Source organism: Cajanus cajan, chromosome 2, assembly GCF_000230855.2.
Source record: "Cajanus cajan strain Asha chromosome 2, NIPB_CcT2T_4, whole genome shotgun sequence".
NCBI lineage: Eukaryota > Viridiplantae > Streptophyta > Magnoliopsida > Fabales > Fabaceae > Cajanus > Cajanus cajan.
The window spans coordinates 24,552,320-24,696,498 of NC_138518.1; the positions used below are offsets into that span (position 1 = coordinate 24,552,320).

At 41.6% G+C, this 144,179-nt stretch overlaps 2 protein-coding genes across 2 annotated transcripts; both read right to left on the bottom strand.

Annotated features, from left to right (window-relative positions):
- Nucleotides 1-137,610: 137,610 nt before the first annotated feature.
- Nucleotides 137,611-138,177, bottom strand: LOC145954852 (uncharacterized). Its single transcript, XM_083069536.1, has one exon. It carries the CDS (start codon nucleotides 138,175-138,177, stop codon nucleotides 137,611-137,613), a length of 567 nt encoding a protein of 188 aa, XP_082925662.1.
- A 599-nt stretch (nucleotides 138,178-138,776) lies between these two features.
- Nucleotides 138,777-139,820, bottom strand: LOC109793297 (uncharacterized). Its single transcript, XM_020352763.2, has one exon. The coding sequence runs from the start codon at nucleotides 139,818-139,820 to the stop codon at nucleotides 138,777-138,779; it is 1,044 nt and encodes a 347-aa protein (XP_020208352.2).
- Nucleotides 139,821-144,179: the final 4,359 nt, after the last annotated feature.

The following is a 144,179-nucleotide window of genomic DNA, read 5'->3' on the forward strand; positions in this document are numbered from 1 at the left end:
AACCAAACTTCAAATTCATCAAACTTAAATTGTTCAACATCAAAAACAATAAACTTGTTCAGGAATTAAAATCATTACAACCCAATTGAACTTATAAATTGTTCCAAACGTAAATTTAAAAACGACACAGAATAACAAAAACAGAAATCACTCCTCATCCTCCGGAATTCCAAGCTGAGTCTTCGGAGGGATGATTCTCCGACCGGCATACCATTCGAAGTAGTATTCTTGGGCCTTCTCATCGGCGAACCACTTCGAGATGAGTTGCTCCGAGGGAAGAGGGCGCTTGCTCCCCCTCACTTCCAGCTTCTTGGGTCTCTTGGAGGAAGATGCCATGGTTGGGTCTTGGAGAAAGATGAAGAAGAAGAGGGTTTTGAGAGGTTTTGAGAGAGTTAGGGTTTGGAGGGTTTGGGAAATAATGAGAGAATGAGAGAATGAGATAATGAGAGGTTCTGAGAAGATTTTAAGGTGTTTGCACGTTCTGGGTATGGAAAAAGTGGGTAGTTTTATGAGTTGGCGCGGAGTTAACTGTTTTAAGAAAATTAAAAAAAAACGCCCAAATAATCGATTATTTGTGCAAATAATCGATTATTTGCATCAGTAAACTCAATTTGAACCATTTTCTGATATGAATAATCGATTATTTTAAGGATAATCGATTATTACAGAGGGTTCATTTTCCTTATACTCCCCAGATAATCGATTATTGACTAAAGTAATCGATTATTTCAGTGACCTTTGAGTTTCTTCTTATCAAATAATCGATTATTACCCAAATAATCGATTACTCCAGTGACTTTTGAGTTTCTTGCTTACCAGATAATCGATTATTACCCAAATAATCGATTATTTCCGAAACTCTTGGAATTCTTCATGTTCCAGATAATCGATTATTTCCTCAGATAAGCGATTATTTTCATGAGTCACTTTAAGATAATCGATTATATCTTAAGATAATCGATTATTCCAGTGATGATTTGTTTCACTGAAAATTTTAACTTCTCAAATTTCACCAAGTCTTGTTTGCAACTTCCAAATATTATCTTCCACACATCTCTTGTATTCATTCTCACAACATAATCAATTCAAACTTGTTTCACTAATTATTCCCAACTCAATTCTCAATTGATTGAACCTCTCTCTAGGTAGAGGTTTTGTGAAAATATCAGCTAGTTGTTTGGTTGTCTCTACAAACTCCACAACACAATCATTCCTTTGAACATGATCTCTCAAAAAGTGGTGTCTTATCTCAATATGCTTAGTCCTAGAGTGCAAAATTGGATTTTCGGTCAGATTTATTGCACTTGTGTTATCACACCTCAAAGGAATCCTGTTCAACTCAATTCCATAGTCTCTTAATTGTTGCTTCATCCAAAGGATTTGAGCACAACAACTTCCAGCTGCTATATACTCAGCTTCAGCTGTACTTAAAGCAACACAAGCTTGCTTTTTGCTATGCCATGAAACAAGTGCACTACCTAACAAGTGACATGTTCCACTTGTGCTCTTTCTGTCTAGCCTGCACCCAGCAAAATCTGAATCTGAGTAGCCAATTAGACTCAATGATACTCCTTTTGGATACCACAAACCAACATTAGTTGTACCCTTCAAATACTTAAGGATTCTCTTTACACTTTTCATATGAGATTCTTTAGGATTTGCTTGAAATCTTGCACATAGGCACACAACAAACATTATATCAGGCCTACTTGCTGTCAAGTATAAGAGTGATCCTATGATACCTCTATATTTTGAATTATCAACAACAATTCCTTTCTCATCTAAGTCAAGATTGCAATTGTTTGATATTGGTGTGGCAGCCTCCTTACACCCTTCCATACCAAACTTTTTCAAAAGTTCATTGCAATACTTCCGATAGGGATGTATAGGCCTGATGACTATTAGAGATTACTCCTCGGGGACAGCCCGACCCCCGAGCCTCGATAGGGCACATGTTTCCATTATGATTATAATAAAATCGTTCTTTATTCTTTCTCATTGCTTCTCTTCTTGCTTATAATAAAATTCTAAACCACATTATTTTTAACCCTGTTTGAATAAACATGAATGAGGTTAAAATCATCTTAATAATAATAAACCCGCATCATCTTTATGTGGAAGTGTGCGTGACAACTTGGAGCACCTTCCCTTGGCCTCGACAAGTGCCATCATGGATAAAAAGAAATCCTTTAAAATAAAAGAAGCTCGGCAGGAAACCCAAAAAGGGGGCTGCGCAATGTAGACCCCTAAAATTGTCCGGGTCGGAAATAAAGCTTGAAGACTCTCGAAGACTGAAGGAAGATCAGCCAGAAGGACTTCCAGAAGGCCCAAGGAGGGTTCTCTATAGGTCTAGAGGTCTTAGGATAGCTAAAATAAGAAAAGTGGGAGGAATGAAGCCCAATACGGTCTCCCAGAGGTTCAGTACGGCCGTATTGAACATTCTGAACTACAATACGGCCGCACTGAACTCAATACGGCCGTATTGAAGTTTCTGAACTTCACTACGGCCGCACCGAACTCAATACGGCCGTATTGAGGTTTTTTGAACTTCAATACGGCCGTACTGAATTCAATACGGCCGTATTGTAGTTCAAAAACTCAATACGGGCCGTATTGACCCCCAGAGGCCGTATTGCGCCTCATCCCTATAAATATGGCGTCATTTGGACGTCATTTGACACTTCCACACACAGTTTTAACCCTCTCCTTCAGTATTCTGGGGTTTTTAAGGTTGGCACATCACCCGGACAATTGGGTCAACTCCTTTACTTGTCAATCGGTACACCAAAAGGCCGTTTGACTAAGTAAAGGGGGGGCAGCTGTAGACCCCTAAAATTGTCCGGGTCGGAAATAAAGCTTGAAGACTCTCGAAGACTGAAGGAAGATCAGCCAGAAGGACTTCCAGAAGGCCCAAGGAGGGTTCTCTATAGGTCTAGAGGTCTTAGGATAGCTAAAATAAGAAAAGTGGGAGGAATGAAGCCCAATACGGTCTCCCAGAGGTTCAGTACGGCCGTATTGAACATTCTGAACTACAATACGGCCGCACTGAACTCAATACGGCCGTATTGAAGTTTCTGAACTTCACTACGGCCGCACCGAACTCAATACGGCCGTATTGAGGTTTTTTGAACTTCAATACGGCCGTACTGAATTCAATACGGCCGTATTGTAGTTCAAAAACTCAATACGGGCCGTATTGACCCCCAGAGGCCGTATTGCGCCTCATCCCTATAAATATGGCGTCATTTGGACGTCATTTGACACTTTCACACACAGTTTTAACCCTCTCCTTGAGTATTCTGGGGTTTTTGAGCAGTGTTCTGCCCTAGAAATCACTCGGAGAGTTGATCCGACGAAGTTCTTGAGCCCCGAGCCATTTTGCTTGAGGATCGAACCTAGTCGAAGGGAAATCCTCCGGATTTCCAAGTCAAAAATTATTTTTAGGAAGGAGTGAGCGGGCTTGTAGAGCGAGGGAACGCCAAAAAGCTTCCCAGTTTTACTTGATATATAAAAAGCACGCTTCAAGAGGTTTCTTTTCTAAAAATCCCTTCTTTTACTGCTTTCTGTGTGCATATTTAACTGTCATCATGTAGATAGTTAATTTATAATTGCTTAGAATAAATAGGGGTAATTTAGTAATTTTATATTGTTATTTTAGAAATAATCTGTCATAGGGAACCCGAAAGGGGCGCTGTGGGGTGCTAACACCTTCCTCACGCGTAACCGACTCCCTTACCCGACTCTGGTTGTAATGGCCGAAGTCGATTTTTGAATCGATTGCTTTATCCCTTTTTCCAATGTTTTGAGTAAAACATTGGTGGCGACTCCACGAACCCTCCTTTTACGAAAACCACTAATCCATGGAGGGTCCCGCTTGGGATTAATATGGATTGGTGAGACTTTTAATAAATAAATTGGATAAGATCGACAAGGTCTCAGTTTGAGAATAAATCGTTCTAATAATCCAATACATTTTCAAAACCAAAATAAAAAGCGAGCTCGACCGTCTTCGCGACCGCCGAGGCCTGTTTCGGGCCGGTGGCGACAGATGGCGACTCCGCTGGGGAAGCTTCGAGAGTCAGTCCCATTTAGTGACAGATTGTTTTTAACAAATAATAGTTAAAATTACTTTATTACCCCTTCCTTGTATGATAACATGATTTATTATATGGCTTTAATAACTGTTGTATTTTTAAATTTACGCAATTGTTTGAAATAAAAACTGCACACAAACCTTTGCACACAACAGTTCCCTCTATACCCGGGGGCATGAGTGATTAACCATAGGGAGTGGATGTTAGTACGGCCGGTTGTCGAATGGGTCTATAGGTGCCCGTAGACCGTTGTCGGAAAACATCACTCAAGGTGATAACCATGAACTTGAGTCCGACGGTGCGTTGGAGCTTTCCATCGACCTACGATGAGAGGAATTGGGTCCCTATAATGGGGGCACCTTGGGGGCCTTTGACCAAGTGAGAACAGTTAGAACCTCCTTGAATATGCACTTTTCTGCAGGAGACCCCTACCTCGTGATTCGCTCGTGACTGTTCGTGGATGAGTGAATTGTTTGTGCATTTTTATGTGACATTGTATGAGCATACATTGCACTTTTAAACATACAACATTCTTTTTTTAAATAATAAGAATAAATAGAAATAAAGATCTTCTAGTACATGGTGTTAACATCTACCTTCATTACATTCATATAGGTAGTTTCCCTTTTCACCCAAAAAATACAAAAAAGATACAAAATATCCAAAAGAAAAAAATATGTATTTATCCAAACCAAGCAATATCATGCATCATCTTAGGGACATCCTAAAAACATGATAATGCTTAGTTGAATAAACACTATGCATGCATATTCATCTCCATCATCTCATATCATGCATATAGATCATGGAGAGATCTAGGAGTCATTCATTTCATACATCTCTCCTAGTAATTCATTAATAAACATTAATAAAAAGAAAGAAATAATCGATGCGTATGTTCAGAATGGATCGCACGCCATTTGTGATAAAATGCAAACCAACAACTGCGCAAAGCGAACACACGACGACGCCGTTGTTGGTAATCAAGACAGAAAAAGGGGAAGGTCCCACGCCCTTAAGGATTGTCGCACCAAGACCTTTCCCTTACGAATCGAATAAGGCTGTGCCATGGATATACGACATCCATTTTTCTGCCGACAGCGATATCTCTAACATCGCTGGACTTGGGGGCATGACTAGGAGTGGCAGGATCTACACTCCCGAAGATCTTCATGATAAAACCCCCAAGAATAAAGAAAAAGAAGAAAAGAAAACCGAGGAAAAAGAATCCGAGGAGGAGACAGACGAGCTGTTAAAGTTTATCCGACAGAGCGAGTATTCCATCGTGGATCAACTTCATAGGACACCAGCAAAGATTACTCTGTTGTCGTTGATCCTATGCTCTGAACCGCATCGACAAGCTTTGTTGAAAGTCTTGAACGAGGCATATGTGTCGCATTCCATCTCCCAAGACAAGTTTGAGGGGATTGTTAGTCACATTACGGCTAATGATCACCTTACCTTTACCGATGAAGAAATCCCCGACGAGGGACCGAACCATAACAAGCCCTTGCACATCTCTGTAAAGTGCAAGGAGTATCACATCACTAAAGTCTTGGTGGATAATGGATCTTCCTTGAATGTGATGCCTAAAAGAACTCTTGATCAAGTGGCAATCAAGGGAGTCCAAATGCGCCCGAGCAACATGATCGTTCGAGCTTTCGACGGTTCTAAAAGAGAAGTGGTGGGAGAGATCAATCTTCCAATCCAAATCGGACCCACTATCTTTAACGTCGAATTTCAAATAATGGACATTACTCCTGCATACAGCTGTCTCCTCGGCCGACCTTGGATTCATGATGCGAAAGCTGTTCCTTCTACGCTCCACCAGAAAGTCAAATTCATTGTGGGTGACAAGCTGGTGACTGTACAAGCTGAAGATGACATACTCATCAGCAAGCCATCCACCATACCTTATGTGGATGCAGCAGAGGAAGCTTTGGAAACCGCCTTCCAAGAATTGGAAATCGCCAATGTTGAGACATTTCCCCGAGAAATGAAGAAGGTAGCTCATATGCTCACAAAGAACGGATACTTGCCAGGACAAGGATTAGGCAAGGACTCCCAAGGAATCCCGGAGCTACCCGTTATCAAAGATAATCCGGGGAAACAAGGGTTAGGATACAACCCTAGCAAAGATCAAAGGACGAAGAGGAATCAAGATCCTTCTCGACGTTCTTTAAGCCAGATCTTTAGGAAGGCTGGTTCACAAACGTCAAGGCCAGCTGTCGTCATCAAGTGTCCTTTTCCTTCTAATAGGGATGTGTAAATTCAGTGACTATTAGAGATCACTCCTCGGGGACAGCCCGACCCCCGAGCCTCGATAGGGCACATGTTTCCACTATGATTATAATAAAATCATTCTTCATTATTTCTTATTGCTTCTTTTCTTGCTTGCAATAAAATTCTAAACCACATTATTTAACCCTGTTTGAATAAGCATAAATGAGGTTAAAATCATCTTGATAACAATAAACCCGCATCATTTTTATGTGGAAATGTGCATAACAGCTTGGAGCACCTTTTCTTGGCCTCAATAAGTGCCGTCATGGATAAAAAGAAATCCATTCAGGACAAAAATCCTAAAAAACAAAAAGCTCGGCAGGAAACCCAAAAAGGGGACTGCACAAAATAAGAGCAAAAGACCCGCTAGGAATCCCACAAAAGGGTGACCTAGGCAAAAATTAGGGTTACAAAATAATGAACAAAAACAAAAGCCCGCTAAAACTCCACAAATGGGTGTTTTAGGCAAAAGTTAGGGCCGTCAAAAAAGGAAAAACAAAATAAATCCATGATGGTACCATCAATTGAATTCAACAAGGGGCTCAAGAAAAGCTATCCAAGTTGTCAAAGCACAATCATTAATAACAAAGATGTGCTTAATCTCATAAGTGTTTAATCGAACAAACCTAAACACAATAAGCCTACCATGGCCAGCCATTCTTACAAAATCCATTTTTCAAAAATAAAATAATCCCCTCTAAAACACAAACTTTTGAAAATATATCCTTCTTTTCTCTCTTGTCCCAACGATTTTTGAATAATCTAGTGGAAACATGGAGATATAGTGGTCAATAGGAGGGTTGACATATCTTTTAAAGGAAGGGAAGGATCATTTGGTTGATGACACCAAATCCCAATATAACACGCATCATTCCTCGGTTACAGAAATCGGCAGCGCACAGCCCGTCTGGAGGAATGGCAAAATCCAAAAAACGCATCGGTTAATTCTTTTGAAAAATGAATCAAATAGAATTAGGTGCATCATACTGCATACATGCATACAGATGATAGGTGTACTGGAAGATCACTTATTCTCTGTTTATTGGAAAAAACAAACAAAAAACAAAAATATATAAACTTCAGAAAAAACAATGCGCCCGCACCATGTTCAGTACACCCGTACCAAAATGGGGGTTATGAACAAAATTTCAACTCAACACGGGCGTACTGAAATGGATACGGCCGTATTGGCTATAAAGAAATTTTCAAAGACCTCGTCATGAGGCAATCACATAAAATAGAAAAAATAGAAAATTGCTTGTGTATGACAGCAGAAAATTCGACAAAAAAAGACAGAGATTCCGCATCATACAGAATAACTGAGCCTGGAGAGGCTTGCCGAAATAATACTCATACGAAATAACTGAGCCTGGAGAGGCTTGCCGAAATAATACTCCCCAAGAGACATCTCGGCTTGCACTCTTGGGCTGAACAGAAACCATACAGAATAATTGAGCCTGGAGAGGCTTGCCGAAATAATACTCTCTCATCATAACAGAATAATTGAGCCTGGAGAGGCTTGCCGAAAGAATACTCTCACAAAATAACTGAGCCTGGAGAGGCTTGCTGAAATAATACTCTCACAGAATAACTGAGCCTGGAGAGGCTCGCCGAAATAATACTCTCGCAGAATAATTGAGCCTGGAGAGGCTCGCCGAAATAATACTCTCGCAGAATAATTGAGCCTGGAGAGGCTCGCTGAAATAATACTCTTCTTCATCAAAGAATAATTGAGCCTGGAGAGGCTCGCTGAAATAATACTCTTCTTCATCAAAGAATAATTGAGCCTGGAGAGGCTCGCCAAAATAATACTCCTCAGAGACATTTCTGTACAGAAAAAGCCGAAACTAACAAAAAAGGCAAAAATACAGAAAAAGCCAAAATCAACAAAAAAGGCGAAATACAGAAAAAGCCGAAACTAACAAAAGAGGCAAAAATACAGAAAAAGCCAAAAAACGACAAAAAAGGCAAAAGATTTAGAAAATCAATCGCCTCATACAGAATAATTGAGCCTGGAGAGGCTTGCTAAAATAATACTCCCACAGAATAATTGAGCCTGGAGAGGCTTGCCGAAATAATACTCTCAGAATAACTGAGCCTGGAGAGGCTCGCCGAAACAATACTCTCTGACCATACAAAATAATTGAGCCTGGAGAGGCTTGCCAAAATAATACTCTCACAAAATAATTGAGCCTGGAGAGGCTTGCTAAAATAATACTCCCACAAGATAATTGAGCCTGGAGAGGCTTGCCGAAATAATACTCCCACAGAATAACCGAGCCTGGAGAGGCTTGCCGAAATAATACTCCCCAATTGTACAGAATAACTGAGCCTGGAGAGGCTTGCCAAAATAATACTCTCACAAAATAATTGAGCCTGGAGAGGCTTGCTAAAATAATACTCCCACAAGATAATTGAGCCTGGAGAGGCTTGCCGAAATAATACTCCCACAGAATAATTGAGCCTGGAGAGGCTCGCCGAAACAATACTCCCTCAGAATAATTGAGCCTGGAGAGGCTCGCCGAAACAATACTCTCCCAGAATAAATGAGCCTGGAGAGGCTTGCTGAAATAATACTCTTTCAGAATAATTGAGCCTGGAGAGGCTCGCCGAAATAATACTCCTTCAGAATAACTGAGCCTGGAGAGGCTCGCCGAAAGAATACTCTTTCAGAATAATTGAGCCTGGAGAGGCTTGTCGAAACAATACTCATTCAGAATAAATGAGCCTGGAGAGGCTCGCAGAAATAATACTCCCCAGAGGGAACCTCAACTCACGCTCTTGGACTCAAAATCCCCAGCAAGAGCTATCAAGCAAGATCGACAAAATTCCCAATGGAAGTACGATCTCCCAAGCAGAATATCCAAGTCAAAGGACTTAAACTTCCTCAGTGAAGATAGCTCTCCAGCTCAAGCATTGAGTGAAGCTAAGCCTCCAGAGGCTTCCTAAATAATACTCTGGGATACATAAGATCCCTAAATCCCCAGTCGCCTACTCAAGAGGCACCCCTACAAAAGGAGAAAATCAAAAATATCAATAAGTATTCCCCAAGCGGAATTCGGCATCCAGCCAAACACCAAACATCAAGATAATTTGCCTAAACAGAAGAGGCCAAATCAAAGTCAAAACGACAGAATCCCCCGTGGATGATAGCCTACACAGAGGCAACAAAAATCAGAAAATCAAAAGAGACACCCGAATAAGGATAACCGGGATACTCCACCAACGTCAAAGGACGTCAGCCAAACATTAGGCATCGCTCAACTCAGAGAGAGAGCATTTGTGTCTACACCCCAAGGAGTTAGAAATTCCCCATGGGTACCAACTAAGCAATGCAAGTTGGGGCACAAAAACCTATGAATGACTGCACATCCCCTAGACGGATCCCTGCGTTATCCAGCCCTCAGCGGCACAAAAATCAAAAAACAAACCGTCGAAGCAGCATCGTGGACTGTGGAGACAAAATCATCATGACAGAATCCCCCAGCGGATAACAGCCTACACAGAGGCAATAAAACCAGAAAATCAAAAAGAGTCACCCGAATAAGGACAACCGGGATACTCCACTAACGTCAAAGGACGTCAGCCAAACATAAGGCATCGCTCAATTCAAGAAGAGCATCTGTGTCTACACCCCAAGGAAACAGAAATTCCCCATGGGTACCAACAATGCAATGCAAGTTGGGGCACAGGAACCTATGAATGACTGCACATCCCCTAGATGGATCCCTGCGTTATCCAGCCCTCAGCGGCACAAAATCAGAAAAACCGTCGAAGCAGCATCGTGGACTGTGAAGACAAAATCATCTCAAAGCCTAAGAGGCAATACTTAGCTACCCAGTTGTCGAGAGCACCGAGGTATGCACAAGCCTGGAGAGGCAATACTCAGCTACCCAGTTGTCGAGAGCACCGAGGTATGCACAAGCCTGGAGAGGCAATACTCAGCTACCCAGTTGTCGAGAGCACCGAGGTATGCACAAAGCCTAAAGGGCAAACTCAACTGCCTAGGATGTCAGAAGCACCGAAGCAGAGCCTGGAGAGGCGGGTACTCACAGCTTCCGGCTCGGGCGGCGAGCGAAGCAAAGCCTGGAGAGGCAGTACTCACAACTTCCAGCTCGGGCGTCGAGTGAAGTTGAGCCTGGAGAGGCGGTACTCACAGCTTCCAGCTTGGGCGGCAAGCGAAGCTAACCCTGAAGAGGGCAAACTCAACTGCCTAGGATGTCAGAAGCACCGAAGCAGAGCCTGGAGAGGCGGTACTCACAGCTTCCGGCTCGGGCGGCGAGCGAAGCAAAGCCTGGAGAGGCAGTACTCACAACTTCCAGCTCGGGCGTCGAGTGAAGTTGAGCCTGGAGAGGCGGTACTCACAGCTTCCAGCTTGGGCGGCAAGCGAAGCTAACCCTGGAGAGGGCAAACTCAAGTACCGAAGTGTTCAGAAAACATGGAGGTATGCAACTTCCAGCTCGGGTGTCGAGTGAAGTTGTATCTGGAGAGACTGTACTCACAGCTTCCGGCTCGGGCATCGAGTGAAGCTAACCTGGAGAGGCTACTCAACAAAATTTTCCACCGGAAGACACTATAAGTCGGAAGGATGGCCTTATTCCCCGGACAATTGGGTCAACTCCTTTACTTGTCATCCGGTACACTAAAAAGACCGTTTCACTAAGTAAAGGGGGGGCAGCTGTAGACCCCTAAAATTGTCCGGGTCGGAAATAAAGCTTGAAGACTCTCGAAGACTGAAGGAAGATCAGCCAGAAGGACTTCCAGAAGGCCCAAGGAGGGTTCTCTATAGGTCTAGAGGTCTTAGGATAGCTAAAATAAGAAAAGTGGGAGGAATGAAGCCCAATACGGTCTCCCAGAGGTTCAGTACGGCCGTATTGAACATTCTGAACTACAATACAGCCGCACTGAACTCAATACGGCCGTATTGAAGTTTCTGAACTTCACTACGGCCGCACCGAACTCAATACGGCCGTATTGAGGTTTTTTGAACTTCAATACGGCCGTACTGAATTCAATACGGCCGTATTGTAGTTCAAAAACTCAATACGGGCCGTATTGACCCCCAGAGGCCGTATTGCGCCTCATCCCTATAAATATGGCGTCATTTGGACGTCATTTGACACTTTCACACACAGTTTTAACCCTCTCCTTGAGTATTCTGGGGTTTTTGAGCAGTGTTCTGCCCTAGAAATCACTCGGAGAGTTGATCCGACGAAGTTCTTGAGCCCCGAGCCATTTTGCTTGAGGATCGAACCTAGTCGAAGGGAAATCCTCCGGATTTCCAAGTCAAAAATTATTTTTAGGAAGGAGTGAGCGGGCTTGTAGAGCGAGGGAACGCCAAAAAGCTTCCCAGTTTTACTTGATATATAAAAAGCACGCTTCAAGAGGTTTCTTTTCTAAAAATCCCTTCTTTTACTGCTTTCTGTGTGCATATTTAACTGTCATCATGTAGATAGTTAATTTATAATTGCTTAGAATAAATAGGGGTAATTTAGTAATTTTATATTGTTATTTTAGAAATAATCTGTCATAGGGAACCCGAAAGGGGCGCTGTGGGGTGCTAACACCTTCCTCACGCGTAACCGACTCCCTTACCCGACTCTGGTTGTAATGGCCGAAGTCGATTTTTGAATCGATTGCTTTATCCCTTTTTCCAATGTTTTGAGTAAAACATTGGTGGCGACTCCACGAACCCTCCTTTTACGAAAACCACTAATCCATGGAGGGTCCCGCTTGGGATTAATATGGATTGGTGAGACTTTTAATAAATAAATTGGATAAGATCGACAAGGTCTCAGTTTGAGAATAAATCGTTCTAATAATCCAATACATTTTCAAAACCAAAATAAAAAGCGAGCTCGACCGTCTTCGCGACCGCCGAGGCCCGTTTCGGGCCGGTGGCGACACGCAAAAATAAGAGCAAAGAACCCGCTAGGAATCCCACAAAAGGGTGACCTAGGCAAAAATTAGGGTTGCAAAAAATAAACAAAAATAAAGGTCCGCTAAGACGCCACAAAGGGGTGTTTTAGGCAAAAATAAGGACAATCAAAAAAGCAAAAGAAATCCATGATGGTACCATGAACCGAATTCAAAAAGAAAGGTTCAAGGGAAGCTATCTAAGTTGTCAAAATCACAACATCAATAAACAAGATTTTCTTAACTTCATAAGTGTTTAATCAAACAAGCCTAAACACATAAGCCTACCTCGGCCAGCCATTCTTACAAAAACCATTTTCGAAAAAATAATCCCCTCTAAAACACAAACTTTCGAATAAAAATATCTTTCCTTTCTTTTCTCTCTTGTCCCAAACGATTTTAGGATAATCTAGTGGAAACATGGAGATATAGTGGTCAATAGGAGGGTTGACACGTCTTCTAAAGGAAGGGGAGGATCATTGGGTTGATGACGCCCATCTCGATATAACACGCATCATTCCTCGGTTACAGAAATCGGCATCGCACAGCCCGTCTGGAGGAATGGCAAAATTCAAACAGAGAAACGCATCGGTTAATTCTTTTGAAAAATGAATCAAATAGAATTAGGTGCATCATACCGCATACATGCATACAGATGATAGGTGAACTGGAAGATCACTTATTCTCTGTTTATTGAAAAAACCAAAAATAAAAAAAAAAATCAAACTTCAGAAAAAACAATGCGCCCGTACCATGTTCAGTACGCCCGTACTAAAATTAGGGTTATGAACAAATTTTTAACTCAATACAGGCGTACTGAAATGGATACAGCCGTATTGGCCTTTAGTTGCACATTTAAAGACCTTATCATGAGGCAATCACATAAAATAGAAAAATAGAAAAAAATTGCTTGTGTATGACAGCAGTCAACAGAAAAAGCCAAAAAACGACAAAAAAGGCAAAAATTCAGAAAATCAACCGCATCATACAGAATAACTAAGCCTGGAGAGGCTTGCCGAAATAATACTCCCTCATCATACAGAATAACTGAGCCTGGAGAGGCTTGCCGAAATAATACTCCCTCATCATACAGAATACCTGAGCCTGGAGAGGCTTGCCGAAATAATACTCCCCCATCGTACAGAATAACTGAGCCTGGAGAGGCTTGCCGAAATAATACTCCCCCATCGTACAGAATAACTGAGCCTGGAGAGGCTTGCCGAAATAATACTCCCTCATCATACAGAATAACTGAGCCTGGAGAGGCTTGCCGAAATAATACTCCCTCATCATACAGAATAACTAAGCCTGGAGAGGCTTGCCGAAATAATACTCCCCAATCGTACAGAATAACTGAGCCTGGAGAGGCTTGCCGAAATAATACTCCCCAGAGACATCTCAGCTTGCACTCTTGGGTCGAATCCCCAGTAAGAGCTATCAACGCAAGATCAGCAAGATTCCCCAATGGAAGCATGATCATCCAAACGAAATATCCGAGTCAAAGGACTCAGACTTCCTCAGTGGAAGATAGCTTTCCGACTCGAGCGACGAGTGAAGCTAAGCCTGAAGAGGCTTTCTAAATAATACTCTGGGATACATAAGATCTTCAATCCCCATTCGCCTACTCAGAGGCACTCCTTCAAAAAAAGAAAAAAAATCAAAAACATCAACAACCATTCCCCTGTAGACCCCTAAAATTGTCCGGGTCAGAAATAAGACTCGAAGACTCTCAAAGACCGAAGGAAAGTCAGCCAGAAGGACTCCTGGAAGACCCTAGGATGATTATCTGTAGGTTTAGAGGTCTTAGAGTAGCTTAAAATAAGGATGTGGGAGGATTGAAGCTCAATACGGCCTCCTAGAAGTTCAGTACGGCCGTACTGAACAATTTGAACTACAATACGGGCGTACTGAAACCAATACGGCCGTACTGAAGTTTTTGAACTTCAGTGCGGCCGTACTGAAACCAATACGGCCGTACTGAAGTTTTTGAAACTTCAGTACGGCGGTACTGAATTCAATACGGCCGTACTGTAGTTCAAATCTTCAGTACGGGCCGTATTGATGTCAGAGGCCGTACTACGCCTCACTCCTATATATAGGACGTCATTTGGACGTCATTCCACACTTTTCCACACAGTTTTGACTCTCTCCTTGAGTATTCTGGGGTTTTTGAGCAGTGTTCTGCCCTTGAAATCGCTCTGAGAGTCAATCCGACGAAGTTCTTGAGTCACGAGCCATTTGCTTGAGTCTCGAACTTAGTCGAAGGGAAATCTTTTGGATTTCCATAGTCAAAAATTATTTTTTAGGAAGGAGCGAGCGAGCTTGTAGAGGGAGGGAGCGCCAAAAAGCTTCCTAAACTTCATTGATATATAAAAAGCACGCTTCAAGAGGTTTCTTCTCTAAAAATCCCTTCTTTTACCGCTTTCTGATTGTTGCATATTTAAATTCGTCATCATGTAGATATTTAATATATAATCGCTTATAATAAATAGGGGTAATTTAGTAATTTTACGCTATTATTTAATAAATAATCCGTCATAGGGAACCCTAATGGGGCGTTGTGGGGGTGCTAACACCTTCCCCGCACGTAACCGACTCCCTTACCCAACTCTGGTTGTAATGGCCAAGGTTGATTTATAAAATCAATTGCCTTAAATCTTTTTCCAATGTTTTGAGTAAAACATTGGTGGCGACTCCAAGAACCCTACCTTTTGCGAAAACCACTAATCCATGGAGGGTCCCACTTGGGATTAACATGGATTGGTGACTCATTTAATAAAATTGTTAGTTCGATGAGGTCTCAGTTTGAGAATAAGTCGTTCTAACAATCCACCACTTTTCAAACTCTTAAAAAGAGTCCGACCATCGTCGCGAATGCCAAGCTCCGTTTCGGCGGGTGGCGACAGATGGCGACTCCACTGGGGAAGCCTCGAGAGTCAGTCCCATTTAGTGATGGATTATTTCTAAAATAATAGTTTAAAATTACTTCATTACCCCTCGCTTGTATGATAACATGTTTATCTATTTGGCTTTAATAACTGTTGTATGTTTAAATTCTCGCAATTGTTTGAAATACAAACTGTACACGAACCTTTGCACACAACAGTTCCCTCTATACCCGGGGGCATGAGTGGTAAGCCATAGGGAGTGGATGTTAGTACGGCCGGTTGTCGAATGGGTCTATAGGTGCCCGTAGACCGTTGTCGGAAAACATCACTCAAGGTGATAACCATGAACTCAAGTCCGACAGTGCGTTGGAACTTTCCATCGACTTACGACGAGAGGAATTGGGTCCCTATAATGGGGGCACCTTGGGGGCCTCAGACCAGTGAGAACAGTTAGAACCTCCTTGAATATGCACTTTTCTGCAGGATACCCCTACCTCGTGATTCGCTCGTGACTGTTCGTGGATGAGTGAATTGTTTGTGCATTGTTTATGTGACATTGTTTGAGCATACATTGCATTATTTAAACATACAACATTCCCTTTTTAAATAAGAATAAATGGGAATAAGAATCTTCCATTACATGGTGTTAACATCTACCATCATCACATTCATGTAGGTAGTTTCCCTTTTCACCCAAAAAAATAAAAAAATAAAAAAATATACAAAACAAAATACCCGAAAAAAGAAAAAGATATTTATCCAAACCAAGCAATATCATGCATCATCTTAGGAGCATCCCGAAAACATGATAATGCTTAGTTGAATAAACACAATGCATGCATATTCAACGTCATCATCTCATGTCATGCATTCTTATCAAAGATCATGGAGGGATCTAGGTTTGCATTTCATACATCCCTCCCAATAAATCATTAATAAACATTAATAAAAAGAAAGAATTAATCGATGCGTATGTTCAAAGAATGGATCGCACGCCGTTCGTTATTAAATGCAAGCCAACAACCGTGCCAAGTGAACGCACATCAACTCCGTTGTTGGTAATCAAGACGAATAAAGGGGAAGGTCCGATACCATTAAGGATCACTGCTCCAAGACCTTTTCCCTACGAATCGAATAAGGCTGTGCCATGGATATACGACATCCATTCTTCTGCCGACAGCGATATCTCTAACATCGCTGGACTTGGGGGCATGACTAGGAGTGGCAGGATCTACACTCCCGAAGATCTTCATGACAAAGCTCCCAAGAATAAAGGGAAAGAAAAAGAAGAAAAAACCGAGGAAAATAAAGAATCCGAGGAGGAGACTGATTGTAGACCCCTAAAATTGTCCAGGTCGGAAATAAAGCTTGAAGACCCTCGAAGACTGAAGGAAGATCATCCAGAAGGACTCCTAGAAGGCCCAAGGAGGGTTCTCTATAGGTCTAGAGGTCTTAGGATAGCCAAAAATAAGAAAAGTGGGAGGAATGAAGCCAATACGGCCTCTCAGGGGTTCACTACGGTCGTATTGAGTATTTTGAACTACAATACGGCCGCAGCGAACTTAATACGGCCGTATTGAAGTCTTGAAACTTCAATACGGCCGCAGCGAACTCAATACGGCCGTATTGAAGTTCAAAAACTTCAATACGGGCCGTATTGAACTCAATACGGCCGTATTGAAGTTCAAAAACTTCAATACGGGCCGTATTGAACTCAATACGGCCGTATTGAAGTTCAAAAATTTCAATACGGCCGTATTGGCTCCAGGGCCCGTATTGCGCCTATTCCCTATAAATATGACGTCAATTGGACGTCATTTGACACTTTCACACACAGTTTTAACCCTCTCCTTGAGTATTCTGGGGTTTTTTGAGCAGTGCTCTCCCTAGAAATCACTTGGAGAGTTGATCCGACGAAGTTCTTGAGCCCCGAGCCATTTTGCTTGAGGATCGAACCTAGTCGAAGGGAAATCCTCCGGATTTCCAAGTCAAAAATTATTTTTAGGAAGGAGTGAGCGGGCTTGTAGAGCGAGGGAACGCCAAAAAGCTTCCCAGTTTTACTTGATATATAAAAAGCACGCTTCAAGAGGTTTCTTTTCTAAAAATCCCTTCTTTTACTGCTTTCTGTGTGCATATTTAACTGTCATCATGTAGATAGTTAATTTATAATCGCTTATAATAAATAGGGGTAATTTAGTAATTTTACACTGTTATTTTAGAAATAATCTGTCATAGGGAACCCGAAAGGGGCGCTGTGGGGTGCTAACACCTTCCCCACGCGTAACCGACTCCCTTACCCAACTCTGGTTGTAATGGCCAAAGTTGATTTATAAAATCAATTGCCTTATCCCTTTTTCCAATGTTTTGAGTAAAACATTGGTGGCGACTCCACGAACCCTCCTTTTACGAAAACCGCTAATCCATGGAGGGTCCCGCTTGGGATTAATATGGATTGGTGAATCATTTAATAAAATTGCTCGTTTGACAAGGTCTCAGTTTGAGAATAAGTCACTCTGGCAATCCATATTTTTAAACAAATAAAAGAGTCTAACCATCCTTCGCGAATGCCGAAAGCCCGTTTCGGGCCGGTGGCGACAGCGACCGCCGAGGCCCGTTTGGGCCGGTGGCGACAGATGGCGACTCCACTGGGGAAGCTTCGAGAGTCAGTCCCATTTAGTGACAGATTATTTTTAACAAATAATAGTTAAAATTACTTTATTACCCCTCACTTGTATGATAACATGTTTATCTATTTGGCTTTAATAACTGTTGTATTTTTAAATTTACGCAATTGTTTGAAATAAAAACTGCACACAAACCTTTGCACACAACAGTTCCCTCTATACCCGGGGGCATGAGTGATTAACCATAGGGAGTGGATGTTAGTACGGCCGGTTGTCGAATGGGTCTATAGGTGCCCGTAGACCGTTGTCGGAAAACATCACTCAAGGTGATAACCATGAACTTGAGTCCGACGGTGCGTTGGAACTTTCCATCGACCTACGATGAGAGGAATTGGGTCCCTATAATGGGGGCACCTTGGGGGCCTTGGACTGGTGAGAACAGTTAGAACCTACCTTGAATATGCACCTTTCTGCAGGATACCCCTACCTCGTGATTCGCTCGTGACTGTTCGTGGATGAGTGAATTGTTTGTGTAAATGTTTATGTGCAATTGTTTGTGCATTAATAAATAACCTCGTGATAAGGTCTAAAGAATAATCCCCATGCATGAAAAAACCATGACATGAGAGGAAAGACCATGTGTGAAAATATAATAAAAGTGAGGAGCATGTGCATCATTATCAATAAGACCTCATGCATCCTCATAAAACCATGCATTTTAGGTTCACCAAATACCTCTTGTCATGAGTGAAAGAGACCCATGACTATTGAGATTCTCCGTTGAGGAGAGATCATAGGCAAAGAAGGGTGGTAAAATTCCGTTTTAAAAAGGCAGCGCCTTAAAAATGGAGGGTTATCAAGCTCATGTCAAGAGCGTATTCATTCCATAAATTAATTAGATTAAATATTCATTTTTAGAAAGTGGCTGGTCGTCTCTCTGTCCTCACACGCGCACAAAAAATCAAGAAAATGGAAGCATTGGAGGAGCAAAATAAGAAGCTCACAACCGAGCTTTCACAGCTTAAAGAGCAGATGGCGCAAATGATGGAACTCATGCGTCAACATAACGTCCATGGATCAAGCCACAGTGACCATGGGTCCCATCATGAGGGAGAGGAGGAAGGGCATGAAGAAGATCCTCCACACGCTATACCTATAGGGGCTGGAATTGTAATCAAAGAGCCCGAGGTTTCAAAAGAACAATTCCACGCCCTAGAGGATCGGTTAAGGGCTATGGAGGGGCATGATTTTGACATCAAAGATGCCGCCGACATGTGCTTGGTGAGGGACATTCAATTCCCTCCTAAATTTAAAGTGCCGGATTTCCCAAAATATGTGGGATCGACTTGCCCCAAGAGTCATCTCACCATGTACTGTCGCAAGATGGCTGCATATGCCACAAATGAAAAGCTCTTGATCCACTGCTTTCAAGAGAGCTTGGCTGAAACTGCACTCAACTGGTATATGCAGCTAGATGGAAATCTAGTACATACATGGAGGCAGTTGGCCGACGCCTTTCTCAAGCGCTATAAATACAACATCGACCTAACACCCGATAGGTCTGATCTTCAAGCCTTGAGTAAAAAGAACGATGAATCCTTCAAGGCGTACGCCCAACGTTGGAGGGAGTTGGCGGCACAGATAGAGCCCCCGCTGTCGGATAAGGAGACGGTGTCCTTATTCATCAACTCGTTGACTGGTCCCTATTACGATAAAATGATAGGGAACACAACGACACTCTTCTCGGACATCATCACCATTGGAGAAAGGGTGGAACAAGGACTTAAAAGTGGGAAGCTGGCTAAGCCTTCCCAACCATATGAAGCTAAGAAGGCCTTCGGGAAGAAGAAAGAAGGAGGAGTCAACGCTGTAACCATTTCTCCATCTTCTTCCGCTTCGAAGTCAGGCAAATCGCAAAACAACTCTGTGAAGAAGTTTGATAAACTTCCGACCACTTATAGCGATCTCTTGCCGAAGCTAGTAGAAGCCCAACTTCTAGCTTATATTCCACCGAGAAAGGTCGACCCACCTTACCCCGATTGGTACAAACCACAAGACAAATGTCTATACCATTCAGGAGCACCAGGGCATTCAACAGAGAACTGTCTAGCTCTCAAACACAAGGTCCAAGGCCTTATTGATGCTGGGTGGGTCACTTTCGATTCGACAGCGCCCGACGTGAGCAAGAACCCTCTGCCGAAGCAGGAGTAGAGAGAAGGGCAAGCCACAATAGGGCCTCTCCTTAGTTTTCTTAATTTTCTTTTTGGGACTCATGATCAGTACCCGAGATCATGAGGACCTTTCATGTAAATAAGGGTTTTGTACATTCGTACATATATCAATAAAGAGGCATCTTTCACACATTGTTCTCTCATTTTGTTCTATTCTCTCTCTCTCATTAATATTAATAAACTCTAAACCTAAACAGAACCAATAAATAATTATGTCTGTGATTGTTCGCTCCGATCGGGATCCGAAAGCCGAAGGTGAATGGGTTGAGTTGGACAGTGATGAGGAGACCATCTCTCCGGATCTGCAAAGACTGCTAGATCAAGAAGCTCGTTTACTCCAACCGTATCAAGAAGAATTGGAGACCGTGAATTTGGGGCAGGGTCAAGAATTGAAAGAGGTCAACATTGGGACCCATATCAGTGATGAAATAAAAGCACAATTGATCCAACTATTGAGGGAATACAAGGACGTATTTGCATGGTCGTACCATGATATGCCCGGTTTGGACTCCAACATCGTCGAACACAAGTTGCCATTAAAAGAGGGGTTTCGACCCATTAAGCAAAAGCTTCGACGAATCAAGCCCGAATGGTCCTTAAAGATTAAGGAGGAGGTAGAAAAACAATTGGACGCGGGATTCTTGGTTGTATCCCAGTATCCCGAATGGCTGGCTAACATTGTGCCAGTCATCAAAAAGAATGGGAAGGTTAGAGTGTGTGTTGATTATAGGGATTTGAATCGTGCCAGTCCAAAAGACGATTTTCCCTTGCCCCACATCGATACACTTGTGGATCACACCGCCACAAACACACTCTATTCCTTTATGGATGGATACTCGGGGTATAATCAAATCAAGATGAATATAGAAGACCGCGAGAAAACTTCTTTCATTACACCCTGGGGCACTTTCTGCTACAGGGTGATGCCTTTTGGACTTAAAAATGCGGGTGCCACCTACCAACGAGCGATGGTGACGCTATTCCACGATATGATCCACAAAGAAATTGAAGTATACGTGGATGACATGATCGCAAAGTCAAAAGACGAGATGGACCACATCCAATATTTGAGAAAATTATTCAATCGGCTTCGCAAGTACCAGCTTAAGCTAAATCCGGCTAAATGTACTTTCGGAGTTCGGTCGGGTAAGCTTCTTGGGTTCATTGTCAGCAAAAAAGGCATAGAGGTGGACCCCGATAAAATAAAGGCAATAATGGAAATGCCTCCTCCTAAAACTGAGAAAGAAATAAGAGGATTCCTTGGCAGGGTGAACTATGTCGCAAGGTTCATCGCACAGTTGACTGACACGTGCAAGCCAATATTCAAGCTGTTGCGCAAAAATCATTCCGAATCTTGGGATGAGAATTGTCAACAAGCTTTCGATAAGATCAAACAGTGCTTGACCAATCCACCAGTGTTGGTGCCACCTGTCGAGGGAAGACCATTAATCCTCTATCTAACGGTACTTGATGAGTCCATGGGAGCTGTGCTAGGACAACAAGATGAAACAAAGAAGAAAGAACAAGCCATCTACTACCTGAGCAAAAAGTTCCTTGATTATGAAACCCGCTACACGCCACTAGAAAAGACGTGCTGTGCGTTAGCATGGGCAACACAACGGCTCAGGCAGTATATGATTAGGCATACTACTTGGTTGGTCTCCAAAATGGACCCAATTAAGTACGTGTTCGACAAACCGATAATCACTGGGAAGATTGCCCGATGGCAAGTGCAATTATCAGAATTTGACATCATACATGTCACACAAAAGGCCATCAAGGGTAGTACTCTAGCTGATTACCTAGCACACGGGCCGACCAATGACTATCAATCCCTTCAGGATGATTTCCCCGATGAGGATATAATGCATTTACAACATGAAGATCCTAAGGATGATACGTGGACCATGTATTTTGATGGAGCCTCCAACATGCTTGGACAGGGGATTGGAACAGTATTAATCTCCCCACAAGGAAAGCATATCCCCTTAACGGCAAGACTCAACTTCGACTGTACAAATAACATGGCCGAATACGAGGCTTGCGCGTTAGGAATCCAAGCAGCAATCAACAATGGTATCCTAAAGCTCAAAGTATTTGGAGATTCGGCTTTAGTCATCCACCAACTGCGAGGTGAATGGGAAGTCCGAAATCCTAAGCTGATACCATATGTTGAGCATATCAAAGACTTGACACAATTCTTTCAAAATGTTGTCTTTGAATATATCCCAAGGGAGGAAAATCAGTTCGCTGACGCCCTTGCTACACTATCATCGATGTTCGCCTTGGATAAGGAGCATGAAATGCCCATCATCAATGTCCGGCGGCACGATAAGCAAGCGTTCTGCCTACTGATAGATGAAGCTGTTGACGATCATCCATGGTTCCATGACATCAAACAATATCTGTCGAAAGGGGAATATCCTGATATGGCTAGCGATAATGACAAAAAGCATATTCGAAGAAGGGCCATGGGATTTCTGTTGATTGGAGAAACCCTCTACAAAAAGAATTATGACTCGGTCTTGTTGAGGTGCATAGACCAAGTCGAAGCTCAAAATGTAATCAAAGAAATACATGAGGGGGTTTTCGGTACCCATATTCCCGGGCCTGCAATGGCTAAGAAAATCCTCAGAGCAGGATATTATTGGTCGACCATTGAAAGGGATTGTTACCAATACGTCCGGAAATGCCACAAGTGTCAAGCATACGCCGACAACATTCATGTCCCACCAACGCCACTCAATGTGTTGGCTTCACCATGGCCATTCGCAATGTGGGGCATGGATGTTATTGGACCCATCGAGCCAAAGGCATCCAATGGACATAGGTTCATCCTTGTGGCCATTGACTATTTCACCAAATGGGTAGAAGCGGCATCGTATGCTCATGTGACCCGAAAGGTGGTAACATCCTTCATCAGAAAGAATATCATATGCAGATACGGTATTCCCGACAAAATCATCACTGATAATGGATCCAATTTGAACAATAAGATGGTGGAAGAACTGTGCAAAGAGTTCAAAATTCAGCATCACAACTCTTCCCCATATCGACCAAAGATGAATGGGGCAGTCGAGGCAGCCAATAAGAATATCAAGAAGATAGTACAAAAGATGGTTGTCTCATTCAAAGACTGGCATGAGATGCTACCCTTTGCTCTCCATGGTTATAGGACTTCAGTACGTACATCCACAGGAGCTACTCCATTCTCCCTTGTTTATGGAATGGAGGCAGTTCTGCCGGTTGAAGTCGAGATACTTTCTCTGAGAGTAATCATGGAAGCAAAACTTTCCGAGGCAGAGTCGATACGACCAATTGAACCTTATCGAAGAAAAACGACTGAACGCCATATGCCATGGTCAAGCCTACCAAAGGAAGATCAAAAAGGCTTTCGACAAGAAAGTCCATCCTCGAATCTACCATGAGGGAGAGCTGGTGATGAAGAAATTGCTACCAGCTCAAAAGGACAAAATCGGAAAGTGGGCCCCAAATTACGAAGGACCATACGTCGTGAAGCGAGCCTTCTCCGGAGGAGCATTGATTCTCACAGACATGGACGGAGAAGAACTTCGATACCCAGTCAACGCTGACGTGGTAAAGAAGTATTATGCTTGAAGACGTTGCTTGCATAAGCCCGCTAGGATGAAAACCCGAAAAAGGACATCCTAGGCAAAAGTTAGGGCAAAACAAAAAGCCCGCCAGTACAAGGGTACTAGGCAAAACAAAGGCAAAATTATCCCCGCTAGGATACGTCCTAGGCAAAAGTTAGGGGCAAAAGAATAAGATGTAAAAGCAAAGCAAGCAACGGTCACTTGAATCGAAAACCAAAAGGCGGTTCAAGTGATTATCTTCTAGAAGCGAGCGTCTTGCAGCATCTACACTCCTGGCTCAGGCATCTCACCCGAAGCGATTAAGGGAACGGGAAGAGCGACAATTACAGATATAATTGTTTAAGCCAAAAATGTATAGCCTACCTTGGCCAGCCATTCTTCAGAAATTTCCTTCTGTATATCTTTCTGTAAAAACACTTGTGAATATCAATAAAAATATATCTATTCATTTCTTTTCTCTCTTGACCATGTGATTATGCCTCTAAATTGATGTTTCAAAAATTGTACGAAACTCTCTTAATAATCGGTCAAATAAAGAAAATTGGAGGGGTTCCTATAAAATCCATAAATCTCCTGCATAAAGGCTCATAAAAATACTCCCTCGCGTCAATGACGGAAAGTCCTCCAAGAAGAAGAGGATAGGGAGAGCCACTCACTTTTCTAAATAAATGAACAAAAATAAAAAATTGTATTGCATTTGTGCATCACACACACATTAGTTGCACATTCAAAGACCTTATCATGAGGCAACCGCATAAAATAGAAAAATAGAAAATTGCTTGTGTATGACAGCAGCAAACAAAATGCAAAGATTCAGAAAATCAACAGCGTCATACAGAATAACTGAGCCTGGAGAGGCTTGCCGAAAGAATACTCTCAGAACAACTGAGCCTGGAGAGGCTTGCCGAAAGAATACTCTCAGAATAACTGAGCCTGGAGAGGCTTGCCGAAAGAATACTCTCAGAATAACTGAGCCTGGAGAGGCTTGTCGAAATAATACTCCTTCAGAATAACTGAGCCTGGAGAGGCTTGTCGAAATAATACTCTCTCAAAATAACTGAGCCTGGAGAGGCTCGCCGAAATAATACTCTCTCATAATAACTGAATTTAATTTCTTTAGCACTTTTAATTTCTGTACAGCAAAAGCCAAAAACATAAAAAGGCAAAATACAGAAAAAGCCAAATCAGAAGAAAAGGCAAAATACAGAAAAAGCCGAAAATGAAAAAGGCAAGGATATAGAAAATCCAACAAAAAGCATCGCACAGAATAATTGAGCCTGGAGAGGCTCGCCGAAATAATACTCCTTCAGAATAACTGAATAACTGAGCCTGGAGAGGCTTGTCGAAATAATACTCCCTCAGAATAATTGAGCCTGGAGAGGCTCGCAGAAATAATACTCCCCAAAGAAAACCTCAGCTCATGGAACCAATCCCCAACGAGAGCTACCAAGGCAAAGATCGTCAAAATCTCCAATGGAAGTACGATCATTTAAGCAGTATATCCAAGTCAAAGGACTTCAAACTTCCTCAGTGGAAAATAGCTCTCCGACTCAGGCGTTGAGTGAGGCTAAGCCTGCAGAGGCTTCCTAAATAATACTCTGGGATAAATAAGATCCCCAAATTCCCAATTGCCTACTCAAGAGGCACCCCTTCAAAAAGCAAAAAAATCAAAAGATCAATAAACTATTCCCCAAGTGGAATTCGGCTATCAGCCAGACAATGAACATTGAGAAAATCCGCCTAACAGAAGAGGCCAATCAAAATCAATCCCCAGTGGACGATCGCCTACTCAAGAGGCATCCCTACAAAAGGAGAAGAAAATCAAAAAGATTAATAAAATTCCCCAAGCGGAATTTGGCGCCCAGCCAAACATCTAACATCAAGATTATCTGCCTAACAGAAGAGGCCAGTCAAGAAATGAATGACAGGATCCCCTAGTGGATAACAGCCTACACAGAGGCTACAAAGATCAGAAAATCAAAAGAGACACCCGAATAAGGACAACCGGGATACTCCACTTACGTCGAAAGGACGACAGCCAAGCATAAGGCATCGCTCAATTCAAAGAGAGAGCATCTGTGTCTACACCCCAAGGAGTCAGAAATTCCCCATGGGTACCAACTAAGCAAAGCAAGTTGGGGCACAAGAACCTATGAATGACTGCACATCCCCTAGACGGATCCCTGCGTTATCCAGCCCTCAGTGGCACAAAATCAGAAAAGCAAACCGTCGAAGCAGCATCGTGGACTGTGGAGACAAACTCAATTCAACCGCTTCATGTTAAGAGGCAGCCACATGATTGAGTGGCAAACCCTGGAGAGGGTAAACTCAACCGCCTCATGTTGAGAGGCAGCCACATGTTGAGTGGCAAAGTCTGGAGAGACGGTACTCACCTGCCGCATGTTAAGTGGCAAAGTCTGGAGAGACGGTACTCACCAGCCACATCTTGAGTGGCAAAGTCTGGAGAGACGGTACTCACCTGCCGCATGTTAAGTGGCAAAGTCTGGAGAGACGATACTCACCTGCCGCATGTTAAGTGGCAAAGTCTGGAGAGACGATACTCACCTGCCGCATGTTAAGTGGCAAAGTCTGGAGAGACGGTACTCACCTGCCGCATGTTGAGTGGCAAAGTCTGGAGAGACGGTACTCACCTGCCGCATGTTAAGTGGCAAAGTCTGGAGAGACGATACTCACCTGCCGCATGTTAAGTGGCAAAGTCTGGAGAGACGATACTCACCTGCCGCATGTTAAGTGGCAAAGTCTGGAGAGACGGTACTCACCTGCCGCATGTTAAGTGGCAAAGTCTGGAGAGACGGTACTCACCAGCCACATGTTGAGTGGCAAAGTCTGGAGAGACGGTACTCACCTGCCGCATGTTAAGTGGCAAAGTCTGGAGAGACGGTACTCAACCATCAGCGTCATCAGAGGTGCGTTGGTGTTCAACTTCCGGCTCGGGCGTCGAGTGAAGTTGACCCTGGAGAGGGTAAACTCAGCTACCGAGGATGTTAGAAGCGCCAAGGTATGCATCAACCTGGAGAGGCTACTCAACGATTTTTCCACCGGAAGACGCTACAAGTCGGAAGGATGGCATTCCCCGGACAATTAGGTCAACTCCTCTACTGGTCAATCGGTAAACTAAAAGGCCGTTTGACCAAGTAAAGGGGGGGCAGCTGTAGACCCCTAAAATTGTCCGGGTCGGAAATAAAGCTTGAAGACCCTCGAAGACTGAAGGAAGATCATCCAGAAGGACTCCTAGAAGGCCCAAGGAGGGTTCTCTATAGGTCTAGAGGTCTTAGGATAGCCAAAAATAAGAAAAGTGGGAGGAATGAAGCCAATACGGCCTCTCAGGGGTTCACTACGGTCGTATTGAGTATTTTGAACTACAATACGGCCGCAGCGAACTCAATACGGCCGTATTGAAGTCTTGAAACTTCAATACGGCCGCAGCGAACTCAATACGGCCGTATTGAAGTTCAAAAACTTCAATACGGGCCGTATTGAACTCAATACGGCCGTATTGAAGTTCAAAAACTTCAATACGGGCCGTATTGAACTCAATACGGCCGTATTGAAGTTCAAAAATTTCAATACGGCCGTATTGGCTCCAGGGCCCGTATTGCGCCTATTCCCTATAAATATGACGTCAATTGGACGTCATTTGACACTTTCACACACAGTTTTAACCCTCTCCTTGAGTATTCTGGGGTTTTTTGAGCAGTGCTCTCCCTAGAAATCACTTGGAGAGTTGATCCGACGAAGTTCTTGAGCCCCGAGCCATTTTGCTTGAGGATCGAACCTAGTCGAAGGGAAATCCTCCGGATTTCCAAGTCAAAAATTATTTTTAGGAAGGAGTGAGCGGGCTTGTAGAGCGAGGGAACGCCAAAAAGCTTCCCAGTTTTACTTGATATATAAAAAGCACGCTTCAAGAGGTTTCTTTTCTAAAAATCCCTTCTTTTACTGCTTTCTGTGTGCATATTTAACTGTCATCATGTAGATAGTTAATTTATAATCGCTTATAATAAATAGGGGTAATTTAGTAATTTTACACTGTTATTTTAGAAATAATCTGTCATAGGGAACCCGAAAGGGGCGCTGTGGGGTGCTAACACCTTCCCCACGCGTAACCGACTCCCTTACCCAACTCTGGTTGTAATGGCCAAAGTTGATTTATAAAATCAATTGCCTTATCCCTTTTTCCAATGTTTTGAGTAAAACATTGGTGGCGACTCCACGAACCCTCCTTTTACGAAAACCGCTAATCCATGGAGGGTCCCGCTTGGGATTAATATGGATTGGTGAATCATTTAATAAAATTGCTCGTTTGACAAGGTCTCAGTTTGAGAATAAGTCACTCTGGCAATCCATATTTTTAAACAAATAAAAGAGTCTAACCATCCTTCGCGAATGCCGAAAGCCCGTTTCGGGCCGGTGGCGACAGCGACCGCCGAGGCCCGTTTGGGCCGGTGGCGACACTGATGAGCTGTTAAAATATATCCGACAGAGCGAGTACTCCATCGTGGATCAACTTCATAGGACGCCAGCAAAGATTACCCTATTGTCGTTGATCCTAAGCTCCGAACCGCATCGACAGGCTCTGTTGAAAGTCTTGAACGAGGCATATGTGTCGCACACTATCTCCCAAGACAAGTTTGAGGGGATTGTTAGTCACATCACGGCTAATGATCACCTCACTTTCACCGATGAAGAAATCCCCGCTGGGGGACCAAATCATAACAAGCCCTTGCACATCTCTGTAAAGTGCAAGGAGTATCACATCGCTAAAGTCTTGGTGGATAATGGATCTTCCTTGAATGTGATGCCAAAAAGAACGCTCGATCAAGTGGCAATCAAGGGAATCCAAATGCGCCCGAGCAACATGATCGTTCGAGCCTTCGATGGTTCTAAAAGAGAAGTGGTGGGAGAGATCAATCTTCCAATCCAAATTGGACCCACTATCTTTAATGTCGAATTCCAAGTGATGGACATTACTCCCGCATACAGCTGTCTCCTCGGCCGACCTTGGATTCATGATGCAAGAGCTGTTCCTTCTACGCTCCACCAGAAAGTCAAATTCATAGTGGGTGACAAGCTGGTGACTGTACAAGCTGAAGATGACATACTCATCAGCAAGCCATCCACCATACCTTACGTGGATGCAGCGGAGGAAGCTCTATAAACCGCCTTCCAAGCATTGGAGATTGCCAATGTTGAAACGTTTCCCCGAGAAATGAAGAAGGTAGCCTACATGCTTACCAAGAACGGATACTTGCCCGGACAAGGACTTGGCAAGGACTCCCAAGGGACTCCAGAGCTACCCATTATCAAAGATAATCCGGGAAAACAAGGGTTAGGATATGACCCTAATAAAGATCAAAGAACGAAGAGGAACAAAGATCCTTCTCGACGTTCTTTAAGCCAGATCTTTAGGAAGGCCGGTTCACAAGCGTCAAGGCCGGTCGTCGTCATCAAGTGCTCTTTTCCTTCCGATAGGGATGTATAGGCCTGATGACTATTAGAGATTACTCCTCGGGGACAGCCCGACCCCCGAGCCTCGATAGGGCACATGTTTCCATTATGATTATAATAAAATCGTTCTTTATTCTTTCTCATTGCTTCTCTTCTTGCTTATAATAAAATTCTAAACCACATTATTTTTAACCCTGTTTGAATAAACATGAATGAGGTTAAAATCATCTTAATAATAATAAACCCGCATCATCTTTATGTGGAAGTGTGCGTGACAACTTGGAGCACCTTCCCTTGGCCTCGACAAGTGCCATCATGGATAAAAAGAAATCCTTTAAAATAAAAGAAGCTCGGCAGGAAACCCAAAAAGGGGGCTGCGCAAAAATAAGAGCAAAGAACCCGCTAGGAATCCCACAAAAGGGTGACCTAGGCAAAAATTAGGGTTGCAAAAAATAAACAAAAATAAAGGTCCGCTAAGACGCCACAAAGGGGTGTTTTAGGAAAAAATAAGGACAATCAAAAAAGCAAAAGAAATCCATGATGGTACCATGAACCGAATTCAAAAAGAAAGGTTCAAGGGAAGCTATCTAAGTTGTCAAAATCACAACATCAATAAACAAGATTTTCTTAACTTCATAAGTGTTTAATCAAACAAGCCTAAACACATAAGCCTACCTCGGCCAGCCATTCTTACAAAAACCATTTTCGAAAAAATAATCCCCTCTAAAACACAAACTTTCGAATAAAAATATCTTTCCTTTCTTTTCTCTCTTGTCCCAAACGATTTTAGGATAATCTAGTGGAAACATGGAGATATAGTGGTCAATAGGAGGGTTGACACGTCTTCTAAAGGAAGGGGAGGATCACTGGGTTGATGACGCCCATCTCGATATAACACGCATCATTCCTCGGTTACAGAAATCGGCATCGCACAGCCCGTCTGGAGGAATGGCAAAATTCAAACAGAGAAACGCATCGGTTAATTCTTTTGAAAAATGAATCAAATAGAATTAGGTGCATCATACCGCATACATGCATACAGATGATAGGTGTACTGGAAGATCACTTATTCTCTGTTTATTGAAAAAACAAACAAAAAAAAAAAAAAACAACAAAAAAACAACAAAAAAACAAAAAATAAACTTCAGAAAAAACAATGCGCCCGTACCATGTTCAGTACACCCGTACTAAAATCAGGGTTATGAACAAATTTTCAACTCAATACGGGCGTACCGAAATGAATACGGCAGCATTGGCCATAACGTCCACACCAATACGGGCGTATTGAATTCAATACGGCCCGTATTGGCCCATTCTCATTCATCACAACATCTTCATTCCTCTGCATACTTCATCTGTGATTGTGTTTGAGATCCTTCCGTACAGAAAAAGCCAAAAATCAACAAAAAAGGCAAAAAATGCAGAAAAAGCCAAAAATGACAAAAAAGGCAAAAATTCAGAAAATCAACCGCATCATACAGAATAACTGAGCCTGGAGAGGCTTGCCGAAATAATACTCCCTCACCGTACAGAATAACTGAGCCTGGAGAGGCTTGCCGAAATAATACTCCTTCATCATACAGAATAACTGAGCCTGGAGAGGCTTGCCGAAATAATACTCCCCAATCATACAGAATAACTGAGCCTGGAGAGGCTTGCCGAAATAATACTCCCGCATCATACAGAATAATTGAGCCTGGAGAGGCTTGTCGAAATAATACTCCCCAAGAGACATCTCCGCTTACACTCTTGGGCTGAACAAAAAATCAATAAAAACGTACAAGAATAACCGAGCCTGGAGAGGCTTGTTGAAATAATACTCCCACAGAATAATTGAGCCTGGAGAGGCTTGCCGAAATAATACTCCCTCATCACACAGAATAATTGAGCCTGGAGAGGCTTGTCGAAATAATACTCCCCAGAGATATCTCAGCTTCCACGCTCGGACTAAATTCCCCAGTGAAAGCTATCAAAGCAAGATCGGCAAGATTCCCCAAGGGAGGCTTGATCATCCAAACACGAAAAATCCGAGTCAAAGGACTCAGATTTCCTCAGTGGAAGGTAGCTTTCCAACTCAAGCGATGAGTGAAGCTAAGCCTGCAGAGGCTTCCTAAATAATACTCTGGGATACATAAAATCCTCAATCCACATTTGCCTACTCAGAGGCACTCCTTCAAAAAGAAGAAAAATCAAAAAGATCAATAACCATTCCCCAAGCGGAATCCGGCACTCAGCCGAACACCGAACATCAAGATAATTCGCCTACTCAGAGGCACTCCCTCAAAAAGAGAAAATAAAAAAAAAAGATCAATAATCATTCCCCAAGCAGAATTCGGCATTGAGCCAATCATTGTACGTCAAGATGATCCGCCTAACAGAAGAGGCCAATCAAGATCAAAACGACAGAATCCCCCAGCGGATAACAGCCTACACAGAGGCAACAAAATTGAAAAATCAAAAGAGTCACCCGAATAAGGATAACCGGGATACTCCACCAACGTCGAAAGGACGTCAGCCAATCATAAGGCACCGCTCATCTCAGAAAGAGCATCTTCGTGTCTACACCCCAAGGAATCAGAAATTCCCCAGTGGGCACCAACTACGCAATGGAAAGTTGGGACACAAGAACCTATGAGTAACTGCACATCCCCTAGACGGATCCCTGCGTTATCCAGCCCTCAGTGGCACAAAAATCAAAAACAATCGTCGAAGCAGCATCGTGGACTGTGGAGACAAAATCATCACAAATCCCTGGAGAGGGAAAACTCACACTGCCAGTGAGGTTGTCAAGAACACTCTGGTATAGCCTGGAGAGGCGGTACTCGGCTACCCCGAGGTTGTCAAGAACACGGAGGTATGCAACTGCCAGTGAGGTTGTCAAGAACACTCTGGTATAGCCTGGAGAGGCGGTACTCGGCTACCCCGAGGTTGTCAAGAACACGGAGGTATGCAACTGCCAGTGAGGTTGTCAAGAACACTCTGGTATAGCCTGGAGAGGCGATACTCGGCTACCCCGAGGTTGTCAAGAACACGGAGGTATGCAACTGCTAGTGAGGTTGTCAAGAACACTCTGGTATAGCCTGGAGAGGCGGTACTCGGCTACCCCGAGGTTGTCAAGAACACGGAGGTATGCAACTGCCAGTGAGGTTGTCAAGAACACTCTGGTATAGCCTGGAGAGGCGGTACTCGGCTACCCCGAGGTTGTCAAGAACACGGAGGTATGCAACTGCCAGTGAGGTTGTCAAGAACACTCTGGTATAGCCTGGAGAGGCGGGGTACTCGGCTACCCCGAGGTTGTCAAGAACACGGAGGTATGCAACTGCCAGTGAGGTTGTCAAGAACACTCTGGTATAGCCTGGAGAGGCGGTACTCGGCTACCCCGAGGTTGTCAAGAACACGGAGGTATGCAACTGCCAGTGAGGTTGTCAAGAACACTCTGGTATAGCCTGGAGAGGCGGGTACTCGGCTACCCCGAGGTTGTCAAGAACACGGAGGTATGCAACTACCAGTGAGGTTGTCAAGAACACTCTGGTATAGCCTGGAGAGGCGGTACTCGGCTACCCCGAGGTTGTCAAGAACACGGAGGTATGCAACTGCCAGTGAGGTTGTCAAGAACACTCTGGTATAGCCTGGAGAGGCGGTACTCGGCTACCCCGAGGTTGTCAAGAACACGGAGGTATGCAAATGCCAGTGAGGTTGTCAAGAACACTCTGGTATAGCCTGGAGAGGCGGGTACTCGGCTACCCCGAGGTTGTCAAGAACACGGAGGTATGCAACTGCCAGTGAGGTTGTCAAGAACACTCTGGTATAGCCTGGAGAGGCGGTAGTCGGCTACCCCGAGGTTGTCAAGAACACGGAGGTATGCAACTGCCAGTGAGGTTGTTAAGAACACTCTGGTATAGCCTGGAGAGGCGGTACTCGGCTACCCCGAGGTTGTCAAGAACACGGAGGTATGCAACTGCCAGTGAGGTTGTCAAGAACACTCTGGTATAGCCTGGAGAGGCGGGTACTCGGCTACCCCGAGGTTGTCAAGAACACGGAGGTATGCAACTGCCAGTGAGGTTGTCAAGAACACTCTGGTATAGCCTGGAGAGGCGGTACTCGGCTACCCCGAGGTTGTCAAGAACACGGAGGTATGCAACTGCCAGTGAGGTTGTCAAGAACACTCTGGTATAGCCTGGAGAGGCGGTACTCAGCTACCGAGGTTGTCAGAAGCACCGAGGTATGCACGAGCCTGGAGAGGCGACGACTAATACTCAACCTGGAGAGGCTACTCAACAATTTTCCACCGGAAGACACTACAAGTCGGAAGGATGGCTTATTCCCCGGACAATTGGGTCAACTCCTTTACTTGTCAACCGGTACACCAAAAAGCCGTTTGACTAAGTAAAGGGGGGGCAGCTGTAGACCCCTAAAATTGTCTGGGTCGGAAATAAGACTCGAAGACTCTCAAAGACCGAAGGAAAGTCAGCCAGAAGGACTCCTGGAAGACCCTAGGATGATTATCTGTAGGTTTAGAGGTCTTAGAGTAGCTTAAAATAAGGATGTGGGAGGATTGAAGCTCAATACGGCCTCCTAGAAGTTCAGTACGGCCGTACTGAACAATTTGAACTACAATACGGGCGTACTGAAACCAATACGGCCGTACTGAAGTTTTTGAACTTCAGTGCGGCCGTACTGAAACCAATACGGCCGTACTGAAGTTTTTGAAACTTCAATACGGCCGTACTGAATTCAATACGGCCGTACTGTAGTTCAAATCTTCAGTACGGGCCGTATTGATGTCAGAGGCCGTACTGCGCCTCACTCCTATATATAGGACGTCATTTGGACGTCATTCCACACTTTTCCACACAGTTTTGACTCTCTCCTTGAGTATTCTGGGGTTTTTGAGCAGTGTTCTGCCCTAGAAATCGCTCTGAGAGTCAATCCGACGAAGTTCTTGAGTCACGAGCCATTTGCTTGAGTCTCGAACTTAGTCGAAGGGAAATCTTTTGGATTTCCATAGTCAAAAATTATTTTTTAGGAAGGAGCGAGCGAGCTTGTAGAGGGAGGGAGCGCCAAAAAGCCTCCTAAACTTCATTAATATATAAAAAGCACGCTTCAAGAGGTTTCTTCTCTAAAAATCCCTTCTTTTACCGCTTTCTGATTGTTGCATATTTAAATTCGTCATCATGTAGATATTTAATATATAATCGCTTATAATAAATAGGGGTAATTTAGTAATTTTACGCTATTATTTAATAAATAATCCGTCGTAGGGAACCCTAATGGGGCGTTGTGGGGGTGCTAACACCTTCCCCGCACGTAACTGACTCCCTTACCCAACTCTGGTTGTAATGGCCAAGGTTGATTTATAAAATCAATTGCCTTAAATCTTTTTCCAATGTTTTGAGTAAAACATTGGTGGCGACTCCAAGAACCCTACCTTTTGCGAAAACCACTAATCCATGGAGGGTCCCACTTGGGATTAACATGGATTGGTGACTCATTTAATAAAATTGTTAGTTCGATGAGGTCTCAGTTTGAGAATAAGTCGTTCTAACAATCCACCACTTTTCAAACTCTTAAAAAGAGTCCGACCATCGTCGCGAATGCCAAGCTCCGTTTCGGCGGGTGGCGACATCCCCAAGCGGAATCCGGCACTCAGCCGAACACCAAACATCAAGATAATTCGCCTACTCAGAGGCACTCCTTCAAAAAAAAAAAAAAAAAAAAAAAAAAGAAAATCCGAAAAGATCAATAACCATTCCCCAAGCGGAATCCGGCACTCAGCCGAACACCAAACATCAAGATAATTCGCCTACTCAGAGGCACTCCTTCAAAAAGAGAAAATCAAAAAACATCAATAACCATTCCCCAAACGGAATTCGGCATTCAGCCAAACACCGAACGTCAAGATAATCCGCCTAACAGAAGAGGCCAATCAAAATCAACACGACAGAATCCCCCAGCGGATAACAGCCTACACAGAGGCAACAAAACCAGAAAATCAAAAAGAGTCACCCGAATAAGGATAACCGGGATACTCCACCAACGTCGAAAGGACGTCAGCCAATCATAAGGCATCGCTCACCTCAGAAAGAGCATCTTTGTGTCTGCATCCCCAAGGAATCAGAATTTCCCCAGTGGGCACCAACTACGCAATAGAGAGTTGGGACACAAGAACTTATGAGTAACTGCACATCCCCTAGACGGATCCCTGCGTTATCCAGCCCTCAGCGGCATCAAAATCAAAAACAACCGTCGAAGCAGCATCGTGGACTGTGGAGACAAAATCATCACAATAGAATCCCCCAGCGGATAACAGCCTACGCAGAGGCAATAAAACCAGAAAATCAAAAAGAGTCACCCGAATAAGGATAACCGGGATACTCCACCAACGTCGAAAGGACGTTAGCCAATCATAAGGCATCGCTCACCTCAAAAGGAGCATCTTTGTGTCTGCACCCCCAAGGAATCAGAAATTCCCCAGTGGGCACCAACTACGCAATGGAAAGTTGGGACATAAGAACCTATGAGTAACTGCACATCCCCTAGATGGATCCCTGCGTTATCCAGCCCTCAGTGGCACAAAAATCAAAAACAATCGTCGAAGCAGCATCGTGGACTGTGGAGACAAAATCATCACAAATCCCTGGAGAGGGAAAACTCACACTGCCAACGTCGTCAGAAACACGGAGGCAGACCCTGGGGAGGGCAAACCGCAGACCCTGGAGAGGGCAAACTCAGCTGTCAAGGTTGTTAGAAACACCGAGACAGAGCCTGGAGAGGCGGTACTCAGCTACCCCGTCGTCAGAAACACGGAGGTATGCAACCCTGGGGAGGGCAAACCGCAGACCCTGGAGAGGGCAAACTCAGCTACCGAGGTTGTCAGAAACACCAAGGTAGAGCCTGGAGAGGCGGTACTCACGCTACCCCGTCGTCAGAAACACGGAGGTATGCAGCTTCCAGCTCGAGCGATCGAGCGACGAGTGAAGCTAAGTCGAAGGGAAATCTTTTGGATTTCCATAGTCAAAAATTATTTTTTAGGAAGGAGCGAGCGAGCTTGTAGAGAGAGGGAGCGCCAAAAAGCCTCCTAAACTTCATTGATATATAAAAAGCACGCTTCAAGAGGTTTCTTCTCTAAAAATCCCTTCTTTTACCGCTTTCTGATTGTTGCATATTTAAATTCGTCATCATGTAGATATTTAATATATAATCGCTTATAATAAATAGGGGTAATTTAGTAATTTTACACTGTTATTTATGAAATAATCCGTCATAGGGAACCCGAAAGGGGCGTTGTGGGGTGCTAACACCTTCCCCGCACGTAACCGACTCCCTTACCCAACTCTGGTTGTAATGGCCAAGGTTGATTTGCGAAAATCAATTGCCTTATCCCTTTTTCCAATGTTTTGAGTAAAACATTGGTGGCGACTCCAAGAACCCTACTTTGCGAAAACCACTAATCCATGGAGGGTCCCGCTTGGGATTAACATGGATTGGTGAATCATTTAATAAAATTGTTAGTTCGACAAGGTCTCAGTTTGAGAATAAGTCGTTCTAGCAATCCACCACTTTCAAAACTCTTAAAAAGAGTCCGACCATCGTCGCGAATGCCAAGGTCCGTTTCGGCGGGTGGCGACACACAATAAGAAGCAGGCACAAAGTGCATTATGGATTGATATCATTGTCCGTGGGTTGTCATGGGTTGTCATCATCAAAAAGGGGGAGATTGTTGAGCTTAGGAGAGCTGAAAAAGAGTTTTGATGATCACAACAGCCGGAGACAACAAGTGTGCAACAACAACATTGAACACAAAAACAAAGTCAAGGAAGTTCAAGAAAAATGCTTTGAAGTATAGCTATGTAATAGTGTTTAGGAAATAAAGTGTTAAAAGAATTGTTATATTTGTGCTTGTGGGTGTGCTTTGTGCATTAAGAAAATCTTGTCTAAAATCAAGTAGGGAGTAGATGATGATGAGTTGAGAACATTGGAAAATTATTTTGAGACTTAAAATGAAGTTTTAAGAACTGACTCAAAATAATCGATTATTGTTAAATATAATCGATTATTTCAGCAAATGGGCTAAGTGGAATGCCTTGCTGTAATAATCGATTATTTGCCAAAATAATCGATTATTTCAGAAACAACTCTCTGGAATAATCGATTATCCAGCTAAATAATCGATTAAATTGTTCTTGGTTGATTTCCAGAAATCTGAAGAACAAAATAATCGATTATTCTTTAAAATAATCGATTATCTGGGTTTGAACTTTTATAAATAGACTTGAACTATTTTGAAACATAAAAAATTGAGTGAGAACTGATAATCAACTTCTAAAAGCACTTTAGAGAGTCTGTGTGACATCTTGGAAAGGTTTCTTTGTGAAATTCCAAGAAGAAAAACATTTGTGAAAGAACTTGTGAAAATCATCATCATCATCATACTCTTGAAAGAGAAGGACAAAGAATTGTTCAAGAATTCCAGGTGAATTCGTTTCATTTTTGTTTCTTTGTGAATCTTTGTGGAAAATCTTGAGAAGGGTTTCTCAAGTGATTAAGGTTCTTGTAGTGGGATCTACAAGGGGTACTTTCTTGGGGTCAAGAAAGTGATTATCTTTTAGTAGTGAAGTATATGCATGTGTGTTTGCTTGTAAACCTTCTTGCTTAAAGATAGTGGAAAAATCTTAATCAGGTGGTGATTAAGGACTGGATGTAGGTCACATGTGGAGTGGCTGAACCAGTATAAAAGACTTGTGCAATCTTCTTCAACCTTATCTTTTGTTTTGTAATTTCTTGATTGAGTTTTAAGGAAGATAAAATTTGATTAACAAGTGAATGTAATTCTTGATGTTTTAAATCTGTAAATTGAACATTGTTGATGAACCTCATGATGTTGTAATCAAGTTAGCATATTGCATTCATATTATCATAACAAGTCTTGAGAAGTGCTTCAAGTGAGAATTCTGTCATAGAAAAGTTTGTAATTGAAAGTGAAGATCCAAAAACTCTGATAAATTTTTAAAGGGTCATTGAATCCAATTCACCCCCCCCCTCTTGGATTTGGCCATTCTTTTCTAACAGTACTCACGCTACCCCGTCGTCAGAAACAACGGAGGTATGCAGCTGTCAAGGTCATCAAAAACAACCAAGACAGAGCCTGGAGAGGCGGTACTCAGCCACCAACGTCGTCAGAAACAACGGAGGTGTGCAACTGCTAACGTCGTCAGAAACAACGGAAGCAGAGCCTGGAGAGGCGGTACTCAGCTACCGAGGTTGTCAGAAACACCGAGGTATGCACGAGCCTGGAGAGGCGACGACTAATACTCAACCTGGAGAGGCTACTCAACAATTTTCCACCGGAAGACACTACAAGTCAGAAGGATGGCTCATTCCCCGGACAATTGGGTCAACTCCTTTACTTGTCAACCGGTACACCAAAAGGCCGTTTGACTAAGTAAAGGGGGGGCAGCTGTAGACCCCTAAAATTGTCCGGGTCAGAAATAAGACTCGAAGACTCTCGAAGACCGAAGGAAAGTCAGCCAGAAGGACTCCTGGAAGACCCTAGGATGATTATCTGTAGGTTTAGAGGTCTTAGAGTAGATTGAAATAAGGAAGTGGAAGGATTGGAGCTCAATACGGCCTCCTAGAAGTTCAGTACGGCCGTACTGAACATTTTGAACTACAATACGGCCGTACTGAACCCAATACGGCCGTACTGAAGTTTTTGAACTTCAGTACGGCCGTACTGTAGTTCAAAACTTCAGTACGGGCCGTATTGACCCCAGAGGTCGTACTGCGCCTCACTCCTATATATAGGACGTCATTTGGACGTCATTACACACATTTGGAGCATTTCTCCACCCTCTGCCTGAGTATTTTGGGGTTTTTGAGCAGTGTTCTGCCCTAGAAGTCTCTCCGAGAGCCGATCCGACAAAGTTCTTGAATTCTGAGCATTTAGCTTGAGGATTCGAACTAGTCGAAGGGAAATCTTTTTTATTTCCATAGTAAAAATTAATCTTTAGGGAAGGAGCGAGCGAGCGTGTAGTGGGAAGGAGCGCCAAAAAGCCTCCTAACGTCTGTTTAAATATATAGAAGCACGCTTCAAAGGTTTCTTTTCCAAATCCTTTCTTTTACCGCTTTCTGATTGTTGCATTGCATATTTAGAATTTTCATCATGTAAATATTCCGCTTATAATCGTTTCTATAAAATAGGGGTAATTTAGTAATTTTACACTGTTATTTATGAAATAATCTGTCATAGGGAACCCGAAAGGGGCGTTGTGGGGTGCTAACACCTTCCCCGCACGTAACCGACTCCCTTACCCAACTCTGGTTGTAATGGCCAAGGTTGATTTGCGAAAATCAATTGCCTTATCCCTTTTTCCAATGTTTTGAATAAAACATTGGTGGCGACTCCAAGAACCCTTCTTTTTGCGAAAACCACTAATCCATGGAGTGTCCCGCTTGGGATTAACATGGATTGGTGAATCATTTAATAAAATTGTTAGTTCGATGAGGTCTCAGTTTGAGAATAAGTCGTTCTAACAATCCATCATTTTTCAAAACTTAAAAAGAGTCCAACCATCGTCGCGAATGCCAAGGTCCGTTTCGGCGGGTGGCGACAATGATGAAGAAGATGAAGTGTTTTCCTCACTTAAGATCTCATTGCCCCTAATGATCATGGTCTTTTTTGTGGGGCATTGGGAAGCTATGTGTCCCCTCCCTAAGCATTTAAAGCACTTAATAGAACTAGTTCTAGGCTCATCGGAAGGTTTTTGTTTTTGTTTTTCTTTTTCTAGTGGTCTATCCTTTGAATAGGAGGATTGACCCTCCTTCTTGAAGTCCTTCCTAGGGTATGAGGTAGATTCCTTCCTAAGGCTAGGATTTCTCCTAAGTTGTTGTTCTACCCTCACACAAAGTTGAACTAGTTCATTTAGGTCTCTATAGGGTAGTAGTTCAACCTTGTCCCTAATTTCTAGGTTTAAACCACTTTGAAACATAGCAATGGTGGTTCTCTCTTCTTCCCTAATTCCAACCCTTAGCATAAGCAACTCCATTTTTTGCCTATATTCCTCCACACTAAGGTTCCTTTGTTGTAGTCTTTGGAGCTTGTCCATTAACTCCCTCTCAAAATAAGGAGGAATGTGCCTTCTCCTTAAGGCACTCCTATGTTCATTCCAATATTTAATGGAGGGCTCTCTCATAATTTGTTTTTCTCTCATTAGGGAAGTCCACCAATGCATGACACTCCCTTGAAAACTAAGGGTGGCCATAGGAACTCTTTTCTCTTCACTCACATTGTGGCAAGTGAAGAGTTGTTCAACCTTCATCTCCCAATCCAAGTAATCATCAACATTGTCTTTTACATGAAAGGGAGGAAGGTCAACTCTAGGTTTTCTAAGAGAGGTTGTTTCATGCCTAGGCCTATGTTGCCTAGGGGGTCTTTGATAGTAGCCATCATCATGGTGACTACTATAAAACCCTTCACTTGTAGATGAGTGAGTGTGTGAATGTTGGCCTTTTGGCCGTGATGACTCTTCATCATGTGTGTTCCTATGAGACCTAGAAGGCCCTTCACCATCATGTCTTTTGGGCCTAGAAGGCCCTTCACCATCATGTATTTTGGGCCTAGAAGGCCCATGAACCTCATTGGCATGGGGTTTGTTAGACTCACCCCCCACCACAAGCTTACTTAACAACTCTCTTATAGTCTCATTGTTTTTTTCATTTTCTCTGTCTTTTCTTCTAATATATTCCCTAAGTTCTCTAAGCTCATTTTTAGTACTTCTATGACTTTTAGGAGAATGATGACCATGCACGCTACTTTCATGAGAATGATCACTCATTTTTGCAAGGGAAAGGTTTTCACAAATCTTAAAGAATTTTGCAAATTGAGTGATAAAGATTTTCGCAAAAGGTTTTCTCTTTTAAGTGTGAGACTAAGTACTTGGAGGTCTAAGTATACAAGTTTCACTATCAAGGGAGGTGAGCTACAAGGAGCCACTTAATAACCAAGCCTTGTCAAGTGGAAATTACTAAACCCTGTCGCCACCCGCCGAAACGGACCTTGGCATTCGCGACGATGGTCGGACTCTTTTTAAGGTTTTGAAAAGTGGTGGATTGTTAGAACGACTTATTCTCAAACTGAGACCTTATCGAACTAACAATTTTATTAAATGATTCACCAATCCATATTAATCCCAAGCGGGACCCTCCATGGATTAGTGGTTTTCACAAAAAGAAGGGTTCTTGGAGTCGCCACCAATGTTTTACTCAAAACATTGGAAAAAGGGATAAGGCAATTGATTTTCGCAAATCAACCTTGGCCATTACAACCAGAGTTGGGTAAGGGAGTCAGTTACGTGCGGGGAAGGTGTTAGCACCCCACAACGCCCCTTTCGGGTTCCCTATGACGGATTATTTCATAAATAACAGTGTAAAATTACTAAATTACCCCTATTTATTATAAGCGATTATAAATTAAATATCTACATGATGACAATTTTAAATATGCAACAATCAGAAAGCAGTAAAAGAAGGGATTTTAAGAAAGAAACCTTTGAAGCGTGCTTTTATATATTTCAATGAAGTTTAGGAGGCTTTTTGGCGCTCCCTCCCTCTACAAGCTCGCTCGCTCCTTCCTAAAAATTAATCTTTACTATGGAAATCAAAAAGATTTCCCTTCGACTAGTTCGAATTCTCAAGCTAAATGCTCAGAACTCAAGAACTTCGTCGGATCGGCTCTCGGAGAGAATTCTAGGGCAGAACACTGCTCAAAAACCCCAGAATACTCAAGAAGAGAGTCCAAGAAGTGTGGAAAAGTGTGGAATGACGTCCAAATGACGTCTTATTTATAGGGGTGAGGCGCAGTACGGCCTCTGACATCAATACGGCCCGTACTGAAGATTTGAACTACAGTACGGCCGTATTGAATTCAGTACGGCCGTATTGAAGTTCAAAAACTTCAATACGGCCGTATTGGTTTCAGTACGGCCGTATTGTAGTTCAAAATGTGCAGTACGACCGTACTGAACTCCAAGGAGGCCGTATTGAGCTCCAATCTTCCCACTTACTTATTTTTAGCTACTCTAAGACCTCTAAACCTACAGATAGTCATCCTATGGTCTTCTAGGAGTCCTTCTGGTTGACTTTCCTTCGATCTTTGAGAGTCTTCGAGTCTTATTTCCGACCCGGACAATTTTAGGGGTCTACAGCTGCCCCCCCTTTACTTAGTCAAACAGCTTTTTGGTGTACCGGTTGACAAGTAAAGGAGTTGACCCAATTGTCCGGGGAATAAGTCATCCTTCCGACTTGTAGTGTCTTCCGGTGGAAAATTGTTGAGTAGCCTCTCCAGGTTGAGTATTAGTCGTCGCCTCTCCAGGCTCGTGCATACCTCGGTGCTTCTGACAACCTCGGTAGCGTGAGTCTTGCCCTCTCCAGGGTTGCGTACCTCTGTGCTTCTAGTCACTTTGGTAGCGTGAGTCTTGCCCTCTCCAGGGTTGCGTACCTCTGTGCTTCTAGTCACTTTGGTAGCGTGAGTCTTGCCCTCTCCAGGGTGAGTATTAGTCGTCGCCTCTCCAGGCTAGCGTGAGTCTTGCCCTCTCCAGGGTTGCGTACCTCTGTGCTTCTAGTCACTTTGGTAGCGTGAGTCTTGCCCTCTCCAGGGTTGCGTACCTCTGTGCTTCTAGTCACTTTGGTAGCGTGAGTCTTGCCCTCTCCAGGGTGAGTATTAGTCGTCGCCTCTCCAGGCTAGCGTGAGTCTTGCCCTCTCCAGGGTGAGTATTAGTCGTCGCCTCTCCAGGCTAGCGTGAGTCTTGCCCTCTCCAGGGTGAGTATTAGTCGTCGCCTCTCCAGGCTAACGTGAGTCTTGCCCTCTCCAGGGTGAGTATTAGTCGTCGCCTCTCCAGGCTAGCGTGAGTCTTGCCCTCTCCAGGGTGAGTATTAGTCGTCGCCTCTCCAGGCTAGCGTGAGTCTTGCCCTTTCCAGGGTGAGTATTAGTCGTCGCCTCTCCAGGCTAGCGATGATTTTGTCTCCATAGTCCACGATGCTGCTTCGACGATTGTTTTTGATTTTTGTGCCACTGAGGGCTGGATAACGCAGGGATCCGTCTAGGGGATGTGCAGTTACTCATAGGTTCTTGTGTCCCAACTTTCCATTGCGTAGTTGGTACCCATTGAGGAATTTCTGTTTCCTTGGGGTGTAGACACGAAGATGCTCTTTTTGAGGTGAGCGATGCCTTATGATTGGCTGACGTCCTTTCGACGTTGGTGGAGTATCCCGGTTATCCTTATTCGGGTGACTCTTTTTTGGTTTTCTGATCTTGTTGCCTCTGTGTAGGCTATCATCCGCTGGGGGATTTTGTCGTTTTGTTGTGATTAGCCTCTTCTGTTAGGCAGATCATCTTGACGCTTGATGTTTGGCTGAGAGCCGGATTCCACTTGGGGAATGATTATTTGTCTTTTGTGATTTTTCTTGAAGGGGTGCCTCTGAGTAGGCGAGTGGGGATTTAAAGTTTATATATCCCAGAGTATTATTTAGAAAGCCTCTTCAGGCTTAGCTTCACTCATCGCTTGAGTTGGAAAGCTATCCTCCACTGAGGAGGTCATAGTCCTTTCGACTCGGATATTCTGTTTAGACGATCAAACCCTCCTTGGGGAATCTTGCTGATCTTGTTTTGATAGCTTTCACTAGGGAATTTAGTCCGAGCGTGGAAGCTGAGATATCTCTGGGGAGTATTATTTCGGCGAGCCTCTCCAGGCTCAGTTATTTTGGAGAGTATTATTTCGGCAAGCCTCTCCAGGCTCAGTTATTCTGTGGGAGTATTATTTCGGCAAGCCTCTCCAGGCTCGGTTATTCTTGTACGTTTTATTGATTTTTTGTTCAGCCCAAGAGTGCAAGCGGAGATGTCTCTTGGGGAGTATTATTTCGACAAGCCTCTCCAGGCTCAATTATTCTGTGTGATGAGGGAGTATTATTTCCGCAAGCCTCTCCAGGCTCAATTATTCTGTGGGAGTATTATTTCGGCAAGCCTCTCCAGGCTCAGTTATTCTGTAGAGTATTATTTCGGCAAGCCTCTCCAGGCTCGGTTATGATGAGAGAGTATTATTTCGGCGAGCCTCTCCAGGCTCAGTTATTCTGTATGATGAGAGAGTATTATTTCGGCAAGCCTCTCCAGGCTCAGTTATTCTGTATGATTGGGGAGTATTATTTCGGCAAGCCTCTCCAGGCTCAGTTATTCTGTACAATTGGGGAGTATTATTTCGGCAAGCCTCTCCAGGCTCAGTTATTCTGTACAATTTGTTGGGTTTTCTGTATTTTGCCTTTTTTGTTGATTTTTGGCTTTTTCTGTATTTTTGCCTTTTTTCGTTGATTTCGGCTTTTTCTGTTGGAGGGATCTCAAACACACTCACAGATGAAGTATGCAGAGGAATGAAGATGTTGTGATGAATGAGAATGGGCCAATACGGGCCGTATTGAATTCAATACGCCCGTATTGGTGTGGACTTTATGGCCAATGCTGCCGTATTCATTTCGGTACGCCCGTATTGAGTTGAAAATTTGTTCATAACCCTGATTTTAGTACGGGTGTACTGAACATGGTACGGGCGCATTGTTTTTTCTGAAGTTTATTTTTTTGTTTTTTTTGTTTTTTTTTGTTTTTTTGTTTTTTTTGTTTTTTTGTTTGTTTTTTCAATAAACAGAGAATAAGTGATCTTCCAGTACACCTATCATCTGTATGCATGTATGCGGTATGATGCACCTAATTCTATTTGATTTAATTTTTCAAAAGAATTAACCGATGCGTTTCTTTGTTTGGATCTTGCTATTCCTCTAGACGGGCTGTGCGTTGCCGATTTCTGTAACCGAGGAATGATGCGTGTTATATTGAAATGGGCGTCATCAACCCAGTGATCCTCCCCTTCCTTTAGAAGACGTGTCAACCCTCCTATTGACCACTATATCTCCATGTTTCCACTAGATTATCCTAAAATCGTTTGGGACAAGAGAGAAAAGAAAGGAAAGATATTTTTATTCGAAAGTTTGTGTTTTAGAGGGGAGTATTTTTTCGAAAATGGTTTTTGTAAGAATGGCTGGCCAAGGTAGGCTTATGTGTTTAGGCTTGTTTGATTAAACACTTATGAAGTTAAGAAAATCTTGTTATTGACGTTGTGATTTTGACAACTTAGATAGCTTCCCTTGAACCTTTTTTGAATTCGGCTCATGGTACCATCATGGATTTCTTTTGTTTTTTGATTGTCCTTATTTTTGCCTAAAACACCCTTTTGTGGCGTTTTAGCGGACTTTTGTTTTTGTTCATTTTTGCAACCCTAACTTTTGCCTAGGTCACCCTTTCGTGGGATTCCTAGCGGGTCTTTTGCTCTTATTTTTGCGCAGTCCCCTTTTTGGGTTTCCTGCCGAGCTTCTTTTATTTTAAAGGATTTCTTTTTATCCATGATGGCACTTGTCGAGGCCAAGGGAAGGTGCTCCAAGTTGTCACACACACTTCCACATAAAAATGATGCGGGTTTATTATTATTAAGATGATTTTAACCTCATTCATGTTTATTCAAACAGGGTTTAAAAAATAATGTGGTTTAGAATTTTATTATAAGCAAGAAAAGAAGCAGTAAGAAATGATAAAGAATGATTTTATTATAATCATAATGGAAACATGTGCCCTATCGAGGCTCGGGGGTCGGGCTGTCCCCGAGGAGTAATCTCTAATAGTCATCAGGTCTATACATCCCTATCAGAAGGAGAAAAGCACTTGATGACGACGACCGGCCTTGACGCTTGTGAACCGGCCTTCCTAAAGATCTGGCTTAAAGAACGTCGAGAAGGATCTTGGTTCCCCTTCGTCCTTTGATCTTTATTAGGGTTGTATCCTAACCCTTGTTTCCCTGGATTATCCTTGATAATAGGTAGCTCGGGAATTCCTTGGGAATCCTTGCCAAATCCTTGTCCAGGCAAGTATCCGTTCTTGGTGAGCATGTAGGCTACCTTCTTCATTTCTCGGGGAAACGTTTCAACATTGGCAATTTCCAATGCTTGGAAGGCGGTTTCTAGAGCTTCCTCCGCTGCATCCACGTAAGGTATGGTGGATGGCTTGCTGATGAGTATATCGTCTTCAGCTTGTACAGTCACCAGCTTGTCACCCACTATGAATTTGACTTTCTGGTGGAGCGTAGAGGGAACAGCTTTCGCATCATGAATCCAAGGTCGGCCGAGGAGACAGCTGTATGCGGGAGTAATGTCCATCACTTGAAATTCGACGTTGAAGATGGTGGGTCCAATTTGGATTGGGAGATTGACTTCTCCCACCACTTCTCTTTTAGAACCGTCGAAAGCTCGAACGATCATGTTGCTCGGGCGCATTTGGATTCCCTTGATTGCCACTTGCTCGAGCGTTCTTTTTGGCATTACGTTCAAGGAAGATCCATTATCCACCAAGACTTTAGCGATGTGATACTCCTTGCACTTTACAGAGATGTGCAAGGGCTTGTTGTGATTTGGTCCCCCAGCGGGGATTTCTTCATCGGTGAAAGTGAGGTGATCATTAGCCGTGATGTGACTAACAATCCCCTCAAACTTGTCTTGGGAGATAGTGTGCGACACGTATGCTTCGTTCAAGACTTTCAACAGAGCTTGTCGATGCGGTTCGGAGCTTAGGATCAACGACAATAGGGTAATCTTTGCTGGCGTCTTATGAAGTTGATCCATGATGGAGTACTCGCTCTGTCGGATATACTTTAACAGCTCGTCTGTCTCCTCCTCGGATTCTTTATTTTCCTCGTTTTTTTTCTTTTTCTTTCCCTTTATTCTTGGGAGCTTTATCGTGAAGATCTTCGGGAGTGTAGATCCTGCCACTCCTAGTCATGCCCCCAAGTCCAGCGATGTTGGAGATATCGCTGTCGGCAGAAGAATGGATGTCGTATATCCATGGCACAGCCTTATTTGATTCGTAGGGAAAAGGCCTTGGAGTAGTGATCCTTAACAGTGTTGGACCTTCCCCTTTGTTTGTCTTGATTACCAACAACGGAGTTGATGTGCGATCGCTTGGCGCGGTTGTTGGCTTACACTTAATAACAAATGGCGTGCGATCCATTCTGAACATACGCATTGCTTAATCCTTTCTTTTTATTACTATTATTAATGAATTACTAGGAGGGATGTATGAAATGTAAACCTAGATCCCTCCATGTGTTGGTCCCTACGGTTAGAATCTAGAAGGGGGGGTTGAATAGATTCTATGTTATTTTTCCTTTTCTTGTTTGCTTTCTAAATCTTTACCAAACAAATCTTGATTTAAATCAAACCTTTAAACATAAAAAGTAATTCAGAGTTATATATGCACAGCTTATCCAACAAGATTTGAATAACACAATTAATACAAGATATGTAAAGATTGAATTTATCAATTACCAAGAATCTTTAAAGTTCAGTTTCTGCAGATAATGTTTTTCTTCATACAACATTAATCAAGAAACTTATACAGAATGTAAAGAGTGTAAGAGTTAAGAAAATCATGCACCAAGATATATACTGGTTCAGCCATCCAAAGGCCTACATCCAGTTTCAGATTTAGATACACCTCTAAATCCAGTCAAATCCACTATTGATATTCTTTACATGCACCCTGCACAAGCAATATCCAATCAATGAATTTAACAAGCAAATCTTGACACCCACAAGATTAACAAACCATTTCTTGACTCCACAAGAAACATATAACCCAAGAATATTGATCCCACAATATCCTACTTGAGAAAAACCTATCTCAAGATTTCTCTTTACACAACTCTTCCAGAGATTCTCTAATCTCAAGAGTTAAAACCATTCAAACAATAACAAAAGATCAGAAACGAGTACACCTGTTCGTGTAGATATGATCTTCAACAACGTAAACCAGTTTAGAATGAATTTTCTATATGAACTTCATCTTCTTGAATTGATCTTGCACACTTCTTTTTCCAAAAGTTGATTTTCAGCAGATACGTTCTTTCTTTCTTTTTCAGAAAATCTTTTTCTCTTTTGCAGTAATGTGTATTCTAAAAAAGTCTCTCTTTTTCGTGTAAGTATCTCTCTTTTTTCGTGTGTAAAATTTTTTTTAAAAGCTTCAGTTTTAATCTTATTTAAAGACAATTTTCATGTGCAAGGAAACAGTTATTTCAGTTATTTTCATAACGGAGATAATCTATTACCTGTGATGGTAATCTATTACCACGAGTTAGAATAACTGAACTAATTATTTCAGCTCCTGTTTTAATCTATTACCTAACATGGTAACCGATTAACACGATGCCAAAATAACACAAAACTCACATTTGGAACAGAGGTAATCGATTACTTTAAAGAGGTAATCGATTAACACGATTCTTTTTCCTCTTGAAATCATCAGAATCAGTTTGGTAATCTATTACCACACATGGTAATCGATTATTCCAGTATCAATCAGTTTTTCAACATGAGTCAGGTAATCTATTACCAGTTCAGGTAATCTATTCCTTAACTCAGAAAATTTCTGATGTTTTCAAGTTTTCATTTAAAGTCTCAAACACTCAGTAAATTAATACTTCATGTTCTCAACAATGAATGAAATAAGAAAAATGAGTATTATGATATTTTCACCTTCATGTTAATTACTAATTTTTAACACATAACAAACAAACACATACAAGCCTAATCTTTTAAACAATCAATACATTATCCTTTTGACATAGGCTTAAAATAAAAAGCAACATGAGCAAAACATCAAAACTAAAACTTCTAGGGAACATCTTCCAGATGTAGATTCTTCAATCTTCAACAATCTCCCCCTTTTTGGTTTTGATGAGCCAAACTCTTCATGTTGACTTTCACGATCATCATGTTGTTTTGTTTCACTTGTTTGTTTGAAATTTGAACTTGAATTTGAACCTGCATATGTCTAGAACAAAAACTTCCATACAAAGCATTATGCAGTTCTATTTCCATTTCTTTCTTATACAATACATAAACAACCATATAAACATTTAATCAGTTTCTCATGAATTTCTCCCCCTGTTTGGCTTAACCAAACCAAAAAAAACAGAGTAAACAGAGAAATAACATGATACTTATGCAACAAAAACAACAAGCACTTAATAAGACTTTCATCATATAAGCATTAAAAATGTTCAGAAGCATACAAATACTACAACTATTACAAACTTTAAGTCTGAAATATAAATCAAAGTATTTATGCAGAACAAATTAAAATGCAGTGCCTAAAATGTAATGCATAACTAAAGTTCTTCAGGGTAGGGTATGCACATACATCAAGTTTAAACCTATAAGTGCTTAGCAATTTCATGCATATTCACACAATCATACTTTAATTATGAGATTTAGGATAGATTGGACTCACTAATGATACCAAGATTGGTTCTTAGCTTGAAAAATCTTTCCTTTGGTAGAGGCTTTGTAAAGATGTCAGCAAGTTGATCTTCTGACATTATGAATTTGATGTCACAGTCTCCTTTCTCTACATGATCTCTGATAAAGTGATGTCTAACTTCAATGTGCTTAGTTCTTGAGTGTAGAATAGGATTCCTTGAAATGTTAATTGCACTTGTGTTGTCACACTTCAGTGGTATGTGATCAATCTTCAAACCAAAGTCTTGAAGTTGATGTTTAAACCAAATTGACTGAGCACAGCAGCTTCCAGCAGCTATATACTCAGCTTCAGCAGTTGAGAGTGCTACACAAGCTTGTTTCTTGCTCTGCCACGATATGAGACATTCTCCAAACGTGTGGCACGTTCCACTTGTACTTTTCCTATCCAATTTACAACCAGCAAAATCGGAGTCAGAGTAACCAGTTAAAGATGGAGAAGTACCTTTAGGATACCACAATCCAACATTGATTGTGCCTTTCAAATACTTCAGTATTTTCTTTACAGCCTTCAGATGTGATTCCTTCGGTTTTGATTGGAATCTAGCACATACACATACACTGTACATGATGTCAGGTCTGCTAGCTGTTAGATACAGAAGAGATCCAATGATCCCTCTATACATTGATTCTTCAACATCTTTTCCTGCAATATCACTATCTAGATAACAATTAGTAGACATAGGAGTATTTGATATCTTACAATTCTCCATATCAAATTTCTTTAACAGTTCTTTGCTATATTTAGTTTGATGTAGAAAAATTCCATTTTCCATTTGTTTGACTTGTAGTCCTAGGAAGAAGCTTAATTCTCCCATCATAGACATATCAAACTCCTTCTGCATATTGGAAACAAATTCTCCACAAAGAGATTGGTTAGTTGATCCAAATATTATATCATCAACATAAATCTGAATCAGCAGAATATCTTTTGATTTTCTCTTTATGAAAAGAGTTTTATCAACATTACCTCTTTGAAAGTCATGAGTTAGTAGAAACTTACTCAGCCTTTCATACCATTTCCTTGGAGCTTGTTTCAGTCCATACAAAGCTTTCTTGAGCTTGTAAACATGCTTAGGTAATTTGCAGTCAACAAAACCAGGTGGTTGAGCTACATAAACTTCTTCATCAATTAAACCATTTAAAAATGCACTTTTCACATCCATTTGATATAGTTTGAAATCAAACACACAAGCAAATGCAAGTAAAAGCCTAACAGCTTCTAATCTAGCAACTGGAGCATATGTTTCACCAAAGTCTATACCTTCTTGTTGATTGTATCCTTTGGCTACTAATCTAGCTTTATTTTTAACTATAACACCTTCTTCATTTAGTTTGTTTCTGAAAACCCATTTTGTACCAATGACATTCATATTCTTATTGAAAGGAACTAAAATCCAAACATCATTTCTTTTGAATTGATTCAGTTCATCATGCATGGCCATTATCCAGAATTCATCTTTTAATGCATGTTCCACACATAATGGTTCAATTTGAGAAACAAATGCCATATCATCACTTAGAAGATTAAAAGAGTGTCTAGTAGAAACTCCCTTATTTATATCTCCAAGAATGTTATCCAGAGATAGATCTTTGGGTTTCCTCCATTCTTTGGGTAGTGATGTGTCTTCAGATGGTGTTTTCTGCTGTTGTTCCAGTTTTTCTTCTTCTTGTGTAATACTGTCACCTATCTCATCTTCATCATTAAGAGATTTTCCTTTTTCAAGGATGTTAGTTTCATCAAAAGTAACATGTATAGATTCTTCAACAGATAAGGTACTTTTGTTAAAGACTCTATATGCTTTGCTAATTGCAGAATATCCAATAAAAACTCCTTCATCAGCCTTAGCATCAAATTTTCCAAGAGTGTCTTTTCCATCATTCAGAACAAAACACTTACAGCCAAACACTTTAAAATGTGAAATGTCAGGCTTTCTTCCTTTGTAAAGCTCATATGGTGTTTTCTTTAAAATAGGTCTAATCAAGATTCTATTTAGAACATAGCATGCAGTGCTTACTGCATCAGCCCAAAAGTATTTTGGTAAACCATTTTCATTTAACATGGCTCTTGCTAGCTCTATTAGAGATCTATTTTTCCTCTCTACAACTCCATTTTGTTGAGGAGTTCTAGGGACAGAAAAATTGTGATTAATACCATTTTCTTCACAAAAAGTTTGAAAAGATTCATTTTGAAATTCACCACCATGATCACTTCGCAAAGATTTAATTTTCAAGTCCTTTTCATTCTGAATTCTTTTTGAAATGATTCTAAAGGCTTTAAAAGCATTGTCTTTATGGGATATAAATGCAACCCATGTGAATCTGGAGTAGTCATCAATGAGAACTAAAGCATAAGTGTTTCCACCTAGACTTTTGGTTCTTGATGGTCCAAAGAGATCCATGTGCAAAAGTTCCAGCGGTCTAGAGGTTGACATAACTTTCTTTGATTTAAAAGAAGCTCTAGTCTGCTTTCCCTTTTGACATGCATCACAAAGTCCTTGTTTAGAGAACTTGATCTTTGGAAGACCACTAACAAGATCTTTAGATGCAAGTCTATTTAACTGATCTGCATTTATATGTGCAATGCGTCTATGCCATAACCATGTTACATTATCATGTGATGTGAGACAAGAATTGGATGATGAATGCTCTAAGTCTAAGATGTATATGTTATTGACTCTTTTTCCTATAAGCAGGACTTCATTTGATTCCTTATCACAAACCATACAGCATTGATTATTAAAAGAGATATTGTAATTTTTGTCACAAAGCTGGCTAATACTAAGCAGGTTATATTTGAGACCTTCTACATACAGGACATTTTCAATGAGAGTATTGGAATTGTTACCAACACTGCCTGAGCCTAGTATTCTGCCTTTGTTGTTATCTCCATATGTTACAGATCCTCCTTCTTTTTCCTGTAATGAGATAAATTTTCTTTTATCTCCTGTCATGTGTCTTGAGCAGCCGCTGTCTAAGTACCACATTGATTGCTTTGCTCTCAAGCACACCTGCAACACAAGTTATTCAATTTGATTTTGGTACCCAATGGATCTTGGGTCCTGGAGAATCAGTGAGTACATAATCTAATTTCTTAATCCATTTATATTTTCCACTAGGAATGCCAAATTTCCTTATCATGCATCTGTAGTAGTTATGACCAGATTTCATACAATAGTTACATGAGTGGGAATTAATGGATTTCATAACATTAACATTCTGTTTTTCTTTATCCTTTGCTTTTAATGCAGCATACAATGTTTCACAGTTCTCACATGGTGACTTTAGTTTAGAGATATCTGAAAGTAGTTTCCTGTTATCATTCTCTAAATCAGAAATTTTATCTCTCATGTGTGTCATTTTCTTTTTGTAAACATTATTTGATTTTTCTAATTTCTTTGCTTCAGCATACAGTTCAGCAAATGCATTTTGCAATTCATCATACGAGTCAATAGATGAGTCAGAATCATATACCTCATAATCTGAATTATGTTTGGTCATGAGACAGAGATTTGCTTCCTGATCCTCATCACTATCACTTGAAGTTGTTGAGGCATTCTCTTCCCATGCTATGTATGCTTTCTTTTTCTTTGATCTGAACTTTTGTTTCGTCTCTGTAGACCCCTAAAATTGTCCGGGTCGGAAATAAAGCTTGAAGACCCTCGAAGACTGAAGGAAGATCATCCAGAAGGACTCCTAGAAGGCCCAAGGAGGGTTCTCTATAGGTCTAGAGGTCTTAGGATAGCCAAAAATAAGAAAAGTGGGAGGAATGAAGCCAATACGGCCTCTCAGGGGTTCACTACGGTCGTATTGAGTATTTTGAACTACAATACGGCCGCAGCGAACTCAATACGGCCGTATTGAAGTTCAAAAACTTCAATACGGGCCGTATTGAATTCAATACGGCCGTATTGAAGTTCAAAAACTTCAATACGGGCCGTATTAAACTCAATACGGCCGTATTGAAGTTCAAAAACTTCAATACGGGCCGTATTGAATTCAATACGGCCGTATTGGCTCCAGGGCCCGTATTGCGCCTGTTCCCTATAAATATGACGTCAATTGGACGTCATTTGACACTTTTACACACAGTTTTAACCCTCTCCTTGAGTATTCTGGGGTTTTTTTAGCAGTGCTCTCCCTAGAAATCACTTGGAGAGTTGATCCGACGAAGTTCTTGAGCCCCGAGCCATTTTGCTTGAGGATCGAACCTAGTCGAAGGGAAATCCTCCGGATTTCCATAGTCAAAATTTTATAGGAGGGAGCGAGCGGGCTTGTAGAGCGAGGGAACGCCAAAAAGCTTCCCAGTTTTACTTTAATATATAAAAGCACGCTTCAAAGGTTTCTTCTTAAATCCTTCCTTTTACTGCTTTCTGTGTGCATATTTAACTGTCATCATGTAGATAGTTAATTTATAATCGCTTATAATAAATAGGGGTAATTTAGTAATTTTACGCTGTTATTTTATAAATAATCTGTCATAGGGAACCCGAAAGGGGCGCTGTGGGGTGCTAACACCTTCCCCACGCGTAACCGACTCCCTTACCCGACTCTGGTTGTAATGGCCGAAGTCGATTCTTGAATCGATTGCCTTATCCCTTTTTCCAATGTTTTGAGTAAAACATTGGTGGCGACTCCACGAACCCTCCTTTTGCGAAAACCACTAATCCATGGAGGGTCCCGCTTGGGATTAATATGGATTGGTGAATCATTTAATAAAATTGCTCGTTTGACAAGGTCTCAGTTTGAGAATAAGTCACTCTGGCAATCCATATTTTTAAACAAATAAAAGAGTCCAACCATCCTTCGCGAATGCCGAAAGCCCGTTTCGGGCCGGTGGCGACAGATGGCGACTCCACTGGGGAAGCCTCGAGAGTCAGTCCCATTTAGTGACAGATTGTTTTTAACAAATAATAGTTAAAAATTACTTTATTACCCCTCACTTGTATGATAACATGTTTATCTATTTGGCTTTAATAACTGTTGTATTTTTAAATTTACGCAATTGTTTGAAATAAAAACTGCACACAAACCTTTGCACACAACAGTTCCCTCTATACCCGGGGGCATGAGTGATTAACCATAGGGAGTGGATGTTAGTACGGCCGGTTGTCGAATGGGTCTATAGGTGCCCGTAGACCGTTGTCGGAAAACATCACTCAAGGTGATAACCATGAACTTGAATCCGACGGTGCATTGGAGCTTTCCATCGACCTACGATGAGAGGAATTGGGTCCCTATAATGGGGGCACCTTGGGGGCCTTGGACTGGTGAGAACAGTTAGAACCTACCTTGAATATGCACCATTTCTGCAGGATACCCCTACCTCGTGATTCGCTCGTGACTGTTCGTGGATGAGTGAATTGTTTGTGTAAATGTTTATGTGCAATTGTTTGTGCATTAATAAATAACCTCGTGATAAGGTCTAAAGAATAATCCCCATGCATGAAAAAAACCATGACATGAGAGGAAAGACCATGTGTGAAAGTATAATAAAAGTGAGGAACATGTGCATCATTACCAATAAAGATATCATGCATCCTCATAAACCATGCATTCTAGGTTCACCAATACCTCTTGACATGAGTAAAAGAGACCCATAATTATCGAGATTCTCCGTTGAGGAGAGATCATAAGTCAAGGAGGGTGGTAACACTCTGTTTTAAAAAGGCAGCGCCTTAAAAATGGAGGGTTATCAAGCTCATGTCAAGAGCGTATTCATTCCATAAATTAATTAGATTAAATATTCATTTTTAGAAAGTGGCTGGTCGTCTCTCTGTCCTCACACGCGCACAAAAAATCAAGAAAATGGAAGCATTGGAGGAGCAAAATAAGAAGCTCACAACCGAGCTTTCACAGCTTAAAGAGCAGATGGCGCAAATGATGGAACTCATGCGTCAACATAACGTCCATGGATCAAGCCACAGTGACCATGGGTCCCATCATGAGGGAGAGGAGGAAGGGCATGAAGAAGATCCTCCACACGCTATACCTATAGGGGCTGGAATTGTAATCAAAGAGCCCGAGGTTTCAAAAGAACAATTCCACGCCCTAGAAGATCGGTTGAGGGCTATGGAGGGGCATGATTTTGACATCAAAGATGCCGCCGACATGTGCTTGGTGAGGGACATTCAATTCCCTCCTAAATTTAAAGTGCCGGATTTCCCAAAGTACGTGGGATCGACTTGCCCCAAAAGTCATCTCACCATGTACTGTCGCAAGATGGCTGCATATGCCACAAATGAAAAACTCTTGATCCACTGCTTTCAAGAGAGCTTGGCTGAAACTGCACTCAACTGGTATATGCAGCTAAATGGAAATCTAGTACATACATGGAGGCAGTTGGCCGACGCCTTTCTCAAGCGCTATAAATACAACATCGACCTAACACCCGATAGGTCCGATCTTCAAGCCTTGAGTAAAAAGAACGATGAATCCTTCAAGGCGTACGCCCAACGTTGGAGGGAGTTGGCGGCACAGATAGAGCCCCCGCTGTCGGATAAGGAGACGGTGTCCTTATTCATCAACTCGTTGACTGGTCCCTATTACGATAAAATGATAGGGAACACAACGACACTTTTCTCGGACATCATCACCATTGGAGAAAGGGTGGAACAAGGACTTAAAAGTGGGAAGCTGGCTAAGCCTTCCCAACCATATGAAGCTAAGAAGGCCTTCGGGAAGAAGAAAGAAGGAGGAGTCAACGCTGTAACCATTTCTCCATCTTCTTCCGCTTCGAAGTCAGGCAAATCGCAAAACAACTCTGTGAAGAAGTTTGATAAACTTCCGACCACTTATAGCGATCTCTTGCCGAAGCTAGTAGAAGCCCAACTTCTAGCTTATATTCCACCGAGAAAGGTCGACCCACCTTACCCCGATTGGTACAAACCACAAGACAAATGTCTATACCATTCAGGAGCACCAGGGCATTCAACAGAGAACTGTCTAGCTCTCAAACACAAGGTCCAAGGCCTTATTGATGCTGGGTGGGTCACTTTCGATTCGACAGCGCCCGACGTGAGCAAGAACCCTCTGCCGAAGCAGGAGTAGAGAGAAGGGCAAGCCACAATAGGGCCTCTCCTTAGTTTTCTTAATTTTCTTTTTGGGACTCATGATCAGTACCCGAGATCATGAGGACCTTTCATGTAAATAAGGGTTTTGTACATTCGTCCATATATCAATAAAGAGGCATCTTTCACACATTATTCTCTCATTTTGTTCTATTCTCTCTCTCTCATTAATATTAATAAACTCTAAACCTAAACAGAACCAATAAATAATTATGTCTGTGATTATTCGCTCCGATCGGGATCCGAAAGCCGAAGGTGAATGGGTTGAGTTGGACAGTGATGAGGAGACCATCTCTCCGGATCTGCAAAGACTGCTAGATCAAGAAGCTCGTTTACTCCAACCGTATCAAGAAGAATTGGAGACCGTGAATTTGGGGCAGGGTCAAGAATTGAAAGAGGTCAACATTGGGACCCATATCAGTGATGAAATAAAAGCACAATTGATCCAACTATTGAGGGAATACAAGGACGTATTTGCATGGTCGTACCATGATATGCCCGGTTTGGACTCCAACATCGTCGAACACAAGTTGCCATTAAAAGAGGGGTTTCGACCCATTAAGCAAAAGCTTCGACGAATCAAGCCCGAATGGTCCTTAAAGATTAAGGAGGAGGTAGAAAAACAATTGGACGCGGGATTCTTGGTTGTATCCCAGTATCCCGAATGGCTGGCTAACATTGTGCCAGTCATCAAAAAGAATGGGAAGGTTAGAGTGTGTGTTGATTATAGGGATTTGAATCGTGCCAGTCCAAAAGACGATTTTCCCTTGCCCCACATCGATACACTTGTGGATCACACCGCCACAAACACACTCTATTCCTTTATGGATGGATACTCGGGGTATAATCAAATCAAGATGAATATAGAAGACCGCGAGAAAACTTCTTTCATTACACCCTGGGGCACTTTCTGCTACAGGGTGATGCCTTTTGGACTTAAAAATGCGGGTGCCACCTACCAACGAGCGATGGTGACGCTATTCCACGATATGATCCACAAAGAAATTGAAGTATACGTGGATGACATGATCGCAAAGTCAAAAGACGAGATGGACCACATCCAATATTTGAGAAAATTATTCAATCGGCTTCGCAAGTATCAGCTTAAGCTAAATCCGGCTAAATGTACTTTCGGAGTTCGGTCGGGTAAGCTTCTTGGGTTCATTGTCAGCAAAAAAGGCATAGAGGTGGACCCCGATAAAATAAAGGCAATAATGGAAATGCCTCCTCCTAAAACTGAGAAAGAAATAAGAGGATTCCTTGGCAGGGTGAACTATGTCGCAAGGTTCATCGCACAGTTGACTGACACGTGCAAGCCAATATTCAAGCTGTTGCGCAAAAATCATTCCGAATCTTGGGATGAGAATTGTCAACAAGCTTTCGATAAGATCAAACAGTGCTTGACCAATCCACCAGTGTTGGTGCCACCTGTCGAGGGAAGACCATTAATCCTCTATCTAACGGTACTTGATGAGTCCATGGGAGCTGTGCTAGGACAATAAGATGAAACAAAGAAGAAAGAACAAGCCATCTACTACCTGAGCAAAAAGTTCCTTGATTATGAAACCCGCTACACGCCACTAGAAAAGACGTGCTGTGCGTTAGCATGGGCAACACAACGGCTCAGGCAGTATATGATTAGGCATACTACTTGGTTGGTCTCCAAAATGGACCCAATTAAGTACGTGTTCGACAAACCGATAATCACTGGGAAGATTGCCCGATGGCAAGTGCAATTATCAGAATTTGACATCATACATGTCACCCAAAAGGCCATCAAGGGTAGTACCCTAGCTGATTACCTAGCACACGGGCCGACCAATGACTATCAATCCCTTCAGGATGATTTCCCCGATGAGGATATAATGCATTTACAACATGAAGATCCTAAGGATGATACGTGGACCATGTATTTTGATGGAGCCTCCAACATGCTTGGACAGGGGATTGGAACAGTATTAATCTCCCCACAAGGAAAGCATATCCCTTTAACGGCAAGACTCAACTTCGACTGTACAAATAACATGGCCGAATACGAGGCTTGCGCGTTAGGAATCCAAGCAGCAATCAACAATGGTATCCTAAAGCTCAAAGTATTTGGAGATTCGGCTTTAGTCATCCACCAACTGCGAGGTGAATGGGAAGTCCGAAATCCTAAGCTGATACCATATGTTGAGCATATCAAAGACCTGACACAATTCTTTCAAAATGTCGTCTTTGAATATATCCCAAGGGAGGAAAATCAGTTCGCTGACGCCCTTGCTACACTATCATCGATGTTCGCCTTGGATAAGGAGCATGAAATGCCCATCATCAATATCCGGCGGCACGATAAGCAAGCGTTCTGCCTACTAATAGATGAAGTTGTTGACGATCATCCATGGTTCCATGACATCAAACAATATCTGTCAAAAGGGGAATATCCTGATATGGCTAGCGATAATGATAAAAAGCATATTCGAAGAAGGGCCATGGGATTTCTGTTGATTGGAGAAACCCTCTACAAAAAGAATTATGACTCGGTCTTGTTGAGGTGCATAGACCAAGTCGAAGCTCAAAATGTAATCAAAGAAATACATGAGGGGGTTTTCGGTACCCATATTCCCGGGCCTGCAATGGCTAAGAAAATCCTCAGAGCAGGATATTATTGGTCGACCATTGAAAGGGATTGTTACCAATACGTCCGGAAATGCCACAAGTGTCAAGCATACGCCGACAACATTCATGTCCCACCAACGCCACTCAATGTGTTGGCTTCACCATGGCCATTCGCAATGTGGGGCATGGATGTTATTGGACCCATCGAGCCAAAGGCATCCAATGGACATAGGTTCATCCTTGTGGCCATTGACTATTTCACCAAATGGGTAGAAGCGGCATCGTATGCTCATGTGACCCGAAAGGTGGTAACATCCTTCATCAGAAAGAATATCATATGCAGATACGGTATTCCCGACAAAATCATCACTGATAATGGATCCAATTTGAACAATAAGATGGTGGAAGAACTGTGCAAAGAGTTCAAAATTCAGCATCACAACTCTTCCCCATATCGACCAAAGATGAATGGGGCAGTCGAGGCAGCCAATAAGAATATCAAGAAGATAGTACAAAAGATGGTTGTCTCATTCAAAGACTGGCATGAGATGCTACCCTTCGCTCTCCATGGTTATAGGACTTCAGTACGTACATCCACAGGAGCTACTCCATTCTCCCTTGTTTATGGAATGGAGGCAGTTCTGCCGGTTGAAGTCGAGATACCTTCTCTGAGAGTAATCATGGAAGCAAAACTTTCCGAGGCAGAATGGGTTCAAAGTCGATACGACCAATTGAACCTTATCGAAGAAAAACGACTAAACGCCATATGCCATGGTCAAGCCTACCAAAGGAAGATCAAAAAGGCTTTCGACAAGAAAATCCATCCTCGAATCTACCATGAGGGAGAGCTGGTGATGAAGAAATTGCTACCAGCTCAAAAGGACAAAATCGGAAAGTGGGCCCCAAATTACGAAGGACCATACGTCGTGAAGCGAGCCTTCTCCGGAGGAGCATTGATTCTCACAGACATGGACGGAGAAGAACTTCGATACCCAGTCAACGCTGACGTGGTAAAGAAGTATTATGCTTGAAGACGTTGCTTGCATAAGCCCGCTAGGATGAAAACCCGAAAAAGGGCATCCTAGGCAAAAGTTAGGGCAAAACAAAAAGCCCGCCAGTACAAGGGTACTAGGCAAAACAAAGGCAAAATTATCCCCGCTAGGATACGTCCTAGGCAAAAGTTAGGGGCAAAAGAATAAGATGTAAAAGCAAAGCAAGCAACGGTCACTTGAATCGAAAACCAAAAGGCGGTTCAAGTGATTATCTTCTAGAAGCGAGCGTCTTGCAGCATCTACACTCCTGGCTCAGGCATCTCACCCGAAGCGATTAAGGGAACGGGAAGAGCGACAATTACAGATATAATTGTTTAAGCCAAAAATGTATAGCCTACCTTGGCCAGCCATTCTTCAGAAATTTCCTTCTGTAAATCTTTCTGTAAAAACACTTGTGAATATCAATAAAAATATCTATTCATTTCTTTTCTCTCTTGACCATGTGATTATGCCTCTAAATTGATGTTTCAAAAATTGTACGAAACTCTCTTAATAATCGGTCAAATAAAGAAAATTGGAGGGGTTCCTATAAAATCCATAAATCTCCTGCATAAAGGCTCATAAAAATACTCCCTCGCGTCAATGACGGAAAGTCCTCCAAGAAGAAGAGGATAGGGAGAGCCACTCACTTTTCTAAATAAATGAACAAAAATAAAAAATTGTATTGCATTTGTGCATCACACACACATTAGTTGCACATTCAAAGACCTTATCATGAGGCAACCGCATAAAATAGAAAAATAGAAAATTGCTTGTGTATGACAGCAGCAAACAAAATGCAAAGATTCAGAAAATCAACAGCGTCATACAGAATAACTGAGCCTGGAGAGGCTTGCCGAAAGAATACTCTCAGAACAACTGAGCCTGGAGAGGCTTGCCGAAAGAATACTCTCAGAATAACTGAGCCTGGAGAGGCTTGCCGAAAGAATACTCTCAGAATAACTGAGCCTGGAGAGGCTTGTCGAAATAATACTCCTTCAGAATAACTGAGCCTGGAGAGGCTTGTCGAAATAATACTCTCTCAAAATAACTGAGCCTGGAGAGGCTCGCCGAAATAATACTCTCTCATAATAACTGAATTTAATTTCTTTAGCACTTTTAATTTCTGTACAGCAAAAGCCAAAAACATAAAAAGGCAAAATACAGAAAAAGCCAAATCAGAAGAAAAGGCAAAATACAGAAAAAGCCGAAAATGAAAAAGGCAAGGATATAGAAAATCCAACAAAAAGTATCGCACAGAATAATTAAGCCTGGAGAGGCTTGCCGAAATAATACTCCCATAGAATAATTGAGCCTGGAGAGGCTCGCAGAAATAATACTCCCTCAGAATAATTGAGCCTGGAGAGGCTCGCAGAAATAATACTCCCCAAAGAAAACCTCAGCTCATGGAACCAATCCCCAACGAGAGCTACCAAGGCAAAGATCGTCAAAATCTCCAATGGAAGTACGATCATTTAAGCAGTATATCCAAGTCAAAGGATTTAAAACTTCCTCAGTGGAAGATAGCTCTCTGACTCAAGCGCTGAGTGAGGCTAAGCCTGCAGAGGCTTCCTAAATAATACTCTGGGATACATAAGATCCCACATTCCCCAGTCGCCTACTCAGAGGCATCCCTGCAAAAGGAGAAAAATAAAAAAAAAAAAAAACATCAATAACCATTCCCCAAGCGGAATTTGGCACTCAGCCGAACACTGAACTTCAAAATCCCCAGTCGCCTACTCAAGAGGCACCCCTTCAAAAAGAGAAAAAATCAAAAACATCAATAACTATTCCCCAAGAGGAATTCGGCATTCAGCCAATCATCAAACATCAAGATAATTCGCCTATTCAGAGGCACTCTTTCAAAAAAGAAAAAAATCGAAAAGATCAATAATCATTCCCCAAGCGGAATCCGGCTCTCAGCCTATCATTGAACATCAAGATGATCTGCCTAACAGAAGAGGCCAATCACAACCAATGACAAAATCCCCTGGCGAATAACAGCCTACACAGAGGCAACAAAATCCAAAAATTAAAAAGAGTTACCCGAATAAGGATAACCGGGATACTCCACCAACGTCGAAAGGACGTCAGCCAATCATAAGGCATCGCTCACCTTAGGAAGAGCATCTTTGTGTCTGCATCCCCACGGAATCAGAATTTCCCAGTGGGCACCAACTACGCAATGGAAAGTTGGGACACAAGAACCTATGAGTAACTGCACATCCCCTAGACGGATCCCTGCGATATCCAGCCCTCAGCGGCATCAAAATAAAAGATAACCGTCGAAGCAGCATCGTGGACTGTGGAGACGAAATAATACGACAGAATCCCCTAGTGGATAACAGCCTACGGAGAGGCAATAAATCCAAAAAATTAAAAAGAGTTACCCGAATAAGGATAACCGGGATACTCCACCAACGTCCAAAGGACGTCAGCCAATCATAAGGCACTGCTCATCTCAGAAAGAGCATCTTCGTGTCTACACCCCAAGGAAACAAAAATTCCTCAATGGGCGCCAACTACTCAATGGAATGTTGGGACACAAGAACCTATGAGTAACTGCACATCCCCTAGACGGATTCCTGCGTTATCCAGCCCTCAGTGGCACAAAAATCAAAAACAATCGTCGAAGCAGCATCGTGGACTGTGGAGACAAAATCAACATCCAGAATCCCCAGCGGATAACGGCCTATACAGAGGCAGCAAAAATCAGAAAATCAAAAAGAGATACCCGAATAAGGATAAATCGGGATACTCCACCAACGTCAAAGGACGTCAGCCAAACATAAGGCATCGCTCAACTCAAAGAGAGAGCATCTGTGTCTACACCCCAAGGAAACAGAAATTCCCATGGGTACCAACTAAGCAAAGCAAGTTGGGGCACAAGAACCTATGAATGACTGCACATCCCCTAGACGGATCCCTGCGTTATCCAGCCCTCAGCGGCACAAAATCAGAAAAGCAAACCGTCGAAGCAGCATCGTGGACTGTGGAGACAAACTCAATTCAACCGCTTCATGTTAAGAGGCAGCCACATGATTGAGTGGCAAACCCTGGAGAGGGTAAACTCAACCGCCTCATGTTGAGAGGCAGCCACATGTTGAGTGGCAAAGTCTGGAGAGACGGTACTCACCTGCCGCATGTTAAGTGGCAAAGTCTGGAGAGACGGTACTCACCTGCCGCATGTTAAGTGGCAAAGTCTGGAGAGACGGTACTCACCTGCCGCATGTTAAGTGGCAAAGTCTGGAGAGACGGTACTCACCTGCCGCATGTTAAGTGGCAAAGTCTGGAGAGACGGTACTCACCTGCCGCATGTTAAGTGGCAAAGTCTGGAGAGACGGTACTCACCTGCCGCATGTTAAGTGGCAAAGTCTGGAGAGACGGTACTCACCTGCCGCATGTTAAGTGGCAAAGTCTGGAGAGACGGTACTCACCTGCCGCATGTTAAGTGGCAAAGTCTGGAGAGACGGTACTCACCTGCCGCATGTTAAGTGGCAAAGTCTGGAGAGACGATACTCACCTGCCGCATGTTAAGTGGCAAAGTCTGGAGAGACGGTACTCAACCATCAGCGTCATCAGAGGTGCGCTGGTGTTCAACTTCCGGCTCGGGCGTCGAGTGAAGTTGACCCTGGAGAGGGTAAACTCAGCTACCGAGGATGTCAGAAGCGCCAAGGTATGCATCAACCTGGAGAGGCTACTCAACGATTTTTCCACCGGAAGACATTACAAGTCAGAAGGTCGGCACATCACCCGGACAATTGGGTCAACTCCTTTACTTGTCAGCCGGTACACCAAAAGACCGTTTGACCAAGTAAAGGGGGGGCAGCTGTAGACCCCTAAAATTGTCCAGGTCGGAAATAAAGCTTGAAGACCCTCGAAGACTGAAGGAAGATCATCCAGAAGGACTCCTAGAAGGCCCAAGGAGGGTTCTCTATAGGTCTAGAGGTCTTAGGATAGCCAAAAATAAGAAAAGTGGGAGGAATGAAGCCAATACGGCCTCTCAGGGGTTCACTACGGTCGTATTGAGTATTTTGAACTACAATACGGCCGCAGCGAACTCAATACGGCCGTATTGAAGTTCAAAAACTTCAATACGGGCCGTATTGAATTCAATACGGCCGTATTGAAGTTCAAAAACTTCAATACGGGCCGTATTAAACTCAATACGGCCGTATTGAAGTTCAAAAACTTCAATACGGGCCGTATTGAATTCAATACGGCCGTATTGAAGTTCAAAAACTTCAATACGGGCCGTATTGAACTCAATACGGCCGTATTGAAGTTCAAAAATTTCAATACGGCCGTATTGGCTCCAGGGCCCGTATTGCGCCTGTTCCCTATAAATATGACGTCAATTGGACGTCATTTGACACTTTTACACACAGTTTTAACCCTCTCCTTGAGTATTCTGGGGTTTTTTGAGCAGTGCTCTCCCTAGAAATCACTTGGAGAGTTGATCCGACGAAGTTCTTGAGCCCCGAGCCATTTTGCTTGAGGATCGAACCTAGTCGAAGGGAAATCCTCCGGATTTCCATAGTCAAAATTTTATAGGAGGGAGCGAGCGGGCTTGTAGAGCGAGGGAACGCCAAAAAGCTTCCCAGTTTTACTTTAATATATAAAAGCACGCTTCAAAGGTTTCTTCTTAAATCCTTCCTTTTACTGCTTTCTGTGTGCATATTTAACTGTCATCATGTAGATAGTTAATTTATAATCGCTTATAATAAATAGGGGTAATTTAGTAATTTTACGCTGTTATTTTATAAATAATCTGTCATAGGGAACCCGAAAGGGGCGCTGTGGGGTGCTAACACCTTCCCCACGCGTAACCGACTCCCTTACCCGACTCTGGTTGTAATGGCCGAAGTCGATTCTTGAATCGATTGCCTTATCCCTTTTTCCAATGTTTTGAGTAAAACATTGGTGGCGACTCCACGAACCCTCCTTTTGCGAAAACCACTAATCCATGGAGGGTCCCGCTTGGGATTAATATGGATTGGTGAATCATTTAATAAAATTGCTCGTTTGACAAGGTCTCAGTTTGAGAATAAGTCACTCTGGCAATCCATATTTTTAAACAAATAAAAGAGTCCAACCATCCTTCGCGAATGCCGAAAGCCCGTTTCGGGCCGGTGGCGACAGTCTCCTCATTCTTTTTCAGGCTTGGACAGTCAGCTCTCATGTGTCCAGCTTTTCCACATTCAAAACATTTGAACTTTGGAGATGAGTTTTCATTCTTCTTGAAGGATTTCTTCTGACTGGAGAATCTCTTATTGTTGTTCTTCCTTCTCATGAATTTTCTAAAATTCTTCACCATTAGATTTAATTCTTCTTGTTCAGAACTTTCATTGCTGCTATCCTCTTCATCACTTGAGGATTCTTTTACCTTTAAGGCCAGACGTTTTGCCTTTTTATCTTTTTGTTCTTCATCAGCAATCCTTGACAGATCCATCTCATATTCTCTTAGCTTTCCAAATAACTCAGCACTTGTCATCTGAGCTAAGTTCTTTGACTCTGTAATTGCTGTGACAGTTGGTTGCCATCTTCTGTTTAGTGACTTCAGGATTTTGACATTTACTTCTTCTTCCACGAAGTCTTTCCCTAATCCTTTTAGGTGATTTATTATGTGAATGAACCTCTTTTGCATATCCATGACAGTTTCACCTTGATTCATTCTGAAGGTTTCATATTCCTGAATGAGTGTGTTCTTTCTAGCTCTTCTCACTTCTGGAGTTCCTTCATGTGTTACTTGGATTAAATCCCAAGCTTCCTTTGCTGTAGAACAAGCTGAAATTCTAAAAAATTCATCAGAATTTAGTGCAGAATGTATGATATTTAAAGCTTTTGCATCATTCTCTGCTCTTCTAATTTCACTTTGATCCCAGCTATCATATGGTTTCTCAATTTCTTTTCCTCCCTCTATCTTAGTGGGTATTTTGTAATCTGTGATTACAGCCTGCCAAATATTTCTATGAACAGATTCCATGAAAATTTTCATTCTAACTTTCCAAAAGGGATAGTTATCTCCACAAAACAATGGGGGTCTGTTTATAGAAGCACCTTCAGCAAACGGTAATTGATTACCAGCCATCTAACCTTTCTAAAGATCTAGTCTTGAATGTTTTACAAGATACAGCTCTGGTACCAATTGTTGGTCCCTACGGTTAGAATCTAGAAGGGGGGGTTGAATAGATTCTATGTTATTTTTCCTTTTCTTGTTTGCTTTCTAAATCTTTACCAAACAAATCTTGATTTAAATCAAACCTTTAAACATAAAAAGTAATTCAGAGTTATATATGCACAGCTTATCCAACAAGATTTGAATAACACAATTAATACAAGATATGTAAAGATTGAATTTATCAATTACCAAGAATCTTTAAAGTTCAGTTTCTGCAGATAATGTTTTTCTTCATACAACATTAATCAAGAAACTTATACAGAATGTAAAGAGTGTAAGAGTTAAGAAAATCATGCACCAAGATATATACTGGTTCAGCCATCCAAAGGCCTACATCCAGTTTCAGATTTAGATACACCTCTAAATCCAGTCAAATCCACTATTGATATTCTTTACATGCACCCTGCACAAGCAATATCCAATCAATGAATTTAACAAGCAAATCTTGACACCCACAAGATTAACAAACCATTTCTTGACTCCACAAGAAACATATAACCCAAGAATATTGATCCCACAATATCCTACTTGAGAAAAACCTATCTCAAGATTTCTCTTTACACAACTCTTCCAGAGATTCTCTAATCTCAAGAGTTAAAACCATTCAAACAATAACAAAAGATCAGAAACGAGTACACCTGTTCGTGTAGATATGATCTTCAACAACGTAAACCAGTTTAGAATGAATTTTCTATATGAACTTCATCTTCTTGAATTGATCTTGCACACTTCTTTTTCCAAAAGTTGATTTTCAGCAGATACGTTCTTTCTTTCTTTTTCAGAAAATCTTTTTCTCTTTTGCAGTAATGTGTATTCTAAAAAAGTCTCTCTTTTTCGTGTAAGTATCTCTCTTTTTTCGTGTGTAAATTTTTTTTTAAAAGCTTCAGTTTTAATCTTATTTAAAGACAATTTTCATGTGCAAGGAAACAGTTATTTCAGTTATTTTCATAACGGAGATAATCTATTACCTGTGATGGTAATCTATTACCACGAGTTAGAATAACTGAACTAATTATTTCAGCTCCTGTTTTAATCTATTACCTAACATGGTAACCGATTAACACGATGCCAAAATAACACAAAACTCACATTTGGAACAGAGGTAATCGATTACTTTAAAGAGGTAATCGATTAACACGATTCTTTTTCCTCTTGAAATCATCAGAATCAGTTTGGTAATCTATTACCACACATGGTAATCGATTATTCCAGTATCAATCAGTTTTTCAACATGAGTCAGGTAATCTATTACCAGTTCAGGTAATCTATTCCTTAACTCAGAAAATTTCTGATGTTTTCAAGTTTTCATTTAAAGTCTCAAACACTCAGTAAATTAATACTTCATGTTCTCAACAATGAATGAAATAAGAAAAATGAGTATTATGATATTTTCACCTTCATGTTAATTACTAATTTTTAACACATAACAAACAAACACATACAAGCCTAATCTTTTAAACAATCAATACATTATCCTTTTGACATAGGCTTAAAATAAAAAGCAACATGAGCAAAACATCAAAACTAAAACTTCTAGGGAACATCTTCCAGATGTAGATTCTTCAATCTTCAACACCATGATCTTTGATAAAAATGCATGATATGAGATGATGGGGTTGAATATGCATGCATTGTGTTTATTCAACTAAGCATTATCATGTTTTCGGGATGTCCCTGAGATGATGCATGATATTGCTTGGTTTGGATAACCCTTTTTCTTTTTTCGGGTATTTTGTTTTGTATATATTTTTATTTTTTATTTTTTTGGGTGAAAATGGAAACTACCTATATGAATGTGATGAAGGTAGATGTTAACACCATGTAACGGAAGATTCTTATTCCTATTTATTCTTATTTTAAAAAGGAATGTTGTATGTTTAAAGAATGCAATGTATGCTCAAACAATGTCACATAAACAATGCACAAACAATTCACTCATCCACGAACAGTCACGAGCGAATCACGAGGTAGGGGTATCCTGCAGAAAAGTGCATATTCAAGGAGGTTCTAACTGTTCTCACTGGTCTGAGGCCCCCAAGGTGCCCCCATTATAGGGACCCAATTCCTCTCGTCGTAAGTCGATGGAAAGTTCCAACGCACTGTCGGACTTGAGTTCATGGTTATCACCTTGAGTGATGTTTTCCGACAACGGTCTACGGGCACCTATAGACCCATTCGACAACCGGCCGTACTAACATCCACTCCCTATGGCTTTCCACTCATGCCCCCGGGTATAGAGGGAACTGTTGTGTGCAAAGGTTTGTGTGCAGTTTATATTTCAAACAATTGCGAGAATTTAAACATACAACAGTTATTAAAAGCCATATAGATAAAACATATTATCATACAAGCGAGGGGTAATAAATTAATTTTACACTGTTATTTTGAGAAGAATCCATCACTAAATGGGACTGACTCTCGAGGCTTCCCCAGTGGAGTCGCCATCTGTCGCCACCCGCCAAAACGGACCTTGGCATTCGCGACGATGGTCGGACTCTTTTTAAGGTTTTGAAAAGTGGTGGATTGTTAGAACGACTTATTCTCAAACTGAGACCTTATCGAACTAACAATTTTATTAAATGATTCACCAATCCATATTAATCCCAAGCGGGACCCTCCATGGATTAGTGGTTTTCACAAAAAGAAGGGTTCTTGGAGTCGCCACCAATGTTTTACTCAAAACATTGGAAAAAGGGATAAGGCAATTGATTTTCGCAAATCAACCTTGGCCATTACAACCAGAGTTGGGTAAGGGAGTCGGTTACGTGCGGGGAAGGTGTTAGCACCCCACAACGCCCCTTTCGGGTTCCCTATGACGGATTATTTCATAAATAACAGTGTAAAATTACTAAATTACCCCTATTTATTATAAGCGATTATAAATTAAATATCTACATGATGACAATTTTAAATATGCAACAATCAGAAAGCAGTAAAAGAAGGGATTTTAAGAAAGAAACCTTTGAAGCGTGCTTTTATATATTTCAATGAAGTTTAGGAGGCTTTTTGGCGCTCCCTCCCTCTACAAGCTCGCTCGCTCCTTCCTAAAAATTAATCTTTACTATGGAAATCAAAAAGATTTCCCTTCGACTAGTTCGAATTCTCAAGCTAAATGCTCAGAACTCAAGAACTTCGTCGGATCGGCTCTCGGAGAGAATTCTAGGGCAGAACACTGCTCAAAAACCCCAGAATACTCAAGAAGAGAGTCCAAGAAGTGTGGAAAAGTGTGGAATGACGTACAAATGACGTCTTATTTATAGGGGTGAGGCGCAGTACGGCCTCTGACATCAATACGGCCCGTACTGAAGATTTGAACTACAGTACGGCCGTATTGAATTCAGTACGGCCGTATTGAAGTTCAAAAACTTCAATACGGCCGTATTGGTTTCAGTACGGCCGTATTGTAGTTCAAAATGTGCAGTACGGCCGTACTGAACTCCAAGGAGGCCGTATTGAGCTCCAATCTTCCCACTTCCTTATTTTTAGCTACTCTAAGACCTCTAAACCTACAGATAGTCATCCTATGGTCTTCTAGGAGTCCTTCTGGTTGACTTTCCTTCGATCTTTGAGAGTCTTCGAGTCTTATTTCCGACCCGGACAATTTTAGGGGTCTACAAACCCCCTTATACTTTTCTCACAAAACAATTTTTCACACAAACAAGTCAAGTAGTTGTGTGTGTGTGCACGCAACCCCTATTAGGCAAAGGAAGCCTTCTAAACGAACTTAGAAATTAAAACAAGTTTAAGGAAAGCAAGTAAAGCATATACTAGTCGTAGGGTCCTAGGGTGGAAGTCCAAGTGACACTTGAAGCCTTTTGGGACACTTCCACAAGTCCTAAACGTATTATGAAAGCAAGTAAACTAGGCGTATCCTAGTGGAAGCCCAAATGGCACTTGAAGCCTTTGGGGACCCTTCCACAAGTACTAAACGTGTCTAGGAATCTTTATTTAATACTATTTAGGAAGTGGTGGGACTTAATCAATAGCTTTCCCAAACAACCACTCCTAAATGTAAGTTTGTTTTCAACAAAAGAAAGTTAAAAATTAACCCAAGGGTAGGTTAAGGAATTGTAACAAGAAGTTAATACAAATCAAAAGAAATTGGAGAGTCTCTTCAAAGGTCTTGAGGGCTGAATTTGGAACAGCTTTTGCAACAAGTTTAGTGACCAAAATGTAGGAAAATGAGGAACTCCACAATTCCGTCACAATATTCCAAATCCGTCTCTAATTCCCTTCCAAAATCCGTCTCCAATCTTCAACCTAAAATAAGAAAAATGTCTTGGCTGCAAAATGAACAAACAGGTGAGCCTTTCCAAGGTGTTTCACTCAAGTAATCTGTACCTCAATCTCCTTTAAGTGTTGACCCCTTTGAGATTAACCCAATATGTCTCAATTAGCCCTTCCTTCCAAGTGTAATGGCTTGAAAAAGAATTATATCTCACCAAGGATTAAAAATCAATCAAGAGAGAGTAGAGGCCAAGAAATTAAAACTGAAAAGCACAATTAGAATAGGATACACTCTTATAGGAATTAATGTGACAAAACAAAGAGAGCCAAGAAGACACAAAGCAACAATTAAAGGCTAATTTCAAAAGCTAGCACACAAAAGATTAGTCCTAGGAATGGCACTAGAATGGATTACAAAAACCAAAACAAAATTTGTGCAATTGTTTTGAGTGTTTAAAAGTATTTTTCCAACCACTGTACAGCAAGCAAACCTCAAGAAAAATCACACAAAAATTTCAAGGCCAAGTTCTACTAGTGATGTTTTGTTTTCACCTTTCTTTTTCTTGTTTTTCTCTTTTGTTTCTTTTCTTTTTCTTGTATTTTTGTCTCTTTATTTTCTTTATTTTATTTGAATACAGAGAGTAAGCACTTAAAATAGAGGCTACATAATTAATAAAGAGGTTTCTAAGTGGTGGAGAAAAGAGAAGTAAGAAGAGTAGAAGTGTAAGTGTACTAGTCAAAAATTTCAACACAAATTGTTACTAGTTTTGGTACTAGTTTGTTCTCATCTTTTGTACACTTTGATTTTCGTTTTTAATACACTTCTAACTCTGTTTTATTTTTTCAAAACAAGCACAAGACACACAAGGAACTGCTGGTCACAAATTGCTAAGAAACAAATAGCAATTGAAGTTTACAAAAATTGACTCTAGAACATGTTAGGTCTAACAACATGCATTGGAATCATTTTATGAGCACTCTAAGAATTATTAATGTTCAACCAGCAATGACACCATATATGAACAGAGGTTAACACATTTATATTCAAAAATGAAAAGGCACAACAAGGATTTAATGACAAGTAAAACAACTACACATGACTCTAAGACAAAACTTGAAGATTAAGAAATGAAAAATGTTTGTATTCTTGTTTCTTTTTAGGAGTTTCTTTTTAATCCGAAATTAATAGGAGTCCAATGGAAGATAAAAGCAGTCCTAAAACATTTAGAAAGACATACAAAGAATACCTAAGGCACACACAAAGATTGATTCACAAGAATTTAGAACATGAACCAAAAACAAACAAGACAAAGTGAGTGTGTTCTATAGATTTATGGATGTGACACAAGAACCACTCAAGGCACACAAACACAAGACAACAAAAGGAAATACATGGAGGAATAGTATAGACACATTTTTATATGTTTTTGGACGAACAAGAATGAAATACAAAAGCTCAAGAACGAATTTACCAAGGAGACCTAGCTCTTGATACCAAATGATGGAAAACTTGTAGGAGAATCCGGATTGATGTGAATCCTCTTCAAGTTCCTCCCTAAATCTTCGGCTCCTTGATTCTTCCTAAGCTTTGCTAAGGTCTCCAATGGAGGAGGAGACCTTAGAACCACCACGGTTTGGTGGAGAACTCTCCCAAGAGACGCCACTCCTTGATGAAGAGATAAGTCTCTTCAATTCTCACCACACTCTTCTAGTGAAGGGATCAGAGAATTGGATGAATATCAAAGAGGTTTAGGGACTTTTAGAAGAGAGAAATCTGAGAAATCTTCAGAAAATAAATCTCAATACATCCAAAAGTGTTTTACAATGAAGGAAAAACGAAAATATAGGAGTAGGAAGCTTGGAGAGCAAGCTAGCCTTAACCATGGTTCACTAGGAACCATGGTAAGGTCTAGCTAACCATCCATGGTCTAGAGGCTTGGAGAGCAAGCTACTCACTTAGCTTGCTTGGTAAGAAAGCTAAGGAGAAGCTTGTGCTTGAAGCTTCTAAGCTTGAGTGTGAACAAGAAATGTGAACACAAATCAAGGTGGGCGGCTCATGGATTTTATTTTACTCCAACCGGTTTTGAAAAAACTGTTGATTTGGTTTAGTTAGGTTCATCCAATGTGAATGAAACCTAGCTAAATCAAATCTATGAAAAATTAGGAGTAAAATGAGTCTAATATGTAAAATTTTGCCTAGACCCATCTCTAGGTCCAATTGCTAGTAACACTCTCTAGCTTGCTAATGCCACTCCCAATCCTACTACTAGAAAACTAAGAAAAGAGTGTATTTCTAGATTAGGTTAAATGGAGCCAAAGTGTCCAAGTAACCTACCCTAGAAACAATATACAATAGCTAATAAAAGGAAATAAAGTGCCTCACAAATACAAAGGCAAAAATACACCTATACAAGTATCTACTATATACAAGGTAGAAAAAATCAAACTATACCATGTGTGTATAATAGAGACTACGAGACTAAAAAGAGGAATCATACTCAATACTCATATTGAGCATAGATCTAAGAAGCACCTCCTCTCTAGAAGCCTCCTCTAGCCTCCTAACCATGGACCTAGTTAAAGGCCCAATGGTCTTCAAGTGTGAGCCTCCTTAGATCAACCTTCACCCTTCTTGGTCTTACCTCTTCCAAAGGGATCCTTGGGGATTAGATTTCCATCATGATCTTTTTACCTTTTAAGTTTTGTCAAAAGTGTGTTTCTCTCGCCCATCTCAAAAAGACAAAAATCTATATGTATGATGCACCAACTTGATGTATGAGAAAATGAAAATATGAATGTAAGTGTTCTTTTCCATGAGGTGACCGAAATTTCCTGCACCATTTTAGACGTCATTCATGCATGTTGATTAGTCCTTGGCATGCTCCAAATTTGTGTTGAAATCTGTGTTATTTGCTTCCTACACATACATGATTAGCCACCTTTCCATACACATCATTACATGATTATTCCTTTGTATTTTGTGCACATGTGTGAGTGGTTAAATTTTGTGTGTGAGTGCTGGAATCTTTGACAAAAAATATGCACAAAAAGAAAGAATTAGTGCAAGACACACTCCACTCACAATATGCCTCATCACCCACTCATGTGTTGCCACTTGTCTCTCTATTTTTGACTCCTTATATGTGCTGCATTTTTAATCACTCACAAGTGTAAAAACCAAGCAACATTTAAAAAAAAAAATAGAAACAAAATCTGGACAGAAAATTGGAAAAAAAAATGTGACAAAAAGGCCAAAAGAAAACTAAAGAAAACTAAAGGATTTGTTGCTAGACTTGTGGACATTGGACCTAATTACCTTTGCACATTGGAGTTGGACTTGGACTGAACTTTGGACCTATTTTGAGACTCAAAACCATGGCTGGACTTTACCAAAATAGGACCTAAAATTCACAAGTACAAACCATTAAAGTTTTAACTCCATTCTAGTGCCACTCTAGGACTTTTCCTTTGTGTGCTAGCCTTTTTATTGTGTCTTAATTTTTTTTTTGTCTTCTTTGGAACTCTTATGTTTGTCTCATTAATTTCTCTTTGAGTTTAGCTTTTTAATTGAGCTTTTTCAGTTTTTATTCCTTTGGCCTCCTTCTTGTTCTTGGTTGGTTTGTTATCTTTGGGTGTAGGTGAAGTACTACCTCCAAGAAAACCTTAGAAAAATTTCTTTGGGGGATTGAGTGAAGATTAAATTCACGGGAACCAAAGTGCTTTGGAGAAGGAAACCATATCTCAAAGAGTGCAAACACCAAAGGAGAGGACTAACCTAGTTTGTTTCTTGTGAAGGGGAGCCAAATTGGAGGAGTTGAAGACTTTTAATTTTCTTTCTTGCTTAATTTTTGGCCTTTTGTATTTTGGACCTTGATTTTCATTATTTTTTTGGGTTGTAATTGGCTATTTTAAACCTCTTCATTTTAGGGTAACTCAAAGTAGTGCTTGTGGGAGTGGCTTGAATACCACCTGTAGACACCTAATTTCGTCCGGGGGCATACAAACAAGGAAATGGACCCCTGTTATGAAGGGAAAGAGTGATGGAAGAGCATGGGCTAAAGGCCCAACCACTAGAGCAATGGCCAGGAGGTTACTTGAAGATTTGACTGCTTCAGAGCATAGTGGGCCTAATGGGCTTGGTGGGCCTAGGGTGCTTCTCACTTGGGCTTTAATTGATTGAACACCATGTTTAATTGTACTTTCTTAGTATAGGAATTTACTTTGTTGTTGGTCTTGTATTTTGACCATAGATTAGGGTTTAGGTGTCTTGGGCTTAATTTTGGGCTTCTTGAGCTTTGGGCTTTTGATACCCAATATTGGGCTCATTCTTCTTCTTATATTTTTTCCTATTCATTGTATTCATTGGACCAATGTATTTCGGTCAATAGCATAGGATTATTTGAAGTATACATTAATAGGAGAAATATGTTTCATTTAAGTATTATTTAGAAGTAATTTGAAATGAATTTGAGTCACATGGATGGCATGGGGTGGATCCGGCCATGTGAGCTTCAAATTCACTCCAAATCACTCCTAAATGACACCTAAATGAAGGTAGCAACCGGTTTAAGCTTGTAGGAAGCCAAAGTTTGAATTTCAAATTCAAATTTGAAATTCAAAATTAGGCGCCAACTTTGCTAGCCTAAGTTGCCCCCAACTTTAACCTAGTCTCTCTCCTATATATGTAACACCTCTCTCCTTTGTAAGACACTTTTGAATATATGATAAACTGAATTTGCTTCAGCCAATTCTTAAGTCACCGAATTCCCAAGAGAGAGCTATAGAGAGTGCCTTCATAGTTTCTTAGGAAAACCCTAGTTTCCTACACTTTGAAGTGTGCAATCCCTTGAGGCTTGAGCTTGGATACTTCCTTCAAGGTCTTGACCTTGTCTTCAGCTGGAGAACTTCGTCCAAGGAGTTCAACATCTTAGTTCCATCTCCATTGAAGAGGATCCGTGCCTAGGAGGAGCTTAGGAGGAGCTAGTTCTTCACTTCTCCTACTCTTTCTATCAAAGAGCTCCCGAAGCATGCAAACAACAGGATAGGACATCAGAAGGCCTAAAGCCCAAATAAATTGGTTTTAGTGGCCTGGAACGGGCTGTTCCAAAATCGGAACGGGCCGTTCCAAACCACAAAAAAAGGCCTAAAAACCTAGCTTGGAACGGGCTATTCCAAAATCAGAACGGGCCGTTCCAAGCCACAAAAAAGGCCTAAAAACCTAGTTTGGAACGGGCCGTTCCAAAACTAGAACGGGCCATTCTAAACCAGGCAAAAGGCCTAAAAATCTTAGGCTGGAACGGGTCGTTCCAAACTGTTAAAAAACCCTAAAAACTTAGTTTGGAACGGGCCGTTCTAGCAAGGCATTTTTGTGTTAAATCTCAACTCCAGAACAAGCCTTTCTGATTTCAAAACGGGCCGTTCCAGGGTAAGAAATTTACACATAACGTTCGGATCCAGAACGGGCCGTTCCAGATTTGGAATGGGCCGTTCTGGCACCCTTTTGATGTCTATAAATAGATAGCTCGGGCACAGTTCTCAGGCCCCCAAAATTTCGTCTAGGACTCTTTAGAGCTTGAAATTTCTCTCTCTCTCCTATTGTATTTCTTGAGTATTATGAGGGAATTGTAGTGTGAAAGGTTGCCACAAAGCACCTAAATTTTCCATATTTGAAGATCTAACCAAGCTTGCCACGAGGTATTTTATTTAATCTTCTTGTCTCTTTTATTTCTTATTTTTAATATACATTGTTATAACAAAAGCAATTATGTAGACGTTTTAGGGTCAATCGTGTAATTTAAATTTCAAGCATGTAAATAGTAACTCATAAAAGGGATCTAATATTTAATTTATTATTTCTTATCACATTAACTTCATCATAGGGTACCGATTGAGGGCACTGTAGGGGTGCTTAATACCTTCCCTACACGTAACCGACCCCCGAACCTAATTTTGGTTATCAAGGCCATTATTGAATTTTTTAAAAACCTTTTCTTTTTCTAATGTTTTGAGTAAAACATTGGTGGCGACTCCAAGAACCTATTTTCAAAACCATTAATTAGGGATTAGTCTGGTGTCCGGGCATTCCTTAATTGATGAGATTTTCAAAGGATGTCTAAACCATAGGTCGCAAGATCGAAAATTTTCGGGTTGCGACAGATCGCGACTCCACTAGGGACGTTTAAAGAGGGTCAGGCCCATTTATTTGATGAGGTTAATAAAATAAAAAGAATAATTTAAATATTTTTCCCCTTTACTTTGTTTGCTTTATTTGTTTGGCCTTAATATCTGTTTTCCTGTTTAAATTCTACATCTATTTAAATAAAAAAATTGTACACAAACCTTTGCACACAACAGTTCCCCCTACACCCGGGGGCATGAGGGTTTTAAACATAGGGAGTGGTTGATGTACGACCGGCCCAAGTTTAGCCTTGGAGCCTGCGAGCCTTGTCAGAAATCACACTCAAGGTGATAATCGGTTACTCTAGCCCGAAATATTGCGATAGACCTTAGAGTTTGCCAGGTGACGGCGATAGAGATACTGGGTCCTTATAATGGAGGCACCTTGGGGGCCTTAAAACCAGTGAGATTAGAACTGTCCTATACAATGCACTTTTCTTGTAGGGACCACAAACCAAAGATTTGAACGCGACTGTTCGCGGGTGTACATTTGTTTGAGCATATGTGTGTTGCATTTGTTGTGTTCTCTTTTTGTTCATTTCAAATAGAGAGAAATTATAGACAAATAAATAGATATCAATAAAAAAACTAACACTCTTCTGTATACCCTAACTTTAAAGCATCATATAAGATAGTTTGTTTTAAAAAAAAATAACCAAAAATATATAGCAAAAATCATGCATCATAACCCTTAGTAAAATAAAAAAACATGATAAAATTTAGGTAGAAAATAAATACCATGCAACTCCTAGGATAGTACATTAGCATGCATCCATTAGAGATAGAAGGCACATATAATAGTATGCAAAGATGTTCTTTAAACAAAAATCAATGAGAATGATATTCGTTGAAATTCTCAAGTGTCTTTGCATCCTATTTTACGTTTCATATAGATAACATGCCTTCCTTGTAAATAATAAATAAGAATAAAAAGGGAAATCTAATCTGTGCGTGTTAGCCAGATAATGGAAATTACTGTAATCAAATGCGAACTCGACATATCAAATCGGGGAACACTTATCAGTAATTGGAGGCATCACACGCCCAAATCGACGATTCAAACACCGAGACTTTTCCATGCGAAAACGAAAATTACCGGATAGGAGGAATGATCAAGAGTGGACGAAACCTTGTTTCTAGGGAATTACAAGACAAAACACAATTGAAGAATAAAGGCATTGCATGACAAAATCCCACTAGGATGAAAACCCGTACAGGGCGTCCTAGGAAAAAATTAGGGTGAAAAGAAAAAGAATCAAAATCCCGATAGGATACGTCCTATGCAAAAGTTAGGAATATATAAAAATAAGAAATGTCTATCTGAGTTGGAATCAAAAGGTGGTTCGAGTATTCCCTTCGAAAGCAAGAATTCACAAAGGTTTCACTCCAAATGCAAAACACCGACATTCAAACAAGTGGAAAGGTTTTCTTTTGAAATTATCAAATCATTTATGACTCTCTAGGGGGCAACCTATGTCTATCTCTCTGTGTATGAATCACGAACTCGAGGCATGCCCGGGCCTTCAAGCTTTGCTAAAGGGGAACGTGTAAATTGAAAGTACTATTTTAAATGCCATAACACTCTTTCATTTCTCTTCTCCCTTTAAATATTCACTATAGGCCTCATCCATAAACCCTTAATAAACCAAATGTATTTGCGACAAAGATGTTACTCGATAATAGAATGGAAAGGATAACAAAGGAACAATCAAGAATTCAAACAAGACTAGGGGTCAATAAAAATTGGGCGTCCCACACAAATGCTGGAAAAATGAAGGCCCGACAAGAAACCCATTAAGGGGGCTGCGCAAAATTAGGGCAAGATCCGCTATGGGGCCTACAATCAAAAAGGGTAACCTAGGCAAAAACAAGGATCAAAAGAAAAATGTCTTCTAGGAAACACATCCCAAGTGACCTAGGCAAAAGTTTGGATGTTAAAGCAACAACCTGAGTTGAAAACCGAAAGGCGGCGCAGAAGAATCATCCAATCAAAGTATGACCCCGAGTTACCACTCCACTTTCCAAAAAAGCTAAAACACAATGATAGCTTCTTTTAGCAAATATGCATTGTTTAATAGCCATAAACAATAAAACCCACCTTGGCCAGCCATTCTTCTAAAAACTCCTTTTGAAAAAAAATCCCTTCTAATAAACCTTTTGTGAAAAAATACAAACATCCCCTTTCTTCTTGTCTCTTGACCCTTATGGCATTAAAATGGTATCGAAAAGATACACGGAAAATGCACAGTGAATACTCGTAGAGGGAAGGCAAAGATGTCCCTTAACGAAGTTTAGAGACATTTGACTACACATTGATAATTGAGAAGCCACTGAAACCTTCAGTTCAAAAGAACATATCCTGGCAATAATCACAAACGACATGAATAAAAAGGAATCGTCAACTTTCGCCCTCAGGTTAATCTCCTGACATAAAGAAAAAAAAATTAATTGCATGTTTAGGACTAAACACATGAGCATTAACTGCATCGCATGCATATGAGTTAGGGGCATATGGAAGGGCATTACACAAAAAAAAAAAAGAATCATTCCTGTCTTGCATTTTCATTGCATCCATGCATCCATGCATGCTACTTGCTATGGGTCAGAAGAAGTCATCAGGACAAAGCACTCGTAAAATCTCAATAGCCAAGCATGAGTCGAAGCGGTGTCAAATGGCAAACCCAAGTGATTCTATGTGCCCACTAAGCAAAGACATATCAATAGTGGAATAGAATGGAATCGACCGAATAAGCAAAACCATAAGCATGAAGAGGCCATCGCACCCTACTCCTCAATTAAATGAAGGATGATCCAAGAAAATGCCAAGATCAGGAATGACTTCCTAACCAAAGCGAGGAGTGGCTTCCAAAATAATACTCATTAATAAAGATTCAGAAAATAACATCATGGAATGGATCCCTCCACCAATGATGAAAATAAAGAGCAAAAAGCAACAACATGAGAAAAAGGCAAGCTTCGTAAATGTTGAAAAAAGCCGAAGCATTTAGAAAAATAGCAAAGAAGGCAAGCTTCAAACATGAAAAAGCCGAAGCTAAACAAAAATGAAATTCAGAAAAAAACTCCATCACAAGTAGACGCTTGGAGAGGCATTACAATACTCACCTTGACAAGAACAACACCAAACTCTTACCAACCATCCCACAATGAAGACGCCTGGAGAGACATCACAATACTCACATGGCAGGGGCAACACCAGAATCCCTGTCAACCATCTACTCCTTTTCCTGCCAGCACAAGGGCACCACCTATTAGCAATCCTCATCTTCATTAGGCGTCCTCCTCAAAGAAAAGGGGCAATCACATCATCATCACCAGCTACGGCCTGGAGAGGCTATGAAAATACTACGGCCTGGAGAGGCTATGAAAATACTATGGCCTGGATAAGCTATGAAAATACTACGACCTAGAGAGGCTATACTACGGCCTAGAGAGGCTATGAAAATACTATATCCTAGAGAGGCTACGAAAATACTACAACAACAAAGAGGGTTACCTACCTTTAGAAGAGGCCGGCTGAAGCCCTAAATATCAGTCCAGCCTGGAGAGGCTGAGGTCAGAATATACTCCCTCTTTAACAAGCTACAAATAAAGGAACACATTATCATGAAGCAAGCAGAAGCAGTAGGATGCATCGACATCAAAGCCAGAAGCCTAGATGGTACAAGTTTACCATCCTTATCACCCGACGGAGCATATAAACCAACACTCAGCCGCTCTTAGGGACATTGATACAGGTAAAAACCATCTACCCGAAGGAAATGGTGTGGGGGCATCTACACTATTGAAGTAAAGGAGAAGATTCAGACACAACAAGCAACATGGGGCATTCACATATATCTTGAAGCATAGATGTTTCGATTTACCATCCTTGACACCCAACAGAAAATACAACCCAACACTCAGTTGCTCCAAGGGGCAAGGATATAGGGAACACCGTCTACCCGAAGGAAACAACGTGAACGTATCTATTGTCAAAACAAGAGTGAATATTTGAGTTTTCACCTCACTATCCCAAGAGAAACAATGGAGCTTCTACTCGAAGAACAAAGATCAGGTGTACAATTTGTCAAACTTGTTACCCAATAGAGTACGCAACTAATGCTCAACTGCTCTAAAGGGTGAAGATACGAGCAAATACACCTATCCAAGGGAAACAACGCAAAAGCACCATAGAGATAAAGAGAAGACCCGGACGAAATATCTACGTCTTTACTTGCCTTTGGAAACCCAATTTTGTCTGGGGGCATATAAACAAGGAAATGGACCTCTGTTATGAAGGAAAAGAGCTCCCGAAGCATGCAAACAACATGATAGGACATCAGAAGGCCTAAAGCCCAAATAAATTGGTTTTAGTGGCCTGGAACGAGTTGTTCCAAAATCAGAACGGGCCGTTCCAAGCCACAAAAAAAGGCCTAAAAACCTAGCTTGCAACGGGCTGTTCTAAAATCAGAACAGGCCGTTCCAAGCCACAAAAAAGGCCTAAAAACCTAGTTTGGAACGGGCCGTTCCAAACCAGGCAAAAGGCCTAAAAATATTAGGCTAGAACAGGCCATTCTTAAGCTAGAACAGGCCATTCCAAACTGATAAAAAAGCCTAAAAACTTATTTTGGAACGGGCCGTTCTTGTAAGGCATTTTTGTGTTAAATCTCAACTCCAGAACGGGCCGTTCTGATTTCAAAACGGGATGTTCCAGGGTAAGAATTTTACACACAACGTTCAGATCTAAAACGGGTCGTTCTGGCACCCTTTTGATGTCTATAAATAGATAGCTCGGGCACAGTTCTCAGGGGCCCCAAAATTTCTTCCAGAACTCTTTAAAGCTTGAAATTTTTTTCTCTCTCTCTCCTATTGTATTTCTTGAGTATTGTGAGGCAATTGTAGTGTGAAAGGTTGCCACAAAGCACCTAAATTTTCCATATTTGAAGATCTAACAAAGCTTGCCACGAGGTATTTTATTTAATCTTCTTCTCTCTCTTTTATTTCTTATTTTTAATATACGTTATTATAACAAAAACAATCATGTAGACGTTTTAGGGTCAATCTAATTTAAATTTCAAGCATGTAAATAGTAATTCATAAAGAGGATCTAATATTTAATTTATTATTTCTTATCACATTAACTTCATCATAGGGTATCGATTGAGGGCGCTGTAGGGGTGCTTAATACCTTCCCTACACGTAACCGACCCCGGAACCCAATTTTGGTTATCAAGGCCATTATTGAATTTTTTAAAAACCTTTTCTTTTTCTAATGTTTTGAGTAAAACATTGGTGGTGACTCCAAGAACCTATTTTCAAAACCATTAATTAGGGATTAGTCTGGTGTCCGGGCATTCCTTAATTGATGAGATTTTCAAAGGATGTCTAAACCATAGGTCGCAAGATCGGAAATTTTTGGGTTACGACACCACCAAGGTCACTTCAAGCTCCTACCTTAGGGAATCCGACTAGCATATGCTTTAAGTTGCTTTTCTTTGCATGTTTTATAGCTTTAGTAGTATATTTGCTTAGGTTCTTTATTCCTACTTGTTCGTTTTAGAAGGCTACAAGTTGCCTATTAGGGGGGCCGTGCACACACACACACACCTTATTCTTGTGCAAAATTGTTTTGTAAGAAAAGTGTCAAAAAGGCTTAGTGATTTCTACTTGAAGAGGCTTGGTTTTTAAGTGATTCTTAGTAGTCCACCTCCCTTGATAGTTCACTTTGAGCACTTAAGCCTTTTTACACCAATCTTACAACTTAAAAGCTTTTTGTGAAAATCATTTCATCACTCACTCTTTGTGAAAACCTTTTTGCTAACCTTTTTGAAACATATTTGTGAAAACCTTTTTGATCAAAGATGAGTGATCATTCTAGTGTACATGGCCATAATTGTAGTACAAGGTCTAGTGTTAGGGATGAACTTAGGCAATTAAAAGAATTCTTGAGAAAAAAAGAGGAAGAAAATATAAAAAGAGAGGAAGAGCTTAAGAAAAGAGAAAAAGAAAATGCTAGAAATAATGAGGAAATAAGACAAAAACTTGCTAGACTAGTTGTGGGAGGGGAAGCTAGTGAGTCAAACCCTAGCTTTCCCCAACCTAAGTCCTCAAAGGGCAAGGGGGTTAGAATACCTTCAAGTGTTCATGAGGAGGAAAGGCATCACACCCAACCTCCAAGTGAGATCTTTTATAGTAGTCATCACAATGATGATTACTATCAAAGACCTCCAAAGACACATAGACATAGGGAGTCTTCCAATAAGGAACCCAACATCACTCTTCCTTCATTTCATGGCAAAGATAATGTAGAAACATACTTGGATTGGGAAATGAAATTGGAACAATTGTTCTCTTGCCATGGAGTGAGTGAAGAAAGGAGGGTTTCTTTGGTAACCCTTAGCTTCCAAGGGCATGCCAGGTATTGGTGGACCTCCTTAGAAAAAGAAAGGAGAATAAATCAAGAGCCCCCAATCCAATATTGGAATGAGCTCTGTAGTGCCTTGAGAAAGAGGCATATTCCTCCATACTATGACCGAGAGCTTATGGATAAGCTACAAAGGTTGAAACAAGGGTCATCTAGTGTGGAAGAATATTGGGAATCTATGGAGTTGCTAATGATGAGGGCTGGGATAAGGGAAGAAGAGAGGACCACCATCTCAAGGTTTCAAAGTGGTCTTAACCTTGAAATAAGAGACAAAGTTGAACTCCTTCATATAGAGATTTGAATGAGCTTGTTCAACTTTGTTCTAGAGTGGAACATCAACATAAGAGAAAATCTTTTAGAAAAGACTCCGCTCTCTCTTATTCAAAGAATTTTAAGAAGGAGGGCCACTCTTCCCAAACTTATCCCAAAGAACAAAAAGAAAAAGAAAAAGAAAAATCATTTTTGAAAGCACCTTCAAAAGAATCAAAGTCAAGTGAAATTAAGTGCTTCAAGTGTCTTCGAAGATGACATATTGCTTCTCAATGTCCTACAAAGAAAAATATGGTTTTAAAAACCCAAGACCACTATAGTAGCCTTGATGAAGCTACTTCATCTTCCTCTAGTAGTGAAGATGAAGCCATAGATTCCAAGGAAGAAATCTTACCTTATGAAGGAGACTTATTATCGGTTAAAAGGCTCCTTAGCAATCAATCTAGTGAAATTGACCAATCTCAAAGAGAGAATTTGTTTCAAACTAAATGCAAGGTTCTAGAAAGCACTTGTTCTCTCATCCTAGATAGTGGGTCTACTTTTAATTGTTGTAGTACTAGATTGGTTGATAAGCTAGCCTTGACTACAAAACCACATCCTAAACCTTACAAAATGCAATGGATCAATGAGGAAAGAGGTATTGTAGTTAACCAAAAAGCAAGCATACCAATCTCTGTTGGCAAATATCAAGAAGAACTTTTATGTGACATAGTACCATTGGAGGTTAGTCATGTCTTGCTTGGGAGGCATGGCAATTTGATAAGAAAACAATCCATGATGGCCACACAAATAAAATAAGTTTCCAACACTTGGGTAAGAAATTTGTGTGGCATCCTCTATCACCTTTTCAAGTGAATGAGGACCAACTCAAATTGAAAGCCAAGAAAGATGAAGAGGAAAAAAGCAAAAACAAAAACAAAAAGAAAAGAAAAGAAAAGAGTTTTTCCTTTGGAAATAAGGAAGGGCTAGGTTCAAGAGAACCTTAACCCTTTTGCCATCCTCATTCTTTTGGTGCCAAAGAAAGATGGCAATGGAGGATGTGAACCAATTTTAGAAAGTCGTCAATAAATATAGGCACCCAATCCTTAAGCTAGATGATTTGATGAATGTCTTGCATGGGGCCATTAAATTTTTCTAAATTTGCTTATATGCATGCTTGGTGATGCCTTTTTGGGCCTCCCCATTACCCCTAACACTCTCATCCATCTAATCATGTACTAAAGGATTGAGTAGAAAAGTTTTAGTAGTTTATTTCCCTAATTGTGGTCTCACATCTTTTGAAAGGACCAATGGAATGGATGAGTTTAAAGATTTGAGGTCAAATCCTTCTCAAGAAGGAGGGGATGATGGAGGACCATCCTTGGAGCTTCATGTGGGGCCCATCAATAGGTCCATGGCTAGGAGATTGGAAGAGGATATGTGAGCTAACAACCTATAGACATGCTTCTTGTGGTTAAAGGATATTGATCAATCTCCTAAGCCTTGTTAGCATAGAATTTATCTATTATGCCTATTTTGCTCTTGTCTTTATTTTTCCCATTTTTACCCTTGTATTTTGGGTATCTTAGACATAAGATTTATTTTACTTGTATTTCCTATTTTACCCTTGTATTTTGGGGTATTTTAGTCATAGAATTTATTTTCACTTGTATTTCCTATTTTACCCTTGTATTATGGGGTGCCTTAGATTATATGATTTTATTTTTGGACTAGGGTATTCTATTAGGTTGAGAAATAGGCCTAGACGTATTTTTTGGTGAACATTGATCTATTTTTGGACTTGGAAAGGCTTAAGCCCAAGTGGAGGGCACCTAGGTTGCATGGTCTTATCATGCACCTAGTTGTAGCTTAGCCAAACCCAAAGATTCCATCCTTGGCCACCAAGTAGCATTTAGGGTTAATTTGGGTTTCATTTGAAATGCATTTGGCATGCAAATTTCGGCCATACACTCCCAAATGCAACCCTAGATGCTCCCTCCCCTATAAATACCTTAAACCATGCACCTTGTAAATACTTTGGATTATATGAATTTGAGAGAACATTTTTGCCTCAAATCCTTTCCATAGTCACTAGGTCTACATGGCCTACCTCTCCTATCTCCTCCCTTGAGTGAGTTTAGGGTTCCTTGAGTGGCCTTCACCCCCCACATAGTGAAGTGAGCCAACCTAGAATCATCCAAGACACTTTCCCTTCAATTTTCTCCTATTCGCCTTAGTTCCCTCCTTTCACGGCCACTTTCACTTTGCCTCACCCTTGAAGGAACATCCACCCTATAAGGTCATCATCTTGGCCTTGGAAAGGAGCTCCTCTTCACCATTGAATGTCTTGGTCATCCCTTGGTCATTATCTTCATATTCCTTCTTGTAGACACCCAATTTTTTCCGGGGGCATACAAACAACAAGATAGGACATCAGAGGCCCCAAAAGCCCAAATCAACTATTTTTAGTGGCCTAGAACGGGCTATTCCAAAATCAGAACGGACCGTTCCCAAGTCCAGAATGGGTTGTTCTTGAATTGGAACGGGCCGTTCCGAGACTCCTAAAAGGCCTAAAAATTGTAGGTTGGAATGGGCCATTCCAGACTAGAACGGGTCGTTCCAAACCAATAAAAAGGCCTAACCTAGTCTGGAAAGGGCTGTTCCAAAAATAGAATGGGCCGTTCCAAACCAGGCAAAAAGCCTAAAAATCTTAGGCTGGAACCGGCCGTTCCAAAGCCAGAACGGGCCATTCCAAACTGCTAAAAAAGCCTAAAAACTTAGTTTGGAACGGGCCGTTCTAGCACTCCAGAACAAGCCGTTCTGATTTCAGAACGGGCCATTCCAGGGTAAGAATTTTACACATAACGTTCGGATCCAGAACGAGCCATTCTGGATTTGGAACGGGCCGTTTTTGCACCCTTTTTGATGCCTATAAATAGACAGCTTGGGCACAGTTCTCAGGACCCCAAAAATTTTGTCCAAGACTCCTTAGAGCTCGAAATTTCTCTCTCTCTCTCATATTATATTTCTTGAGTTTTGTGAGGCTTATTGTAGTGTGAAAGGTTGCCACAAAGCACCTAAATCTCCATATTGATCCAATAGAGCTCGTTCAAGAGGTATTTCAGTCAATCTTTTTCTCTCTCTTTTCTTTTTTATCTTTGTTTCTTATCTTTGATAAATATTATTATAATAAAAGCAATCATGTAGACATTTTAAAGTCATTTGTATAATTTAAATTTCAAGCATGTAAATAGTTATTAATAAAAGGGGATTTAATATTTATTCGGGTCGCGACAGATGGTGACTCCACTAGGAAAGTTTAAAAATGGTCAAGGCCATTTAATTGATGAAGTTAATAAAATAAAAATAATAATTTAAATATTTTTTCCCTTTAATTTATTTGCTTTATTTGTTTGGCTTTAATATCTATTTGGCTGTTTAAATTAAGCACCTGTTTGGAATAAAAAATTGTACACAAACCTTTGCACACAACAGTTCCCCCTACACCCGAGGGCATGAGGGTATTAAACATAGGGAGTGGTTGACGTACGACCGGCCCAAGTTTGGCATTGGAGCCTGTGAGCCTTGTCGTAAATCACACTCAAGGTGATAACCGGTTACTCTAGCCTGAAATACTACAATAGCCCTTAGAGTTTGCCAGGTGACGGTGACAAAGATACTGGGTCCCTATAATGGTGGCACCTTGGGGGCCTTAAAGACTAGTGAGATTAGAACCGTCCCATATAACGCACTTTTCTTGACAGGGACCATAGACCAAGGATTTGATCATGATCATTCGTGGGTATACGTTGATTGAGCATATATGTGTGTGAATTTGTTTATATTATTTTATTCTAATAAGATGGATTGGAATTTTATAATAAGCAAACAATAAAGATAATAATAATAAATAATAATAATAAAATTTTATACCCCTTTGTACATTCTTAGGTCAGCATTCCATTAACATCATATAAGTAGTTTCTTTTTTGTAAAAAAAAATAATAAATAAAAGAAATCTCATCTTTACCATGCATCATTCCCCTTTAGACAATAGAAACATGATAAAGATTAGGCAAAAAAAAATGACATGCATTCTAGATTAGCTCATTAATTTCATTCATTTTATTTTATTAGCTAAGGAGGATTAGGTTGTCGTATGTATAGAAAGTTAAGGAAATTGAATGCTCTAATATATGACAGTATCTGCGCCATAAAGAAAAACCCAAAGCAATTTTTAAAAAAATACTATGGTTGAGCCCTTGCTTTGGTATGTTTGTTGAAGTAAGTCTTCTTAGAATCTAATATATATTCTCACTTAATACTGTCGAAATCTATTTGAACATTCACAAATAAACAAATGAATGAGACTGATATTTATTTTTCTCAACTTTCTCTACATTCTACATTACATTCGTTTAGAACAAATCCCTTCTTGTAAAAGAATAAATGAGAATAAAAAAAGAAATTAACCTATGTGCATTAGTCAAAAGTAATGGGATATAAGCCATATGCATAAAGAGTTTTTAAGACGCCAACTCCTGCCTAAAGAAGATAAAGCCGTGTCGTGCAACTGTGAAATCCAAATAGAATAGGAGAAACGACTAAGAATGGATGGATCCACACTCCTAACGAGTTGCAAGCTAATAAAGAGAACTTGAGGAGGACGAATCCCTCAAACACTAAGGCAAAGTGAATAGAGCTTTCTTGAAAGATGATTTCAACAAGAGAGAAGCTGCTAGAATGACAACCCGCAAAGGGCGTTCTAGGAAAAAAAAATAAAAATAAAAAAGGGAGCGATGTTTGTTCGAGCTAAAAATCGATAAACAGCTTGAATGTTCCTCTTGAGAAGCAAGACTCCATAGAAAGCTCTATCATCGCTTCTACCCATTCCTACTTCTTAGGAAAGTCTCAGGATATGGGTTGGCAACACCTTCATGAGAGAAGAAGCCAAAGGACCTCCCTCTACATGAGATCTTCTGGACTGCCACATCCAAGCAAGTGTAGGACTAGCTCTACAGTCTGACAACCTAGGCCTCTCTAAGGGGCAACCTCCCTCTACTTCTCTGTGTATGAATCACGAACTCGGGGCATGCCGGGGCCCTCGAGCTACATTAAATGGGCACGTGTAAATTGAAAATTCTATTTTAATGCCATACACTTTTCTACTTCATTTCTCTTCTCCCTTTTATCTATTCTAAGCCTTGTCAGCAAACCTTAAATGAACAGGTACATTTGAAATAAGGACGTCATTATAAACAATGACTTAATACGCAATAAAAATACACATAAAGATCAATCAAATTTGGCGTGACTTGTGAATAAAAGTCCAAATGAAATCAGTGCAAGGGGCACCCCCTTTTAATGAAGGAATGAAAGATGATCACAAATGCTGCAAAGACAAAAGCCCCGCAAGAAACCCATTGAAAGGGCAAAGCAAAGATTAGGGCAAGGTCCGCTAGGAGACCCACAAACAAAAAGGGTAGTCTAGGCAAAAGGAAGGATCAAAAAAAGAAAATGTCCGCTAGGGAACACACCTCAAGTAACCTAGGCAAAAGTTAGTACAAAGCAGCATCTTGAGCTGAAAACCGAAAGGCGGCTCGGAAAGATCATTTAATCCATATGCCATCCCAAGTCATCGCGTAATTTTGAAGGAAATAATAAGCCAACGTGGAAAATGATTTCCTCACTTTGAATGTGCTTGTTCATCAGCCTAAATTACTAGCCTACCTCGGCCAACCATTCTTCTAAAAACCATTTTTGAAAAAAACCCTTTCAAACAAAACTTCTGCAAAAAAAATATATGTATATATCCCCTTCCTCTCTTTCCTCTTAACTTATATGGCATTATGATAAACTTGAGAGATACACGAAGTATACACAGTGAACACTCACAAGGAAAAGATGGAGGTGTCCTATAACAGAGTCTAGGTACACCTGATCTAAGGGCTAACATATCATATTCGGTATAAGCAAGAGGGCCGAACTACACAAACCTCAGGTTCAAGAAACACTAAATTCGACAAGGCTAAAGGCTAACAATTCATGTCATTGATCAATGCGCATAGATTAATTTTTTGAAAGTAAAAATAAATTTTCATTTTAAGCATTAGCATAGAAGCATCATTGCATAACATGCATATGGCACAAGTGTGCACAAAAGGATATAAGTTCAAAAAAAAAATTTTTTTTGAAAAAATCCAATTCATTCCTGCTTCGCATTTTCTTTTGCATTCTTGCATTCTTTGTGTGTGTCTATCCATCACTTGTTGGAGGAATCAAGAGGCCGAAGCACTCGTAAAAAAGATCAACAACTAGACATTGCCTTAAAAGCCAAGATCATGTCAAAAAGCATAGCCCTAACAAGGGCATTTCATACAAGTGATTTCATATAGCCACCAAGAAAAAAGACACATCAACAACAAGACGGGATAGAACCGGAGTCGATCGAATAAGCAAGCCCATAAGCATGAAGAGGCCATCACGCCTTACTCCTCAACCGAATGACTTCTTAATCAAAGCCAGGAGTGACTTCCAAAATAATACTCATCAATAAAGATTCAGCAAATAACATCATGGGAATAGATCCCTCCACCAATGATGACAATAAAAAAGAAAAAATAACATGAGAAAAAGGCAAGCTTCACAAATGTTGAAAAAGTCGAAGCATTTAGAAAAATAGCAAAAAAGGAAAGTTTCAAACATGAAAGAGCCGAAGCTAAACAAAAAATGAAATTCAGAAAGAAAACCTACCACAAGAAGATGCCTGGAGAGGCATCACAATACTCATAGGGCAGGGGCAACACTAGAATCCTTGTCATCCATCTATTTTCTCTACCCACCAACATAGGGGCACATCAAGTATATCTTGCCCATCCTCCTTGGGGCAGTTTCCATCACAAGTCAACAATGAGAGTACCGTCGAGTACCTCAAATCGAAGAAGAATCACCATCAAGTATCCACCCAAGATTTTAAAGGTCCTCCTTCAAAGGATATCAACAACCATCCAAGTTGAGAGCCGCCATCGAGCCGCTCAAATCAATGAATGACAACGAGGGTACCGCTGAGTTCCCGAAGTCAAAATCGGGATGCCATCGAGCTCCCACCGTAGGTTGGTTGAAGCCTCAAAATTAGCCAAGCTTGATCGAGAGCCGCCATTGAGCCGCTCAAATCAATGAATGACAACGAGGGTACCGCCGAGTTCCTCAAAGTCAAAATTGGGATGCCGCTGAGCTCCCACCGTAGGTTGGTTGAAGCCTTAAAATCAGCCAAGCTTGATCGAGAAAGGCCATCGAGCCGCTCAAATCAATGAATGACAATGAGGGTACAGCCGAGTTCCTCGAAGTTGAAACCGGGATGTCACCGAGCTCCCACCGTAGGCCGGCTGAAGCCTTAAAATCAGTCCAACTTGATTGAGAGCCGCCGTCAAGCCTCTCAGATCAAGAACGACAGTGAAGGTACCGCCGAGTTCCTCAAAGTCAAAATTGGGACCGCCATCGAGCTCCCACCATAGGCTGGTTGAAGCCTTAAGATCAGCCCATCTTAATTGAAGAGCCGTTGTCAAGCCTCTCAGATCAAAAATGATAGTGAGGGTACTGTCAAGATCCTCAAAGTCAAAATTGGGACTATCATCGAGCTCCCACCATAGGCCGGCTGAAGCCTTGAAATTAGTCCATCATGATTGAAGAGCCGCCATCGAGCCTCTGAGATCAAGAATTACAGCGAGGGCACCGTCGAGTTCCTCGAAGTCACAACTAGGATCGCCGTCGAGCTCCCACCATGGGCCGGCTGAAGCCCTAAATATCAGTCCAGCCTGGAGAGGCTGAGCTCAGAATATACTCTCTCTTCAACAAGTTACGAATAAAGGAACACACTACCATGAAGCAAGCAGAAGCAGTAGGATGCATTGACATCAAAGCCAGAAGCCTAGATGGTACAATTTTACCATACTTATCACCTGACAGAGCATATAAACCAACACTCAGTTGCTCTTAGGGACAAGGATACAGGTAAACACCATCTACCCGAAGGAAATGGTGTGAGAGCATCTACACTACTAAAGTAAAGGAGAAGATTCGGACATAGCAAGCGACATAGGGAATTCACATGGATCTTGAAGCCTAGATGTTTCGGTTCACCATCCTTGACACCTAATAGAGCATACAATCCAACACTCAGTTGCTCCAAGGGACAAGGATATAGGGAACACCGTCTACCCAAAGGAAACAACGTGAAGGTATCTATTGTCAAAACAAGAGTGAATATCTGAATTTTCACCTCACTATCACAAGAGAAACAATGGAGCTTCTACTCAAAGACTGAAGGTTAGGTGTACGGTTTGTCAGCCTTGTTACCCAATAGAGTACGCAACCCAACACTTAGCTGCTTTAAAGGGTGAGAATACGAGAAAATACACTTATCCAAGGAAAACAACGTAGAAGCGCTAACATCAACACAAAGACAAGAAGAAGACCCGGAAGAAATGTCTGCATCTTTACTTGCCTTTGGAAAAGCAACACAACTATTCCAAATGACAAGTAAAGAGAGGCAGCTGTAGACACCCAATTTCATCTAGGGGCATACAAATAACAAGATAGGACATTAGAGGGCCCAAAAGTCCAAATCAACTATTTTTAGTGGCCCAGAACGGGCTGTTCCAAAATTAGAACGGGTCGTTCCCAAGTCCAAAACGGGTCGTTCTAGAATTGGAACAGGCCGTTCCGAGACTCCTAAAAGGCCTAAAAATTGTAAGTTGGAATGGGCCATTCCAAACTAATAAAAAGGCCTAAAAACCTAGTCTGGAACGGGCTGTTCCAAAAACAGAAAGGGTCGTTCCAAACCGGCAAAAGGCCTAAAAATCTTAGGCTGGAACGGGTGTAGACCCCTAAAATTGTCCGGGTCGGAAATAAAGCTTGAAGACCCTCGAAGACTGAAGGAAGATCATCCAGAAGGACTCCTAGAAGGCCCAAGGAGGGTTCTCTATAGGTCTAGAGGTCTTAGGATAGCCAAAAATAAGAAAAGTGGGAGGAATGAAGCCAATACGGCCTCTCAGGGGTTCACTACGGTCGTATTGAGTATTTTGAACTACAATACGGTCGCAGCGAACTCAATACGGCCGTATTGAAGTCTTGAAACTTCAATACGGCCGCAGCGAACTCAATACGGCCGTATTGAAGTTCAAAAACTTCAATACGGGCCGTATTGACCCCAGGGGCCGTACTGCGCCTCATTCCTATAAATATGACGTCAATTGGACGTCATTTCACACTTTCACACATAGTTTTAACCCTCTCCTTGAGTATTCTGGGGTTTTTGAGCAGTGTTCTGCCCTAGAAATCACTCGGAGAGTTGATCCGACGAAGTTCTTAAGCCCCGAGCCATTTTGCTTGAGGATCGAACCTAGTCGAAGGGAAATCCTCCGGATTTCCATAGTCAAAATTTTATAGGAGGGAGCGAGCGGGCTTGTAGAGCGAGGGAACGCCAAAAAGCTTCCCAGTTTTACTTTAATATATAAAAGCACGCTTCAAAGGTTTCTTCTTAAATCCTTCCTTTTACTGCTTTCTGTGTGCATATTTAACTGTCATCATGTAGATAGTTAATTTATAATCGCTTATAATAAATAGGGGTAATTTAGTAATTTTACGCTATTATTTTAGAAATAATCTGTCATAGGGAACCCGAAAGGGGCGTTGTGGGGTGCTAACACCTTCCCCACACGTAACCGACTCCCTTACCCAACTCTGGTTGTAATGGCCGAAGTTGATTTATAAAATCAATTGCCTTATCCCTTTTTCCAATGTTTTGAGTAAAACATTGGTGGCGACTCCATGAACCCTCCTTTTACGAAAACCGCTAATCCATAGAGGGTCCCGCTTGGGATTAACATGGATTGGTGAGACTTTTAATAAATAAATTGGATAAGATCGACAAGGTCTCAGTTTGAGAACAAGTCGTTCTAATAATCCAATACATTTTCAAAACTAAAATAAAAGCGAGCTCGACCGTCTTCGCGAATGCCGAAGGCCCGTTTCGGGCCGGTGGCGACAGATGGCGACTCCACTGGGGAAGCTTCGAGAGTCAGTCCCATTTAGTGACAGATTGTTTTTAACAAATAATAGTTAAAAATTACTTCGTTACCCCTTGCTTGTATGATAACATGATTTATTATATGGCTTTAAATAACTGTTGTATGTTTAAATTCCGCAATTGTTTGAAATAAAAACTGTACACAAACCTTTGCACACAACAGTTCCCTCTATACCCGGAAGCATGAGTGATTAACCATAGGGAGTGGATGTTAGTACGGCCGGTTGTCGAATGGGTCTATAGGTGCCCGTAGACCGTTGTCGGAAAGCATCACTCAAGGTGATAACCATGAACTCGAGTCCGACAGTGCGTTGGAACTTTCCATCGACTTACGACGAGAGGAATTGGGTCCCTATAATGGGGGCACCTTGGGGGCCTTTGACCAAGTGAGAACAGTTAGAACCTCCTTGAATATGCACTTTTCTGCAGGAGACCCCTACCTCGTGATTCGCTCGTGACTGTTCGTGGATGAGTGAATTGTTTGTGCATTTTTATGTGACATTGTATGAGCATACATTGCACCTTTTAAACATACAACATTCTTTTAAATAAAAAGAATAAATAGAAATAAAGATCTTCTAGTACATGGTGTTAACATCTACCTTCATTGCATTCATATAGGTAGTTTCCCTTTTCACCCAAAAATACAAAAAGATACAAAATATCCAAAAGGAAAAAATATGTATGTACCCAAACCAAGCAATATCATGCATCATCTTAGGAAAATCCCAAAACATGATAATGCTTAGTTGAATAAACACTATGCATGCATATTCAACATCATCATCTCATATCATGCATATAGATCATGGAGGGATCTAGGAGTCATTCATTTCATACATCCCTCCTAGTAATTCATTAATAAACATAAATAAAAAGAAAGGATTAAATCGATGCGTATGTTCAAAGAGTGGATCGCACGCCGTTCGTTATCAAGTGTAAGCCAACAACCGCGCCAAGCGAACACACGTCAACTCCGTTGTTGGTAATCAAGACGAACGAAAGGGAAGGTCCAACACCATTAAGGATCACTGCTCCAAGGCCTTTCCCTTACGAATCGAATAAGGCTGTGCCATGGATATACGACATCCATTCTTCTGCCGACAGCGATATCTCTAACATCGCTGGACTTGGGGGCATGACTAGGAGTGGAAGGATCTACACTCCCGAAGATCTTCACGATAAAGCTCCCAAGAATAAAGGAAAAGAAAAGGAGAAAACCGAGGAAAAAGAATCCGAGGAGGAGACAGACGAGCTGTTAAAGTTTATCCGACAGAGCGAGTACTCCATCGTGGATCAACTTCATAGGACGCCAGCAAAGATTACGCTGTTGTTGTTGATCCTATGCTCCGAACCGCATCGGCAAGCTCTGTTGAAAGTCTTGAACGAGGCATACGTGTCGCACACTATCTCCCAAGACGAGTTTGAGGGGATTGTTAGTCACATCAAGGCTAATGATCACCTCACCTTCATCGATGAAGAAATCCCCGCCGAGGGATCAAACCACAACAAGCCCTTGCACATCTCTATAAAGTGCAAGGAGTATCACATCGCAAAAGTCTTGGTGGATAATGGATCTTCCTTGAATGTGATGCCAAAAAGAACGTTCGATCAAATGGCAATCAAGGGAGTCCAAATGCGCCCGAGCAACATGATCGTTCGAGCTTTCGACGGCTCTAAAAGAGAAGTGGTGGGAGAAGTCAATCTTCCAATCCAAATTGGGCCCACTATCTTTAATGTCGAATTCCAAGTGATGGACATTACTCCCGCATACAGCTGTCTCCTCGGCCGACCTTGGATTCATGATGCGAAAGCTGTTCCTTCTACCAGAAAGTCAAGTTCATAGTGGGTGACAAACTGGTGACCGTACAAGCTGAAGATGACATACTCATCAGCAAGCCATCCACCATACCTTATGTGGATGCAACGGAGGAAGCTTTATAAACCGCCTTCCAAGCATTGGAAATTGCCAATGTTGAGACGTTTCCCCGAGAAATGAAGAAGGTAGCCTACATACTCACGAAGCACGGATACTTGCCTGGACAAGGACTTGGCAAGGATTCCCAAGGAATTCCGGAGCTACCCGTTATCAAAGATAATCCGGGGAAACAAGGGTTAGGATACAACCCTAACAAAGATCAAAGAACGAAGAAGAATCAAGATCCTTCTCGACGTTCTTTAAGCCAGATCTTTAGGAAGGCCGGTTCACAAGCGTCAAGGCTGGTCGTCGTCGTCAAAATGTTTTTTTCCTTCCGATAGGGATGTATAGACTCAGTGACTATTAGAGATCACTCCTCGGGGACAGCCCGACCCCCGAGCCTCGATAGGGCACATGTTTCCATTAAGATTATAATAAAATCATTCTTCATTATTTCTTATTGCTTCTTTTCTTGCTTGCAATAAAATTCTAAACCGCATTATGTAACCCTGTTTGAATAAACATAAATGAGGTTAAAATCATCTTAATAATCAATAAACCCGCATCATTTTTATGTGGAAGTGTGTGACAACTTGGAGCACCTTTCCTTGGCCTCAATAAGTGCCGTCATGGATAAAAAGAAATCCATTCAGGACAAAAATCCTAAAAAACAAAAAGCTCGGCAGGAAACCCAAAAAGGGGACTGCACAAAATAAGAGCAAAAGACCCGCTAGGAATCCCACAAAAGGGTGACCTAGGCAAAAATTAGGGTTACAAAAAAATGAACAAAAACAAAAGCCCGCTAAAACTCCACAAATGGGTGTTTTAGGCAAAAGTTAGGGTCGTCAAAAAAGAAAAAACAAAATAAATCCATGATGGTACCATCAATTGAATTCAACAAGGGGCTCAAGAAAAGCTATCCAAGTTGTCAAAGCACAATCATTAATAACAAAGATGTGCTTAATCTCATAAGTGTTTAATCGAACAAACCTAAACACAATAAGCCTACCATGGCCAGCCATTCTTACAAAAACCATTTTTTAAAATAAAAATAAATCCCCTCTAAAACACAAACTTTCGAAAAAATATATCCTTTCCTTCTTTTCTCTCTTGTCCCAACGATTTTTTAATAATCTAGCGGAAACATGGAGATATAGTGGTCAATAGGAGGGTTGACACATCTTCTAAAGGAAGGGAATGATCATTTGGTTGATGACACCAAATCTTAATGTAATATGCATCGTTCCTCGGTTATAGAAGTCGGCAGCGCACAGTCCGTCTTGAGGAATGGCAGAATCCACACAGAAACGCATCGGTTAATTCTTTTGAAAAAATAAATCAAATAGAATTAGGTGCATCATACTGCATACATGCATACAGATGATAGGTGTACTGGAAGATCACTTATTCTCTGTTTATTGAAAAAACAAACAAAAAAACAAACAAACAAAAAAACAAAAAAACAAAAAATATAAACTTCAGAAAAACAATGCGCCCGTACCATGTTCAGTACACCCGTACTAAAAATAGGGTTATGAACAAATTTCCAACTCAATTCGGGCATACTGAAATGGATATGGCCGTATTGGCCACAAAGAAATTTCCAAAGACCTCGTCATGAGGCAATCACATAAAATAGAAAAAATAGAAAATTGCTTGTGTATGACAGCAGAAAATTCGACAAAAAAGACAGAGATTCCGCATCATACAGAATAACTGAGCCTGGAGAGGCTTGCCGAAATAATACTCATACGAAATAACTGAGCCTGGAGAGGCTTGCCGAAATAATACTCCCCAAGAGACATCTCGGCTTGCACTCTTGGGCTGAACAGAAACCATACAGAATAATTGAGCCTGGAGAGGCTTGCCGAAATAATACTCTCTCATCATAACAGAATAATTGAGCCTGGAGAGGCTTGCCGAAAGAATACTCTCACAAAATAACTGAGCCTGGAGAGGCTTGCTGAAATAATACTCTCACAGAATAACTGAGCCTGGAGAGGCTCGCCGAAATAATACTCTCGCAGAATAATTGAGCCTGGAGAGGCTCGCTGAAATAATACTCTTCTTCATCAAAGAATAATTGAGCCTGGAGAGGCTCGCTGAAATAATACTCTTCTTCATCAAAGAATAATTGAGCCTGGAGAAGCTCGCCAAAATAATACTCCTCAGAGACATTTCTGTACAGAAAAAGCCGAAACTAACAAAAAAGGCAAAAATACAGAAAAAGCCAAAATCAACAAAAAAGGCGAAATACAGAAAAAGCCGAAACTAACAAAAGAGGCAAAAATACAGAAAAAGCCAAAAAACGACAAAAAAGGCAAAAGATTTAGAAAATCAATCGCCTCGTACAGAATAATTGAGCCTGGAGAGGCTTGCCGAAAGAATACTCTCACAAAATAATTGAGCCTGGAGAGGCTCGCCGAAAGAATACTCTCCCAGAATAATTGAGCCTGGAGAGGCTCGCAGAAATAATACTCTCAGAATAACTGAGCCTGGAGAGGCTCGCAGAAATAATACTCTCAGAATAACTGAGCCTGGAGAGGCTTGCCGAAATAATACTCTCTCAGAATAATTGAGCCTGGAGAGGCTTGCCGAAATAATACTCGTACAGAATAACTGAGCCTGGAGAGGCTCGCAGAAATAATACTCTCAGAATAACTGAGCCTGGAGAGGCTTGCCGAAATAATACTCTCTCAGAATAATTGAGCCTGGAGAGGCTTGCCGAAATAATACTCGTACAGAATAATTGAGCCTGGAGAGGCTTGCCGAAAGAATACTCTCTCAGAATAATTGAGCCTGGAGAGGCTCACTGAAATAATACTCTTCTTCATCAAACAATAATTGAGCCTGGAGAGGCTTGTCGAAATAATACTCCCCAGAGATATTTTAGCTTTCATTCTCAGGCCAAATTCCCCAGTGAAAGCTATCAAAACAAGATCAGCAAAATTCCCCAAAGGAAGCGTGATCATCCATCAAGAAAATCTGAGTCAAAAGACTTGAACTTCCTCAGTGGAAGATAGCTTTTCAACTCGAACGACGGGTGAAGCTAAGCCTGAAGAGGCTTTCTAAATAATACTCTGGGATACATGAGAACTTCAAATCCCCAGTCGCCTACACAAGAGGCACTCCTTCTCCAAAATAATTGAGCCTGGAGAGGCTCGCAGAAATAATACTCCCCAGAGAAACCTCAGCTCGCGCTCATGGAACAAATCCCCAGCGAGAGCTATCAAAGCAAGATCGTCAAAATCCCCAATGGAAGTACGATCTCCCAAGCAGAATATCCAAGTCAAAGGACTTAAACTTCCTCAGTGAAGATAGCTCTCCAGCTCAAGCGTTGAGTGAGGCTAAGCCTGCAGAGGCTTCCTAAATAATACTCTGGGATACATAAGATCCCTAAATCCCCAGTCGCCTACTCAAGAGGCACCCCTACAAAAGGAGAAAATCAAAAATATCAATAAGTATTCCCCAAGAGGAATTCGGCGTTCAGCCAATCATCAAGCATCAAGATAATTCGCCTATTCAGAGGCACTCTTTCAAAAAAGAAAAAAATCGAAAAGATCAATAATCATTCCCCAAGCGGAATCCGGCTCTCAGCCTATCATTGAACATCAAGATGATCTGCCTAACAGAAGAGGCCAATCACAACCAATGACAAAATCCCCTGGCGGATAACAGCCTACACAGAGGCAACAAAATCCAAAAATTAAAAAGAGTTACCCGAATAAGGATAACCGGGATACTCCACCAACGTCAAAGGACGTCAGCCAAACATTAGGCATCGCTCAACTCAGAGAGAGAGCATTTGTGTCTACACCCCAAGGAGTTAGAAATTCCCCATGGGTACCAACTAAGCAATGCAAGTTGGGGCACAAAAACCTATGAATGACTGCACATCCCCTAGACGGATCCCTGCGTTATCCAGCCCTCAGTGGCACAAAAATCAAAAAAAACAAACCGTCGAAGCAGCATCGTGGACTGTGGAGACGAAATAATACGACAGAATCCCCTAGTGGATAACAGCCTACGGAGAGGCAATAAAACTAGAAAATCAAAAAGAGTCACCCGAATAAGGACAACCGGGATACTCCACTTACGTCGAAAGGACGACAGCCAAGCATAAGGCATCGCTCAACTCAAAGAGAGAGCATCTGTGTCTACACCCCAAGGAGTCAGAAATTCCCCATGGGTACCAACTAAGCAAAGCAAGTTGGGGCACAAGAACCTATGAATGACTGCACATCCCCTAGACGGATCCCTGCGTTATCCAGCCCTCAGTGGCACAAAATCAGAAAAGCAAACCGTCGAAGCAGCATCGTGGACTGTGGAGACAAACTCAATTCAACCGCTTCATGTTAAGAGGCAGCCACATGATTGAGTGGCAAACCCTGGAGAGGGTAAACTCAACCGCCTCATGTTGAGAGGCAGCCACATGATTGAGTGGCAAACCCTGGAGAGGGTAAACTCAACCGCCTCATGTTGAGAGGCAGCCACATGTTGAGTGGCAAAGTCTGGAGAGACGGTACTCACCTGCCGCATGTTAAGTGGCAAAGTCTGGAGAGACGATACTCACCTGCCGCATGTTAAGTGGCAAAGTCTGGAGAGACGGTACTCACCTGCCGCATGTTAAGTGGCAAAGTCTGGAGAGACGGTACTCACCTGCCGCATGTTAAGTGGCAAAGTCTGGAGAGACGGTACTCACCTGCCGCATGTTAAGTGGCAAAGTCTGGAGAGACGATACTCAGAGTCTGGAGAGACAATACTCAGAGTCTGGAGAGACGATACTCAGAGTCTGGAGAGACGATACTCAGAGTCTGGAGAGACGATACTCAGAGTCTGGAGAGACAGTACTCAGAGTCTGGAGAGACGATACTCAAAGTCTGGAGAGACAGTACTCAAAGTCTGGAGAGACAGTACTCAGAGTCTGGAGAGACGATACTCAGAGTCTGGAGAGACAATACTCAGAGTCTGGAGAGACAATACTCAGAGTCTGGAGAGACGATACTCAAAGTCTGGAGAGACAGTACTTAGAGTCTGGAGAGACAGTACTCGAAGTCTGGAGAGACAATACTCAAGGTCTGGAGAGACAATACTCAGCCATCAGCGTCGTCAAAGGCACGTTGGTGTTAAACTTAGCTACCGAGGTTGTCAGAAGCGCCGAGGTATGCAACAACCTGGAGAGGCTACTCAACAATTTTCCACCGGAAGACACTACAAGTCAGAAGGTTGGTGTATTACCCGGACAATTGGGTCAACTCCTTTACTTGTCAATCGGTACACCAAAAGGCCGTTTGACTAAGTAAAGGGGGGGCAGCTGTAGACCCCTAAAATTGTCCGGGTCGGAAATAAAGCTTGAAGACCCTCGAAGACTGAAGGAAGATCATCCAGAAGGACTCCTAGAAGGCCCAAGGAGGGTTCTCTATAGGTCTAGAGGTCTTAGGATAGCCAAAAATAAGAAAAGTGGGAGGAATGAAGCCAATACGGCCTCTCAGGGGTTCACTACGGTCGTATTGAGTATTTTGAACTACAATACGGCCGCAGCGAACTCAATACGGCCGTATTGAAGTCTTGAAACTTCAATACGGCCGCAGCGAACTCAATACGGCCGTATTGAAGTTCAAAAACTTCAATACGGGCCGTATTGACCCCAGGGGCCGTACTGCGCCTCATTCCTATAAATATGACGTCAATTGGACGTCATTTCACACTTTCACACATAGTTTTAACCCTCTCCTTGAGTATTCTGGGGTTTTTGAGCAGTGTTCTGCCCTAGAAATCACTCGGAGAGTTGATCCGACGAAGTTCTTGAGCCCCGAGCCATTTTGCTTGAGGATCGAACCTAGTCGAAGGGAAATCCTCCGGATTTCCATAGTCAAAATTTTATAGGAGGGAGCGAGCGGGCTTGTAGAGCGAGGGAACGCCAAAAAGCTTCCCAGTTTTACTTTAATATATAAAAGCACGCTTCAAAGGTTTCTTCTTAAATCCTTCCTTTTACTGCTTTCTGTGTGCATATTTAACTGTCATCATGTAGATAGTTAATTTATAATCGCTTATAATAAATAGGGGTAATTTAGTAATTTTACGCTATTATTTTAGAAATAATCTGTCATAGGGAACCCGAAAGGGGCGTTGTGGGGTGCTAACACCTTCCCCACACGTAACCGACTCCCTTACCCAACTCTGGTTGTAATGGCCGAAGTTGATTTATAAAATCAATTGCCTTATCCCTTTTTCCAATGTTTTGAGTAAAACATTGGTGGCGACTCCATGAACCCTCCTTTTACGAAAACCGCTAATCCATAGAGGGTCCCGCTTGGGATTAACATGGATTGGTGAGACTTTTAATAAATAAATTGGATAAGATCGACAAGGTCTCAGTTTGAGAACAAGTCGTTCTAATAATCCAATACATTTTCAAAACTAAAATAAAAGCGAGCTCGACCGTCTTCGCGAATGCCGAAGGCCCGTTTCGGGCCGGGTGGCGACAACGGGCCGTTCCAAAGCCAGAACGGGCCGTTCCAAACTGCTAAAAAAGCCTAAAAACTTAGTTTGGAACGGGTCGTTCTAGCACTCCAGAACGGGTCGTTCTGATTTCAAAATGGGCCGTTCTAATTTCAGAACGGGCCGTTCTGATTTCAGAACGGGCCGTTCTGATTTCAGAACGGGCCGTTCTAGGGTAAGAATTTTACACATAAAGTTCGGATCCAGAACGGGCCATTCTGGATTTGGAACGGGCCGTTCTGGAACCCTTTCTGATGCCTATAAATAGATAGCTTGGGCACATTTCTCAAGACCCCAAAAATTTCGTCCAAGACTCCTTAGAGCTCAAAATTTCTCTCTCTCTCTCTCATATTGTATTTCTTGAGTTTTGTGAGACTTATTGTAGTGTGAAAGGTTTCCACAAAGCACCTAAATCTCCATATTGATCCAATAGAGCTCGTTCAAGAGGTATTTCAGTCAATCTTCTTCTCTCTCTTTTCTTTTTTATCTTTGTTTCTTATCTTTGATAAATATTATTATAATAAAAGCAATCATGTAGACATTTTAGAGTCATTTGTATAATTTAAATTTCAAGCATGTAAATAGTTATTAATAAAAGGGGATTTAATATTTATATTATTATTGTTTATAATGCTAACTTCATCATAGGGTACCAATTAAGGGCGTCATAGGGGTGCTTAATACCTTCCCTACACGTAACCGATCTCCGAACCCAATTTTGGTTATCAAGGCCATTATTGGATTTTTTTTTAGAAAACCTTTTCTTTTTCCAATGTTTTGAGTAAAACATTGGTGGCGACTCCATGAACTCATTTTTCAAAACCATTAATTAAGGATTAGTCTGGTGTCCGGGCATTCCTTAATTGATGAGGCTTTCAAAAGGATGTCTAAATGATCGAAGCCGTATCCGGTCAAATAATTGCAATTAAATGTAGTACTAGGAAGTGACTCCTAGGTCGTCTCCCAAGGATCGTCTTTTACTGTTAAAGGCTTAAACACACGAAATGGGGGGGTTGGTTCTGAAATTCAGTTTGTAACACAATAAACGCAGATAACACAACAAGTAAAATAGATTGGCTCCTTGTTCGGATTGCAAAACTCTTTTATCCCTGGTTCTCAAAAGATTACTCTATTAACCACTTAATCCTTGTTCCATCTGAGTTAACCAACTAAGCGAAGATTAACTTAAGATTTCCCTACACGAATTAAGCAAACGTATACAACATCAACCTCTTCACAGATTAAGCAACTGTGGCACAACCCATTAAGCATGGACACATTCATACAGAGGTTAAATGAAGAATAACAAAGCAGAACAGAGATAAACACACATACCCAACCTCAAACAGAGATTACAATCCACAACGAGAAGCCAACCCAGGGGTTTTTAGCCTTCCATTAAAATACAGAAACGAAACAGAAATGCTAGGCAGAGAAGGGAAACAAAAATGCAAGGCAGAGAAGGAAAACGAAATGAGATGAGCAATCTATATTCAAAATGAAAATGGAGTTTCACATTACAACCAGAAAAACTAAAAAAAAAAACGTGAAGGAAGCAGAACAAGGAAGCCAAAAACGTAAGAGGCAGCTACAAGAGAGAAAATGTAAAACCAAAAACAAAGAGAGGCTACTGTTCACGTAGTCACATCAGACCCCTCATCTAGTGGCTGCCAAGTCAGCCCTACCCTAGGGTCCTATGAGCAAAAAAACGAATTAGGCCCAATAAAATACAAGTCTGACACAACTACAATAAAATAGACTAAAAAACTAAAAATGAATGCTGAGGTGGAAAATGGGTGCAGTAGTGACATGGCAGATGACGTGGCAGCTCCACTTGAAGTCCAGAAATTAATTCTAGGCCCAAATAATTATTAAACTGCCCTGAAAATAAAATTTGGAATAATTAGATTCAAAAAATTCAAATTAGTTAAAATATGAATTACCGGTCCAATTAAAGCCCAAATAGAAAATAGTGCTGAATATAAACAATTAAGCACAAATCAGAGATTAAAATAAGTACAGAAAGGTAAGAAAATAGGGGAAAATATTGACTCATCAAATTCCCCCATACTTAGCCTTTTGCACTCCTGGGCAAAATCAAAAAGCAAAGCAAGGAACAATTCCAAAGACATCAAAGAGAGTGACACAACAAGAAGAAACAGAAACAAAAATACAAACAAGAAAACAAACAGATTTACACAATCCTCAATGAATCCTGGGAAAAGACAAGGAGTAGACAACATCCAACATACAAAGAATCAAAGAGTGCAAACACCATTGAAAGGTTAACCTTGGGTGCTCATGGTGAAGGGGTGGAGAATTGAAGATTTGAAGACTTGAAATTGTTTCTTTTTCTTACTTGTTTCCTTTTTTCAATTTTTGGCCTCTTGTAATCTGGCCTTTGTTTTCATTCATTTTGGTTTGTAATTGGCCATTTTTAAACCTCTTCATTTTAGGGTAACTCGAAGTAGTGCTTGTGGGAGTGGCTTGAATACCACCAAGGTCACTTCAAGCTCCCACCCTAGGGAATCCGACTAGCATATGCTTTAAGTTGCTTTTCTTTGCATGTTTTATAGCTTCAGTAGTATATTTTCTTAGGTTCTTTATTCTTACTGATTCGTTTTAGAAGGCTACAAGTTGCCTACTAGGGGGGTTGTGTACACACACACCTTATTCTTGTGCAAAATTGTTTTGTAAGAAAAGTGTCAAAAAGGCTTAGTGATTTCTACTTGAAGAGGCTTGGTTTTTAAGTTTTTCTTAGTAGTCTTACACCTTAAAAACTTTTTGTGAAAATCTTTTTATCACTTACTCTTTGTGAAAACCTTTTTGCCAACCTTTTTGAAACATATTTGTGATAACCTTTTTGATCAAAGATGAGTGATCACTCTAGTGTACATGGTAATAATTCTTGTAGTAATAGGTCTAGTGTTAGGGATGAACTTAGACAATTAAAAGAATACTTGAGAAAAAAAGAGGAAGAAAATATAAAAAGAGAGGAAGAGTTGAGAAAAAGAGAAAAAGAGAATGCTAGAAATAATGAGGAAATAAAACAACTACTTGCTAGGGTAGTTGTGGGAGGGGAAGCTAGTGGGTCAAACCCTAGAGTTCCCCAACCTAAGTCCACAAAAGGGTAAGGGGGTTGGAATGCCTTCTAGTGTTTATGAGGAGGAAGACATTATACCCAACCTCCAAGTGAGATCTTTTATAGTAGTCATCACAATGATGATTACTATCATAGACCCCCAAGGCCACATAGACATAGGGAGTCTTCCAATAAGGAACCCAACATCACTCTTCCCTCATTTTATGGCAAAGATAATGTGGAAACATAGTTAGATTGGGAAATGAAAGTGGAACAATTATTCTCTTGCCATGGAATAAGTGAAGAAAAGGTTTCTTTGACAACCCTTAGCATCCTAGGGCATGCCATGTATTGGCGGGGCCTCCTTAGAAATAGAAAGAAGAATAAATCATGAGCCTCCAATTCAATTTTGGAATTAGCTCTATTGTGCCTTAAGAAGGAGGCATATTCCTCCATACTATGACCGTGAGCTTAAGGACAAGCTACAAAGATTGAAACAATGATCATTTAGTATGGAAAAATATAGGTAATCTATGGAGTTACTCATGATGAGGGTTGGGATTAGGGAGAAAGAGAGGACCACAATCTCTAGATTTCAAAGTGGTCTTAAACTTGAGATAAGAGACAAAGTTGAACTTTTTCCATATAGAGATTTCAATGAACTTGTTCAACTTTTCTCAAGGGTGGAGCATCATCTTAAGGGAAAATATTTTCAAAAAGACTCCACTCCCTCTTATCCCAAGAGTTTTAAGAAGGAGGGCCACTCTTCCCAACATTACCCCAAGGAAGAAAAAGAAAAAGAAAAATCATCTTTCAAAGCACCTTCCAAAGAGTCTAAGTCAAGTGAAATCAAGTGCTTCAAGTGTCTTGGAAAAGGACATATTTCTTCTCAATGTCCTACAAAGAAAACTATGATTTTAAAAGCCCAAGATCATTATAGTAGCCTTGATGAAGCTACTTCATCTTCCTCTAGTAGTGAAGAAGAAGCCATAGATTCCAAGGAAGAGATCTTACCTTGTGAAGGAGACTTAGTTTTAGTTAGAAGGCTTCTTAACAATCAACCTACTGAAATTGACCAATCTCAAAGAGAGAACTTGTTTCACACAAGATGCAAGGTTTTAGAAAACACTTGTTCTCTTATTGTTGATAGTGGGTCTACTTCTAATTGTTGTAGCACTAGATTGGTTGATAAGCTAGCCTTAACTACAAGACCCCATCCTAAACCTTACAAAATGCAATGGATCAATGAGGAAAGAGGTATTTTAGTTAACCAACAAGCAAGCATACCAATCTCCATTGGTAAATATCAAGAAGAAGTTTTGTGTGACATAGTACCATTGGAGGCTAGTCATGTTTTCCTTGGGAAGCCATGACAATTTGACAAGAAAAAAATCCATGATGGCCTCACAAATAAAATAAGTTTCCAACACTTAGGTAAGAAATTTTTGTGGTGTCCTCTATCACCTTTTCAAGTGAATGAGGACCAACTTAAATTACAAGCCAAGAAAGATGAAGAAGAGAAAAGCAAAAACAAAAATAAAAAGAAAAGAAAAGAATTCTCCCTTTGTGCTAGGAGAGAAAGAAGGGCTAGGTTTAATAGAACCTTAACACTTGTGCCATCCTCATTCTTTTGGTGCCAAAGAAAGATGGCAATGGAGGATGTGCACCAATTTTAGAAAGCCATCAATAAATAAAATGTTAGAAAAGAATGGCACAATCCAAGAGGGGGGGGTGAATTGGATTCTATGACCCTTTAAATTTTTTTAGAGTATTTAGGATCTTTATTTCACTTAAACGTTTCTAAGACTGAATTTTCAATGAAGTTTCTTCAAAGACTTGCTTATATAAAAATGAATGCTATATGCTTTCTTGATTACAAAATAATGAGGTTCAAATGTAATGCTCTAATTCAGATTAAACCATCAATATTCACACACACATGTTAATCAAGAATTATCTTCTTTAATGTTCAACCAAGATATTACTCAAAGTAAAAGATAAAGGTAGAAGAAGATTGCACAAGTCTTTTATACTGGTTCAACCACTCCACATGTGACCTACATCCAGTCCTCAATCATCACCTGGTCAAGATTTGTTCCACTATCTCAATGAAGAAGATTTACAAGCATACCACACATGCATATACTTCAACACTAAAGATAACCACTTTCTTGACCCCAAGAAAGCACCCCTTGTAGAAACCCACTACAAGAAACCTTACCACTTGAGAAACCCTTCTCAAGATTTTACAAGTATTCACAAAGAATAAAGGAACGAATTCACCTGGAATTCAGAAGCAAATCTTAATCTTCCCCTTTCAAGAATGTGATGATGATGATGATCCTCTTTCAAAGTTTTTCACAAACGTTTTTCTTCTTGGATTCACAAAGAAAACTCTCCAAGATTGTCACAAAGACTCCACAAAAATTCTTTTCTAAATTTGATTATCAATTCTAATTCTTGTCTGAAGTTTCTAAAAGTTCAAACTATTTATAAAAGTTTCAGACCCAGATAATCAATTATTTTAAAGAATAATCGATTATTTTGTTCTTCAGGTTTTCTGGAAACCAACCAAGAACAATATAATCGATTATTTTGCTGGATAATCGATTATTCCAGAGAGTCATTTATGGGATAATCGATTATTTGGCAAATAATCGATTATTGCAGCAAGGCATCCCATTTTGCCTGTTGCTGGAATAATCGATTATATTTAATGATAATCGATTATTTTGAGTTAGTTTTCAAAAATTCGTTTTAAGTCTCAGAATAACTTTTTAGCCCTTTTAACTCATCATCATACACTCTCTAATTAGTTTAGATATAGATTTAGCTTATGCACACAGCTCACACAACACAAAATCATTCAAAATAATTTATACACTAATTCCTATTACATAGCACTTTCTTCGACTTTGTTTTTGTCTTCTAAGTTGTTGTTGTTTGTTGTTGTCCTTGACACACATTTTGTGATCATCAACACTCCTTTAAGCTTCAGAGATAATCTTGACCTCATCAAGTTCAGGCTTCTCTAAGCTCAACATAAAATATAGGCACCCAATCCCTAAGATAGATGATTTGATGAATGAAATGCATGAGGTTACTAACTTTTTCAAAATTTTCTTATATGCTTGGTTGGTGATGCCTTTTGGCTTCCTCAATGCCCCTAACACTTTCATTCAAAAAATTGTGTACTTAAGGATTGCATAGCTAAGTTTTAAGTAGTTTATTTCCTTAATTATGGTCTCACATCTTTTGAAGGTACCAATGGAATGGATGAGCTTAAAGATTTAAGGTCAAATCTTTCTCAAGAAGGAGGGGATGATGGAGGACCATCCTTAGAGCTTCATGTGGGACCATCACTAGATCCATGACTAGGAGAGTGAAAGAGGAGGAGGGAGCTCACACACCAAGGGACACCCTTCACATGTTCATAGAGTACTAAATACTCTCCTAAGTCTAATTAGCATAGGGTTTATTTTATTTTACAATTTTACCCTTGTATTTTGGGGTGTTTAGGACTTAGAAATTATTTTCTTTGTATTTCCTATTTTTCCCTTGGATTTTGGGGCACTTAGAATTTAGGGCTTTATTTCCTAAGTGATGTAAGTGTTTGGGCGTGACAAAAATGGACCTTTTAGGCTAAGGAGAAGCATTGGCCCTGTAGACCCCTAAAATTGTCCGGGTCGGAAATAAAGCTTGAAGACTCTCGAAGACTGAAGGAAGATCAGCCAGAAGGACTTCCAGAAGGCCCAAGGAGGGTTCTCTATAGGTCTAGAGGTCTTAGGATAGCTAAAATAAGAAAAGTGGGAGGAATGAAGCCCAATACGGTCTCCCAGAGGTTCAGTACGGCCGTATTGAACATTCTGAACTACAATACGGCCGCACTGAACTCAATACGGCCGTATTGAAGTTTCTGAACTTCACTACGGCCGCACTGAACTCAATACGGCCGTATTGAGGTTTTTTGAACTTCAATACGGCCGTACTGAATTCAATACGGCCGTATTGTAGTTCAAAAACTCAATACGGGCCGTATTGACCCCCAGAGGCCGTATTGCGCCTCATCCCTATAAATATGGCGTCATTTCAACGTCATTATACACTTTTACACTGAGTTTTAACCCTCTTCTTGAGTATTCTGGGTTTTTTTGAGCAGTGCTCTGCCTAGAAATCACTCGGAGAGTTGATCCGACGAAGTTTTTGAGTTCTGAGCATTTTGCTTGAGTCTCGAACTAAGTCGAAGGGAAATCCATCGGATTTCCAAGTCAAAAATTATTTTTTAGGAAGGAGCGGGCTTGTAGAGTGAGGGAACGCCAAAAAGCTTCCCAATTTCTGTTTAAATACATAGAAAAGCACGCTTCAAAGGTTTCCTTCTTAAATCCTTTCTTTTACTGCTTTCTGAGTGTTGCATACTTAAATTATCATCATGTAGATATTTCGCTTATAATCGCTTATAATAAATAGGGGTAATTTAGTAATTTTTGCGCTATTATTTTAGAAATAATCTGTCATAGGGAACTCGAAAGGGGCGCTGTGGGGTGCTAACACCTTCCCCACGCGTAACCGACTCCCTTACCCGACTCTGGTTGTAATGGCCGAAGTCGATTCTTGAATCGATTGCCTTAAACTTCTTTTTCCAATGTTTTGAGTAAAACATTGGTGGCGACTCCATGAACCCTTCCTTTTTATGAAAACCGCTAATCCATGGAGGGTCCCGCTTGGGATTAACATGGATTGGTGAGCCTTTTAATAAAATTGCTCGTTTGACAAGGTCTCAGTTTGAGAATAAGTCATTCTGGCAATCCATATTTTTAAACAAATAAAAGAGTCCAACCATCCTTCGCGAATGCCGAAAGCCCGTTTCGGGCCGGTGGCGACAGATGGCGACTTCACTGGGGAAGCCTCGAGAGTCAGTCCCATTTAGTGACAGATTGTTTTTAACAAATAATAGTTAAAAATTACTTCATTACCCCTTACTTGTATGATAACATGATTTATTTTTGTGGCTTTAAATAACTGTTGTATGTTTAATTTCCGCAATTGTTTGAAATATAAATTGCACACAAACCTTTGCACACAACAGTTCCCTCTATACCCGGGGGCATGAGTGGTAATCCATAGGGAGTGGATGTTAGTACGGCCGGTTGTCGAATGGGTCTATAGGTGCCCGTAGACCGTTGTCGGAAAGCATCACTCAAGGTGATAACCATGAACTCAAGTCCGACAGTGCGTTGGAACTTTCCATCGACTTACGACGAGAGGAATTGGGTCCCTATAATGGGGGCACCTTGGGGGCCTCAGACCGGTGAGAACAGTTAGATCCACCTTGAATATGCATTTTTTTGCAGGATACCCCTACCTCGTGATTCGCTCGTGACTGTTCGTGGATGAGTGAATTGTTTGTGTAAATGCTTATGTGCAATTGTTTGTGCATTAATAAAACCTCGTGATAAGGTCTAAAGAATAATCCCCATGCATGAAAATACCATGACATGAGAGGAAAGACCATGTGCGAAAATATAATAAAAATGAGGAGCATGTGCATCATTACCAATAAGACATCATGCATCCTCATAAAACCATGCATTTTAGGTTCACCAAATACCTCTTGTCATGAGTGAAAGAGACCCATGACTATTGAGATTCTCCGTTGAGGAGAGATCATAGGCAAAGAAGGGTGGTAAAATTCCGTTTTAAAAAGGCAGCGCCTTAAAAATGGAGGATTATCAAGCTCATGTCAAAGAGCGTATTCATTCCATAAAATAAACTAATTAAACATTCATTTTAGAAAGTGGCTGGTCGTCTCTCTGTCCTCACACGCGCACAGAAAATCAAGAAGATGGACGCGCTGGAGGAGCAGAATAAGAAGCTTACGGCCGAGCTCTCACAGCTCAAAGAACAAATGGCGCAAATGATGGAACTCATGCGTCACCACAACGTCCATGGATCACACCACAGTGACCATGGGTCCCATCATGAGGAGGAAGAGCACGAGGAAGAGCCTCCACACGCTATACCTATAGGGGCTGGAATTGTAATCAAAGAGCCCGAGGTTTCAAAAGAACAATTCCACGCCCTAGAAGATCGGCTAAGGGCTATGGAGGGGCATGATTTTGACATCAAGGATGCCGCCGACATGTGCTTAGTGAGGGACATTCAATTCCCTCCTAAATTTAAAGTGCCAGATTTCCCGAAATACGTGGGATCGACTTGCCCCAAGAGTCATCTCACCATGTACTGCCGAAAGATGGCTGCATATGCCACAAACGAAAAGCTCTTGATCCACTGCTTCCAAGAGAGCTTGGCTGATACCGCGCTCAACTGGTATATGCAGCTAGATGGAAATCTAGTACACACATGGAGGCAACTGGCCGACGCCTTTCTCAAGCGCTATAAATACAACATCGACCTAACACCCGATAGGTCAGATCTTCAAGCCTTGAGTAAAAAGAACGATGAATCCTTCAAGGCGTAGGCCCAACGTTGGAGGGAGTTGGCGGCACAGATAGAGCCCCCGCTGTCGGACAAGGAGACGGTGTCCATGTTCATCAATTCGTTGACTGGTCCCTATTATGACAAGATGATAGGGAACACAACGACACTCTTCTCGGACATCATCACCATTGGGGAGAGGGTGGAACAAGGACTCAAAAGCGGGAAGCTAGCTAAGCCTTCCCCACCATACGAAGCTAAGAAGGCCTTCGGGAAGAAGAAGGAAGGAGGAGTCAACGCCGTAACTATCTCTTCGTCTTCTTCCACTTCGAAGTCAGAAAGATCGCAATTGACCCCTGTGAAGAAGTTTGATAAACTTCCGACCACCTACAGCGATCTCCTGCCGAAGCTAGTAGAAGCCAAACTTCTAGCTTATGTTCCACCAAGGAAGATCGACCCACCTTACCCCGAGTGGTACAAACCACAAGATAAATGTCTATACCACTCGGGGGCACCAGGACATTCAACGGAGAACTGTAAAGCTTTCAAATACAAGGTCCAAGACCTTATTGATGCCGGGTGGGTCACCTTCGATTCGACAGCGCCCGACGTGAGCAAGAACCTTCTGCCAAAACAGGAGTAGAGAGAAGGGCAAGCCATGATAGGGCCCCTCCACATTTTTCTTTTAGGGACTCATGATCAGTACCCGAGATTATGAGGACCTTTTCATGTAAATAAGGGTTTTGTACAGTTTTACATACATATATCAATAAAGAGGCATTTTTCATACATTATTCTCTCATTTTGTTCTATTCTCTCTCTCTCATCAATATTAATAATTCTAAACCTAAACAGAACCAGTAAATAATTATGTCTGTGATTGTTCGCTCTGATCGGGATCCGAAAGCCAAGGATGAATGGGTTGAGTCGGACAGTGATGAGGAGACCATCTCTCCGGATCTGCAAAGACTGCTAGATCAAGAAGCTCGTCTACTCCAACCATATCAAGAGAAATTGGAGACCGTGAATTTGGGGCAGGGTCAAGAGTTACAAGAAGTTAATATTGGGACCCATATCAGTGATGAAATAAAAACGCAATTGATTCAATTGTTGAGGGAATACAAGGACGTATTTGCATGGTCGTACCATGATATGCCCGGTTTGGACTCCAACATCGTCGAACACAAGTTGCCATTAAAAGAGGGGTTTCGACCCATTAAGCAAAAGCTTCGACGAATCAAGCCCGAATGGTCCTTAAAGATTAAGGAGGAGGTAGAAAAACAATTAGACGCGGGATTCTTGGTTGTATCCCAGTATCCCGAATGGCTGGCTAACATTGTGCCAGTCATCAAAAAGAATGGGAAGGTGAGAGTGTGTGTTGATTATAGGGATTTGAATCGTGCCAGTCCAAAGGACGATTTTCCCTTGCCCCACATCGATACACTGGTTGATCACACTGCCACAAACACACTCTATTCCTTTATGGATGGATACTCGGGGTATAATCAAATCAAGATGAATATAGAAGACCGCGAGAAAACTTCTTTCATTACACCCTGGGGCACTTTCTGCTACAGGGTGATGCCTTTTGGACTTAAAAATGCGGGCGCCACCTACCAACGAGCGATGGTGACGCTATTCCACGATATGATCCACAAAGAAATTGAAGTATACGTGGATGACATGATCGCAAAGTCGAAGGACGAGATGGACCACATCCAATATTTGAGAAAATTATTCAATCGGCTTCGTAAGTATCAGCTTAAGCTAAACCCGGCTAAGTGTACTTTCGGAGTCCGCTCGGGTAAGCTTCTCGGGTTCATCGTCAGTAAAAAAGGCATAGAGGTGGACCCCGATAAAGTAAAGGCAATAATGGAAATGCCTACTCCTAAAACTGAGAAAGAAATTAGAGGATTCCTCGGCAGGGTGAACTACGTCGCAAGGTTCATCGCACAGTTGACTGACACGTGCAAGCCAATATTCAAGCTGTTGCGCAAGAATCATTCCGCAGTTTGGGATGAAAATTGTCAACAAGCTTTTGATAAGATCAAACAGTGCTTGGCCAATCCACCGGTATTGGTGCCACCTGTCGAGGGAAGACCATTAATCCTCTACTTGACGGTGCTTGATGAGTCTATGGGGGCTGTGCTGGGACAACAAGATGAAACAGGGAAGAAAGAACAAGCCATCTATTACCTGAGCAAGAAATTTCTTGATTATGAAACCCGCTATACGCCGCTAGAAAAAACGTGCTGTGCGTTAGCATGGGCAGCACAAAGGCTCAGGCAGTACATGATTAGGCATACTACTTGGTTGGTTTCCAAAATGGATCCAATTAAGTACGTGTTCGATAAACCCATAATCACTGGGAAGATCGCCCGATGGCAGGTACAATTATCAGAATTTGACATCATACATGTCACCCAAAAGGCCATCAAGGGCAGTACCCTAGCTGATTACCTAGCACACAGGCCGACCAATGACTATCAATCCCTTCAGGATGATTTCCCCGATGAGGATATCATGAACTTACAACATGAAGAGCCTAAAGATGATGCGTGGACCATGTATTTTGATGGAGCCTCCAACATGCTTGGACAGGGGATTGGCACAGTGTTAATCTCCCCACAAGGAAAGCATATCCCCCTAACGGCAAGACTCAACTTCGACTGTACAAATAACATGGCCGAATACGAGGCTTGCGCGTTAGGAATCCAGGCAGCTATCAACAATGGTATCCTCAAGCTCAAAGTGTTTGGAGATTCGGCTTTAGTCATTCATCAGCTACGAGGTGACTGGGAAGTCCGAAATCCTAAACTGATACCATACGTTGAGCATATCAAAGATTTGGCACATCTCTTTCAAAGTGTCGTCTTTGAATACATTCCAAGGGAGGAAAATCAGTTTGCCGACGCCCTTGCTACGCTCTCGTCGATGTTCGCCTTGGATAAAGAGCATGAAATGCCCATCATCAATATCCGGCAACACGATAAGCAAGCGTTCTGCCTTCTGATAGATGAAGCTATTGATGATTGTCCATGGTTCCACGACATCAAACAATACTTATCAAAAGGGGAATATCCTGATATGGCCAGCGATAATGACAAAAAGCATATCCGAAGAAGGGCCACGGGATTTTTACTAATTGGTGAAACCCTCTACAAGAAGAATCATGACTCGGTCTTGTTGAGATGTGTAGACCAAGTCGAAGCCCAAAACGTAATTAAAGAAATACATGAGGGGGTTTTCGGCACCCATATTCCCGGGCCTGCAATGGCTAAAAAGATCCTCAGGGCGGGATATTATTGGTCGACCATGGAAGGAGACTGTTTCCAGTATGCGCGGAAATGCCATAAATGTCAAGCATATGCCGATAACATTCATGTCCCACCCACTCCACTCAACGTGTTGGCTTCACCTTGGCCATTCGTAATGTGGGGCATGGATGTTATTGGACCTATCGAGCCAAAAGCATCCAATGGACATAGGTTCATCCTTGTGGCCATTGACTATTTCACCAAATGGGTAGAAGCGGCATCATATGCTCATGTGACCCGAAAGGTGGTAACATCCTTCATCAGGAAGAACATCATATGCAGATACGGTATTCCCGATAAAATCATCACTGATAATGGATCCAATCTAAATAACAAGATGGTGGAAGAACTGTGCCAAGAGTTCAAAATCCAGCACCACAACTCTTCCCCTTATCGACCAAAGATGAATGGGGCAGTCGAGGCAGCCAATAAAAATATCAAGAAGATAGTGCAAAAGATGGTTGTCTCATTCAAAGACTGGCATGAGATGCTACCCTTCGCTCTCCATGGATACAGGACTTCAGTACGCACATCCACAGGAGCTACTCCATTCTCCCTCGTTTATGGGATGGAGGCGGTCTTGCCTGTTGAAGTTGAGATACCTTCTCTAAGGGTAATCATGGAAGCGAAACTTTCCGAGGCAGAATGGGTTCAAAGCCGATACGACCAATTGAACCTCATTGAAGAGAAACGGCTGAACGCCATATGCCATGGTCAAGCCTATCAAAGGAAGATCAAAAAGGCTTTTGACAAGAAAGTCCACCCTCGAGTCTACCATGAGGGAGAGCTGGTAATGAAGAAATTACTACCAGCCCAAAAGGACAAAATCGGAAAGTGGGCCCCGAATTACGAAGGACCATACGTGGTGAAGCGAGCCTTCTCCGGAGGAGCATTGATCCTCACAGACATAGATGGAGAAGAACTTCGATACCCAGTCAACGCCGACGTGGTAAAGAAGTATTATGCTTGAAGATGTTGCTTGCATAAGCCCGCTAGGATGAAAACCCGAAAAAAGGGCATCCTAGGCAAAAGTTAGGGCAAAACAAAAAGCCCGCCAGTACAAGGGTACTAGGCAAAACAAAGGCAACATTATCCCCGCTAGGATACGTCCTAGGCAAAAGTTAGGGGCAAAAGAATAAGATGTAAAAGCAAAGCAAGCAACGGTCACTTGAATCGAAAACCGAAAGGCGGTTCAAGTGATTATCTTCTAGAAGCAAGCGTCTTGCAGCATCTACACTCCTGGCTCAGGCATCTCACCCGAAGCGATTAGGGGAACGGGAAGAACGACAATTACAGATATAATTGTTTAAGCCAAAAATGTATAGCCTACCTTGGCCAGCCATTCTTCAGAAATTCCTTCTGTATATCTTTCTGTAAAAACACTTGTGAATATTAATAAAATATCTATTCATTTCTTTTCTCTCTTGACCATGTGATTATGCCTCTAAATTGGTATTTCTAAAAAATTGTATGAAATTCCTTAATAATCGGTCAATAAGGAAAATTGGAGGGGTTCCTGTAAAATCCATAACCTCCTGCATAAAGGCTCATAAAAATACTCCCTCGCGTCAATGACAGAAAGTCCTCCAAGAAGAAGAGGATAGGGAGAGCCACACACTTTTCTAGATAAATGAACAAAAATAAAAAATTGTATTGCATTTGTGCATCACACACACATTAGTTGCACATTCAAAGACCTTATCATGAGGCAACCGCGTAAAATAGAAAAATAGAAAAAATTGCTTGTGTATGACAGCAGTTAACAAAAGCCGAAAAACGACAAAAAAGGCAAACCCTTCTTCATACAGAATAACTGAGCCTGGAGAGGCTTGCCGAAATAATACTCCCACAGAATAATTGAGCCTGGAGAGGCTTGCCGAAATAATACTCCTTCAGAATAACTGAGCCTGGAGAGGCTTGCCGAAACAATACTCCCTCTCAGAATATTTGAGCCTGGAGAGGCTCGCAGAAATAATACTCCCACAGAATAATTGAGCCTGGAGAGGCTTGCCGAAATAATACTCCTTCAGAATAACTGAGCCTGGAGAGGCTTGCCGAAACAATACTCCCTCTCAGAATATTTGAGCCTGGAGAGGCTCGCAGAAATAATACTCCCCAGAGAAACCTCAGCTCGCGCTCAGAACAAATCCCCAGCGAGAGCTATCAAAGCAAGATCGTCAAAATCCCCAAGGGAAGCGCGATCATCCAAGCAAAATATTCAGTCAAAGGACTTGAAACTTCCTCAGTGGAAGATAGCTCTCTAACTCAAGTGCTGAGTGAGGCTAAGCCTGCAGAGGCTTCCTAAATAATACTCTGGGATACATAAGATCCCTAAATCCCCAGTCGCCTACTCAAGAGGCACCCCTACAAAAGGAGAAAAATAAAAAAAAAAAAATAAAAAAAAAATATATATCAATAAGTATTCCCCAAGCGGAATCCGGCATCCAGCCAAACATCAAACATCAAGATAATTCGCCTAACAGAAGAGGCTCATCAAAATCAAAACGACAAAATCCCCCGTGGATAACAGCCTACACAGAGGCAGCAAAAATCAGATAATCCAAAAGAGATACCCGAATAAGGATAATCGGGATACTCCATCAACGTCAAAGGACGTCAGCCAAACATAAGGCATCGCTCAACTCAGAGAAAGAGCATCTGTGTCTACACCCCAAGGAGTCAGAAATCCCCCATGGGTACCAACTATGCAAATGCAAGTTGGGGCACAAGAACCTATGAGTAACTGCACATCCCCTAGACGGATCCCTGCGTTATCCAGTCCTCAGTGGCACCAAAATCAAAATCAAACTGTCGAAGCAGCATCATGGACTGTGGAGACAAAATCATCTCAAAGCTTAAGAGGCAGTACTCAGCTACCCAGTTGTCGAGAGCACCGAGGTATGCATAACCCTGGAGAGGGCAAACTCAAGTACCGAAGTGTTCAGAAAACATGGAGGTGTGCAACTTCTGGCTCGGGCATCGAGTGAAGTTATGTCTGGAGAGACCGTACTCGCAGCTTCCGGCTAGGACGTCTAGTGAAGCTAACCCTGGAGAGGGCAAACTCAAATCACTGAAGTATTCAGAAAACATGGAGGTGTGCAACTTCCGACTCGGGCATCGAGTGAAGTTATGTCTGGAGAGACCGTACTCGCAGCTTCCGGCTAGGACGTCTAGTGAAGCCAACCCTGGAGAGGGAAAACTCAAATCACCAAAATGTTCAGAAAACATGGAGGTGTGCGACTTCCGGCTCGGGCATTGAGTGAAGTTATGTCTGGAGAGACCGTACTCGCAGCTTCCGGCTAGGGTGTCTAGTGAAGCTAACCCTGGAGAGGGCAAACTCAAGTACCGAAGTGTTCAGAAAACATGGAGGTGTGCAACTTCTGGCTCGGGCATCGAGTGAAGTTATGTCTGGAGAGACCGTACTCGCAGCTTCCGGCTAGGACGTCTAGTGAAGCTAACCCTGGAGAGGGCAAACTCAAATCACCAAAATGTTCAGAAAACATGGAGGTGTGCGACTTCCGGCTCGGGCATCGAGTGAAGTTATGTCTGGAGAGACCGTACTCGCAGCTTCCGGCTAGGGTGTCTAGTGAAGCTAACCCTGGAGAGGGCAAACTCAAGTACCGAAGTGTTCAGAAAACATGGAGGTGTGCAACTTTTGGCTCGGGCATCGAGTGAAGTTATGTCTGGAGAGACCGTACTCGCAGCTTCCGGCTAGGACGTCTAGTGAAGCTAACCCTGGAGAGGGCAAACTCAAGTACCGAAGTGTTCAGAAAACATGGAGGTGTGCAACTTCTGGCTCGGGCATCGAGTGAAGTTATGTCTGGAGAGACCGTACTCGCAGCTTCCGGCTAGGGTGTCTAGTGAAGCTAACCCTGGAGAGGGCAAACTCAAGTACCGAAGTGTTCAGAAAACATGGAGGTATGCAACTTCCAGCTCGGGTGTCGAGTGAAGTTGTGTCTGGAGAGACTGTACTCACAGCTTCCGGCTCGGGCGTCGAGTGAAGCTAACCTGGAGAGGCTACTCAACAAAATTTTCCACCGGAAGACACTATAAGTCGGAAGGATGGCCTTATTCCCCGGACAATTGGGTCAACTCCTTTACTTGTCATCCGGTACACTAAAAAGCCGTTTGACTAAGTAAAGGGGGGGCAGCTGTAGACCCCTAAAATTGTCCGGTTCGGAAATAAAGCTTGAAGACTCTCGAAGACTGAAGGAAGATCAGCTAGAAGGACTTCCAGAAGGCCCAAGGAGGGTTCTCTATAGGTCTAGAGGTCTTAGGATAGCTAAAATAAGAAAAGTGGGAGGAATGAAGCCCAATACGGTCTCCCAAAGGTTCAGTACGGCCGTATTGAACATTCTGAACTACAATACGGCCGCACTGAACTCAATACGGCCGTATTGAAGTTTCTGAACTTCACTACGGCCGCACTGAACTCAATACGGCCGTATTGAGGTTTTTTGAACTTCAATACGGCCGTACTGAATTCAATACGGCCGTATTGTAGTTCAAAAACTCAATACGGGCCGTATTGACCCCCAGAGGCCGTATTGCGCCTCATCCCTATAAATATGGCGTCATTTCAACGTCATTATACACTTTTACACTGAGTTTTAACCCTCTTCTTGAGTATTCTGGGTTTTTTTGAGCAGTGCTCTGCCTAGAAATCACTCGGAGAGTTGATCCGACGAAGTTTTTGAGTTCTGAGCATTTTGCTTGAGTCTCGAACTAAGTCGAAGGGAAATCCATCGGATTTCCAAGTCAAAAATTATTTTTTAGGAAGGAGCGGGCTTGTAGAGTGAGGGAACGCCAAAAAGCTTCCCAATTTCTGTTTAAATACATAGAAAAGCACGCTTCAAAGGTTTCCTTCTTAAATCCTTTCTTTTACTGCTTTCTGAGTGTTGCATACTTAAATTATCATCATGTAGATATTTCGCTTATAATCGCTTATAATAAATAGGGGTAATTTAGTAATTTTTGCGCTATTATTTTAGAAATAATCTGTCATAGGGAACCCGAAAGGGGCGCTGTGGGGTGCTAACACCTTCCCCACGCGTAACCGACTCGCTTACCCGACTCTGGTTGTAATGGCCGAAGTCGATTCTTGAATCGATTGCCTTAAACTTCTTTTTCCAATGTTTTGAGTAAAACATTGGTGGCGACTCCATGAACCCTTCCTTTTTATGAAAACCGCTAATCCATGGAGGGTCCCGCTTGGGATTAACATGGATTGGTGAGCCTTTTAATAAAATTGCTCGTTTGACAAGGTCTCAGTTTGAGAATAAGTCATTCTGGCAATCCATATTTTTAAACAAATAAAAGAGTCCAACCATCCTTCGCGAATGCCGAAAGCCCGTTTCGGGCCGGTGGCGACTGTCGCCACCGGCCCAAACGGGCCTCGGCGGTCGCGAAGACGGTCGAGCTCGTTTTTAATTTAGTTTTGAAAATGTATTGGATTATTAGAACGACTTGTTCTCAAACTGAGACCTTGTCGATCTTATCCAATTTATTTATTAAAAGTCTCACCAATCCATGTTAATCCCAAGCGGGACCCTCCATGGATTAGCGGTTTTCGTAAAAGGAGGGTTCGTGGAGTCGCCACCAATGTTTTACTCAAAACATTGGAAAAAGGGATAAGGCAATCGATTCAAAAATCGACTTCGGCCATTACAACCAGAGTCGGGTAAGGGAGTCGGTTACGCGTGAGGAAGGTGTTAGCACCCCACAGCGCCCCTTTCGGGTTCCCTATGACAGATTATTTCTAAAATAACAATATAAAATTACTAAATTACCCCTATTTATTATAAACAATTATAAATTAACTATGTACATGATGACAGTTAAATATGCACACAGAAAGCAGTAAAAGAAGGGATTTTTAGAAAAGAAACCTCTTGAAGCGTGCTTTTTATATATCAAGTAAAACTGGGAAGCTTTTTGGCGTTCCCTCGCTCTACAAGCCCGCTCACTCCTTCCTAAAAATAATTTTTGACTTGGAAATCCGGAGGATTTCCCTTCGACTAGGTTCGATCCTCAAGCAAAATAGCTCGGGGCTCAAGAACTTCGTCGGATCAACTCTCCGAGTGATTTCTAGGCAGAGCACTGCTCAAAAAAACCTAGAATACTCAAGAAGAGGGTTAAAACTGTGTGTGAAAGTGTGAAATGACGTCCAATTGACGTCATATTTATAGGGAACAGGCGCAATACGGGCCCTGGAGCCAATACGGCCGTATTGAAATTTTTGAACTTCAATACGGCCGTATTGAGTTCAATACGGCCGTATTGAAATTCAGAAATTTCAATACGGCCGTATTGAGTTCGCCGCGGCTGTATTGAAGCTTCAATACGGCCGTATTGATTTCAGTACGGCCGTATTGAAGTTTCAGAAACTTCAATACGGCCGTATTGTGTTCACTGCGGCCGTATTGAAGCTTCAATACGGCCGTATTAAGTTCAGTACGGCCGTATTGGGCTTCATTCCCTCCACTTTCTTATTTTGAGCTATTCTAAGACCTCTAGACCTACAGAGAACCCTCCTAGGGCCTTCCAGGAGTCCTTCTGGCTGATCTTCCTTCAGTCTTCGAGAGTCTTCAAGCTTTATTTCCGACCCGGACAATTTTAGGGGTCTACAGCTGCCCCCCCTTTACTTAGTCGGACGGCCTTTTGGTGTACCGGCTGACAAGTAAAGGAGTTGACCCAATTGTCCGGGTGATGTGCCAACCTTCTGACTTGTAGCGTCTTCCGGTGGAAAAATTGTTGAGTAGCCTCTCCAGGTTGGTGCATACCTCCGCGCTTCTAGTCACTTTGGTAGCGTGAGTCTTGCCCTCTCCAGGGTGAACTTCACTCGATGCCCGAGCCGGAAGTTGTACACCGACGTGTCTCTGACGACGCTGATGGTTGAGTACCGCCTCTCCAGGCCTAGCCTCACTCGACGCCCGAGCCGGAAGCTAGACACCAGTGTTTTAACATCACTGATGATTGAGTACCGCCTCTCCAGGCTGGTGCATACCTCCGCGCTTCTAGTCACTTTGGTAGCGTGAGTCTTGCCCTCTCCAGGGTGAACTTCACTCGATGCCCGAGCCGGAAGTTGTACACCGACGTGTCTCTGACGACGCTGATGGTTGAGTACCGCCTCTCCAGGCCTAGCCTCACTCGACGCCCGAGCCGGAAGCTAGACACCAGTGTTTTAACATCACTGATGATTGAGTACCACCTCTCCAGGCTCTGCTTCGGTTGTTTCTGACGACCTAGGCAGCTGAGTTTGCCCTCTCCAGGGTCAACTTCACTCGATGCCCGAGCCGGAAGTTGTACACCGACGTGTCTCTGACGACGCTGATGGTTGAGTACCGCCTCTCCAGGCCTAGCCTCACTCGACGCCCGAGCCGGAAGCTAGACACCAGTGTTTTAACATCACTGATGATTGAGTACCCGCCTCTCCAGGCTCTGCTTCGGTTGTTTCTGACGACCTAGGCAGCTGAGTTTGCCCTCTCCAGGGTGAGTATTAGTCGTCGCCTCTCCAGACTTCGAGTACTGTCTCTCCATACTTTGAGTATCGTCTCTCCAGACTCTGAGTACTGTCTCTCCAGACTTCGAGTACTGTCTCTCCAGACTTTGAGTATCGTCTCTCCAGACTCTGAGTACTGTCTCTCCAGACTTGTGCATACCTCGGTGCTCTCGACAACTGGGTAGCTGAGTACTGCCTCTCCAGGCTCTGAGATGATTTTGTCTCCACAGTCCACGATGCTGCTTCGACGGTTTGATTTTGATTTTGGTGCCACTGAGGGCTGGATTACGCAGGGATCCGTCTAGGGGATGTGCAGTCATTCATAGGTTTTTTGTGCCCCAACTTGCATTGCTTAGTTGGTACCCATGGGGAATTTCTGTTTCCTTGAGGTGTAGACACAGATGCTCTTCTTGAATTGAGCGATGCCTTATGTTTGGCTGACGTCCTTTGACGTTGGTGGAGTATCCCGGTTATCCTTATTCGGGTGACTCTTTTGATTTTTCTGATTTTGTTGCCTCTGCGTAGGCTGTTATCCGCTGGGGATTCTGTTGTGATGATTTTGTCTCCACAGTCCACGATGCTGCTTTGACGATTGTTTTTTTGATTTTTGTGCCACTGAGGGCTGGATAACGCAGGGATCCGTCTAGGGGATGTGCAGTCATTCATAGGTTCCTGTGCCCCAACTTGCATTGCATTGTTGGTACCCATGGGGAATTTCTGAATCCTTGGGGTGTGGACACAGATGCTCTCTCTTTGAGTTGAGCGATGCCTTATGTTTGGCTGACGTCCTTTGACGTTGGTGGAGTATCCCGATTTATCCTTATTCGGGTAACTCTTTTTAATTTTTTCTGATTTTTGCTGCCTCTGTATAGGCTGTTATCCGCTGGGGATTCTGGATGTTGATTTTGTCTCCACAGTCCACGATGCTGCTTCGACGATTGTTTTTGATTTTTGTGCCACTGAGGGCTGGATAACGCAGGGATCCGTCTAGGGGATGTGCAGTTACTCATAGGTTCTTGTGTCCCAACTTTCCATTGAGTAGTTGGCGCCCATTGAGGAATTTCTGTTTCCTTGGGGTGTAGACACGAAGATGCTTTTTCTGAGATGAGCAGTGCCTTATGATTGGCTGACGTCCTTTGGACGTTGGTGGAGTATCCCGGTTATCCTTATTCGGGTAACTCTTTTTAATTTTTGGATTTTGTTGCCTCTGTGTAGGCTGTTATCCGCCAGGGGATTTTGTCATTGGTTGTGATTGGCCTCTTCTGTTAGGCAGATCATCTTGATGTTTGATGTTTGGCTCGATGCCGAATTCCGCTAGGGGAATGATTATTGATCTTTTCGATTTTTGCTTTTTTGAAGGAAGTGCCTCTGAGTAGGCGAATTATCTTGATGTTTGATGATTGGCTGAAAAAGCCAAATTTCGCTTGGGGAATTGTTATTGATTTTTTTTTTTTTTTTTTTTTTTGGGTTTTCCTTTTTGAAGGAGTGCCTCTTGAGTAGGCGACTGGGGATTTGAAGTTCAGTGTTCGGCTGAGTGCCGGATTCCGCTTGGGGAATATTTATTGATATTTTTGATTTTTTTTTTTTTTTTTTTTTTTTGTAGGAATGCCTCTTGAGTAGGCGACTGGGGATTTGGGGATCTTATGTATCCCAGAGTATTATTTAGGAAGCCTCTGCAGGCTTAGCCTCACTCAGCGCTTGAGTCAGAGAGCTATCTTCCACTGAGGAAGTTTTAAGTCCTTTGACTAGATATATTGCTTGGGCGATCGTGCTTCCATTGGGAATTTTGTCGATCTTGTTTTGATAGCTCTCGCTGGGGATTTGTTCCATGAACGCGAGCTGAGGTTTCTCTGGGGAGTATTATTTCTGCGAGCCTCTCCAGGCTCATTTATTCTGTACAGTTGGGGAGTATTATTTCGGCGAGCCTCTCCAGGCTCAGTTATTTCGTATGAGTATTATTTCGGCAAGCCTCTCCAGGCTCAATTATTCTGAGGGAGTATTGTTTCGGCGAGCCTCTCCAGGCTCAATTATTATGGGGGAGTATTGTTTCGGCGAGCCTCTTCAGGCTCAATTATTCTGAGGGAGTATTGTTTCGGCGAGCCTCTCCAGGCTCAATTATTATGGGGGAGTATTGTTTCGGCGAGCCTCTCCAGGCTCAATTATTTGGGAGAGTATTGTTTCGGCGAGCCTCTCCAGGCTCAATTATTCTGGGAGAGTATTATTTCGGCGAGCCTCTCCAGGCTCAATTATTCTGTACGATGAATTGGTTTTTTGTTCAGCCCGAGAATGCGAGCTGAGGCGTCTTTTGGAGAGTATTATTTCGGCAAGCCTCTCCAGGCTTATTTATTCTGTGGGAGTATTATTTTAGCAAGCCTCTCCAGGCTCAATTATTCTGAGAGAGTATTATTTCGGCAAGCCTCTCCAGGCTCAATTATTCTGAAAGAGTATTATTTCAGCAAGCCTCTCCAGGCTCAATTATTCTGAGAGTATTATTTCGGCGAGCCTCTCCAGGCTCAGTTATTCTGAAGGAGTATTATTTCGGCGAGCCTCTCCAGGCTCAATTATTCTGGGGGAGTATTGTTTCGGCGAGCCTCTCCAGGCTCAATTATTCTGAGGGAGTATTGTTTCGGCGAGCCTCTCCAGGCTCAATTATTTTGTGAGAGTATTCTTTCGGCAAGCCTCTCCAGGCTCAATTATTTTGTATGGTCAGAGAGTATTGTTTCGGCGAGCCTCTCCAGGCTCAGTTATTCTGAGAGTATTATTTCGGCAAGCCTCTCCAGGCTCAATTATTCTGTGGGAGTATTATTTTAGCAAGCCTCTCCAGGCTCAATTATTCTGTATGAGGCGATTGATTTTCTAAATCTTTTGCCTTTTTTGTCGTTTTTTGGCTTTTTCTGTATTTTTGCCTCTTTTGTTAGTTTCGGCTTTTTCTGTATTTCGCCTTTTTTGTTGATTTTGGCTTTTTCTGTATTTTTGCCTTTTTTGTTAGTTTCGGCTTTTTCTGTACAGAAATGTCTTTGAGGAGTATTATTTTGGCGAGCCTCTCCAGGCTCAATTATTCTTTGATGAAGAAGAGTATTATTTCAGCGAGCCTCTCCAGGCTCAATTATTCTTTGATGAAGAAGAGTATTATTTCAGCGAGCCTCTCCAGGCTCAATTATTCTGCGAGAGTATTATTTCGGCGAGCCTCTCCAGGCTCAGTTATTCTGTGAGAGTATTATTTCAGCAAGCCTCTCCAGGCTCAGTTATTTTGTGAGAGTATTCTTTCGGCAAGCCTCTCCAGGCTCAATTATTCTGTTATGATGAGAGAGTATTATTTCGGCAAGCCTCTCCAGGCTCAATTATTCTGTATGGTTTCTGTTCAGCCCAAGAGTGCAAGCCGAGATGTCTCTTGGGGAGTATTATTTCGGCAAGCCTCTCCAGGCTCAGTTATTTCGTATGAGTATTATTTCGGCAAGCCTCTCCAGGCTCAGTTATTCTGTATGATGCGGAATCTCTGTCTTTTTTGTCGAATTTTCTGCTGTCATACACAAGCAATTTTCTATTTTTTCTATTTTATGTGATTGCCTCATGAAGAGGTCTTTGAAAATTTCTTTATGGCCAATACGGCCGTATCCATTTCAGTACGCCCGTATTGAGTTGAAATTTTGTTCATAACCCCCATTTTAGTACGGGTGTACTGAACATGGTACGGGCGCATTGTTTTTTTCTGAAGTTTATATTTTTTGTTTTTTTTTGTTTGTTTTTTCCAATAAACAGAGAATAAGTGATCTTCCAGTACACCTATCATCTGTATGCATGTATGCAGTATGATGCACCTAATTCTATTTGATTCATTTTTCAAAAGAATTAACCGATGCGTTTTCGGATTTTGCCATTCCTCCAGATGGGCTGTGCGCTGCCGATTTCTGTAACCGAGGAATGATGCATGTTATATTGGGATTTGGTGTCATCAACCAAATGATCCTTCCCTTCCTTTAAAAGATATGTCAACCCTCCTATTGACCACTATATCTCCTTGTTTCCACTAGATTATTCAAAAATCGTTGGGACAAGAGAGAAAAGAAGGAAAGGATATATTTTCAAAAGTTTGTGTTTTAGAGGGGATTATTTTATTTTTGAAAAATGGATTTTGTAAGAATGGCTGGCCATGGTAGGCTTATTGTGTTTAGGTTTGTTCGTTTAAACACTTATGAGATTAAGCACATCTTTGTTATTAATGATTGTGCTTTGACAACTTGGATAGCTTTTCTTGAGCCCCTTGTTGAATTCAATTGATGGTACCATCATGGATTTATTTTGTTTTTTTTTCTTTTTTTGACGGCCCTAACTTTTGCCTAAAACACCCTTTTATGATGTCTTAGCGGGCTTTTGTATTCATTTTTTAACCCTAACTTTTGCCTAGGTCACCCTTTTTGTGGGATTCCTAGCGGGTTTTTGTCTTCATTTTGTAACCCTAACTTTTGCCTAGGTCACCCTCTTGTGGGATTCCTAGCGGGTCTTTTGCTCTTATTTTTGCGCAGTCCCCTTTTTGGGTTTCCTGCCGAGCTTATTATCTTTAGGATTTCTTTTATCCATGATGGCACTTATTGATGCCAAGAAAAGGTGCTCCAAGCTGTCATGCACATTTCCACATAAAAATGATGCGGGTTTATTGTTATCAAGATGATTTTAACCTCATTTATGCTTATTCAAACAGGGTTAAATAATGTGGTTTAGAATTTTATTGCAAGCAAGAAAAGAAGCAATAAGAAATAATGAAGAATGATTTTATTATAATCATAGTGGAAAACATGTGCCCTATCGAGGCTCGGGGGTCGGGCTGTCCCCGAGGAGTGATCTCTAATAGTCACTGAGTCTATACATCCCTATCGGAAGGAGAAAAACATTTTGACGACGACGACCGGCCTTGACGCTTGTGAACCGGCCTTCCTAAAGATCTGGCTTAAAGAACGTCGAGAAGGATCTTGATTCTTCTTCGTTCTTTGATCTTTGTTAGGGTTGTATCCTAACCCTTGTTTCCCCGGATTATCTTTGATAACGGGTAGCTCCGGGATTCCTTGGGAGTCCTTGCCTAATCCTTGTCCTGGCAAGTATCCATTCTTAGTGAGCATATGGGCTACCTTCTTCATTTCTCGGGGAAACGTCTCAACATTGGCAATTTCCAATGCTTGGAAGGCGGTTTCTAAAGCTTCCTCCGTTGCATCCACATAAGGTATGGTGGATGGCTTGCTGATGAGTATGTCATCTTCAGCTTGTACGGTCACCAGTTTGTCACCCACTATGAACTTGACTTTCTGGTGGAGCGTAGAAGGAACAGCTTTCGCATCATGAATCCAAGGTCGGCCGAGGAGACAGCTGTATGCGGGAGTAATGTCCATCACTTGGAATTCGACATTAAAGATAGTGGGTCCAATTTGGATTGGGAGATTGATCTCTCCCACCACTTCTCTTTTAGAACCATCGAAGGCTCGAACGATCATGTTGCTCGGGCGCATTTGGATTCCCTTGATTGCCACTTGCTCGAGCGCTCTTTTTGGCATTACGTTCAAGGAAGATCCATTATCTACCAAGACTTTAGCGATGTGATACTCCTTGCACTTTATAGAGATGTGCAAGGGCTTGTTGTGGTTTGATCCCTCGGCGGGGATTTCTTCATCGATGAAAGTGAGGTGATCATTAGCCTTGATGTGACTAACAATCCCCTCAAACTCGTCTTGGGAGATAGCGTGCGACACGTATGCCTCGTTCAAGACTTTCAACAGAGCTTGCCGATGCGGTTCGGAGCATAGGATCAACGACAACAGCGTAATCTTTGCTGGCGTCCTATGAAGTTGATCCACGATGGAGTACTCGCTCTGTCGGATAAATTTTAACAGCTTGTCAGTCTCCTCCTCGGATTCTTTTTCCTCGGTTTTCTTTTCTTCTTTTTCTATATTCTTGGGGGCTTTGTTATGAAGATCATCGGGAGTGTAGATCCTACCACTCCTAGTCATGCCCCCAAGTCCAGCGATGTTGGAGATATCGCTGTCGGCAGAAGAGTGGATGTCGTATATCCACGGCACAGCCTTATTTGATTTGTAAGGGAAAGGCCTTGGAACTGTGATCCTTAACGGTGTTGGACCTTCCCCTTTATTCGTCTTGATTACCAACAACGGATTTGATGTGCGTTCGCTTGGCGCGGTTGTTGGCTTACACTTGATAACGAACGGCGTGCGATCCATTCTTTGAACATACGCATCGATTTAATTCTTTCTTTTTATTAATGTTTATTAATGATTTATTAGGAGGGATGTATGAAATGAAAACCTAGATCCCTCCATGATCTTTGATAAGAATGCATGATATGAGATGATGGCGATGAATATGCATGCATTGTGTTTATTCAACTAAGCATTATCATGTTTTTAGGATGTCCCTAAGATGATGCATGATATTGCTTGGTTTGGATAAATACATATTTTTTCTTTTGGATATTTTGTATCTTTTTTGTATTTTTTGGGTGAAAAGGGAAACTACCTATATGAATGCAATGAAGGTAGATGTTAACACCATGTACTAGAAGATCTTTATTTTTATTCTTTTTATTTAAAAGAATGTTGTATGTTTAAAAGGTGCAATGTATGCTCATACAATGTCACATAAAAATGCACAAACAATTCACTCATCCACGAACAGTCACGAGCGAATCACGAGGTAGGGGTCTCCTGCAGAAAAGTGCATATTCAAGGAGGTTCTAACTGTTCTCACTTGGTCAAAGGCCCCCAAGGTGCCCCCATTATAGGGACCCAATTCCTCTCGTCGTAAGTCGATGGAAAGTTCCAACGCACTGTCGGACTCGAGTTCATGGTTATCACCTTGAGTGATGTTTTCCGACAACGGTCTACGGGCACCTATAGACCCATTCGACAACCGGCCGTACTAACATCCACTCCCTATGGTTAATCACTCATGCCCCCGGGTATAGAGGGAACTGTTGTGTGCAAAGGTTTGTGTGCAGTTTTTATTTCAAACAATTGCGAAAATTTAAACAAACAACAGTTATTAAAAGCCATATAGATAAAACATGTTATTATACAAGCAAGGGGTAATGAAGTAATTTTAACTATTATTTGTTAAAATAATCTGTCACTAAATGGGATTGACTCTCGAAGCTTCCCCAGTGGAGTCGCCATCTGTCGCCACCGGCCCAAACGGGCCTCGGCGGTCGCGAAGACGGTCGAGCTCGTTTTTAATTTAGTTTTGAAAATGTATTGGATTATTAGAACGACTTGTTCTCAAACTGAGACCTTGTCGATCTTATCCAATTTATTTATTAAAAGTCTCACCAATCCATGTTAATCCCAAGCGGGACCCTCCATGGATTAGCGGTTTTCGTAAAAGGAGGGTTCGTGGAGTCGCCAACAATGTTTTACTCAAAACATTGGAAAAAGGGATAAGGCAATCGATTCAAAAATCGACTTCGGCCATTACAACCAGAGTCGGGTAAGGGAGTCGGTTACGCGTGAGGAAGGTGTTAGCACCCCACAGCGCCCCTTTCGGGTTCCCTATGACAGATTATTTCTAAAATAACAATATAAAATTACTAAATTACCCCTATTTATTATAAACAATTATAAATTAACTATCTACATGATGACAGTTAAATATGCACACAGAAAGCAGTAAAAGAAGGGATTTTTAGAAAAGAAACCTCTTGAAGCGTGCTTTTTATATATCAAGTAAAACTGGGAAGCTTTTTGGCGTTCCCTCGCTCTACAAGCCCGCTCACTCCTTCCTAAAAATAATTTTTGACTTGGAAATCCGGAGGATTTCCCTTCGACTAGGTTCGATCCTCAAGCAAAATAGCTCGGGGCTCAAGAACTTCGTCGGATCAACTCTCCGAGTGATTTCTAGGCAGAGCACTGCTCAAAAAAACCCAGAATACTCAAGAAGAGGGTTAAAACTGTGTGTGAAAGTGTGAAATGACGTCCAATTGACGTCATATTTATAGGGAACAGGCGCAATACGGGCCCTGGAGCCAATACGGCCGTATTGAAATTTTTGAACTTCAATACGGCCGTATTGAGTTCAATACGGCCGTATTGAGTTCAATACGGCCGTATTGAAATTCAGAAATTTCAATACGGCCGTATTGAGTTCGCCGCGGCTGTATTGAAGCTTCAATACGGCCGTATTGATTTCAGTACGGCCGTATTGAAGTTTCAGAAACTTCAATACGGCCGTATTGTGTTCACTGCGGCCGTATTGAAGCTTCAATACGGCCGTATTAAGTTCAGTACGGCCGTATTGGGCTTCATTCCCTCCACTTTCTTATTTTGAGCTATTCTAAGACCTCTAGACCTACAGAGAACCCTCCTAGGGCCTTCCAGGAGTCCTTCTGGCTGATCTTCCTTCAGTCTTCGAGAGTCTTCAAGCTTTATTTCCGACCCGGACAATTTTAGGGGTCTACAGCGACAGGCCCAAGTGAAGGGCACCTAGGTTGCATTCTCCTATTATGCACCTAAGTGTAGCCTAACTTAACCCAAAAAGGTACCATTTTTAGGGTAAGGTGGGCGGAACTTTTAAGGTTTATTTGGATGTTATTTGGCATGCATTTCCTTCCCATTTAGGGAAGGAATGATCATCCAATGATGACCTAGCCGCCACCCTCCCTAGGGTTTTGTGATGTCACCCCACACTTATAAATACCCTATGCATGAAACCTTGTAAATACTTTGGATATTGAATATAGAGAGAGCCTTGAGCCTTTATATCATCCTTAGTCACCTTGGCTATTTTCGGTCACCACCCTACCATCTCCACCTTGAGAGAAACAACCCTAGAAGTTGCCTTCATCTCCATGAAGTGAGCCAACCCTAGAGTACCCTCCTCAAGCCTTTCATCAAACACCTTCTACCCAACCTCCAATTCGTCCATTCCATCATCATCCTCCCTAAAACCATGCGTCACTTTTTGTAGAACTTGGTCCAAGGAGTAAAGGTGTCCTTCCTTGATCATCATCTCACATCAATGCAAGCAAGGATGCCATCAATAGAGGAATGACATTAATTGAAGCTCCTAAATCAAGCATGGCATTTTCAAATTTACTGTTACCAATAATGCAAGGTATACAGAATGTACCTAGGTCCTTACATTTTTTAGAAATGTGTGGAACAAATTTACCTATAAGTGCTAAGACAATTTTTCCCATGCTGATCTGCTCATTGCCCTTCAGTTTCCTTTTATGGGGGCACAACTCCTTCTGGAACTTAGCATATTTGGGAATTTGCTTTATGGAATCTAGCAGAGGTATGTTCACCTCCACCTTCTTGAAGGTCTCCAATATCTCCTTATACCTCTTCCATCTTTTTACTTGGAATTAAGTTTGGTGGAAATGGAAAAGGGATGGAAGGCTACTGTAAGTCACTATTGTGTGCACTGGAAGAAGGTCCACCTAAATGAGATTTCCTGCTACTACCTGGAGGGGCCTCTTTCTCAAGTGTAGGCCCAGGTGCTGGTACTGGTATTGGTGCAGGTATGTCAATTAGCTTGCCAGACCTCAAGGTGATGACACTCACATTCTTTGGATTTTGCACAGTTTGTGAAGGTAACTTGTCTGAATTTTGGGACGGTGCTTGATTGAGTTGAGTGGCCATCTGCCCCATCTGATTTGTCAAACTTTAAATGGAGGCTCTGGTCTCTTATTAAAATTGCATAATCTGAATGGTCATCTACCTCACAAACTCCTCCAATGAAGGCTCAGAAGTAGAAGGTTGAGCTGGTAGAGATGCAAGAACATCATGTTGTCTCTATTGTTGTTTTTGGACAGGGGGAGGAACATATCTGCTGGGACCAATTTTGTTCTGGAAGGGAGGGGATGGCTATTGTTGTTGCTGTTGCTGGTTTGACCATCTGAGATTGGGGTGATTCCTCCAACCTGGATTGTACCTATTACTCGAGAGATCATAACTTTGTTGCTGGTATGCTAGACAGGAGGACTGTTGTAAATATTTGTAGCATAGGCCTCTGGATGTTTATTTATCCCGGACTGCTGCAGAGAAGGGCAAACATTTGTATGATGATCTGTTGAAGAACAAATGTCGCAGACCCTTGCTACATATGTGGATTTTTGATTTGCAACAAGTTAAGTTACTAGGTTCTGATGGACTTCTTCCACCATGGGTTAGACCAAGACGTCCAAGGTGGGAGAGAGGCTCCTTGCTAAGGCCAAGGTGATGACCTCAATGGTGGATGTTCCTTCAAGGGTGGAGAAATAAGGATGATGGGCGTGAGGTTTTTATGGTGGCCGAATAGGAGGAAGTGGAAGGGAAATGTGTCTAGGTGGTTCTAGGTTGCCTCAATTCACCAAGTAGGGATGAAGGCCACTCAATAAACCCTAAAATCACTCAAGGAAGGAGAGGGAAGGTCTAGGCCGTGGTGACCTAGGTGACTAAGGAGAGGATTTGAGGCAAAAAAATGTTCACTCAAATTCATATATTCTAAAGTATTTACAAGGTGCATGGTTTAAGGTATTTATAAGGGAGGGAGCATCTAGGGTTGCATTTGGAAGTGTATGGAAAAAATTTGCATGCCAAATGCACTTCAAATGAAACCTAAATTAACCCTAGATGCTACTTGGTGGCCAATGATGGAATTTTTGTGTTTGGCTAAGCTACAACTAGGTGCATGATAAGACCATGCAACCTAGGTGCCCTCCACTTGGGCCTAAGCCTTTCCAAGTCCAAAATTAGATCAATGTTCACCAAAAAATATGTCTAGGCCTATTTCTTGTTGCAACCCGAAAATTTCTGATCTCGCGACTAATGGTTTAGACATCTTTTTGAAAGTCTCATCAATTAAGGAATGCCCGGACACCAGACTAATCCTTAATTAATGGTTTTGAAAAATGAGTTCATGGAGTTGCCACCAATGTTTTACTCAAAACATTGGAAAAAGAAAAGGTTTTCTAAAAATCCAATAATGGCCTTGATAACTAGAATTGGGTTCGGGGGTTGGTTACGTGTAGGGAAGGTATTAAGCACCCCTACAACGCCCTTAGTTGGTACGCTATGATGAAGTTAGCATTATAAATGATAATAATAAAAATATTAAATCCTCTTTTATTAATAATTATTTACATGCTTGAAATTTAAATTATGCAATTAACCCTAAAATGTCTACATGATTATTTTTATTATAACAATATTTATTATAGATAAGAAATAAAAAAAGAGAGAAAAAGATTAGCTGAAATACCTCTTGAATGAGCTCTATTGAATCTTCAATATAGGAAGATTTTAGGTGCTTTGTGGCAACCTTTCACACTACAATGTGCCTCACAAAATCTTAAGAAATACAAAAGAGAGAGAGAAAAAAAGAGAAATTTCGAGCTCTAAGAAGTCTGGACAAAATTTTGGAGTCTGGAGAACTGTGCCCAAGATGTCTATTTATAGACTTCAGAAAGTGTCCAGAATGGCCCGTTCCAAAACCAGAACGGCTCGTTCTGGATCCAAACGTTGTATGTTAATTTTGTGATAGGAACGACGCGTTCTGAAATTAAAACGGCCCGTTCCAGAAGTGATATTAACACATAGTTGCTTAGACTGGAATGGACGTTCCAAACAAGAGTTTTTTAGGCCACTTTAATAACTTGGTGTCGCAACCCGAAAATTTTCGATCTCGCGACTAATGGTTTAGACATCCTTTTAAAAGTCTCATCAATTAAGGAATGCCCGGACACCAGACTAATCCTTAATTAATGGTTTTGAAAATAGGTTCATGGAGTCGCCACCAATGTTTTACTCAAAACATTGGAAAAAGAAAAGGTTTTTAAAAGTCCAATAATGGTTTTGATAACCAGAATTGGGTTCGGGGGTCGGTTACGTGTAGGGAAGGTATTAAGCACCCCTACAACGCCCTAAATCGGTACCCTATGATGAAGATAACATAATAAGAATTAATAATTAAAATATTTAATCCCCTTTATTAATGATTATTTACATGAAAATTAAATTACACGGTTGAACCCTAAGAAATCTACATAATTGCGTTTATGATAGCAATAATTAAAATAAAAGAAGAGAAAAATAGAACAAGGGATTGATGAATAATACCTCGTAACAAGCTTTATTAGATCTTCAACTATGGAGATTTTAGGTGCTTTTGTGGCAACCTTTCACACTATAATGCCTCACAAAATCTTAAGAAATACAAGAGAGAGAAAAAGAGAGAAAAAGAGAGAAAAATAGAGAAATTTCGAGCTCTAGGGAGTCTGAACGAAATTTGGAGTCCGGAGAAATGAGCCCCAGCTGTCTATTTATAGACTTCGGGAAGGGGGTCCAGAACGGCCCGTTCCAAAATCGGAACGGCCGTTCTGGATATGGCCGTTGTGGCTTAATTTGGACCCTGGAACGACCCGTTCTGAAACTAGAATGGCCCGTTCCGGGGATCCAGAACGGCCTGTTCTGATTCCAGAACGGCCCGTTCTGGGGTCCAAATTAAGCACACATGATTGGTCTGGAACGGCCTTGGAACGGCCCGTTCCATTTTAGGAACGGCCCGTTCCAGACCCGTTCCAAATAAGCTTTTACCCCTTTTTGGAGGAGTTTGGAACGGCCCGTTCCAATCTCGGAACAGCCCGTTCCAAATTAGGGTTTTTGGCCTTTTGGGAGCCTCTGAACGGTCTGTTCCGGACCTTGGAACGGCCCGTTCAGATTTTTGGAACGGCCCATTCCGGGCCCATAAAAATATTTAATTTGTGCTTTTGGGCCCTCTGAAGTCCTGTCATCTCGTTCGCATGCTTCGGGAGCTCCTTCCCTTCGTAACAGAGATCCATGTCCTTGTTTGTGTGCCCCGGGACGAAATTGGGTGTCTACACTTGGAATGGCTCGTTCCAGTTTAGGAACGGCCCGTTCCAGTTAAGGTTTTATCCCTTTTTTGAGGAGTTTAGAACGGCCCGTTCCAATCTTGGAATGGCCCGTTCCAATCTTAGAACGGCCCGTTCCAATTTAGGAACGGGCCGTTCCAAACTAGGGTTTTAGGCCCTTTTAGGAACTTGGAACGACCCGTTCTAATTTTGCAACAGGCCGTTCCAGGCTATTAAAACCAGATTTTTTTTGGGCTTTTGGGCCTTCTAATGTCCTGTCCTGTTGTTGGCATGCTTCAGGAGCTCCTTCCCTTCATAATAGAGGTCCATTTACTTGTTTGTATGCCCTAGACGAAATTGGGTGTCTACAGCTGCCCCTCTTTACTTGTCCTTTAGAATAGTAACGTGTTGCTTTTCCAAAGGCAAGTAAAGATGTAGACATTTCGTTCGGGTCTTGTCTTCGTCTCTTTGGTGTTGGCGCTTCTGCATTGTTTCCCTTAGATAGGTGTATTTGTCCGTATCCTCACCCTTTAGAGCAGTTGCGTACTCTATTGGGTAACAAGGCTGACAAACTGTACACCTGATCTTCAGTCTTCGAGTAGAAGCTCCATTGTCTCTCTTGTGATAATGTGTTCCTTTATTTGTAGCTTGTTGAAGAGGGAGTATTTTCAAAGCTCAGCCTCTCCAGGCTGGACTGATATTTAAGGCTTTAGTCGGCCCACTCTAAGGTCAGATAACCCTCTTTGTTGTTGAAGTAGTTTTGTAGCTCAGTGTCTCCAAGCTGAACTGATATTTTAAGGCTTTAGCCGGCCCACTCTAAGGTCAGGTAACCTTTTTTTTGTTGAAGTAGTTTCGTAGCTCAGCCTCTCCAAGCTGGACTGATATTTTAAGGCTTCAGCCATCCCACTCTAAGTTCAGGTAACCCTCTTTGTTGTTGAAGTAGTTTTGTAGCTTAGCCTCTCCAAGCTGGACTGATATTTGAAGGCTTCAGCCGGACCACTCTAAGGTCAGGTAACCCTCTTTTTTTGTTGAAGTAGTTTCGTAGCTCAGCCTTTCCAAGATGGACTGATATTTTAAGGCTTCAGCTGGCCCACTCTAAGGTCAGGTAACCTTCTTTTTTTTTTTGAAGTAGTTTCGTAGCTAGCCTCTCCAAGATGGACTGATATTTTAAGGCTTCAGCTGGCCCACTCTAAGGTCAGGTAACCCTCTTTTTTGTTGAAGTAGTTTCATAGCTCAGGCTCTCCAAGCTGGACTGATATTTTAAGGCTTCAGCCGGCCCACTCTAAGGTCAGGTAACCCACTTTTTTGTTGAAGTAGTTTCGTAGCTCAGCCTCTCCAAGCTGGACTGATATTTTAAGGCTTTAGCCGGCCCACTGCTAAGGTCAGGTAACCCTCTTTGATCTTGTACTAGTTTTGGGGATCTAGTAACCCTTTCCGTGCTTGTACTTGATGTCTTCTTATTGGTGTTGTGGGATGAAAGACTGCCCCTAGGTAGATGGGCAGGAGATGTTTGATGTGCCCCTATGTTGGTGGGCAGAGAAGTGGATGGATGGCAGGGATTCTAATGTTGCCCCTGCCACTTGAGTATTGTGGTGCCTCTCCAGGCGCCTTCTTGTGGTAGGTTTTTTTTTTTTTTGAATTTCATTTCTTTGTTTAGCTACGGCTTTTTAATATTTGAAGCTTGCCTTTTTCTGCTATTTTTCTTAAATGTTTCGGCTTTTTCAACATGTACAAAGCTTGCCTTTTTTTTGTCTATGGCTGGTCATGTAAGGGATTTACTTGACCCTGTCTGATCTCTGTTGTGAGGGAAGAGTTTTTCCCCTTCACACGTGGCTCCCTTCTTGATTGCTTTCTTTAGAGATTTTATTCATGATGCATGCATGGATTGAAAATGTTTGCAGCCTACTGCCCTTTTGGATAATTCCCTTTTGATGTGAAAAGTTATTTATTTCAAGTGCGCGCTTTTCTGTATGCCATACATATGCATTTAAGCCTTTTTAGAAATTTATTGGTATCAGGTGGCTTCCCTTTACCCCTTTAGTTCTATTTTTTTTTTCGATTGAAGATTTGCACATGACTTTTGCTTACTTTAGGGGCCCGTATAGGAATGCCTTATTTATTTAACTACTTTTTACTGGGCTGTTTTGATTTTTCTCTTTAATACCAAAACACGTCATTTAAAGATAAAGTTTGAAAGAACTGAGAAGAATGTTATTTTATTGCAAATCAGAAAATTTCAAGGAGGGTTACAAGAGGAGGTTTGAAAAAAAAATTGACTAAGGTTGGCTGGTGTCTGGGCTTGAGCGATCATGACTTTAAGAAACGAAGCTTGGCATCCTCCTAGTCGTCTTATCTGCACCGCTTCAAGTAATTTCTTGACTTCTATAGAGGGTGATGGGGCTTCTAGGTCGTTCGTTCGTCTTGCTTTAACGCCTTTTTTTTTTTGCGCTTAAGCATAGAACTTCTTCACGACATCAGAGTTTACTGGGTAAGCGAGTTCTTCACCATCCATGTTGGTGAGGATCAATGCTCCTCTAGAAAAGGCTCGCTTGACCACGTATGGGCCTTCATAGTTCAGTGTCCATTTCCCTATCTTATCCTTCTGTGATGGTAGAAGTTTCCTGAGTACTAGATCCCCCTCTTCAAATGGTTGTGGTTGGACTCTCTTGTCGAAGGCTCTCTTGATTCTCCTTTGATATGTTTGCCCGTGACAAATGGCGTCTAACCTTTTCTCTTCTATGAGATTTAATTGGTCAAATCTGGTTTGAACCCATTCAGATTTTAGGAGCTTTGCCTCCGTGAGTAATCTCAAAAAAGGAATTTCCACTTCAATAGGTAAGACTGCCTCCATCCCGTATACTAAGGAAAAAGGGGTGGCACCCATCGATGTGCAAACGGATATTCTGTACCCATGCAATGCGTAAGGTAGCATCTCATGCCAATCTTTATATGTAACGACCATTTTTTGAACGATCTTCTTGATATTCTTGTTGGTTGCCTCAACTGCCCCATTCATTTTTGGCCTATAAGGGGAGGAGTTATGATGTTGAATCTTGAAAGAGTCACATAATTTAGTCATCATCTTGTTGTTGAGGTTGGACCCATTGTCTGTTATAATTTTGTCAGGTATTCCATAACGACATATTATGTTTTTCTGACGAAATTGACTACCACTTTATGGGTTACATGTGCATATGACGTGGCTTTAATCCATTTGGTGAAGTAATCAACAGCCACAAGAATGAATCTATGTCCATTTGAGGCTTTGGGTTCAATGGGTCCAATGACGTCCATGCCCCACATCGAGAAAGGCCAGGACAAGGCTATTGAGGTCACTTGGTGGGACTTGGATATTATCAGTGTATATCTGGCATTTGTGGCACTTCATAGCATACGAGATGCAATCCTTCTCCATAGTGGACCAAAAGTATCCTGCCCTCATGATCTTTCTAGCCATGACCTGTCCAACTATATGGGTACCGAAGGTTCCTTTGTGGAATTCCTTCATTAACGATCGAGACTCCTTCTGACCAATACATCTCAACAGGATGGAATCAAAACTCTTCTTGTACAGGACGTTCTCATGTAGTACGAATCTGATAGCCCTTCGTCTTATTATTTTCTTGTCGTTGTCAGATGCCCCGACTGGGTATTCCCTTCTTTGATGTATTGATAGATGTCAAAATACCAAGGGTGGCCATCTTCCTTTTCCTCTAGTGTACAACAATAAGCTTGTTTCTCATGTCGTCTGATTCTAATGACCAGTATTTCACATCCCTCTTTTATAGCAAACATGGATGACAATGTGGCTAGCGCATCTGCTAACTGATTCCCTTCTCTCGGGGTATGCTCGAAGTTAATGGATTCAAATTGGGACATCATATCCTGAACATATGCTTGATAGGGGATTAATTTGTGGTCCTTCGTTTCCCATTCATCCCATAGCTGATATATCACCAAAGCCGAGTCACCGTAGACTTCTAGTTTGGTGACTTTGTTATCAAGTGCAACTTGTAGACCCAATATACAAGCTTCGTATTCAGCCATATTGTTGGTGCATTCAAAGTCCAACCTTGCCGTCATCGGGATATGTTTTCCTTGGGACGACATCAGTATGGCTCTTATTCCGTGCCCCATTATATTGGAGGCCCCATCGAAGAACATCGACCAGGATTCATTTTGATTTTTCTTTTTTGGCTCATCCTTCAAGGTCAATATTTCTTCATCAGGGAACTCCTCCTTGACCATGTGTTCGTCCTTGGTTGGTCCACTTGCTAAGTGGTCGGCCAGGACACTACCTTTGATTGCCTTTTGCAGGACATACACAATATCATATTCTGATAGCAAAACCTGCCATCTGGCAATTCTCCCAACCAAAATAGACTTTTCAAGTAGGTACTTGATAGGATCCATTTTGGATATTAATTGGGTGGTATGTCTCAGCATGTACTGTCTTAGCCGCTGGGTGGCCCACACTAAGGCGCAACATGTTTTCTCCAAAGGAGAATACCGAGCTTCGTAATTGGTAAACTTCTTGCTCAAGTAATAGATAGCACTTTCTTGATTACCAGTCTTGTTTAACTGTCCCAGCATACATCCCATGGAATCTTCCAAGACCGTGAGGTATAGGATGAGAAGTTCTCCTTCAATAGGAGGCATCAATATTGGTGGATTGATGAAACATTGCTTAATCTTATCGAAAGTGATTTAAGATTCCTCATTCCATTCCACGGGTTGATTCTTTCGGAGTAGCTTAAAGATGGGAGCGCATGTGTTAGTCAACTGAGATATGAAACGAGCTATATAATTCACCCTACCAAGAAATCCCCTGACCTCCTTTTCTGTCCTAGGGGGCGACATTTCTATTATGGCTCTGGCTTTGTCTAGATCCACTTCTATCCCCTTTTCACTAACGATGAACCCAAGGAGTTTTCCTGATCGGACTCCAAAATTATATTTAGTAGGATTTAACTTTAATTTGTAGTTACGAAGCCGATTGAACAGTTTTCTTAAGTGGATAAGATGATCATTTTCATCTTTCAACTTAGCAATCATGTCATCTACATACACCTTTACCTCCCTGTGGATCATGTCATGAAATAGGGTTACCATTTCCCTCTGATAGGTTGCCCCTACGTTTCTCAAACCGAAAGGCATCACCCGGTAACAGAAGGTTCCCCAAGGAGTGATGAAAGAAGTCTTCTCTTGATCTTTGACGGCTATCTTGATCTGGTTATATCCCGAATATCCGTCCATAAATGAGAAAATAATGTTTGTAGATGTGTTGTCTATGAGCACGTCAATGTGTGGTAGTGGAAAGTCGTCTTTAGGACTAGCTCGATTTAGATCTCGATAGTCCACACAAACTCGCATCTTCCCGTTCTTCTTTAGTACGGGCACTATGTTCGCAAGCCATTCAAGATACCGAGATACAACCAAAAACCCAGCATCTAGTTGTTTTTGGACTTCTTCTTTTATTTTGAGGGACCACTCAGGTTTCATCCTTCGAAGTTTCTGCTTTACTGGAGGAATCCTATTTTTTATGGGCAATTTGTGTTCAATAATTTCGCGGTGTAATCCTGGCATGTCGTGATAAGACCAAGTGAAGACATCAATATATTCCTTTAAGAGGTCGATCAATTGATTCTTGACCTCCTTTGCCATCCTCGTGCCGATTGATATTTCCTTTCTATCCTCTTCTTGCCCTAGATTAATCTTCTCAACTTCCTCTTGATAGGGTTGGATTATACGATTCTCTTGGTCCATCAACCTTTGCATTTCGGGGGATAGATTCTCCTCATGCTCGAGCGATACATCACACAAGTTTAGATTTTGCTCAACTTCGTTTCCTTCGGCCATGTTCACTAGGTTCTGTATTTAGGTTTATAATTTTAATGCATGGATGACGAAAAGAAGAAAATAAAGAGAGAAAATAGGATAGACATAACTTCTAAATGATGTATTTTATTATAAAAGAAACAAATTCATTACAACCCTTTATTGTGGAAACCCACAACCTTGGGCAGAGTTGTGGGTTAAAAAAAAATAGTGAAATAATAAAACTCATGATGACAGAAAACATGAATCCCTAATGGACATCCCTATTCAGGCAGTCTTCCAACAGCACCGTTTCACAGACTTTAATCTTCATGCTTGGGAAGTGGCTGCTTGTCGATACTAGGCGTGTCCGTGTCAAATTTTAACCACCCGACGTCAATTAGGCCTTGGACTCAAAGCTTTAAGGCCTTACATCGCTCCACAGAATGTCCTGGGGAGCTAGAGTGATAATCGCAATGCTCCTCGGGGTTGTACCATGAAGGGAAAAGGGGTCTGAATTGCTTCGATGGCGAGAGTCGTACCAGCATGGAAGCCTCTAAGATTTGAGGTAACAGTGCCGCATAAGTGGTGGGAATTTTATCCACCGTCTTCTCTTTCCATGACTCGATCTGTGTCGTGCCTCAACTCTTTGGAGGGGTGGTGGCTATAGTGACGGCATTGATCCCATCCTCCTTCTTCTTTCCGTAGGACTTCTTGTAGTCATAACTCCCTGGAGCCTTTCCTATTTTACCGCTCTTCAAACCCTGCTCCACCCTTTCGCTTATGGTGACTATGTCGGCAAAAAGGGTCGAGGTATTCCCTATCATCTTATCATAATAGGGGCCAGTTAAAGAGTTGATGAACAAGGTCACCGTCTCCTTATCAGAAAGAGAGGGCTCTACTTGTGCGGCCAGCTCCCTCCACCTTTGTGCATAAGCTTTGAAAGGTTCGTCCCCCTTCTTGCTTAACCCTTGCAAATCAGACCTGTCGGGGACGAGATCAATATTGTACTTGTATCGTTGCAAGAAAACGTCAGCGAGCTACTTCCATGTCTAGATCCTTCCTCCCTCCAGCTGCATGTACCAATTGAGGGCCACATCCGATAAGCTCTCCTAAAAGCAGTGTATCAGGAGCTTCTCGTTGTCCACATGGGCGGCCATCTTTCGGTAGTACATCGTCTGATACATTTTGGGGCTGGATCCCGTATACTTTTGGAAGTCAGGACTTTTGAACTTGGGCGGGAATTGGATATCCTGTACCAAGCACATTTTAGCGGCCTCCTGAATGTCAAAGCTATGACCTTCCACCGCTCTTAACCTCTCTTCCAAAGCATTTGGGTGATCCTTGGATGCGTCTCCTACGTGACTAGCGCTATTGTCATCATGTTGGAGCTTGCTCATGGTTTCGCACATTCGAGCCATTTGCACCTTGAGTTGCCTAAGCTCTTCATTCAGATCGTGGTTCTTTTCCATTAGTGCCTCCATAGCCTTTCTTTTTTGGGTTCTCGTGAGTACGGAGTGTTGAGAAGCCACTTTCGAGGGATAACAATAGATTTCTATTACACTTATTTATAGACCTACTGAAGGAAATTCCTGACAGGATGATGCTTGCCCTTATGAAGGTAGGTGTCCCTTTTCATAATATTTTACGATATGACAAAGGTTACAATGATCCTTAGAAGGTCGGTCATCATCGATGCCCCTTTTCGTAATATTTTACGATATGACAAAGGTTGCACTGATTTTTGTCGGGTATTCCTACCAGTTCTAGTATATGTATAGCATACAAGTGCTTCACTATATTTTTTGTTTATATTTTTAGACAAAAGAAAAGGATTATGACAAAAGGCAGATGAACTTCTTTATACAAACAACTATGGAATAATCATATGCTCAAACAGTTATCCATCCACGAGCGGTCACGTTTAAATCCTTGGTCTGTGGTCCTTACAAGAAAAGTGCATTGTATAGGACAGTTCTAATCTCACTGGTCTTAAGGCCCCCAAGGTGCCTTCATTATAGGGACCCAGTATCCGTCACCTGACAAACTCTAAGGTCTATCGCGGTATTTCGGGCTAGAGTAACCGGTTATCACCTTGAGTGTAATTTTTGACAAGGCTCGCAGGCTCTAAGGCCAAACTTGGGCCGGTCGTACATCAACCACTCCCTATGTTTATTAGCCTTATGCCCCCGAGTGTAGGGGGAACTATTGTGTGCAAAGGATTGTGTACAATTTTATTCAAACAAATGCAGAATTTAAACAGACAAACAGATATGAAAGCCAAAAAAATAAAACAAACAAAATAAAGGGAAAAAATATTTAAATTATTATTTTTTATAATGCTAATTTCATCATTTATATTGGCCTGACCCTCTTAAAATGTCCCCAGTGGAGTCGCCATCTGTCGCAACCCGAAAATTTCCGATCTCGCGACTAATGGTTTAGACATCCTCTAGAAAGTCTCATCAATTAAGGAATGTCTGGACACTAGACTAATCCTTAATTAATGGTGTTAAAAAATGAGTTCATGCAGTCGCCACCAATATTTTACTCAAAACATTGGAAAAAGAAAGGTTCTCTAAAAATCCAATAATGGCCTTGATAACCAGAATTGGGTTCGGGGGTCGGTGATAGATCAGGGGCCAAGGGCCCAGTTACTAGAGCTATGGCTAGAAGAATTCATGAAGAGTTGGACCTCTTGAAGACTAGTGGGCTTTTAAGGCCCAAGGTATTCTTCACTTGGACTACTCTATCATAAAGAGAAGGCCTAGTTCTACTTGTGAATATTGTATAGTTTGTACATAGTCTCTTGTATAGGTTATTTTTGCCTTTGTATTTGTGAGGAACTTTACTTGCTTTTTATAGTGTTTGTATATTGATTTTAGGGTAGGCTACTTGGAGAGTTTAACTCCATTTAACCTCCCTAGTTGATACATTCATTTTATATTTTTTCAGTAGGGAAAAAGGGGTTCATTTAGCAATGCCTAAGGGTGTGACTAGTAATTGGGTCAATGTCGCCACCCGCCGAAACGGACCTTAGCATTCGCGACGATGGTCGGACTCTTTTTATAGGTTTGAAAAGTGGTGGATTGTTAGAACGACTTATTCTCAAACTGAGACCTCATCGAACTAACAATTTTATTAAATGATTCACCAATCCATGTTAATCCCAAGCGGGACCCTCCATGGATTAGTGGTTTT

Coding starts and splice junctions, on each gene's coding strand:
- LOC145954852 (XM_083069536.1), bottom strand. CDS start 138,177: ATGAATGGGGCAGTTGAGGCAACCAACAAGAATATCAAGAAGATCGTT.
- LOC109793297 (XM_020352763.2), bottom strand. CDS start 139,820: ATGCCTCCTATTGAAGGAGAACTTCTCATCCTATACCTCACGGTCTTG.